This window comes from Glycine max, chromosome 13 (genome assembly GCF_000004515.6).
Source record: "Glycine max cultivar Williams 82 chromosome 13, Glycine_max_v4.0, whole genome shotgun sequence".
Classification (NCBI taxonomy): domain Eukaryota; kingdom Viridiplantae; phylum Streptophyta; class Magnoliopsida; order Fabales; family Fabaceae; genus Glycine; species Glycine max.
In genome coordinates this window covers 33,025,827-33,157,914 of record NC_038249.2, presented here as the reverse complement: position 1 = coordinate 33,157,914, position 132,088 = coordinate 33,025,827, and the positions used below count along the sequence as shown (strand labels likewise).

General features: G+C 31.5%; 15 protein-coding genes and 1 pseudogene across 22 annotated transcripts in view; 9 read left to right on the top strand and 7 right to left on the bottom strand.

Annotated features, from left to right (window-relative positions):
• LOC100798360 (uncharacterized) overlaps nucleotides 1-4,424 on the top strand; it is a 7,852-nt gene extending 3,428 nt beyond the window's left edge. Inside the window, exons 5-8 of the mRNA XM_014765775.3 lie at nucleotides 748-855; nucleotides 2,085-2,342; nucleotides 2,583-3,013; nucleotides 3,662-4,424. Coding sequence (XP_014621261.1) covers nucleotides 748-855; nucleotides 2,085-2,342; nucleotides 2,583-3,013; nucleotides 3,662-4,273 — 1,409 coding nt within the window. The 3' untranslated portion in view covers nucleotides 4,274-4,424. The remainder of the gene's footprint in view (nucleotides 1-747; nucleotides 856-2,084; nucleotides 2,343-2,582; nucleotides 3,014-3,661) is intronic.
• Nucleotides 4,425-4,618: 194 nt separating this feature from the next.
• Nucleotides 4,619-7,189, bottom strand: LOC100813116 (26S proteasome non-ATPase regulatory subunit 14 homolog). Its single transcript, XM_003542931.4, has 6 exons — nucleotides 6,891-7,189; nucleotides 6,625-6,802; nucleotides 6,421-6,502; nucleotides 5,445-5,621; nucleotides 5,154-5,321; nucleotides 4,619-4,986 (listed from the first exon to the last, which is right to left on the bottom strand). The coding sequence occupies exons 1-6, from the start codon at nucleotides 7,021-7,023 to the stop codon at nucleotides 4,795-4,797; spliced, it is 930 nt and encodes a 309-aa protein (XP_003542979.1). The 5' UTR covers nucleotides 7,024-7,189; the 3' UTR covers nucleotides 4,619-4,794.
• A 5,215-nt stretch (nucleotides 7,190-12,404) lies between these two features.
• On the top strand, nucleotides 12,405-17,371 carry LOC100797829 (dynamin-related protein 4C-like; annotated as a pseudogene).
• Nucleotides 17,372-17,699: 328 nt separating this feature from the next.
• On the bottom strand, nucleotides 17,700-27,772 carry LOC100305400 (receptor-like kinase). 2 transcript variants are annotated; one of them, NM_001251705.2, is made up of 24 exons: nucleotides 27,469-27,763; nucleotides 26,975-27,149; nucleotides 26,667-26,738; nucleotides 26,450-26,518; nucleotides 26,287-26,358; nucleotides 26,052-26,123; nucleotides 25,845-25,916; nucleotides 25,696-25,767; nucleotides 25,514-25,585; nucleotides 25,337-25,408; nucleotides 25,150-25,221; nucleotides 23,806-23,874; nucleotides 23,557-23,622; nucleotides 22,566-22,628; nucleotides 22,423-22,473; nucleotides 21,936-21,979; nucleotides 20,822-21,207; nucleotides 20,546-20,744; nucleotides 19,982-20,131; nucleotides 19,663-19,781; nucleotides 19,360-19,570; nucleotides 18,782-19,019; nucleotides 18,551-18,701; nucleotides 17,700-18,458 (listed from the first exon to the last, which is right to left on the bottom strand). In NM_001251705.2, the coding sequence occupies exons 1-24, from the start codon at nucleotides 27,563-27,565 to the stop codon at nucleotides 18,072-18,074; spliced, it is 3,051 nt and encodes a 1,016-aa protein (NP_001238634.2). In that variant the 5' UTR covers nucleotides 27,566-27,763; the 3' UTR covers nucleotides 17,700-18,071. The 2 variants fall into 2 exon arrangements, with proteins under 2 accessions (NP_001238634.2, XP_006593320.1); XM_006593257.4 differs by having other exon boundaries at nucleotides 17,720-18,458; nucleotides 22,423-22,470; nucleotides 27,469-27,772.
• A 5,555-nt stretch (nucleotides 27,773-33,327) lies between these two features.
• LOC100797278 (dynamin-related protein 4C) lies at nucleotides 33,328-36,846 on the bottom strand. The gene is made up of 2 exons (XM_003541636.5): nucleotides 36,185-36,846; nucleotides 33,328-35,377 (listed from the first exon to the last, which is right to left on the bottom strand). Exons 1-2 carry the CDS (start codon nucleotides 36,400-36,402, stop codon nucleotides 33,598-33,600), a joined length of 1,998 nt encoding a protein of 665 aa, XP_003541684.1. The 5' UTR covers nucleotides 36,403-36,846; the 3' UTR covers nucleotides 33,328-33,597.
• A 193-nt stretch (nucleotides 36,847-37,039) lies between these two features.
• Nucleotides 37,040-42,931, top strand: LOC100817372 (shaggy-related protein kinase eta). Of its 4 annotated transcripts, none has more exons than XM_041008302.1 (10): nucleotides 37,045-37,678; nucleotides 38,091-38,198; nucleotides 38,734-39,006; nucleotides 39,090-39,164; nucleotides 39,267-39,323; nucleotides 39,674-39,814; nucleotides 39,924-39,974; nucleotides 42,209-42,316; nucleotides 42,395-42,506; nucleotides 42,587-42,931. In XM_041008302.1, the coding sequence occupies exons 3-10, from the start codon at nucleotides 38,818-38,820 to the stop codon at nucleotides 42,634-42,636; spliced, it is 783 nt and encodes a 260-aa protein (XP_040864236.1). In that variant the 5' UTR covers nucleotides 37,045-37,678; nucleotides 38,091-38,198; nucleotides 38,734-38,817; the 3' UTR covers nucleotides 42,637-42,931. The 4 variants fall into 4 exon arrangements, with proteins under 4 accessions (XP_006594531.1, XP_040864236.1, XP_040864237.1 ...); XM_041008303.1 differs by lacking the exon at nucleotides 37,045-37,678 and adding an exon at nucleotides 37,761-37,901; XM_006594468.4 differs by lacking the exon at nucleotides 38,091-38,198 and having other exon boundaries at nucleotides 37,040-37,678.
• On the top strand, nucleotides 37,796-38,511 carry LOC102664775 (uncharacterized). Of its 3 annotated transcripts, none has more exons than XM_041008304.1 (2): nucleotides 37,796-37,929; nucleotides 37,998-38,511. In XM_041008304.1, the coding sequence occupies exon 2, from the start codon at nucleotides 38,012-38,014 to the stop codon at nucleotides 38,219-38,221; it is 210 nt and encodes a 69-aa protein (XP_040864238.1). In that variant the 5' UTR covers nucleotides 37,796-37,929; nucleotides 37,998-38,011; the 3' UTR covers nucleotides 38,222-38,511. The 3 variants fall into 3 exon arrangements, with proteins under 3 accessions (XP_040864238.1, XP_040864239.1, XP_006594529.1); XM_041008305.1 differs by having other exon boundaries at nucleotides 37,814-37,935; nucleotides 37,990-38,511; XM_006594466.3 differs by having other exon boundaries at nucleotides 37,820-37,914; nucleotides 37,973-38,511.
• Nucleotides 42,932-50,703: 7,772 nt separating the features above from the next.
• Nucleotides 50,704-53,195, bottom strand: LOC100796222 (putative F-box protein At1g58310). Its single transcript, XM_006594465.4, has 7 exons — nucleotides 52,939-53,195; nucleotides 52,734-52,814; nucleotides 52,591-52,638; nucleotides 52,435-52,497; nucleotides 52,289-52,351; nucleotides 51,270-52,207; nucleotides 50,704-51,124 (listed from the first exon to the last, which is right to left on the bottom strand). Exons 1-7 carry the CDS (start codon nucleotides 52,964-52,966, stop codon nucleotides 50,939-50,941), a joined length of 1,407 nt encoding a protein of 468 aa, XP_006594528.1. The 5' UTR covers nucleotides 52,967-53,195; the 3' UTR covers nucleotides 50,704-50,938.
• A 5,119-nt stretch (nucleotides 53,196-58,314) lies between these two features.
• Nucleotides 58,315-61,302, bottom strand: LOC100795699 (heat shock 70 kDa protein-like). Its single transcript, XM_041008301.1, has one exon. The coding sequence runs from the start codon at nucleotides 60,839-60,841 to the stop codon at nucleotides 58,460-58,462; it is 2,382 nt and encodes a 793-aa protein (XP_040864235.1). The 5' UTR covers nucleotides 60,842-61,302; the 3' UTR covers nucleotides 58,315-58,459.
• Nucleotides 61,303-64,666: 3,364 nt separating this feature from the next.
• LOC121173324 (heat shock 70 kDa protein-like) lies at nucleotides 64,667-66,778 on the bottom strand. Its single transcript, XM_041008300.1, has one exon. The coding sequence runs from the start codon at nucleotides 66,667-66,669 to the stop codon at nucleotides 64,864-64,866; it is 1,806 nt and encodes a 601-aa protein (XP_040864234.1). The 5' UTR covers nucleotides 66,670-66,778; the 3' UTR covers nucleotides 64,667-64,863.
• A 5,457-nt stretch (nucleotides 66,779-72,235) lies between these two features.
• On the top strand, nucleotides 72,236-79,182 carry LOC100807936 (MACPF domain-containing protein CAD1). The gene is made up of 6 exons (XM_003542921.5): nucleotides 72,236-72,690; nucleotides 73,756-73,994; nucleotides 75,518-75,713; nucleotides 75,940-76,123; nucleotides 77,502-77,656; nucleotides 78,338-79,182. Exons 1-6 carry the CDS (start codon nucleotides 72,427-72,429, stop codon nucleotides 78,977-78,979), a joined length of 1,680 nt encoding a protein of 559 aa, XP_003542969.1. The 5' UTR covers nucleotides 72,236-72,426; the 3' UTR covers nucleotides 78,980-79,182.
• Nucleotides 79,183-81,110: 1,928 nt separating this feature from the next.
• Nucleotides 81,111-85,908, top strand: LOC100794642 (protein NRT1/ PTR FAMILY 4.6). Its single transcript, XM_003541633.5, has 5 exons — nucleotides 81,111-81,287; nucleotides 81,723-81,940; nucleotides 83,258-83,701; nucleotides 84,339-84,466; nucleotides 84,814-85,908. The coding sequence occupies exons 1-5, from the start codon at nucleotides 81,149-81,151 to the stop codon at nucleotides 85,673-85,675; spliced, it is 1,791 nt and encodes a 596-aa protein (XP_003541681.1). The 5' UTR covers nucleotides 81,111-81,148; the 3' UTR covers nucleotides 85,676-85,908.
• Nucleotides 85,909-86,868: 960 nt separating this feature from the next.
• On the top strand, nucleotides 86,869-88,259 carry LOC100305847 (uncharacterized). The gene is made up of 4 exons (NM_001250650.2): nucleotides 86,869-87,179; nucleotides 87,278-87,360; nucleotides 87,472-87,586; nucleotides 87,964-88,259. The coding sequence occupies exons 1-4, from the start codon at nucleotides 86,897-86,899 to the stop codon at nucleotides 88,218-88,220; spliced, it is 738 nt and encodes a 245-aa protein (NP_001237579.1). The 5' UTR covers nucleotides 86,869-86,896; the 3' UTR covers nucleotides 88,221-88,259.
• Nucleotides 88,260-92,579: 4,320 nt separating this feature from the next.
• LOC100305621 (uncharacterized) lies at nucleotides 92,580-93,402 on the bottom strand. The gene is made up of 2 exons (NM_001400826.1): nucleotides 93,258-93,402; nucleotides 92,580-92,867 (listed from the first exon to the last, which is right to left on the bottom strand). The coding sequence occupies exons 1-2, from the start codon at nucleotides 93,316-93,318 to the stop codon at nucleotides 92,707-92,709; spliced, it is 222 nt and encodes a 73-aa protein (NP_001387755.1). The 5' UTR covers nucleotides 93,319-93,402; the 3' UTR covers nucleotides 92,580-92,706.
• Nucleotides 93,403-99,459: 6,057 nt separating this feature from the next.
• Nucleotides 99,460-107,912, top strand: LOC100806334 (integrin-linked protein kinase 1). 2 transcript variants are annotated; one of them, XM_006594464.4, is made up of 12 exons: nucleotides 99,480-100,010; nucleotides 102,041-102,115; nucleotides 102,239-102,334; nucleotides 102,824-102,909; nucleotides 102,994-103,114; nucleotides 103,245-103,324; nucleotides 103,813-103,875; nucleotides 104,321-104,427; nucleotides 104,624-104,706; nucleotides 105,146-105,267; nucleotides 105,564-105,675; nucleotides 107,544-107,912. In XM_006594464.4, exons 1-12 carry the CDS (start codon nucleotides 99,696-99,698, stop codon nucleotides 107,649-107,651), a joined length of 1,368 nt encoding a protein of 455 aa, XP_006594527.1. In that variant the 5' UTR covers nucleotides 99,480-99,695; the 3' UTR covers nucleotides 107,652-107,912. The 2 variants fall into 2 exon arrangements, with proteins under 2 accessions (XP_006594526.1, XP_006594527.1); XM_006594463.4 differs by lacking the exon at nucleotides 107,544-107,912 and having other exon boundaries at nucleotides 99,460-100,010; nucleotides 105,564-107,098.
• Nucleotides 107,913-131,328: 23,416 nt separating this feature from the next.
• The window catches only part of LOC732595 (MADS-box protein), a 9,647-nt gene continuing 8,887 nt past the window's right edge, over nucleotides 131,329-132,088 (top strand). The window contains exons 1-2 of the mRNA NM_001250575.2: nucleotides 131,329-131,517; nucleotides 131,886-132,088. The exon at nucleotides 131,886-132,088 is cut by the window's right edge and continues 42 nt beyond it. Of these exons, the coding sequence (NP_001237504.1) occupies nucleotides 131,904-132,088 (185 nt within the window). The 5' untranslated portion in view covers nucleotides 131,329-131,517; nucleotides 131,886-131,903. The remainder of the gene's footprint in view (nucleotides 131,518-131,885) is intronic.

The following is a 132,088-nucleotide window of genomic DNA, read 5'->3' as shown; positions in this document are numbered from 1 at the left end:
ATACACCAATTAGGTTTTTATCATATTTATAATTAAAAAATAAAATTTTTAAGAATTTTAAAAAACCAAAAAAAAACAATATATATATTTATATTGTTTTTTTTAATTTATATTGGTTTTTTTTTAAATTCCTTAAAGTTTTTTTTTTAATTATTAATATGTTAAATTACTCATTTGTGCATTAATTTTTTTTACTATCACAAAATTTAATATATATTAAATTTTGTAATAGTAAATATTTTTTATTTTTAAAAAAATATACGTATTAAATAATTTGTATGATTAATATTAAAATTAATTGTCACAAAATTTATTATTTAAATTTATATGCACATTAAATATACATTAGAAATTTTAGTGTTATGTATAACAACATTATTTACTTTATAACATAATTAGTTCATTAGTTCAATGGATTAAAACGTAGTACTAATAACCTGAAAATCACGAATTAACTCTTACGGAACATGAAGGGTAAAATTGGAAAAAAAGAAAAATACTGAATACAGCAACCATACTACTGAGTGCATCTAGCAACACCCTAGATTTTGGTACTATACTTTCACCTTATACGTGAGCCTATAAGTACGCATGTGACTCATCTTGCTTTGTCTATACTCGATCTCCAAAATACATGTGTTTCCCAGACACCGTTTGGGCCCCAAAGAAACTCTATTTATAAGCGAATTGAAGAAACATAAATTAAGAGAACAGAAATCTCATTACCCTATCATATCATTTGTTTAGGATCTGAAACCAGCGATAGGTCACGTCCATTATATCCAACCAATTACAACAGCTGTGTGGATCTCTTCAAGTTTGTATTTGTGGTAATGTCGGTAATCTTTGGAGCAGGTATGTCTCCATTAACATATTTAGCTGTAGAGTCATGTATTTTGCACATCGATTATAATTTTATGCTCATTCTATATGTTTGCACTTAATTTTGCAAGATTGAGCTTAAACTAGAGTCAATAGATTTTATATACGCAAATATTATTTTGTTGGATGAATTTTGGGGAAAAAAATTTTGACTTACAATATTATTTTTAGTTTTGTAAAAACATAAGATTTTTTCTATACTTGAGTGAGATCCTTTTATTTCTAATTTTATATACTGTTCTAATTAAGTCCTTTTATCAATTTATTCATATATGAAATCTTTAAATATTTATTTTCTACACAAATAAACGGGGGGGAGGGGGGATGTTAGGAAAGGTTTGAGATTACAAATGTTTTAAGAGGTTCAAAAATCTATATTTTGATTAACATTAAAGAATTTGGTGACATGTAATTTAGAATTTTGAAGAAGGGTAATTTTTTATATGTTCTTCCTTTTGAGTGAAATATGATATTTTAATTGATAAGTTAATTTCAAGTGAAAATAATCTAAAAGAATTTAATTGAAACATAAATAAATGAATTTGTAAGGTTTGAGGAGAGAAATTATTTTCTCTTCTTTCATTTTATGTTATCCTACCAAAATAAGTTTTTGGTGTAAGCAATAAGTATAATTTAATTGACAACATACTTGTGATAAAAGATAAATGCAATTTAATTATCATAAAACACACTTTAGGAAAGAGATGAAATTTTTTAAGTATAACTAAACCCTAGATCTCATTACTGGTCCAAAGGGTTGAAGTTTGTAAAAATATTTCGAGATCATAGAAAGTTAAAAGCCTTAATTAGGGTAGTTAAAAAAAAGTTCTTGGTAGCCCTCTTATATAGTAATTTTTTTGTGTCCATTTAGACCATTTTCTTTTTGTTGGTCTTCCAAAATGATCTATCTAGAATGTAAAGCTGCATTTCGAACTGGACCCCTTTTTCGACTTCCGAAGTGGCCAATTCGGATGATAAAAAAAAAAAACATTTTGGAAAGGATGCAGAAGCAACATGCAGGTGCAGGAAGCAGCATCCCTCAATGTGACAATATTATAAGTAGGTCTGGTCCAAAGAAGTCGTCGAAAAATAACTTGAATTAAACTGACCCATTCGAATAATTTCATTTTGTAGTGTTTATAAATGTGACATTTTTTCTATTAATAATGTGGCATATTTTTCTATTGATGAAACTACAAAAGGGTCAGCCAACATAAACAAGATACGTCGGAAGAAGGAAAAGCACGTGTGGTCTGCCCAAATAATGGATGAACTTCTGAAGCGAGCTTCCATGTATGAGTATGATGACGATGGCAACAAACCCCTGCAAAACTTGGGGGATAAAGATCAACAGACAGACCCTTATAGTTTTGATGGTGGGGGTAGTGTTACTTTGGCCGATATCACCGAAGAGCAGCAACATTTGACCATCAAAGGAGAGCCCAAGCATCAAAAGATTGGTAAAACATTAATTAGTACAACTTGGTTGCTGGATTATTTTGAAATATGGATTTACTTAAAAGGAGTGTCTTTTCTCACTCTCACTTCTTTATAATTACTCCTATTTAAGATATTTTTATCTAAAATCATCTTCTAATTAATTTGATTAAAAAAGATGAAAAGGAAAGGGTATTTAATTATGATAATTAGATTAGTGTTGGTGGTTACATTATTATTGGTGGTATTGTTTTTATATGCAGGAGGTAAAAAAGATGAAAACCCACTAGGATCGAGCCTCAATCTTTATTGTTGTCATTGTACATCAAAAAAAGATGAGAAAAATGAAAAGATAAGCACCAAAGAAAAGAAGGTGTTGGAGACACCGATATTAATAGCTGCAAAGAACGGTGTGACAGAAATGGTAGCGAAAATCATGGACTCGTTTCCAGTAGCTGTTCATGATATGGATGCCAAGAAGAAAAATATAGTGCTATTGGCAGTAGAGAACAGACAAACCTATTTATATAACTTCTTGCTCAGCAAGAAAAATCTAAAGGAAAGTAATATATTCGAAAAAGTGGATAACGAGGGAAACAGTGCATTGCACTTGGCAGCCAAACTTGGAGACTATAAGCCTTGGCTCATTCCTGGCGAAGCTCTTCAAATGCATTGGGAAATCAAGTGGTACCTAGTAAGTTTACATATAGGTGATTAGGATTTTGAAACTTGTCAAAATAGATAAGCTACATTAAACTGTTTTTGTTTTGTTAACAAACACTTTTGCGTGACATCCGAAATGGAGATAATGCAGGTAATGGTGAAATAAAATACTCAAGATTGGAGAGGAATTAAGTTTAGATAAATTTTAAAAGTAAAAATTTCATTTTTTTTTAAACATTTTAAGAATCATGGGTGTTCTTTAAGTAATTATCTGCAAAAATGGATTAATTGTGTGTTCAGAAGAGCTTATTCAACATTACAATAGTGATTTTGTACCCAAAAAATATTACGATGGTGATGTATGGTTTTTTATAGGCTTTTATTTAAACTTGTTTCCATAAATTTTATAAAATCTTATCAAAATAAGCTGCTTCTTTTTTTAACTTATTCCAACAATCTCTTAATCAAAATATTAATTTAATTCTTATTAGATATCAGATAAAAGCTTGTGAAAAAATATTTTATTGAATTACTTACCCAAAGAAACTCCTAAACCAATTACTGATATCAAGCCATATAGTGCTTCAATTTCAATCAAATCATTAACCCTGTAAAATCATTTACATATTTTGGTCATTGAAACTACTTGCTCCCCTACGTACTGATGATTGTGATGCAGTTTGTTAAGGGATCGATGCAACCTCATTTCTTTAGTCACTACAACAATGAAAACAAGACACCAAGAGATATCTTCAGTGAAACTCACAAGGACCTCGTCAGGAGTGGTGGAGAATGGCTGAAAAAAACTGCTGAATCTTGCTCCTTGGTAGCAGCACTCATAGCCGCTGTAGCCTTTTCCACATCCACCAACGTCCCCGGCGACTTCAAAGATGACACCGGCTCCCCAACCCTTGAAGAAAGGCCAGAATTCAAAGCCTTTGCCATCGCATCTCTCATTGCTCTTTGCTGCTCTGTCACCTCACTGGTGCTGTTCCTCTCAATACTCACATCTCGGTATCAAGAGCGTGATTTTGGTAAAAATCTTCCCAGGAAGCTGATCCTAGGTTTGACATCATTGTTCATGTCCATTACCTCCATGATGGTTTGTTTCTGTGCTGGCCATTTCTTTGTGCTAAAGGACAAACTCAAATCTGTTGCCTTTCCTGTATATGCCGTGACATGTCTTCCAGTCACACTTTTTGCCTTGGCTCAGTTTCCACTCTACATCGATCTCACATGGGCTACTTTTAAGAAAGTGCCACAGCGTGGCTACAAAACCTCTCTAACATAGTTGTGGGACCAGCATTTTACTTGTAGAGCTTAAAACTCTGCTGCGTTTGTAATCTAATTTTCCGTATTTGAAGCTTAGTCTAGACCTTGAATCCAGAGACTGCGTATCAACAGTGGGTAATTCAGTATTTGTTTAAGTAACGTTAAGTGTTTCTTATGGTGCTTTTTTATCGGATCAATGTTAATTGTTAATTTGTTATTTTCTTTTGTTAGCAGAAGAGAATGTAACCAACGATTTTTTTCTTATGGTATTTTAAAACATAACTGACATTTTGTTTTGATAGACAATTTTGTAGAAGAGAAAATCCAGAAATAACATTAAAAGATATCCAGTAATACTGAGGGAGACACCACACAAACTATGTGCTGAGATTTACTTTCTTGACCTTTTCAGCCCGTCCAAATAATATATGTCTAGTGTCTTCAAATATAGTTTGAGAAGAATAAGGAAACAGTGATTGTAATAACTCAAATTGTCTCCTTAGCACAGCTACAGAAACCAGAAGGTCCAAAATAATGACTCTAGAAGACAACAGTATCAAGCATCATTCCGAGAGTTTGAACGATGTTGGAAGACATCAAATTTGAGATATGCTCTTCGAGATGTTTCTTTGCATCTTGTCTTCCCACATTTGCTATTGCAAGCTTCTCTGGAGGCAGCTCATCTTCCTCTTGAACAGCCTTGTTATATTTGACAGCTAAGTTCAGCATTTCCTGCATTATCAAATTAATTGAGATCTATCAGTATTTAATTTACTAAAGATATTAGGCCATTTTCAAATCTTAAAACTAGCATAAGTAAAACAAAATATATGCCATTTTATATGTATGAGTAATCAGATTGGTAACAATCTAACTTACAATACGAATCATTAAATTACCTGTACAGTCTGTTCATTAGTTTTGGAATGTGTATCAAAATGCCGAAGTGTCAAACCATCAGTCCATTTCTTCTTGTGAAGATTAAGCAACATCTTCTCCTCAAGTTCATTCTTCCTGTAATTAATGGCTATGGAATAGTAATGCCGGTTCAACCCATGGATCAATGCCTAAAGAGGGCCAATAAAGAAAGGTCAGAAGCAATTAAAAAAAGGCAGAATAAGTGCTTCCAAATATAAAACATAGCAACAGTGTAGACATCTGATCAGATAAAAAGGATTTGGATAACACACTTGAATGGATGGTTTATTCAGATGTCCCAGATTGGATGTTGTCTGCCTTGGTTCTTGACCAAGCATCATTGTCTGCGGATTGATCAATCGAAAAGCATCAATCACCACTTTGCCTTTAACACTTTGTATTGGATCTACAACCACAGCCACTGCACGCTGATTCAAAGCCTCAAAACTCTGCATGATGTAACATAGAAGAGCAAGTTACTCATACTAATCAGCAGCAACATACTAATATGAACCAAAGTAATAGTTAATACTAATAATGGATTTAATTATAATGCCTAAGCCTGGATGGAAATTTCAATTACCTACAATTCAAATTTTAAGAAATAGACAACAGTTGGCACTTGAAAGCGGATATCATGACACTGTTTTCAATAAGCAAGAAAAAGGTTTGGTTCCACTGATATCTTAAAGAAACCTTTTATCAAAAGGAACAGCTCCCCATTCACTACTGAGAGAATCAAAGCAAGCTTCCATACTAACAAATATTGACATTCTAGGAACATCAGAAACAAATCTAAGATTTTTTCATTAAATGAATCTCAGATCTCTTTTTAAAAATAAAAGAGCAGCATGGCAATATTAACATATCTAGCTGGTAATTTTGACCCCTGATTTAATTTGGGTGTATGATTTAGTCCTCAAATTATTCAAACTCATTTAATATTATTCTTTCTGCTAAGATAGCAGGGAGAATACTTTGCATGCCATCATTATAAATTCCAAGGAGTGTTAAAAAAAGATAGGAAACTAGAGAGAACAGAAACAGTGTGAAATCTATTCACACTACAAGATTCACATAAACCTGACAACGAAAGTAAAGCATCCAACTCTAATCCACAATATCAAAAACTAGAAAAATCATTATCATCACCCACCATACAAATCCTTTTAATTGAGAGGTAGATACGGAAACAATGTGCAGAAACACAAGAATCAACAAACAAGAAAGAAAGAAATGAAGCTGAACCTGCTGTGTATTGATGTCAACACCAGAGAGCCAACAGCCAAATCCAGGATGGGAATGGTACCAACCAACAACCATTTCTGGTCTGCAACACAAGTAACCAACATCAATGAACTAACAAACCAAATCCAACACAATAATAATAATAATAATAATAATAATAATAATAATAATAATAATAATAATAATAATAATATAAAAAAATACCTTCCAGTTTGTTTGAGCATGTCAAGCATATTAGTCTGAAAAACGTGATCAACAGCCTCAACACTAACACCAGTGCCACTCTGCGGCATTGCGAAGACATCAACCACACGAACGGTGTACTCGTCCACGAATTCTCCAAGCATCAAACCCATCACCTCCATGGGAACCCCAGCCCTTCCTGCAATTACAGAAACACGAAAACCCTAATTTAGAAATCGGGTACTCCATGACTCGATTAGGTTAAAAACGGGAACTTTTGGACTTACCGTGCTTAAGCATCTTGAGGAGAGCGAGTGAGGAGATGTAGACCTGCTCGGAGGAATCGAGAGTTGGGGAATCTGGGGGAGGGTGCCCTAGCGCTCCACCTGCACCTGCAAACATTCGCTGAAGCCTCTCCATCGCAAATCTCACTTCGGATTTTGATTCGGATTTGGGATTTGGACTCAGCTGAATTGGTTTCACTGAGAATTTGAAGTTGAAGCTGAACCTGAAGCGGAAAGGAAACCCACCAACAAAGGAACAAGAAAAATCTTACTCGGTGCTATACTACAATACATTTATGTTTTATGTGAGGCCTAAATGCCTAATTATTAATTTATTTGATTCTTAAATTATTAAAAATAACTTAATTTAGTTCCTAAAATTTCAAAATATTCAATCAGATTTTTTAATTTTTAAAAATTTAAATTTTAATCTCTTGTAATTTTAAATTCATAATTTTAGTATTTTTATTTTTAAAATAAGATATTTAATCTTTTTATTTTATAAAATAAGTAATTTTAATCATTTTATTAGTTGATTAAAGATGAAATTTGAGTGTGAAATATTGATGTTAAAGTTGACTTAGAACTTATGTAGGTAATTGATTTTGATATATTGCTTATATAGGAAAAGATTAAATGAAATAAGAAATAAAAAAATCGTGCAAAAGTGATAAGTTATCCTAATCAAACTTTTGTTCTTCTCAAACCAAATCCAAGAACAACTCATATAAAAGGAAAGAAAAATTCAAAATATTATTGGTGAAAATGTTAGAATTGATATTCAATTAAAAATTGATTTTTTTTTGCCTTTAAGTTAAATTTTTCTAGATTTGATTTGGCGAAGATTAGAATTTCATTAGTGTTGTGTTTTCTTTGGCCGATTTTTCACCCCATAAATGAGTAAACTCATTTTAAATGGTTTGTTAAGTAATTTTTGGCAATTTTTAGTCTAAAAAAATGTCACAAATGTTTTAAAATAATTAGAAAGTAACTATCAGTCATGGATTGATAGAAAAAAAAAATAGTTGGAGGATCAAGTCTGGTTAAACTTAAGTTTATAAACTACAAACAAAAATTCTAAAAAAATTCATCAAAAACATATTTTGTTCAAATTTTTTGGGAGAATAAAAGTGAAAACTCACATAATATGACAGATTAAAAGTTAATTATTTTTTTAATTAAAAGTTAACTATCAGTCATGTATGCACGGGTCATTCACAATTTATCTAGCATGCATGTTTATTTATTTTGCAAGGCAGAAGTGGGATGAGAGGCTGCATAAATTAAAATAGGTTTAACATTGATAATAATTTTGATGTTCAAGTTGACAAATTTTTCAACAAAATAACCAAAACAAAATAAACTACATAATCTTAATTTAGTGAGTATCATCCTAGTCTTTTGGTGCCTGATGATAAACTCTCATCCAAATTTTATCGTAACGCCTATAGTAAAATTAAACTTTATGTTTGTGGCTAAAATTACTCTTAGCCAAAAACTGATACTAAGGTTTAACGATATATTTATCGTCAATGCTAGCTTCAAGGACCATTACATTCCATTGCAGGGGAGGACCATGTCTTCTCAGGATTGTCATATGTTGACTACATGCATCAACATACGGCACATTAGAAGTTGCAAGTCTCTATGGTTGAAATTAAAACAAGTTATACATTTTAATAAGTATTGAAATAAGAAATTATGATCAGTAAATGATGACTTACCAGTGGATAGGGGGTCGAAGAAAATGTATGAATTATTATTATAAATTTTTGATATTGTTTTAAATTGTTATAAATAAAAAAATTCCCGTGTCAAGATACACATATATATTAGAGCTAGATCTCTGAGCTTTAAGTTCTCTTTTGTGCAGTGGTGCATTAACACGGCAGCTTGCTTGATCAGTTCTTAGGGAGATAAAGGGAAGATGAAATGTAGTTTGGGTTTCTAAGGGTGTGAAAAACATGAGGTGGGTGAAGCAGTATGCTTTGTTGTGGGTGCATGCGCACGCGTTGCTATGCTTCGCTCTGCAATTTTTTTTTTGTTTAGTATAAAAGATTATTTGTATTCTTTTAAACTATTTTTTGATGAATAAAAGATGTGTTTTTTGTGCTATTTTATTGTTCTTGTAAGTTTTTTTTTTTAATTATCATTTCACCCTTATTAGCAACGTATCAATAATATAGAATAACTGAAGACATATAATTAGATCACTGATAATTTATTTTCCTAAAAAATAATTAAAAATAGCTTATAAAGTTTAATAATTTTACCTGATTCAACTATAATTTAATTAATGAATAAGATATACACAAATAATACTGTCATTTGATCACAAAATTATGATAATAAATTTATTATTTGGTTTAATAATTGTTTTATAAATTATATTGGGAAAAATTATGATTGATTAATGATACAAAGAATTTAAGAAATAAAATAAAAAGTGACAAATATGAAAAAGAATAATAATAATATCATATAATTGTTATTAATTATTTTCTCACCACATTCGAGAGGATTCATGCACTTTTTTTAATGCACGTCAATTGTGAGTCTCACAAACAAATATTTATTCTATTCATGGAAGTGTATATTATTATATTTTGTCTTTGGAGTTGGATAATGTTGTCATCCATTAGAATGCCCTATATTTTTAGGAAGTCTTAGCAATATTTATATATTATTTCAAAATGAATAAAAATGTCTTATAAACTGATAATTTTATCCTCTTTAACTATAATCTAATAAATGAAGAATATATGTACATTTATATTGTTACTCTATCACAAAATTATCATATGTGGTAAATTTATTGTTTTTTATGGTAAGTATATGGAAAGTTTTTCATAATGATTTGTAATAATTATTTTATAAGCTAGAATAAAAAAATCTATGATTGATTAACAATTAAAATTTTTTGAAAAGAAATTAAACTTTTGAATAAACGTTTATATAAAATTTCTTACACTACTTGAATTGTTGATTATATTACATAAAACATTTCGTACCACTAAAATCGTTGTATCTCTTATTATATTGTATCTTTGGATTTTGACAAGGAGATCATCCTTACGTGCTATTAGAACGTTCTATGGTTTTAGTAAAATATATTTTTTAATTTATTTATATATGATTTTAGAGTGAATGAAAATACAAAGAAAAGGAATGGTGAAATGTTGGATATTGATTCATGTTGTAGAAGTTTGTTTGAGATTTTGGATATAGTTTGACTCTTAGTAGAAGGTAATGAAGAAAAGAAAAAATGGTGAGTTGTGCATTCCCTCCGGTTTCTTCCTTTTGCACTAATTCCTCAATTCTTTGCTGTTTGGTATAAGAAGTTGTGTGTATTTATAATACAATTTCTAAAATAATTTATAATTTTTTATTTGGTTGTTGTCTAAGGAATATGTTAATAATGTAAAATAGCTGAAGCTATATAATTGGACAGACATTGAATTTATGTTTAAAAGGATTGAAAATAGTTTTAAAAATGTGAAATTTAATCTCATCCAACAATAATTTAATTAATGAATAAGTTGTGCATAAATTATATTAATATTGATTCACAAAATTATGATAATAAATTAATTTTTTTGATATCTTTCTATAAGTTATATTGAGGAAAAATTATAATTGATTAATCTTGACAAAACTTTAATGAATAAAATAAGATGTGTTCTTTGTGAGATTAAAATATATATTATTTATTATATAATTATGTATGCTATAAAATTTAATTAATTGACTAAAACATCAATCTTTCCTCTAGGATGTGTTGTTTGTTTAATAAATACAAAATAAATTAGGGATGATTAATTTATTGTAGTTAAATTAAGAATGATTAATTTTAACGGAAAAAAATTAAATATAATTGTAATTGATGATTGATATAATATATTTTTAACTTTATTTTGATTTTTTTTAAATTAATATAATTTGTTATAACGGGAAATAATATTTAATTATCCCTAAAAGTCAATCATTCTTAATTTAATTCCAATAAATTATCATCGTATTTATTTTTTTGTTTAATTTTTTTCTGTTAAAATTAATTATCCATAATTTGTCCTTGCATCTCGTCAGCAACAATGATGAAAGACCAACTTCACATATTTTACCAATATCAATGACGAAACATGCTCAGCTGTATTGCTAACATGTATAAGGGAACGCGTTTAAAAAGAGATCCTTCTCGACAATTATTTTATACAAGATATATTTTAGGAAATTAGTTGTAAAGAAAATCCCATTAGGTCAATTAGTCCCAAGATGCACCCCATTATTTCTTTTCTGAAATAGAAATGCTCTTGGTTCAAGCACCGCTTCACGTGCCAATGAAGTGACAAGACCAGATAGAAGTTGGCAGCTTCTGCATTTGCGGCTCATCTTTTCAGTTTTCAGTCTTTCAAATTTCAACAAGTCACGACGCCTACTATTTTTTTGTGAGGCTCGCGTCTCTAAGTAATAATGACGAACGATGATGAGGCTCACGTCTTAATAAGCATTAGAGTCTTAATAAGCATGAGAGGCTTACAGCAAACACAAATGTAGGATTTATGATTTTAAAATCCAAGTTTGTTGTAGCTTAAGTCACCTAAAATTATTTGAAAGAATATTATAAGTACAGATAATCCCTAATACGTAAATGGATCCTACCTCCAAATAACAAGTTAACCCTTACACAGAAGCATCAAGCACAGCAATATCATAAGCAGTCTTGATTTTTTATTTTTGAATTCTCTTTTATCTTTTGTTGCTGTTACTCGTTACAGCTGTGTATACTTGTAAATGTACCACAGTCATAATTTAATTGGGTTGAATAAAGATGGCTGGTAATAGATAGATTTTTTTAATTGAAATTTAATTAATGATAATACAAGTAACAAGTTACCATTTAATACAAATTTTTATCATAATTAGTTTTTGTTACAGATATAATTAGTTTGTTTGCTATTAAGAAAGTTAATTTCTATGATAATCAAAGGTATCTTCAGTCATACTTTATTGAATTTCAATCTGTATCATATTAATTAATAAAATTATATTTTTGATTTTCTTTTATTTTTAATTTTGAATTTGATCATCTAGTAAATTAATTTGTAAATTTTGTTCTTCAACTTTTTAAAATCTTATAATATTAATCTTTCACGTTATAATTAAACGTAAACGTTGACCTAACATAATAAATAATATTAATTATTATGTGTCATGTTTTTATTAAATAATAATTACTGTCTGTTATGTGTTGATTAATCAATAAAAATAACAATATATTTCATGTTTATGTTATTTTGAAGAAGTCACCGGAGTGTTTGCTATTTTGAAGAAGTCACGAGAGTGTTTCTGTTTTTCTCATTTGCTGCTCCTGGCTCTTTCCCTAGCAATGTCTATAAATATTACTCAATTCTCTTGAAAACAGCATTGTTCCTCACTCCTCACCTTAACTTTTACACTGCCTTTTGCTTTCAATTCCTTCAAAGTTCTTTCTGTTGTGTCACATAACCTTACTAGAAAATGGGAAAAGGAACCGTTCGCTTTGGCGTTGATCATGCCACTCCAAAACTAGAACCAAACGAGGCCAAACATGTTGCGCCCATTGTGTCCTCTTACAACGAGCGCATACGTCCTGTTCTTGATGCTGTCTGTAACATCCCAATCTTTCGTAAATAAATTTAAAAAGCTTTTTAGTAAAATAAATAAATAAATAAATAAATATAGAGCAAATAATAGGCTGAGTACCCTAGGTATAAATAGTTATGTTAAGTCAGCTGCCTCCTTTTGGCCTCATTTTCGTTTTTTCCCTTCTCCTCTCAAAACCCTTTCTTTTTCCCGCAGCCCACCAAACCAGTCTCAGAAAAACGACGATCTCGAACCCGTTCACCGTTGGATCGTCGTGAAATTTGAGTATCATGTTCGCAACACAATTCCGAGCATTCTCACCGTTGGGAATTTCGATATCATGTCTGAACTGAGAGAAACACCCTTCGCATTGTAGCTTTTTTCTTTCCCGCAGAAACCCAGAGCTGTCTTGGTAAAACTACGATCCCGGTTTCGTTAACCGTTGGATTATTGTGAAATTTGGATATGTTGTTCGAAATTCAATTACGCACGCTTCCACCGTTGGGATTTGCGAGATAATATTCGTGGAGGGAGAAAAAGGAATCGCATGAAGACAGTATAAGTGGAGGTTTCAATCTCTTCTCCGTCTCTCTGACGTTTGGGAATTCTATCGGAGCAGTCGGAGGAATAACTGAAAGAATTTCAGGGAACCGCTAGAGATGTTGCTATCCCTGGCTGAAGACACGTGAGTCCGCTCAGAGGTAAGGGATGAGTTATTCACAGTTGGGGATTAGTGAGAACATGTGTAGGGATCCTTAGAGGATTAAATTGGGGTTTTATTTTGAGATGTTTATTAAATTGCAATTTTTCCTTTATGATTATAAATAAAATATTGATGTCCTAATGAAAATTGCTTGATAAATTGTGCTCTTGATATTTGTATATTTCGACCTATGATTTTGATATAATTGTGTAATATTAGTTAAGGGGTTTTAGTCCTAATGTTGTGATAGTGTTTTATATAAATTGTTATATTGAGGATATGAAATGATGATTCAAATTGTGAGTATGTGATGAATTGTAGAAGAATATGTTGCTTTGAGATTATAATATTGTTATTGAGATTGAGTATAAGTGTAAAGTTGAACATGTGTTAATTTGTGAGATACGTGTAAACATGTGATGGTGGATTATCACACTATGAGAAGTGAAATTGTGAATGAGTTCTAGTTGTGGATAAGTGTGTAGTTAACACTTGATGTGAAATTACTTGTGTTGTAAGCTATGAATTGTACAATAACCCGACCAGTGTTATCTTGAGAAAAGCGTTGATGCGCAGTGTTAAAGAGAAAATGTAGGTTTCCTATTTAGGAGCCAGTGTTAAATCATAGTGCGATTGTGTTGAACGTGTTTAAAACACGAGTGTAAGGTCGTGGGTATTGTATAATTCATGAGCAGTGTCTGCATGCAAAAATTATTTTAGGGGTTGGACCTGAATCAGGAGGGAGAGGCCCTGACGGACTCTTTGGAGTGTAGGCCTTGGGGGTCACCGGGTTTGAGTGCTCCTTTAAGCCTATGCTGATCTCATATGGTTGGAGCATTCTCGCAAAACATCGTGACCCTGACTGGTCTCCCTATGATCTTACTTAGTGAGAGTGACCTGACAAACTCATTGTGTGGTGTGTCTTGTTATGTACTCCTAAGCGCCCCAGGGTGATTTTTCACTGACATGGTACCACATTGCATATAGGATTGAGTCTTAGCATAACTATTGCATATGCTTGCTAATTGATGTGTTATTATATCTTGATCGAAGTGTGGGATTCTTGTGTAATGTGATTGATAATTGAAAAGTGAATTTTGAATGATGAAGTGGTGAAGTTACGTGAGCTATGTTTAAGCAATTGGTATCTCATTTATATAATATGTATATTTAATTGTCTTGTTTCTCTATTAGCTAGGAATGTGATAACTCACTCCCTGTGTGTTGTTGTGTTTGAATCCTGTGATGATCTTGAACTTGTGTTCGGGGGAGCAGATGAATAGGTGGATGACTATGAAGAACCTCATGCTAGAGGACACGGGAACACCACGCTCTGATAGGATGTGACATTAGGATATAGGTTCCATATTAATTGTATGAGACTTATATGATTTTCTTTGAGTCGAGATGACTTTATTATTTATTTGGACAAGTTTGAATATGATGTAGAAGAAAGTGAATGTGAGCCTTTTATCCATTTGAAAAACTTGTATTTAAAAATGTTTTAAAAATACTTCTAATTAATATTTGAATTTTTATTCCTTTATTAATATATATGTGAGGGGTAGAGGGTGTCACACTGTCGAGAACCTGAGGCGCCTCAACATCACCAAAGAAGGGATACAGCTTCCAACCATAGTTGTTGTTGGTGACCAGTCTTCTGGCAAGTCCAGGTAAAATTTTGTTTGATTTTTTTACTTGTTGTTATGCAAATGCAGTAATACATATAAATATGCAGTGGTGTAAAATTATTTTCCAATGTAAACTAATCACAAATCATGATATGTACAGCTTTTAAGTAGGTTTTTTTTACAAGTCGATGAATTTATTATGTATAAAAAAATTTAATGATAATGTAAAAAATTACTTGCTCTGGTTTCAAATATAAATAATAAAAATCTCATTTTTTATTTTAAATATAAATAAATCTTAATTACTTATCTCTTATTCATTGAGACTCTTCAAAATAATGAAAGATTTTTGTATACTTAATATAAAGTTTTAATAAGAAATAACTTAGAAAAAATATTTATTTTTTAATTGAAAATAACACACTTGAAATTAACTACTTTTTTTCAAAACTGTGAAATATATATTTTGTTTGCTTATAATTGAGATTGAAGGGAGTATTTGCATATTTTTTTTTCTTAACACTTTATAAGACACTTAATCCTCTATTACTATGAGACAAGATTCTTGTAAAATACTAGTGCGTGAATCTAAAAGACCTATACCTCAAAATAAATTAATTAAATAGTGAATCAAAGTTAATTAAATAATCCACTAAACTTCATTGATGTAATTGTTTCATTTTCCAAAACAGTGTCCTAGAATCTCTGGCTGGAATCAGCTTACCCCGTGGACAAGGTATCTGCACAAGGGTTCCCTTGATCATGAGGCTACAAAACCACTCACTCCCCAAACCCGAGTTGGTGCTAGAGTATAATGCCAAAATCGTGTCCACAGATGAGGCTCAAGTCTCTGATGCTATCCGAGTTGCCACGGATGAGCTTGCAGGGGGTGGGAAAGGAATTTCCAACACCCCATTAACTCTTGTGGTGAAGAAGGACGGTGTTCCTGATCTCACTATGGTTGATCTTCCAGGTATCACTCGCGTGCCAGTTCATGGTCAACCTGAGGATATATATGACCAGATTAAGGATATAATTATGGAGTATATAAGGCCTGAAGAGAGCATCATTCTCAATGTTTTATCTGCCACTGTTGATTTCTCTACTTGTGAGTCCATTAGGATGTCACAAGGTGTTGACAAAACCGGTGAGAGGACTCTTGCTGTGGTCACAAAAGCTGATAAGGCTCCTGAGGGCTTGCATGAGAAGGTAACTGCTGATGATGTCAACATTGGACTTGGCTATGTTTGTGTCAGAAATCGCATTGGGGATGAGTCCTATGAAGATGCTCGAGCAGAAGAAGCCAACCTATTCAGGACTCACACACTTTTGTCCAAAATTGACAAGCCCATTGTGGGGGTTCCAGTTTTGGCACAAAAGCTGGTTCAACTTCAAGCGGCTAGTATTTCCAAAATACTGCCTGAAATTGTTAAGAAGATCAACGACAAGCTCGGTTCTCAGCTTTCTGAGCTGGACAAATTCCCCAGGAAACTTACTTATGGGGCTAATGCAATGTCTGCTTTCATGCATATCATTGGGTTGGCAAAAGAATCACTGAGTAAGATTCTTCTGAGTGGAGAATTTGATGAGTACCCTGATGACAAGCACATTTGCACTGTTCCCTTGTTGAGTTCACTGACAAGGTATGGAACTATCTTGAGGAAGTGGTGTGGTTGATGTTCTGGAGCGTCACTCAGAACACTACCGCCAACTTCATTCATGTACAAAACGGGCAGGGCAGAACCTTATTGCTAAGATGAAGGAGAATTCTATGAAATATGTGATGGAGGTTGTGGAAATGTAGAAGTTAACTGATTACACTTGCGATCCCCAATACATGAGTAAGCTAAGGTCCAGCAAGCCAAATCTTCTCAGGTAGCTCTTGACAGTTTTGGGTTGGTTCAGGTTAGTCATCTGATTGAGTATCAAACTTTACTTCCGGAAGCTTTTGACTTGAAAATGAGACTAACAGCATATTGGAAGATTGTGCTTCGGAGGCTGATTGACAGCACTGCATTGCATCTGCAATTCAGAATTTTCAACCCTGTGAAAAAGGATGTAGGATATGAAATTGTGAAGGACGTGATGTCTCAATGTGGAGGTGGAATTCAGAGGTTGTTGAAGGAATCTCCTTCAGTTGCCTTGAATCGTGACAAGCTCAATAGGAGCATTAAAGTTCTCAGAGAAAGCAAGAAAGTTGTGGCTAGCATAACGGACAAAGTTTCCAGCTATGGTAATTAGAGCTAACATTCCACCTTTTTTCATGTTCGAGTGATTTTGTTTTTTAAAATTTTTTATGCAACTAAGGTTTTAAGTAAGTGTTTGTTATATATAAACAGATACACACGTACTCCTGTTTCCTAGTTCCTTAAATATTATCATCACGGGTACTAGACCTATCAGCATAAGCTTTAAGTTGGTGTATTAGATGGTTGTACCATCTTCGATATGTGTTTATGTCATTTTGTGAACTCCAAAGGTCAAGGCACTTGAGGTTTACAATGAATTGCCGAAGCTTTTCTTGTTCTTTGAATACCTCTAGTGCTTTCCAGCAAAACATACTATGTTCTATATAACTGGGTAATTGACCCTGAATCAAAACATAAATAGTGTATTTATAATAAAACAAAATGGTATGTAATTAAAAGCATCGCATCAAGGGTAAACAACTGCGATCAGCATTAACTGTAAGATGATTCAATATGCAGGAACCTATTTGATGGAAAAATTCATAAGGAAAATCATAATATAATTGTGTTGAATCAATTTTTTCTTTTATTTTCCTTTTTAGAAAATCAACACAAACTCAACCTGTATGTGGCCAGCCATAACGAGTACACCAAAAGCATTTTTATCCGTTTGAAACATACACAATCTAATTTATAATTTATTATAATATTTTACATCAGGTATGAATTGAACTTCCGTTATATGGATACACATAGAAATAAATAAAGAAGTAACCTAAATTTATGATTTAGAGATTGCTTTATTTGTAGCAATATATTTGTACATTAAAGAAACAAAAAAAGTAAAATCAAATCAAATAAGGGTGACATAAGGAAGAAAGGAAAAATCTTCTCATACTCCTTTGGAGACCTCTTCAGAAAGCAGAAAACTACACAAGTGAAAATAGAAGGTTCCATGCTGGTCAAAATTTTCAAGCCCTAAGATCTGGAGCTACCACTGCTATCTGGTAAAGTGCGTCAAGTTGGTGAAAGGAGAAAACTAACTACTGTCAACTGAACTATGATCCTCAATATAACTAGTAGTGTGAGTATTACCACCAGATGCTGAGGTGAATGTATGTGTCATTGAACTCTGGCTCTGGTTTCCACTCAAACTCTGTTTTGATTGATATTGATGGAGATTCCTTAAGGCTTTGAACCTTAAATCATCATTGTAGGTACTTGGTTCTGGGATTACATCAGGAATATCTGCATGTCCTTCAAGCATATTCACTACTTCAGACATTGTAGGCCTAAGTGTTGGAGAAGCATTTGAGCACAGGAGACCTATTTTGACCACCTTTTCTACTTCCATTTTATTAAGGTCTGGCCCCAACCTTTCATCAATCAGCTCCATCAAGTTCCGAGTTTGGTTTAACTGACATGCCTGCAAATATAAATTATTGTTGTCTTTAAATAAGTATTAAAAAAAATAAAGGGTTCATAATTGAAAAATACATTAAGGAGTTTTGAGATTACCCGATCCAAAAGACAAACACTTCCATCATCTGGTAAATAATTGTTATTGCTTTTCCCACTAACAATTTCTAATGCCACAACTCCAAAACTGTAAACATCAGCCTTGTCAGTAAGGTAGCCCCATAATGCATATTCTGGTGCCATATATCCTCTGCGAGGAAAATAAATAAATAAATTAGGTACCAAATATCATTTGGAGATATCTGTAAGATAAGTGCAAAGGCAACCTACATAGTCCCAGCAACTCGGGTGCTGATATGCGTCTTCTCTGCTTCATCAAGCTTAGCCAAGCCAAAGTCAGATATCTTTGGATTCAATTTGTCATCGAGTAACACATTAGAAGCCTTGATATCTCTGTGAACTATCTTGAATCTTGACTCATCATGTAGAAATGCTAAACCTTTTGCTATGCCAATGCAAATCCTAAACCTCGTGGGCCAGTCCAATTTAAGCTGCTTGTTTTCACTACCTATAAACATCAAGGGCCATTACAGCTGCTTATTTGATTCAAATCATATTAAAAACTTTTACTCACCCTTCTAACAATCAAGAAATGAAATTATATCAGGGCATGAGCATTGACAATCCATTTTAGAGGATTATACCAGGGCAATCCATTTTAGAGCAATTATAGGGTTGTTAAAAAAAGGATAAAAAAACTATTTTCATCTTGTCAAGTTGTTTGAGAAAATTAACAAAAAAAAAAAATCAAGTTAAACCACTAATATCTGATTTATTCTTTTTGAGTTTCTCATATGACCACTTCACACATGAGATATGAAGAAATTCATGGACAAGTAATGACGCACCAAATAAAACTCGGGCAAGGCTGTTATTTTCCAAGTACTCATATACCAGCAAGAGTTGTTCTCCTTCAGCACAATATCCATAAAGCTTTACAAGGTTAGGGTGTTGCACACAAGATATCAAGCCTATTTCATTTATAAATTCACGATTTCCCTGCCGTGATTTTGATGACAGTTGCTTGACCGCTATAAAAGTACCATCTAGCAATTGACCCTGCATCCAAGTTACCAGAAATCCTTTATGCTAGACACTAACAGAAAATTCCCTTTGAATGAAATAAATTTATTTGGAAGTCATCCAAAAACCTTGTATACAGGACCAAAACCACCTTCCCCAATCTTATTAGCAGAAGAGAAGTCATCAGTAGCAACTCTGATCTGCTCCAAGCTAAAATTGCCTGCCTGAGTATCTCTATCTTTTGTACCTGTCCATGTAAGCCAAGAGAAATTTGTATTAATCAACAGTTATCTAAGTTCCAACTATAAACAAAAGCCTCAAATCTGATCAGATCTGCAGAAAATATTGCTTGAAAACGATATAATTAGGCAGTGCAAACTTTTATTCTCACTCCCGAATGGAAACTTTGCTGTGTACAACTTTCAAAGTATAATAAAATGACTTCACCTGCCCTTCGCAGTTTCCCTCTGAAAAAGCCTTTCCACTTCCACCAAATGAATCCAGATGTAAACAGCACTAAGCATAGAGCACCAACTACAATTGCAATTATTATAGAAACAGAAACTTTCTTTTCTCCATTTGAGCAAACTCTAGAATCTGTACAAAGCACAGCAAGGAATCACACTGATTTTTATACAGCACCAGCCATAATAAAGATTGGCGTCAAAACTATTAAATCTCATCTGCAATTAACATCTGTATAAATGATATTGAGTATAAGGAATGCTAACTAAAAAGTGATAAGAAATAGACACTGCATCTGATCCTGCTAACAAGATCAAGAAAGGCATATGAAAAGTGCTATTCAAGAAACAAAAACAAACATACCAAATAGAAAATGAGAATAGAACTACTATTTCATGAGGTTCTCTTTCTTTAAGAGCATTCTTTTTTTAATAGTAGCAGTTGTATTTGTATATGCAGCTGTACTTAATAGTAACATGATGGTGAAACACTTCAAATTTAACAAAATAAATTTACACTCATCTTGCAATGGGGGGTAGTACTCACTTGAAACCACAGAAAAAGCTGATACAAGGAGACCATAAACTCCAACATCCGGAATTCTAGTAGTTCCTTTTCCAGCCCAGTAGAACCGAATCTCCAAGACATTATTTGTAATGCTGATATTGTATATAGGCAGTACCAGTGGTTTCTCAGCAACATTTGTCTCATTCTCTATATCAAAATTTTTGCGAATCAGTTTTCCCTGAGACAAAGTCAATGCATTAATTCATAATCTGAAAATTAAAGCAAAATTCATTAGTTTGACCAATGCCCAGTTACCTGAACATAGATATCAAATATGCGCTTCCCAAGACTTCTAAATGTTTTATCATTTGTAAACTGTATCTCAGCAAAATGGAGGTTTACAGTATAGTTCCCATTTTCCATGCAATTATGGAAATAAGTAAGTGTAATTGGAGATATACGTGCTGTTTTGTATAATTCAGGCATATTTGAAGATGGAGATGATACTGTGTAACGTATGTTCTGGCCATCGAAATCATCCATAAAGTCTCCGGTGCTACTAAATCCCCAGTGATCATTGGAACTGTAGAAATAAGTTGCAGTGCCACCCTGAACATCATCTCCCACATAAAGGTTTTCTCCTTTATCATCTTTTACATTTACATCCTTCCCTCCACAGTTAACATGTAAACAACTTGAATCTGACAGTTGATTAAGAAAATAAGACAATGTAAGATTTTTTTATGCGACAGTGAATAAGTACAAAGTTTCATATGCAATTTACTATAGCAGAGTCATAGAAAACAAAGTGTCATTTTGCTATTATGCATTTATTTTGATGCAAATATTCCTACGAATAAACATTTACACACATATCACCTCACATGTTACACTTTTCATTATTTGATTTAATTATATGTTCCGCTTGTGAAGTGTAAATATTTTGATTCAACTATATTAGTATACACATAAAAAATAAAAAAAAACTATACTGCAAGTATGAGGTGCACATCTGATGTGGAAGAATCTCTGGGCTTTATCCATTGGATCATGGTCATTTTTCTAAGAAAGCCAGTGAAAAACGCTTTATGTAATAGATCTTGCATCCTAATTCCCCATTCCATCTCAGACTTACTGGGATTTATTTTAACATGTCATCTTTTTTTGAAAAATAATATTTTAGAAAATCAAGGCATTATTTTGTTAATTTTGTTAAGACCTAGTGATAATATTTTAAATATTTTAATAGAGAATAATTTAGTCAAGTACAATAACATTTTCTATAATTGAGGATATTTAATAATTGTTTAATTATCAAATAATTGTGTTAAATGAAATATATTTTAACATAGTTGGTAGATGCCTGACAATAAAAACAAAAACTGAACTGCAAGCACGAGATTTAGAGTTTAGATCAATATAGACTTACACCGTGGACAGATGAAATTCTTGGAGCAAGGAACATACTCCTCTCTGTCAATAGCAAAATTAAAATTTACTAATTATTTTCATATATATATATATATATATATATAGTTTAATTAGTATGCACTGTAAGTATAAAGAAGTTTGAAGATTACTAGCAACATATCCTTTGACTAACATTTTTCCACACATTCTCCTTTATAAATTTTTAGTGAGACTTAATAAAGTTCATTCATATTAAATAATGTATGAGAAAGATGGTGTTTATGGATATATTGTTCGCATTTCCTAAGAAATTTTATACTAATATCCACTAATTTATTACTATATCATTTTCTCATTAATTAAAGTAGAAATAAATAATGATAAGTCATAATAATAGTCAGTACTAGCACAATACTTATATGATCTACATTTCAAATAAATTATTGCTAATAAATCATTTTTCAATTGGATGCTTGTCTAACCAAAACCAGAGTAGGGGATCTTACAACTTATTCTCCTTAATCGAGCTTCTGAACAAATTCAGATTCAAGTTCCTACTAAGTGAAACAATATCAAACAAATTTCAGTTTAGAAAAATATCAAACTTGAAAACTATAAAGGAAATAATATTGAAAAGGTTTTCACTGACATGCTGTCCTGACAAGCAGGCTGGTCATCATCTTGCCAAGTAAAGTTGTTGTATGAAAGATCACTGTGTCCAACACAATAAGGGAACTTCTGTCAGAAATAAACCATAAATTGAAATCCAAAGGTGTTTAGTTAATCTGTTTGTACACACACACACAAAAAAGACATCACTAAGAAAGGTCTAATATGCTAAAGGAATAAGAATCCTACTTAATAATATTTTCATGTATCACAAATAACACACGCAAAGATAAAAAGGAATAAAGGAACCCCTGGCTCGCATCATCCTCTTTTATGATGCCCAGTGGATTCCATCATGATAATTCTGAATTTTTTTTTTTGGCATGCTAACCAGAGATATACTCCCCTCCCTCTCTGCTCTGATTCCACAGCATTGATTAGTGGAACGATACAATAAGAAAAGGTAAAAAGGAAATGTAAGCCATAATGCCCTTTGTGGTACAACCCAAAATGGAAACTCCAACTAGTTGATTCTTTTGTGCTTAAAAACCTAACAACTTCACATCACTCATACTAAGTTTCTTCCTATTTTTAAGGAGACATAGATGATTGAGTATAGGAAAAAACTCAAGTTCCACATCGGCTAGAGATAATGCCAAGATAGAATATATAAGTGTGAAACAACCCTCATTCTATTAACTAGTTTAGTTTGTCCAAACCCACAATCTAAGTTTGAACATTAAGTAAATAAATAGTTAGATTTAGTAAACCACATCTAACTCTAAAGTTTGAATTACATCTAGAATAAAGATGAACCAATTGGGAAGTGTCTAAATTTTGCAATTTCTATTGCTAAGAAAATAACTTCATTTTGTTTCTTATTTCAAATCCATTCTGCTGTGAACCACATAATCAATGATTAACAAATCTATTGGGTTATACTAAACATTCCAAATATACAAAACTAAAACTTTACTTCAAGTAAATTAATTATATAGATAAAAAAAAGTTTGAACCACAAACAAACTTACATGCTACTTCCGTCCTTCAGGACTGAATTTGGTATATTGCCACTAAGAATATTACCTGTTAGGTAGCTAACAAAAGCAATGCCAAACTCATTGTGTCAATACTTGAACATAAAAGCAATTATTCAATTTTATTATAAAGAACTACGTACATAACATGGCTTTTGAATCACGAAAATTGGTTGAATATTATCTCTTTTGTTTTTAGTTAAAATTAAAGTGTCAATCTTCAATTTAGAGTAAGATACTTACATATATCTTAGACGCCTTGCACTTATAACTGCTGGAATTTGCCCAACAAGCATGTTAAAACTGACATCCCTATCATAATTTTTTTGAAAAGGAATTTCAATTTTAATAAGGCAATGCTGTTTTACCGGCAACATGTAATCATACAATAATAGAAGCAGCTTTTAGAACAAGTTAAAGAAAGTCCATAACAAGGATAGTGCCAATTCATACAGATAAAACACGATACGATTGGTAAGTCATAACTTCTTTCCTGTGCCTCTTGACAAATAAGTTTGATGTTTATAGATTTAGAAAATAGATACTGTAAACCTTTAAGGTATGATGAACCAAAGAGCTTTGCACTGATATTGGTATAGTCCTTAAAAAAAAAAATATCATATGGTACAATTATTCAACTTCAGATTATTAAGCTGTTACCAAAAATACTTAGCTCATTGTCATACTGATATTTGCAATGTATTTGCCTTTTAGCACTTCCATATATTCAAACTTTATTGAAATATGCATTGCTTAGAATTCAGTTAGCAGAAAATCTTTTCATTTGTTTTTACTTTTTACTTTTTACTTTTAATGTAGTTATGATTTATTAAATATGTCCCTAACTTGAACCTTGGATTAGAGTCCTAGAGCAAAAAAGCCCATCACACAATAGGCCAATCACCTCGGCCCCAACCAAGACAGGACTTCAGGGTCCTCAAACGATTACAGGAGAGAGATTCCCTATCAAACATTCCTCCAGCAGTTATGAGGGATGTTACTCTCCAGAATCCACAATCACTAGACAAGGATTTTTCTATGAACCCGGACAATAATCAGCCGTGTCACTGCCAACATAAGGAGAAAGACCATTTTAGGTAAAGACCTACTCCCCAAACACCATCTCCTAGTGCACAATGCTAACTTGGGTATTGGAGCGTCATTCCAGGTACTCCCCACTGCTCACTTCCACACATGTTCACCTTCATCATGAACTAGGGAAGTCCTATACCTTGGAACTTGGACTGAACAATATGCATGATGAGAATACAAACAATCAAACACCTAATGGGGCTATTGACATGTCTTTTTAAATTGACTGGCTTTTATTTTCTTTACCCTCTTCTTTTAAACAATGTTAAAATTGTCAACATGTCAAAATCCAGAGAAAGCCTTATTTACATGATCTCAGTGTGCAAAATGATTTCATAAAATTAGGCATGTAAACATTGTTTAAGAATTGGGTAGCAAAAAGCTTTTCTCCACCATCATTTGTCAGAGTAGATAAATTAAAGTAGCCTATTCTTATTAAACAGAGATGCAGAATAAACATGTTATAGGCACAGAAATCTTCACAAGCTTACTTACAAATTCTCCAAAGCCATCATCGTCCAGATATATGAAGGTATCACACCAGATAAGTTACAATTCCTTAAAACCCTTAAACACAAAAATGAATGATGTTAAACTTCAGACTAAAAGTCTAAAGAATAAATTTTTCACATTTAAGAAACAAAATATGAGAAAATATTATCACTGTTAGCAGTTTACGTACAAAGTAATCAAGCCTGCCATGTTCCCCAGAAAAGGAAAGTCCTGGCTAGGACTTTCTATATCACTGATTCTTCTGTACAAAGATGTGCTACCATGAGCCAGAATAAAAATATGATAGACAATAATGAAGTACAAAATATATCATAACAAGTAGGACTAAAAAGAAAGATATACGTACAGCTGTTCTAAGTTATTCAAGAGAGAGATATTTGATGGAATGGGTCCCTCTAGTCCACTTCCATGCATTTCTCTTTATACATTTACATTGATAAGAATATGAAATTGGAAAACAATATAGAATTTAACATTAACCAAAAGAACCATAAAATCATTTAAAAAAGAAAGGAATTAGAATCTCACAGTCTTTTGAGTTGTTGCCAATTCTGTATAAAATTTGGTATGGTTCCAGTAAAATTGTTATTACTTATTCTACTGCAGTGTGACAATGTTAGAAGTGTTAGAAGTTAAGTAGTTGGGTTCTAAGGAGAAGAAACAAAATCAAAGCTCACAAGTCGGTCAAGTTTTGTAGTCCTGCAAGTGAAGGTGGAAAGCTCCCAGTCAATTGATTGGATGACAGAACCCTTCGGTGTTAAAATGGCAGACAAAATTGTGAGAATATATATATATATGATATCTTAGAAGTTACCCGAGACAGCCAAATTATCAAATAATCATATTAGAAAATGAAAAGAAGAAATGAAACTGGGATGTCTTACAAGGTCTGCAAGTTGATTAGTTTCCCAAGCTCAGTTGGAACATCACCAGAAAATTGGTTTGCTTCGAGCATCCTATCGGAATTTTGATAAAAAAAAATGCAGTGGTTTTACAGTAAGGATGACAAATGACATACTGCCGCACACCATCAAAGTATACCTCGTTCTTGAGGATTTCAACAGATATGATAATATCTAGGACATATATGAATGAATTAAATTAAAGCTCGAAACATACAGGTATGTGAGAGAAGTAATATTTCCTAGATGCTTCGGAATTTCCCCAGATAACCGATTCACAAGAAGAGAGCTGCATAGAGTTGTACTTCAATATGTAATTACTATAAAATAAGAACGATAAAATTAAAAGTTTGCAGTAGTTAGAAATAACCCAGACTCACATTGAAGTTAGGTTCAGAGAAGCCCATTCCTCTGGAATTGTGCCGGTGAAGCAATTGTAAGCAAAATCTCTGTCCATAGAAGGAAATTTTTTGGAAATACTAAGATCAAAGAATCACTGAACTGTTTAAAATGGTTATATCAGGAATGAAACCAAATCAAGTTGTGAAAAACCCATTGCAACTTTTTTTTAATAAGAAACAATTAAGTTACTCATACACAAATCGGAGAAAAGGTAGCTTGGCCAGTTGAGGTGGGAGTATGCCCGGTAGACTAAGGCGCTTGAGAGTCCTAAAACATAGAAACATTGTTCATCAGTCTTGACCGGGAAGCATAAAGTACTGATAGGCTCTTTAAATAATGTTGCCAGGGATTAAATTATTCTATTTGCAAGTATATGTTGACAATACTTATTTATATGTGGATTTAGATAACTGAATCTGGAAATTTAAGAGATAAATACAACGAAAACACACAACACAAGAACTTCAGAAAAGAGAAATTAAATAATTTGGTAGTAGTCATACATGTTCACAACATGACAGACAGTGCCGTCTTCAAAACTGCAATCACAACCAATTCTTCTCTCTGATTCATCTGGTGGTTCTAGTGTTACTCCAACCATTTCAATATTGCAGGAATCAGCATCAAACTTCCAATATGTCGCACCCATTGTGCTCACAATTTCTTTAAGAGCATCAACTAAATGACAATGATAAACATGTAGGCATAAGCATTGTAGCTGTAAACAAGTGTAGTTGGAATGTGAATCTAATATCAACTGTCAATCCAATCCACTAAAGGGAAAATATTTGCTACTAGGTTCATATAACCAAGAAAATAAAAGTGGATAGAAAATAATTAAACAAAATTTCACCCATTAACTTTTACTGAATAATACTTTTAAATCATGAACAACTACGATAAGAAGTTACTGAAACTTCCTGAACTAATAATAAGTTCAGCAGCTCCAACCCTTATGCTTAATGTTTCACATTTAAAAAGATGAATATAAAGTTACCTTCTTCTTTGGGTAATTTTGATTCAGAAATTCTCAGCAACTGGAAGAAACTTAGAGAAATAATAAGTAGGAAGACAGAGAAATTGGCAACCCCCATGTTGCTCTGAGGGGTACAAAGAACCACGAGATTGGCTAAGCTTTAAGCTCTACGCTTCAAGGATGATTTTGCCTCAAAGATCAACTAACGTCGTACATGCAATAATTGAGTTGAAGAAAGCCGACCCAAGTTGGAAAATGAAGATAATGCATCTGAATATGGCACTGTCCAAGTCATAGACACTGGTACTATACTAGTTCTATTTTTCGGATGGTACATTAATTTCAATTTTGTTGTTGAACTTTGTGCATTAAATTATTGGATAATGTACTATAGACGCCATGGCTACGAATATTAAAATGTAAACGACATTGAAAGCCAGCAAACGAAAATGACATCCGGTGTTTTACTTTTATAAAACAAAAGGACATTCGGTGTCACGAACGTTATGCCAAGATTAGGGTTGGAGAGGGATTTGACTTAAAAATGAAGTAAATAATTTTACCTGTTAATTAAAAATATTATCACATGATATTTTAATATATTCATATATATATATATAGACTGGTAACTTTCTTATTATAAAAATTATTTTCATGATGTCAACATAATTTTATTAATTTTTCAAAATGAATATATTAGTAAGCTAATCTTTTATAATATTTTAACAATTTTTTAAATTAATATCATCTTCTTTTTAATAAACAAGTTAACATATTTAATTAAAATAATATATTAATTAGAGATACGAAACAAACAACAATTTCTTAATAGTTTTGGATTCCATTTCACCTCCGCTAAACACACTATAAATGAGGTTGAACACAAAGTCACAAATTAACTCATATTTCACATAATCAAGTCAACAGATCTCATTCATTCTCAATCAAGAGGTCCATTACCAAAGATTTATACTTTTCAGGCGGCAGAAAAGCTAAAGATATTCATTCTTGTAGGAGTAGGACACTATCCAATACACCTAACACGCGGTTTTAGACTTCTTGGATGGATTAGACTTTCAAATTAGAATATCAGTGCGCAGTTGTTTTCACATGCATGTGGACGACAGGTTCATATGTATAGAAGTGATTTTACCGTGCAAGCACTTTTTTTTATGTTAGGATTATTAACGTTTGGAAGTCATGATTCTTTTTTCTATCCATAAGGCACTTTTGTTTGTTTGGATTAACGCTTGCAAGTCATGAATTTAATTCAGGTACAGAAATTTTGGTCCGTATCAGATGTAAATCATTATGATAAATTATATTGTGTATGTTTCAAACGGATAAATATATTTTTGGTATGAACCTTCTCGTTATGGATGGTCATGCTTACAGGTTGAATTTGGGAGAAAGAAAAAAGACAACTTGATTCAACCCTATTTTATGTAGTCTAAGTTGGATTTTGCAATTATTCTCAAACTGACCTAATTAACTAGATTACGTTTCGCTTTTCCTCCTTTGAATTTGTCCATCCAATAGGTTTACGCCTGTCTAAGTTGTTTGAATATGCCAATATGGCTATAAATGTATAATAACGATATCGGGTACGAGATATAAAAATTTTATTGAAAAAAACTAAGATACAGGTACGTTGATATAATATATATATATATATATATATATATATATATATATATAGAAGTTTATATAAACATAACTATTTAGATGATAAAAAAGAACTCACAAAAAAACATAATTTATAACATTAAAAGAGATTATACTCTACAACACATGATGAAAAGAGTCTCGATCAGTAGTTGGTGCGAGTAGTATTAAATTTATTCTCTTTAAATAAGATTTTAGTTTTTTTATTTAAGTCTCATGGATAAAAAAAATAATTAGAAAAAAAAGACAATACTAAATTTGAACAGTCAAATTTCTTAATAGATATTAGTCATTTGACATTATTAAAAAAAATCTCACCATACAAAAACTATAATAAATAAATGTTATGAGCATGACTATGTTATAACACTTTAACAATTTTAATCTTATTGTTTTCTTGTCTATTATCAAAGAAAAATATTATCTCTAAAATTAGTTTAGATAAAGAAAGAGTAATAATTTCAATAATGATAGTTCCTTTAAATAGTTCTTATAACCTTCGCCAATATTTCTTAAAAAAAAAACATTTCACCAATATTTGATATTTTGTTCTCATCCTATTTTAACTCATTTTTTTTTGGAAAAAGAGAATGATTTGTGTATATAAAATCTAGAAATGACACTAGTTAGATGATATAGTATAATAATTTATTTATAGTACATAATTTTCTAGCGGTTTAATCCATCAAAGTCTATAATATTATTATGAACTTTTCCTCATCATATAACATTTCATGCATAGTGTCTGTGTCTCCTACATTTTTTACGATGTCTCCGACAATTGATGTAGTTCGATCGAGCTGTTGCAGAACCATTTCCATCACAACTCCGTTGCAGATCTGTCGCCATCGTTGCTTCACTGTGGTCGCAGATTTCCCACACCTAAACATTAAACATTTTGAGTTGAATCTATTTCAGCTATTGGGTACCTAGTACTAATATATACTTAAATTATGTATTTAATCTTTTTTTAGAAAAATGCTTCTGGTGCGTATTTATACGCACCCTCAAGAACCCAACGGTGTATCAAGTACCAATACGTTCCACTTAAGTGTATGACATGATTTTAAGAGTACTCGAGCTTCGTAGATGCCTGAAGCATCATCTTATTGTTAATGATGATCGCAGTTGACTATCCTTGATGCGATGCTTTTAATTATATACCATTTTGTTTTATTATGCTTTGTTTGTGTTTTTTTTTTTTTGAGACATGCTTTGTTTGTGTTAATTACCCAGTTATATATAGTAACTTTTCAAGACTTGCTGAAAATATCACTACCGAACTTAAATTAATTTTTTAAACAACATACCTCTTGAACGAATTTGATAAGAAAAATCATCTAAACAGGCTCTTGCTGGACAAGGATTACATTTTTTTGGTGTAACAATTTTAGTTTGAATTTCAACGTACTGTAGGGAAAATGGGAAATAGACAACACTACATTACATAATACGGCATGGAAGAAATCAACCGCGCTTGCTTCTGTATAAATTCATCACAAAATGGGTGAAAGGGTTAAGTTGTAAGCTTTTGGAGTTTGAAACCATCTAATTTATAGGTTATCTACACGAATAATACTCTTTCAAATAAATAATGTATGAGGCTAAGGCGCTAAGCTACAACAAGAGAATGAAGAATTGAAGACTCTTGTCTTTTCATCCAACAAACTTGTATTTGAGATTTTAAGTTTTACTTTATTTAAATCATAAATCTAACATTTCTCTTTGCTGTTAACCTGTAAGGCTCATAATTTGAAATTTTCAATTGCATGAATCAACGCAACTGCAGTTCATGTGGGAGGCAGATCAATACCAAGAAACTAGAAATTTGTTGAAACAAATTTATGGAAGACTGGGTTCTGAGGCTGACAAAACCAAAACAGAACCAGAAATGATTATCAAATGTGCCTGCTTTTACACAATGTATCGTTATAATTCTCGGAAGAGAAGAGGCCATGCAACATTTTGCAGGAATGCACTACAGGTTTTCAAACAACTAGATAAAACTTCAACACTGCTTATATTGTAAACTTCTAGTAGGTTGCCTTGATCTTCCGAGTTCACAAAATGACATAAACACAAATTAAACATAGTACAAGTTATACAAGCATAAGATACACCAGCCATTAAAAATAATAATAATAATAATAATAAGATACATCAACTTATCATCTGCTGCTGATACTAATGTCTGGTACTAGCTAGTGATAATAATATTAAGGGACTAGGAAATGGGATGGTTAAATATATAACAAACACTAACTTAAAACCAAAGACAGATGGAAGCAGAATTAACAAAATCATACAAACATGAAAAAGGCAGATTCTGAGCTCTAATCACCATATTTGGAAATTTTGTCCATTATGTTAGCCACCAATTGCTTGCTTTCTCTGAGCACTTTAATTCTCCTATTGAGCTTGTCATGCTTGGCGGCAACAGAAGGAGTTTCATCCAACAATCTCTCAATTCCACCTCCATATGGGGAGACATCTTATCGCTCACAATCTCATCTCCCAGATCCTTGTCCACAGGGTTGAAATGGCAGAATTGCAGATGCATCGCAGTGGTGTCAATCAGCCTCGGAAGCACAATCTTCCAGTGTGCTGTCGGTCTCATTTAAGTCAAATGCTTGCACAAGTTAAGCAGTGAGTCAGATAACCAACCTGAATGTTTCCAAAACCATCAAGAACTACGTGAGAAGATTTTTGGCTTTAACTCTCTCCACAAACTGATTCTGGTTGGCCATGCATGTGTAATAAGTTAACTTCTCCATTTTCACAACCGGTGATAGTGTTCTGAGTGACGCTTCAGAACAGCAGCCACCACTTTCCCAAGATAGTCCCGCACCTGGTCAGTGAACTGTTTGATATTCCCTTCACTTTATTCTTTTCCTTTAAGAGAGCAAGAGAATAGTACGTGACATGAAATTTGGGAGTGCAATCAACTTGCCTTCTTCTAGTATCTCTATTTGTTCCATCAAAAACTTATCAGAAGCATCACTTTGAGGACCCTCATGAAGATCATTTGAGTAGTGATCAAGCATATCCACGAACGAGCAGTAAATGCATGTGCTTGTCATCAGGATACTCATCGAATTCTCCTCTCACGAGAATCTTACTCGGTGACTCTTGTGCCAACCCAACCCAATGATATGCATGAATGCAGACATGGCATCAGTCACAGAAGCAAGGTTCTTGGGCAATTTGTCCACCTCGGACATCTGAGTTCTAAGCTTGTCATTGATCTTCTTAACAATTTCAGGCCGTATTTAGAAATACTAACCGCTTGAAGTTGAACCAGCTTCTGTGCCAAAACTGGAATCCCCACAATGAACTTGTCAATTTTGGACAAAAGTGTGAGTCCTGAATAGCTTGGACTCTTTTACTCCAAATTGTTCGGTTGGATCGGATAAAAATATCGAAAAAATAAGTGTTTCGCATTATCTGTTCTATATTTTGGGTTTTATCATTTTGTCCTATTGTAACAACTCGGTTTGTTTTAATTTGACGGTTTGTAGTAGGTTTTAGTGCACTTGTTGGAGGTTCCCTTCTATATTTTCCCATCAAAATCAACTGCATGAAACCAGAAAGTTGTTGGAAAAATAGAAGCAGAAATGGTTCTCAATGTGCCTTCTTTTACATAAGATATCCTTATAACTCATGCCTCCAATGTCTCACGGAGGGAACATTGTTGGAAAATAAACAGAAGGAAACAAGCAATACAATATTTAGGAGTTCAATTAAGTCATTTTGCAGGAATCCACTAGAGTTTTTCAAAGAACAAGGATAAAACTTCAACACATTATTTATTGTAAACCTCAAGTGCCTTGATCTTTGGAGTCCACAAAAACACAAATTGAATACAGTAAAAGTTATACAACCAGAACATATACTTCAACAAGTTCGGAGTGGTTTTCTGTTTCCAGTTTCGAAATTATTCAAAACTAAACTCAGTTTCAGTTTTAAGTGTTGAGTATCAGTTTCAAAATTTTAGAAGCTGTTATAACTTATAAGTTGGCAAAGGTAGGGGCAGACCAGCGAACCAGATGGAGATCGGGAGCGGCGGCGCGGCAGAGGGAGAAGCAGATTGATGGAGGGAGAACGGGATTAGAGAGAGAATTAGGTTTGGACCTATGAGAGCACCGTACGAGAGGAACAAGGACAGTGCCGAGAGGGAGAGGCATGTCGGCAACGCACAAGACAGAGGGAGAGCGGTGGCACAACAGAAAACAGGAATTTTTGTGGAACATATTTCATTTCCAAAATACATTCTAAAACAGAATACAGAAAACAGAAAACAGAAAACTGAGAATGGACAAGGCAGCGGACCGGGCCTTAAAACCACCTATGATGATATTAGAGGACTAGTAGTCTAGTACCATATATATTTATATATAACACCCACTAGCTTAACCTTAGATAGCTGCAGCATAATTAGCAAAATCACAGAAACATGAAGAGAAAAAAAAAGGTAGATTCTGAGCTCTAATCATCATAGCTAGAAATTTTGTCCATTATGTTAGCCACGACTTCTTTGCTTTCTCTCAGAACTTTAATGCTCCTATTGAGTTTGTCACGCTTCATTGAAACTGAAGGAGCTTCCTCCAACAACTTCTCAATTCCACCTGCATATGGAGACATCATATCCTTCACAATCTCATCTCCCAGATCCTTGTCAACAAGGTTGAAAATGCTGAGTTGCAGATGCAGGGCAGTGCCGTCGATCAGCCTCCGAAGCACAATCTTCCAGTATGCTCTCAGTCTCATTTTCAAGTCAAATGCCTGCGGAAGTAAAGTTGAGTACTGACTCAGATGACCAACCTTAATCGCCTGCTCAAAACCATCAAGGGCAACTTCATGATAGTTGCCTGTATTAACTTTCTCCACGAATTCATCCTGGTTGGCCATTAGCTCGTTATACTCACTCATGTATTCAGGATTACTAGTGTAATCAGTTAGCTTTTCCATTTCCACAACCTCCATCACATATTTCATAGAATTCTCCTTCATCTTAGCAATGAGGTTCTTCCCTGCTCGTTTTGTACTTGTCTGAAGTTGGTGGTAGTGTTCTGAGTGACGCTTCAGAACAGCAACCACCACTTCCTCAAGATAGTCCCACACCTTGACTGTGAACTCAATTGGCATGCTTGAAATTGCTCTCACTTTATTCTGTAAGAGGGTAAGAAAAGCACTGCGTGGCATGAAGTTTGGGAGCCCAATCCACTTGGCTTCTTCTAGAACCTTAATTTCTTCCATCAAAAACTTCTCACCAGCATCACTTTCAGGACCCTTGTAAAGATCATTTGAGTACTGATCCAGCATATCAACAAGGCGAGCAGTGCAATGCATGTGCTTGTCATCAGGGTACTCATCAAATTCTCCTCTGAGAAGAATCTTCCTCAGTGACTCTTTTGCCAACCCAATGATATGCATGAAAGCAGACATTGCATTAGGCACAGAAGTAAGTTTCCTGGGGAATTTGTCCAGCTCAGAAAGCTGAGAACCGAGCTTGTCGTTGATCTTCTTAACAATTTCAGGCAGTATTTTGGAAATACTAGCCGCTTGAAGTTGAACCAGCTTTTGTGCCAAAACTGGAACCCCCACAATGGACTTGTCTATTTTGGACAAAAGTGTATGAGTCCTGAATAGGTTGACTTCTTCTGCTCGAGCATCTTCATAGGACTCATCCCCAATGCGATTTCTGACACAAACATAGCCAAGTCCAATGTTGACATCATCAGCAGTTACCTTCTCATGCAAGCCCTCAGGAGCCTTATCAGCTTTTGTGACCACAGCAAGAGTCCTCTCACCGGTTTTGTCAACACCTTGTGACATCCTAATGGACTCACAAGTAGAGAAATCAACAGTGGCAGATAAAACATTGAGAATGATGCTCTCTTCAGGCCTTATATACTCCATAATTATATCCTTAATCTGGTCATATATATCCTCAGGTTGACCATGAACTGGCACGCGAGTGATGCCTGGAAGATCAACCATAGTGAGATCAGGAACACCGTCCTTCTTCACCACAAGAGTTAATGGGGTGTTGGAAATTCCTTTCCCACCCCCTGCAAGCTCATCCGTGGCAACTCGGATAGCATCAGAGACTTGAGCCTCATCTGTGGACACGATTTTGGCATTATACTCTAGCACCAACTCGGGTTTGGGAAGTGAGTGGTTTTGGAGCCTCATGATCAAGGGAACCCTTGTGCAGATACCTTGTCCACGGGGTAAGCTGATTCCAGCCAGAGATTCTAGGACACTGTTTTGGAAAATGAAACAATTACATCAATGAAGTTTAGTGGATTATTTAATTAACTTTGATTCACTATTTAATTAATTTATTTTGAGGTATAGGTCTTTTAGATTCACACACTAGTATTTTACAAGAATCTTGTCTCATAGTCATAGAGGATTAAGTGTCATATAGTGTTAAGAAAAAAAAAATGCAATTACTCCCTTCAATCTCAATTATAAGCAAACAAAATATATATTTCACAGTTTTGAAAAAAAGTAATTAATTTCAAGTGTGTTATTTTCAATTAAAAAATAAATATTTTTTCTAAGTTATTTCTTATTAAAATTTGATATTAAGTATAAAAAAGCTTTTCATCTTATTAAATGAAAAGTATTTTGAAGAGTCTCAATAAATAAGATATAAGTAATTTGTTTATATTTAAAATAAAAAATTTGAGATTTTTATTATTTATATTTGAAACCATAGCAAGAAAATTTTTTACATTATCATTAAAAAAATTTATACATAATAAATTCACTACTCTTTTTCAAAACTGTGAAATATATATTTTGTTTGTTTATCATTGAGATTGAAGGGAGTAATTGAAACCAGAGCAAGAAATTTTTTACATTATCATTAAATTTTTTTATACATAAAAAATTCATCTTTTTTATACATAAAAAATTCATCGACTTGTAAAAAAACCTACTTAAAAGCCGTACATATCATGATTTGTGATTAGTTTATATTGGAAAATAATTTTACACCACTGCATATTTATATGTATTACTGCATTTGCATAACAAGTAAAAAAATCAAACAAAATGTTACCTGGATTTTCCAGAAGACTGGTCACCAACAACAACTATGGTTGGAAGCTGTATCCCTTCTTTGGTGATGTTGAGGCGCCTCAGGTTCTCGACAGCATCAAGAACAGGACGTATGCGCTCGTTGTAAGAGGACACAATGGGTGCAACATGTTTGGCCTCGTTTGGCTCGGGTTTTGGAGTGGCATGATCAAGGCCAAAGCGAAAGGTTCCTTCTCCCATTTTCTAGTGAGGTTATGTGACACAACAGAAAGAACTTTGAAGGAATTGAAAGCAAAAGACAGTGTAAAAGTTAAGGTGAGGAGTGATCGAGTAAGAATGCTGTTTTCATGAGAATTGAGTAATATTTATAGACATTGCTAGGGAAAGAGCCTGGGAGCAGCAAATGAGAAAAACAGAAACACTCTCTTGACTTCTTTTGTTAAACCCATTTTTCCAGAAAAGAGCTATTAAGATTATTTTTTTTAGATACCGAGTTTGTTAAAAATGTAACTTTGATTTTTAAATGCTATGGGATTTAGATTATTTCACCTCTGATCCATGCTAAATCTTTGAAAATTTTATGTTTATGTTGATGATTCTTTTAGACTAAAAGTTACATGGCAGAATGCATTGTGGGGACTGGGTCATTTGGAATTGTCTTCCAACTTTGTAATAGTATCAATATACGTTATTCAACTTTGTAATAGTAACTACTTTAACAAGATGATCTAATTATAAGTGTCTAATTTATTATAAATTTGGTGTGCATTCGTAGTTGATATAATATTAAAATATTTAATGATTGAACTATTAAAATTACACATATAACTAGTTATTAAATAAAATAGAGTTTAATAGTCATAAATGATATTAATCAATAAAAAATTGTCATTAATAATAATTTTAAAGTGATTATTATAAAACTCAATAAATTTATGATGAATTGATTGTATAAAACCATTTTATAATTGATAATACATAGCTTATTTTCCCAATAAAATAAATTATTCAAAGAATAAACTTAGTCCCCATCTATTTGTGTAATATCTTTGATTAAATATACGATAAATTCACATAGATTGTTGTATTTACATATTGTTTTCATTACATCCTTTTTAAATAATAAATTTTTTTATATCAATTTCTATTTATTTCTTAAAAGATGTCCATCAAATCTCAAAACTCTTAATTTCTCTTATACAAACAAGAAAATAATTTAATTAATCTCGTTGCTGAGGCTACAGGGTAACGTGTCCACCTACTCAACACAAATATGTTATTCATTAGTCGCTTTTCAACTACAGAGACAAAAAAAATCAATTGATTCGATCTTATCTTGCTAGCAAGTTCCATTAATGAAAAGCCACACCAAAACACTAGATTTAGGATATGCTGGCACGTATATGGTTGCTTGCTTAAACATCACTCAATAATGCACCCCACCACAGCACTGACTATGGCATGCACCTAAACGAAATTAAGCTATTTCTTTATTTAGTTGATGCTAGCTAGCTAGGTAGCTCTTTCTAATTTATTTCTTGCTTGAGTTATGCCTATTCAATTTCCATTCGCTTGGATTTTTTTTATTCTAAGATCGATCATCTTCAATTTCCCTATATTACTAGCAATATTGATTGAACACTACTAGATCATGTGTATAACGTTGTATAGCTAGCTAGCTAGCTTTCTATTGTCTAATATACCTTTGTCTGTGTTGTAAATTAAGGAGCAAGAAGCAAGTAATCCCTCATAACACACACACACACACACACACACACACACACACACACACACACACACACACACACACACACACACACACACACATATATATATATATATATATATAATGGCGGATTGGGGTCCAATGGTGATAGCAGTGGTGTTGTTTGTGTTGCTAAGCCCTGGTCTTCTGTTTCAATTGCCAGGGAAGAGCAAAGTGGTGGAGTTTGGGAACATGCAAACCAGGGCAGTGTCTATCTTGGTCCACACAATCATCTTCTTTGGTCTCATTACCATCTTTCTTGTTGCTATTGGTGTGCATATCTACACTGGCTAGCCTTATCGCCCTCACTCCTTTAAATCTTTAATTATTCTATTCTTTTTGGTTAAAGTTTTAGTAATTTTTATCTTGTTATTCTTTTTTGATTTGGTCACTGTATTCTCCCATTTCTCATGTCCTCGTCGAATAATAACTCTACTTCTCTTTAGTCTTTGAGATTCCAAGATTAGGACAACTTTGGTTTGTATAGAATCATAGAATGGAATAACTTGCACGTACTGCACACACTGATATCACATCATATGGCTTAATGTTTTATGCTTTGATGAATTCATTTTCTTTTCATACTTGAACCTTTCCCATTAGTGTGGTTGAAAACGAATAAGAAAAATGAACTAAGTTTGGTGTTATTTAATTATATCAATGGTGATTTGATTAACTATAATTGGACTCTCGCACTGAACCCTTAAAATCCCTTTTGTTCAATGCCTATAATTGTTTTAAATTAATTATCTGATACGAATGCCACATCAGTTTTTCTCACTCTTTTTTTTTTCCTTTCATCTTAGGCTAAATGCTTGGAAACTGGCGAGCCAGTGGCCATTAAGAAGGTTTTACTGGACAAAAGATATAAGAATCGTGAGCTACAGTTAATGCACTTGATGGATCATCCAAATGTGATCTCTCTGAAGCATCGTTTCTTTTCCACTACAAGTGCAGATGAACTTTTTCTTAATTTGGTGATGGAATATGTTCCAGAGTCTATGTATCGAGTCTCAAAGTTCTATAGTAATACTAATCAGAGCATGCCACTTATTTATGTAAAACTTTACATGCACCAGGTATGCCTCAAAGTTTCGGGTGATTGAGAAGGTTCTGTTTTTATCTTTTCACATCCTGATACAGGTCTGTGGTGCACATATAGATTTTCAGGGGGCTGGCTTATATCCACACTGTTCCTGGAGGTTGCCACAAAGATTTGAAGCCTCAAAATATACTGGTTTGCTTATATGCTCTTGCTGAATGGAAATTATTATTAGGACTTTCTTTCCGAATAGTAGGAACTATTTCCTGCTCTGATGTCATTTTGTGTATTCTCTAGGTTGACCCTCTTACACACCAGGTTAAGATATGTGATTTTGGAAGTGCAAAAGTGCTGGTATGTTGATTTCATTCTCAGTACAAACACTTTTTTTGTGTGCATCATCATATGTGTGCGTGTGTGTGTTTCAACATTTTATCTTGTTACATTGTAATTTTTTTATATGATTTTGTTTTGGTGTTTTGGTAGACTAGCCAGTTTTGGTTTTTGATATTGCTTTGTTTAGGGCCTTTTGGGTAATCCATCCATTGTTGTGTGTTTTGGAGGTTTCTATATGATTTATATACATTAAAATTATGTGTTTATGAGCTTTTGCATTGTGACTCCTATTACAATATCGAGGATCATATTTTTCCATGTTTTTCCAACTGACATTTCTTGTTTACTTGGGATTTTTGTGTGATCAGGTCAAAGGTGAAGCTAATATATCACATATATGTTCACTTTTCTACCGGGCACCAGAACTTATGTTTGGTGCCACTGAGTATACTACTTCAATTGATATTTGGTCAGCTGGCTGTGTCCTTGCTGAGCTGCTTTTGGGCCAGGTTTATGTTATTGCTTTTCTTTTGTTATTAAAATGGTGTAAATAGTCTCATATTAAATAACAATTTACTGCCTAGTGCCATCTGACACACAAATGGAATTTTTTTAAAGCCCTTATTACCTGGCGAAAATGCACTGGACCAGCTTGTAGAGATTATCAAGGTGCAATTGGTGTTACCACGAGTTGATCATTTGGATTTCATGAACATATGAACTCTATTCACCTTGCAATATATTTATATACATGAACTGAAATTGACAAATTGTGCTTGTTGACTATATATATGTATTACTTACGTAATGCCTTTATTGTGTGTGCATTAAGTTTGATGAGATCATGGTCAAGCTAACTCCATTATCCCACGAAGAAAATGATTACTCTGATCATGAATGGATTATCCCATGTGATATTTTCTCATGACAAGGTCATCTTAAAAGTTTGTGTCTATCTCTCTCTTCATAAATTAAATAGGTGGAATCAAAAAATGTCTAAAGAGAGAGCTATTCACAAGTTTTTCACAATTTTACATTAGAAACCATTTCTGTTCCATTTGCCTCCTACTAGTTTATGGAGATTCTTTTATTATATAAGATGGCTTATATTCTAAGGACACTTGTAAGTTGTCACATTGATTAGGCATTTTGACTTTTCATTGGTGAAAGTATCTTCATATGTTTTTTTGGTTGGCCCCAAAATGCTTTTTGATTCTCAAACTTAAAAACATTATTCAAGCTTTTGACTATAAGTACGACACATGAAATGCAGTTGCATATATGTTACCACACTATAAGATGTTACTTTGTTTAGATGCTTGTTTAGGCTCTTGAAAAGTCTCCATTTTTCATTTATTTTAATGGAATTTTCAGTTGAACGCTAGGAATAAATCTGCAGCCGTAGAATGCTATACAAGAATAGAGGTTTGTCTGGAAGGTAGTACTTGATGCACTACTATTTGCCAGTACAAGCTCTCACAGGCTTGACATGTTTGCTCTTTGTTTATTTCTGCATGTATTAAACAACTCTTGTTGACTTTGGTATCAGTATTTGGTATCAGTATTTTAAAAATAGAACACAGTCCTATCATATAACTAATTAACATGGTCTAAACAGTCTCAATATATTTAACATGCTTTCCATCTCACAATTGTGTAGTTATTTAACGAGTTGTTGTTGATGCAATTTTACTCTGTGTGACCATGGTTTCAAAGGACCCAGATATGAACTGTATCAGTGTATTCATTGATATGATTGTCACTGAGTTCCTTCCCAATGTTTGAATTAGTTTCTCAACGATTTTAATAAAAAAAAGTTGCTTTATGACATTAAATCTTTTGGATATATACTTTTAGTCAAAATCAATATAGTTTCTCCCTCCATTCCTATAAATATATATTTTATGAACATGCTTGAATCATAGACAATAGAAATTGCCATTGCACTCACCAAGTATGCAGTTGGCTTCATATTTGAATTTTCAGTCTGTGCATTTTCTAATTTTGCCCCATTTACTAGTTTCAGACCATGTTTACAAAGCTTCACGAGAACATGGTATTATAATTTTATTTTCAATCACATGAGTTACAAATGTATCTGCGTGCAAAAAAGATTGAATGTTCCTTGAAGATACTAAATAATACAATTTTATCAAGCAGAACCAAGTTATATTTTTAAGTGTATCGTTACCTATCATTGCATTCTATTACAAATATTCTATCATTGCATTCTATTACATGGGATTATAAGTGTTCTGATTTGTCTTTAGTTATATTTTTAATTACTTAATGTTCTAATTAATTGAAAAAACCATTTTTTAAATAAAGTTGCTTTCTGATTAGTATTTGTTAGAGATGCAATATAAAGTCATTCATGTATCGTTACCTAGCAGCTTGAGCTTTTTGGATAGTTTGTTAATGACATGGTATGAAATTCTCTGACTATGTGGTCTAGAGTTCAATCCTTTATACTCTTATTCTTCTAATAAAACGTTAAATTTCAACCAAGGTAGATCATATGTGGACTTGTGCATTATCCACACTTAATGTCCAAAAGGCTCTTGCATGAGAGGCATGTTAAAGATGTAAAATAAAATCATTCATGTATCTTCACCTATGAACTTAAGCTTTTTGGATAATTTGTTCTTGATAGTAATAATTAGTAAAATCAAATCTGTTATTTAAATGTATCAAAATTTACATGTGAAAATTTAAATTGGTCTAAGTTCATTATAGTTTGTCTTTGACTATTATAGTCCTTTATACCTTTCTTTAAATGGGTATGTACTAAGTTGTGGGGATGTTATCGCATCATCACTTTCCTTTTTTATGAAATTTCATTAACATTAAGTTTAAAAACTTCCAGCCACTAGGTCACTTGATTTTTCCTGCTCAATTTATAGGTTACTCAAATGAAGCAGGAGCATGACAAGAGGCAAGCAAGCCTCATAGCTGAACACAACGAACAGCTAAAGCGTACCCAACTGCAAGCTGAAAATGAATTGAGAGAGGTGCCACACACGTATGTTTGTCAAAGCCAAAATTTTTATAGAAATTTATTCACCTGTTCATATCTTAATTGTATGTAGAAAACAATGTTTATGAGGAATGATCATGAAGCTCAGATCAAAGCATTGAGGTGTGAACTTGAAGATGAGTGTCGGAAGCTGGAAGAGGAGTTGCATCTTCAAAAAATCCAAAGTATGGAATACCCTGATATGATAAATTAATTTGTTGTCATAATTTTTATTATTATATTTATTCTTTGGAATATATTGCAGGAAGACAGGCAAAGGGCTTTGTTGCAGTTGCAGTGGAAAGTGATGAGTGACAAGCCTAAAGAGGACCAAGAAGTGAATTCAAAACAGGTTGACTTGTGTTTGAATCTATTTGTCTGTGTCTGTCTTCAAATGGATGCCATATTTGCTCATTTTCATGTTGGGTTACCTTTGGTAGTTTGGTTTGACATATTACATTTATCATTTGGTAGGCACAGTTGGGGAAATGAGAAGACATTTGTTGTATACCTAAATGTGCTTCTTTAATATTCTTTCAACACAAGCCTGAGAATTGTGAACTTAAATACATAGAAGGGTGATGCAAATAAAGGCCCACTGGTTCACATATGCATAGTCTTCATGCTAAAATTGTCACTTATGAAACAGGCATAATCTTGTTACTGAAGGCATAACTATTTACTAGCATGATATTAGATAAATTTGATTGGTACCACTTCTCATATCATAGTTGTTTCAAAATTTAAGTTGAAAAGATTTTTATTGATGATTTTTGCACATCACAAAGGGAAGGGTGAAGGCAGTGCTCTGAAGGCTTCATGTCATAGCAGCAGAAATAGTGTGTGTGTGTCTTTAATTGATAGACATTGGTTTGGTTGTGATTTGGTATCTGTTACTTTAATCATGCTTCTTTTCAAGCTCCTTACTATCTTAAAGATGAACACTATAGAAAGTAACTACACTTACTATTTAGTGGTTTCATGAGTGTAAGGATATTCCAATTGCAATTTGTTTTTTTATTCTGATATCATGTATGCTTAAAAGTTCTGCTGAAAAGATGGGTTATGAGTGATTAAGATATCTAACCAAATTTTATTTGTGGAAAATGTGATGAGCATATGAATTTGATGATGATCTGGTATCTAAGTGTTAGAATACATTAGACAGGGTTCAGTGAGTGCAAATTGAATCAACCTTTGTAATGAATTTCAATTGAATTTGAAAATTAACATAATGATTTTCATACCTTGAATTCAAATGTCAAATCACTGCTTTCAAAGACGGTTATTACATAATAACCGTCTTTGAATGTCGAGGAGATGTAACAATCAAAGGCGGTTATTATGTAATAACCGTCTTTGAATGTCAACCCAGATGTAACATTCAAAGACGGTTATTATGTAATAACCGTCTTTGAATTTCGAGGAGATGTAACAATCAAAGGCGGTTATTATGTAATAACCGTCTTTGAATGTTGAACCAGACACTACATTCAAAGACGGTTATTACGTAATAACCGTCTTTGAATTTCGAAGAGATGTAACAATCAAAGGCGGTTATTATGTAATAACCGTCTTTGAATGTCAACCCAGATGTAACATTCAAAGACGGTTATTACATAATAACCGTCTTTGAATGTTGAACCAGGCATTACATTCAAAGGCGGTTATTACATAATAACCGTCTTTGAATTTCGAGGAGATGTAACATTCAAAGGCGGTTATTACGTAATAACCGTCTTTGAATTTCGAAGAGATGTAACAATCAAAGGCGGTTATTATGTAATAACCGTCTTTGAATGTCAACCCAGATGTAACATTCAAAGACGGTTATTACATAATAACCGTCTTTGAATGTTGAACTAGACACTACATTCAAAGACGGTTATTACGTAATAACCGTCTTTGAATTGTTCTAAATTTCAAAGACGGTTATTATAATAACCGTCGTAAAAAGCAGTTGTGTTTCAACGACGTTATATACAACGACGGTTTACAACCGTCGTTAAAAGCACTTAATAACCGTCGTAAAAAGCTATTTTTCTAGTAGTGTCTTCAGTGCTAAGTTACCCCTTTGTTAAGGAAGTTACCGGCCATTCTTTTCGGTCGTCGGTTCTTTCTTTTTGCTGGTGTCCCATCGTTCGTTAGTAAAGTCTTTTTTTTTTTTTTTTTACTATTACTATAATCATAAGACGTGATACCTTAACTAAGTATATAGACACTTATTTAATATTTTTCATTTCCCTCTATTTATTTTATTTATATAATTTATTATATTATTACAATATCTGGTCTTTTGTGTCTCTTTTTTATGATGTTGGCTAACTTTTGGTGTCTACAAAATATTATTTCTTTTATTATTATTTAACTTCTTTTGTTGGCTATTAAGTGTAATTGAAAACAACTTATAATATTCTATTAATTGTTGATCATTAAATTGTAAAAAAAAACTATTGATCATTAATGTATTTTTAAAATTTAAAGTAAATATATAAAAATTTATTAATTGTATCAGAATAACTCAAAGAATTACACATAACTGAAAATAATTTATTTAACAGAAAAATCTCTATTTAATTCTTATTATATGTAAAAAAAAAATTAGATCAATAATAATCACGCACTACATCTTAAGCGAGCGAACAAAGTGGGCTGGAAACACCCATATTCTCAAGAAGAAATTTTTTTATTACATCATAAAAAAATGGTGACAAAAAGTTTAATTCCAAAAAATCTTGCAAATTAGTATATGTGCATTTTTTTTCGTTAATACTTTCTTAGTAATTTATACGCAATGCTTTAAATATTAATATGGATTATGATAATGAATAAGTTAATAACTTTGAGACAAGTCCTAGTGCGTTTTAAAAAAAAGTTTAAAAGTAATCTCTAACTATTTAATTCATGTTCCGATAGAAGAAGGTTCAGTTTTCTTATGCAATTATTTTTTTATGCATGTTAATTAGGTTGTGATAAATAAATTTATTTTCAAAAGCACGTTTGACTGCCTAAAAATTCTTTTAGTTAAAAAATTAATATATCTCTTATCAAATTTTAAACATATTTTTGAAAAATAAAATTTATTTGATTTAAAATTAATTCTTTACATAGAGTGGATATTTTCCAACTCACAATTAAAAAATAGTCTTCTGTAAAAAGAGTAAACTTATTGAAATTAATTTTATCTCGATCAAATAAAAAAATTTCATACATAATTTGGAATCTAGTTAGTATATTTAAAATATTAAATTATCTATTAATTATTATATCAAGTTTTGTAAATGACTTAAATTTAAATTTTAAATCCAATTATTTTTATACAATTAAATAATTTACAAAATAAACACTAACCGAATCACTAATTCATCATTGATACGCATGAACTATCCATCACCTTCCACGAATAAACGGTCTCTTTTGACGTGTAGAATGCTTACGCGTGCAAAAGCATTTATTGTACGGAATGCTGATTTGGTATCCATGTACGGAAGACCTACAGCGACTCAACAAGTCAATGATTAAACTCTAAAAAACAAAAGAAATAATTAAGTTTTCTTTAAAAAATAGATAGATAAAAAATGAATATATATATATATAAGTAATTTCAATATATAATAACATGTATTTAATTCTTATATTCTTATATAATTGTGAGCACATAATAAAAATCATTTTTTATTTAATTAAACTCATCAATTTTATGGCAAATACGCAAATATAATCAGTTATTGAGTTAATACACATTTTAATTCTTCGAAGAAAAGACTAATTTATATAATAGAAAACTCTTAGAAATTAAAGTAATACATGACTCAACCTTCAAGTATTAACCGTATATTAACTCTCAATAATTTTATATATTAGGAATGTAAATATTTTTATAAAAAAAAGGAGTATTTAAACTTTCAATAATGCTTCACATTGTAGTCTAAAATAATATTAAATATTTTGTAAATAATACTTCATCATTATTTCTAAGTCTTGAAAACTTGAGTTTTGAATTACATGTTTCTTTGTTGTCTAAAGCTACCCAAAAAAGTTGGGAAAGAAAAATAAACAAGGTACACTAAAAAAATGGAGCCTATTATGACACTTTCTTCCCTCACATATATGTACCCTCACATATATGTACTAATAATGAAAAATAAGAAATCAAATTTAATTAAAAAAATTTAAAACACATTTAAATACAAGCCTTTCAAAATGGTAAAAGGCTCACGTTCATTTTTCTAACATCATAATAAAACTTATCCAAATAAATAATAAATAATCTCAACTCAAAACAAGGTTGTCCAAGATTTCATGCAATTAATATAGAAACTTATACTCTAATGTCACATCCTATCATAGCATTGTGTTCCCGTGTCCTTTATCATGAGGTTCTTCATAGTCATTTACTTATTCATCTACTTCCACAAACATAAGGTTTGAGATCATCACAGGATCCAAACACAAACAACACACGGGAAGTGAGTTATCACATTCCTAACTAATGGATAGAAACAAGACAACATGTAGGTATAAATATCATATAAATAAAATACAGCTTACTTAAGCATAGCTCACGTTATTTCATCACTTTATCGCGCAACATCACATCATAACATCACATGTCTCATTCGTTTTCACAACATTCACATACTCAACGATTAAAACACAATATCACTATATCGATCAATACACAAACGTTATGCAACAGATACACTAAGACTCAATCCTATATGCAATGTGGTATCATGTCAGTGAAAAATCTCGTCGGGCGCCTAGGAGTACATGACAAGATAAACCACACACTAATAAGTCAGGTCACTCTCACTATGTAATTATAGGGAGACCAGTCAGGGTCATGCTGTTTTGCGAGAATGCTTCAACCATATGGGATCAACATAGACTTAAAGGAGCACTCAAACCGGGTGTATTTACCCCAAGGCCTACACTCCGAAGAGTCCGTCAAGGCCTCTCCCTCCTGATTCAGGTCCAACCCAGAAAACATTTTAGCATACAGACTCTATCTATGAACTGTACAAAACACACGACTCCTCAATTGTTCTCAAAATAGTTTTATCTCGTCGCACTTGTGATTAAACTCATCGGGCCCCCCACAGTGATTCCCATCACAATACTCGTCGCGCATTAACTTGTCGCCCTTAAAGGGTTTTAGCATTAACTCGTCGCCCTTAAAGGGTTTTAGCATTAACTCGTCGCCCTTAAAGGATCTTATAGTCGTGTGATTGTATAATTCATAGCTCACAACTCAATGCACACAACATCTTAATGCACTAATATATTACGAGTCAATACATACTCAATTTATCACATATAATCGGTCTCAATCACAATGGTATAATCCCAAAATAGCATGTTATCACAACTCATGAATCATACACCCTTTACCTATGAACTATGCAATACACGCAACTACTCAATTATTTTTAAAATCATTTTAACTTGTCACGCTTGTGATTAAGCTCGTTGGGTTCCCACAGTGGATCCCATCACAATACTCATCGTTTTTAAAGGATCTTACAATTGTGTGATTGCACAATTCATAGCTCACAACTCAATACACACATCTCATCTCAATACACATGTATTTCACCATTATTCACAGGTTCAATTTATCACATACTCACAATTTGAATCACCATTTCATAATCTCAAAATAACAATTTATACAAAAGGTTTATCCTAACATGGGGAGTAAAATCCATCAAATAATTTCATACAATTATATCAAAATCATGGGTCAAAACACAAAAACATCAAGAGCACTCAAATTTATCAATTAATTCTCATCAGAACATCAATTGATACATAAAACACAACAATATTGTATTTATAATCGTAAAGGAAAAATTATAATTTAATAAAAATCCCAAAATAAACCTCAATTTAATCCTCTAAGGATCCCTACACATGTTCATTCTAACCCCAGTTGCGATAAACTCATCTCTTACTTCTAAGCGGGCTCACGTGTATATTCTGATAGCGATAGCAACATCTCTAACAATTTTTTGAGATTCCTCAAGTTTTTCCTTTGATTGCTCTGATAAGGTTTCCAAGCGTTAGAGAGATGAGAAGGGATTGAAACCTTCATTCCACTGTCTACATGTAATGAGTATTTCTCCATCCACAAACATTATTTTGCAAACCCCAACAGTGAAAATGTTTGGAAATTAATCTCAAACCACATATCAAAATTTCACGACAATCCAACGGTTAACAAGTTTGGGATTGTAGTTTTACTGAGACAACTTTGGGTTTCTATAGGAAAAGAAAAAACTATGACGAAAAAGGGTATTTCTCTCAACTCCGATATCTTTTCGTAATTCCCAATGGTGAGAATGTTTGAAAATGATTTTCGAACTTGGTGCTCAAATTTCACGATGATCTAACGGTGAATGAGTTTGAGATCGTTATTTTTATGAGACAGATTTGATGGTATGCGAAAAAAAGATAGGATTTTAGGAGAAGAGAGTGGAAAACAAAATTGAGATGAAAGTCTCAAAATTTGGCCTAAGATGTCTCTATTTATAGATAGGGGTATTCAAAGCCTATTATTTACTTCATTCATTTATTTTTATTATTTTATAAAAAGAAACTATATTTTCTTTCCTATCAAATGAATAAATAAAATATCTTTTTTATTTTCTCTTAAACCATCATTTTAATATGTTTATTTTTCCTTATTTATTTAATTATAAAAATCTCATCATTTTTCTAAAACTCTATTTATTTACAAATAACAATTATTTTTAAATTAATTTATGAAAAATGGAATGTTACACGTATGGGTAGAAAAAAAGATAGAGATAGAGAGAAAATAAATAAATGGTAGATATAATAAATAATCTAATAAAAATAAAAAATGAGAATAAAATAGAAGAGAAAATAAGTGAATAATATAAAGTATGCGGAGAGGTACCAATGTGAACTGGGACATAAATTTGGATTCTATCTCTAGTGACGCGTTGTGACTCGTGACTACTTCTTAGCTAAGGAGTCAACATTCCCTAGTGTTGAAGGAGTATATGATCTCTGATCTTAACATATAAAATAAAACTAATGCAATGGTTTTCCTCATAAGGATCTCACATATCAGTTTTTTAATAACATGCTTCTAAGCAATATCTTAAATTTAAGGCTTTCTCCATGTGATGCGTTCTACTATGGCTGTTGTTGTCTTTTGATACTATTGAGTTTAGGCATATGGTTCAGAGAAAGAGAATAAGAGAGATTGATATGGGTGCATGCTGTTTTGATCAATTCCTTAGCTGGCTAGCTATATCGAATTGTATCAATAACCAATTCGTCCTTTGGAACCAAGCCAATAGCAATAGAGATCTGACACTCCCGGAGACCATGAACACATGTAAAGCATTGAACTGTGTCTGTGAGACTGACATTTGTGGCAAGCATATAATTTTGATTTGTATCGACTACTTTTATTTCTGAGAATAAAATGATTGGATTGCTATTTTATTTTCTGAAATAAAAATGTGAAATGCAAAGCTTTGGAACCCCAAGTCCACCATTGTTATTTCAGAAAATTTTAAGAATGTATATTGACACATTGATACTAATATTGTGATTCAAATCGAATGGTAATATGCAGTTTGAATTATTTCTAAAATGTGGGCATGCTGTGACTGCCTATATCTTTATGCTTTGTCTTATCACAAGTATCATATGATAATCCAATTGCGAGATTATTTGAAAACATTGTTACCTGTCAGTAGTTAAGCAAAGTAGAAGTAGAATCGGAAGGCTGAAATGTTATAAATTGGTATGTGGTTGTTTAAAATTATAAATGGTAGGGAATATACCTTGTGTTCACACACACAAAAAAAAAAGGAATATACCTTGTGTACAACATTATTTTATGGAAGTTTTCGTGTTTCTGTGAATTTAAAAGGGTCAGTTGCTTCTGCAATGTGGTAAGCAATCTGATACAGCACTGAAGTAGAAAATGCTGTGCATAAAAAAAAAAAAAAAAAGTGGTAGAAATTGCTGATATTATTGATGCTATGAAGTGATTGATAGACACAAACATATGGGTTGGTTCTATTAATCTTAAGAAATGGATTGTAGTAGTAATAATATAGATATCCCCGTGTGATGAAATGCCTTTTCCCCCCATATGATAATAATAATGATATGCCTGCAGTTGCAATATTGCTCATCAACTCAATACATTTTCTATTTCATATCAACAATAGTTTTGACTAATAGAGGGTTGGTGGCTGGTGGGAATATGGTCTCAACCTTTAAAGAGCTTTGTTTACATAAGTATATATATGAACAATAATTTTATACATAGGTTTAATGTGTATATATTGATTTTAAAACTAAGCACAGTTTACCATTATGCAGTTACAAGAATAAAATATAATTTATTTTTGGAGAGCATAAGTTTCTTAAGTTTAAAATTTTCCATTTGTCAAAGTCAAATAAAATAAATCTATAACATCCGTTATAAACCAGGCACTTAGAATATAGCAGCAACCTACAAGTAGCTGTAAAAAAAGTATTTAAGACAAAAAGAAAGGAAGCATAAAATAGACAAAAATTGGATACTGCGTAAAACTCTACCTAAAGAGTTAAGCAGGGATATCATTTAAGCACTTCTTATTATATCAAATCTGGGCATTGGAGAGTTTTGAAGCAAGTACTCCACTGCTCGGGTTACTTTCTCATCAGATGTGTTTTTGGTAGATAAAGGGTTGCCCACCTTCACTTTCAACGACTCCAATCTAACAAACTTCGGAGGTTGAGTTCTGATAGAAGTGGGATTTAAGAGATCCTACACAAATAAAGTGAATTAGAGACATTTTTAAATGAATGTTTTGAAATGCAATATTGGGTACCGGCAGAACCTTTTGTCACATGAATGCAGACATGTAAGCACATAAATAAAAGAGGCAAAAGCATACTATATTTTAACTTACATGTAGTATTGTTTGAATGGCACACAAACCAATTGTCAATATCTTTACATTTGCAAGCACTCCCAGCCATTTTATGATGATTGAACTTTTTCCATCCAAACTCGTCTCACTCCAAGGCATGTAAATATTTATATTTACTTCTCCAAGAAAAGAAAGATCGGATGTGGAGGAGAGTTGATGACCAACCGAACCCGTGATGGAAAAAGAACTAAGATTTGGAGTAGAAAGCACAATTGAACAAGCTTGTCCTTCAAATATTGTCAAACTGGAAAGGGTAGAATTAGATATGCTGAGGACTTGTGCACTCAAAGAAAAATTTCTCAGGACCAAAGTATTCAACACATGACAGTTTGAGAAGGGCTCAACACGGTCTTTGTCACTTGCGGTGAATGTAACATATGCAAGATGCAAGCTTTTCAATGCAGGCAAGCATAGAGATTTTGGAAGTTTTAACCTAGAAGGGCTCAACTTATTGGAAAGCTCAAGAGATGTCAAAGACTGACTGCGAAAGATTAAAGGGAGGGACTTAAAATTGGGTCTATAGGTTGTTGAATTTATATTCATTTTCAACTTCTGGACATTGTGCAACAGAGCATATTTTATGACCCTATCTTGAACATCAGCATCGATCCAACTCTCAATGGTAAGATTAAGTAGGGGATATGAGTCATCGCGACTAGACAAAACCCAAGACTCAAATTTCTTAAAACTTCTATCCAGGCCTTCGCTTGGGAGATCAGAATTAAATGTGAGATTAGTGAGACATTTGGAAAGGTCGTTCCATCTTTTAGACAGGACACAAGTTTGAACAGCAGATTTTGTGTCCATAAAATTTATCATGTGGAACAGAAGGCTATCAGGCAAGGCACTGATCCTGTCTGGCCTGTGGTCTTCATTTTCACCATCAACTTCTCTAGCGATGTTTTTTTTCCTCTCACCTATGCATGAACACAAAAAGTCAAGTTTTTCCTCTAAATAGTTTTTCCAACATGTTATTTTTCAAAAAGAAAAAAACTCACTGATTCTGTCTCCATTGTGTTCATTTTCAGCATCAACTTCTCTAATGTTTCTTTTCCTTTTACCTATGCATGAAGACAAAAAGTCAAGCTTTTCCTCTTTAATGGTTTTTCAAACATTATTTTTTCAAAAGAAAAAAAAAACTCACCGATCCTATCTCCGTTGTCTTCATTTTCAGCATCAACTTCTCTAATGTTTCTTTTCCTCTCACCTATACAGAACCCAAAAATTCAAGCTTTTCCTCTTAATAAATTTTTCCAACATATTATTTTTCAAAAAACAAAACAAAACAAAAAAAACTCACTGATCATGTCCCCATCGTCCTCAGTTTCACCATCAACTTCTCTCTCACCTATGCATGAACACAAAAAGTCAAGCTTTTTCTCTTAATAAAACTTCCCAACATATTATTCTTCAAAAAAAAAATAGAGAAAGAAATAAACTCACTGATCCAGTCCTCGTTGTCTTCATTTTTACCATAAGCTTGTCTAGTTTTTCTTATCCTCATACGTCGTCTCATCCTCCTTTCTGTACATGAACCCAAAATGTTGCGCAAGCATTTTCCTCTTAATAATTTTTGCAACATAATAATATTTTTCAAAAAAAAAAAAAAGAAAAAGGAAAGGAAAAGAAAAGTGAGCATTTGAAATACCTTGTAGTTGGTGCGTGATCCACTCCATGGAACTGGAATACGACAGCCCTTATGAGTGGGTGAAATCAGTTTTCAAAGGCCTAATGAAATGGTTTCGATAAAAATTTTAAATTTTTTTTGATATAGAACACTCATGTGGATGAAATGGCTTGACAACAAATTGAAAAACAGGTTAATTTAATCCTCCCTTCTGTGCAATGCTTAATGGATTACCTATGTATAAATGAATAAGAATTTTTTTGGATTTGAAAAAAAAAAAAACAACTTTACTGACATATATTTGTTTGATCAGAAGAGTCCTCCGAATATTTTAGGTAATTGTTTTCAATATTTTAAAAATAAAAAATAAAAATAACGAAGAGAGGTTAGGCTCGTTATATAAAAAAAATGGGTAAATTTCCCATATTTAATTGACGTGTTACTCTCGTCAATCAGTTTTGTAGAACAAATTTGGAAAAATTGTTTGAAAAGAATTAAAAGGGAATCTGTTTAGCAATTTGTTATTTTTTCGATAGTAATCTGTTTAGTAATTTTGAATTCAACATGATAAGATAGGATAACTTATCTCAATAAAATATATATAATTATGAATAAAAAATCCATAAATATAATTATGAAAATTTAATATTATTTTATTTTTCTCATAGATAGGAAAAAATATTCTTTTGAGGGAAAATATTATTGGAAATAAAACAATTTAATAAATGAGAGAGATAGATTGGTATTATTTTGATTGGAAATTAATCAATTAATTTAAATAAGAAAAAGATAATAATTAAATTGACTGAAATAGTACAAATAAGTCTTAATTTAAATTAGGCAAAATTAAGTAATTAATTACTCTTGTATGGATAGTTGAACACATTAGAAAACCGATTAATAAAATAAGATTTAGTTTTCAAATATTAATAAGATTTAGAAAACCAATAACCTGTAATGCTCTGACTCTTTCTTTATCCTCACCTCATCTCCATGTCTTAACATGGTATATGTATTTTCCATATCTTAACAAACATAGTATATGTATTTTCCATATGCATGTCTTATGAATCACTACCAATCTTATCTTAGTTTCTTTTTTTTTATTGGTTTAAAAGACTACTTGATTGAAAATATAAAAAATTAATAATTTGTTTTAAAAAAATTAATAAATCTTAGAAATATAAAAGCAGAAAAAACTATGGAAACGCCGCATAATTATAAACCTATTTTTAAAAATGGCTTTTTATAATTTCAAAATCAACAATAAGAAAAATAAAATTATTTATTTTTTAAAATAAAAATTATTATTTTAAAAATTCCCATCTTTCAAGAAAAGAAAATTAAAAAACAAATATTAATATAAAGAAACACAATAACAAAATAAAAATATGGACACTCAAGTGAGATGATGTTTCCCCTAGTCTGCATAAATTTTATAAAATATTTTTATGAAATATTTTTACACTATAAATAAATAGATTAAGTAATATGTGGAAAAAAAATGAAATATATCTTTTAAAAAGATAACACAAAAGTCTTAAATTTAAGGTATTCTCCATTTGATATGGCTGTTGTTGTCTTTTGATACTATTGAATATAGGCATGGTTTAGAGAAAGAGGATGAGAGACTGATATCGGTGCATGCTGTTTTGAATTTTGATCAATTCCTTTGCTGGCTATATCGAATTGTACCAATAACCAAGTCATCCTTTGGAATCAAGCCAATAGCAATATTAGAGATATGACCCTCCCTGATACCATGAACACATTTAAAACATTGAATTTGTGGCATGTAGAGCCTATTTTTTATAAAATAAATTAAAAATATTTTATTTAAAATAAATAAAGTTTTAAAATAATATTGATGTTTTTATAATTAAATAAATAAGGAAAAATAATTTAATTAGTAAAAATAATGATACAAAGGAAAATTAAAAAATATTTTATTTATTCATTTGATAGGGTAAAATAGAGTTTATATTTATAAAATAATAAAATAAAATAAAAATAGAATGAATAATAAATTAAAAGTACCCAAATTATAAATAGAAATATTAAGCCAGTTTTTATATTTATATTTACCAAACATCTCTACCCTCTTTTTTCCTCTCAAATTTGTATTCTCTCCTCCCTCTCCTAAAATCATTTCTTTTTCTCTTACATTCATTCAAATTGTCCCGATAAAATTACGAATTTGGACTCGTTAACCGTTGGATCTTTGTGAAATTTTAATAAACTGAGAGTACCCTAAATAAACATATTAAGTCAGTTTTTACATTTACCAAACATCTCTATCCTATTTTTCCTCTCAAATTTATATTCTCTCCTCCCTCTTCCAAAATCATCTCTTTTTCTCATATACATTCAAACTGTCCCGATAAAACTACGAACCTGAACTCGTTAATCGTTGGATCTTTGTGAAATTTGAACACCATGTTCGAAACTCATTTTTGCACATCCCATTGTTGAGATTTGTGAAATAATACCTATGGTGAGATAAATGTCCCTCGCACGTAGCTCTCATTTTTGTTGCATACACTCAAAATCCATCCTAGTAAAAATACAATCTCAGACTCATTAACTATTGAATCATCATAAAATTTGAACACTAGGTTTGAAATTAATTTTTACACATCTTCACCATTGAGATTTGTAAAATAATATTTGTAAAGGGAGAAATGTTCATCGCACGCAAACAGTGCAATGAAGGCTCTAATTCTTTCTCTTTCTCTCTAGTGTTTGGAAATCCTGGGAGAGCAAATAGAGGAAAAGTTTGGGGAATCTTAAAAAACTGCTAGAGATTATGCTATGAATATCGAACTACACACATGAGCCCGCTTAGAGGTAAAGGATAAATTTATCATAATTGGTGTTAGAATAAACATATGTAGGGATCTTTCGAGGATCAAACTAAGGTTTATTTTGAGATGTTTATTGTATTATAATTCTTCATATATGATTATGTGAAATTGTTTGAGGGGTTTTACTCCCATGTGTATGAGAAGCATTTTCGTATAATTTGTTTGTATTTTGGACAAGATTTACTATATTAGTGTGATAAATTATTATATTGGGATCAGAAAATTGTGATTGAAATTATGTGTAATGGATAAATTGAATATGTGTTTATTTGTGAGATACACGTAAACATGTGATGGTGGATTGTGACGTTGTGATATATTAAAATTGTGGCTATAAAATTTGGTTGTGAATAAGTGTGTAGTTAATACTTGAGGTGATATTACTTGTATTGTGAATTATGAATTATACAATAACCTGATTGGTGTTTACAATGAGAAAAATGTTTATGGATGAGGTGTTAAGAGAAAAGTGTAGGATTATAAGTTAGGAACCCGATGCGTTAAATTATAGCTCATTGTGTTAAATATATTTAAAAATAAGTGTGAGGTCTTGGGTATTATATAATTCATGAGTAGTGTATGCGTGCAAAAGTTATTTTAGGGGTTGAACCTAATTAGGAAGGTGAGGCCCTAACGGATTTTTCAGAGTCTAGGCCTTGGGGGTAAATACACTCAGTTTGAGTATTCCTTTAAGTCTATTTTGATCCCATATGATTGGAGCATTCTTGCAAAACAGAGTGACTCTAACTAGTCACCTTATGATTTTACTTAGTGAGAGTGACCTACCATACTCATTGTGTGACGTGTCTTGTTCTGTACTCTTAAGCATTCTCGTGTTGTTTTTCACTAACAAGGTATCATATTGTATACAGGCTTAAGTCTTAGTATAATTGTTGCATAATGTTTGTGAATTGTTTATTATGAAATTGGTGAGTGTTGTTACGTCTTAAACTGAGTGTGTGATTCATATGTAATGTGATTAGTGATTAAAAAATGAGTTTTAAATAATAAAGTGGTGAAGTGGCATGGATTATATTAAGTTGAATTATGTGATAAATATTTTTATAATGTATTTGTTTATCCGTATTTTAGTTAGGAATGTGATAGTTCACTTCCTGTGTGTTATTTGTGATTGGGTTCTGTAATGATCTTGAATTTTGTGTTCATGGGATCAGATGGTTAGGTGGATGGTTATGGAGAACCTCATGCTAATGGACGCGGGAACACGATGCTCTTATAAGATGTGACATTAGGACATGTATTTCCGTATTATTTGCATAATATTTTGAACATGCTAGTTTATGTTATTTTGTTGTTTAACTTGTTTCTTTTGTAAAAAATTGGATGACCTTGTTTTGGGCCAGAGGTTTCATACCCTTATTTGATATGTTTTTAATTTGGTGATGAACGCAAATGTGAATCTTTTACCCATATGAACTCTTTTATGTTTATTGAATAAAATTATTTTAATTAATTATGCATTTTTATGCATGATATTATATAAATATATATATGTCGAGATAGATGGTATCACATGACAACCATGTGATTTTGATTTGTATCGATTAGGACTGAAATGATTGAATTGCTATTTTATTTTCCGAAGTTAAAATGTGAATTACAAAGCTTTGGAACCACAAGTCCAGTCTTCTACCATTGTTAATTTTAGAAAATTTTAAGAATGTTTTGTTTGACACATTGATACTAATATTGTGATTGAAATCGAATAATAATATGCACTTTGAATGTTTTCTAAAATGTGGGCATGAGTTGGGACTTTGAGAGGCTAATCTTTATGTTTTATCTTATCATATGATAATTCAATAGTTAAATTAGTTTTTTATTTTTTAAATTTAATTTAATTTTTTAATTTTTTTAGTTCAATTTTATTATTTAATTTCTTAAATAAATTGAATTTGATCTTTTGGTTTAAATCATAAAAATTAAGTTTTGTAATGATTCAAAACCGTCCCAAAATATATATATATATTTTTTAAAAAATAATCAATTTTATAAATTAGAAGATCAAATTAAAAAAATAAATCAAATTAAATTTTAACGAGTTCATATTACTACGTACATTAAGACGAATTGCTTTTGCACTTTCCAAATAAGCACAATTTAAAAGAACTTTATCCTTTTGTTTTGGAAGGTGAATTTGTGTGATGAAATGCCCTTTTGCCCCTGATGACGATAATAATAATATGTCTTCTGTTGCAATATTGCGCATTAGCTCAATACAATTTTCCATTTCATATCAACAATAGTAGTTTTGACTAATAGAATACAGCCAAATAGTGAAAGAGAGAGGGGTTGGTAGCTGGTGAGGTTATGGCCTCAGTCTTTAAGAAACTTTGTCTAGATATATATGAAAAGTTTTAAATATACATAACTACTTTTTCTTGGTATACGCATATACATAAAGCTAGCAGTACTGTCATAGTGTTATTGGTATTGAGATACCTGCTTCTTTCTTAAGAAGCAATAAGGAAAAAAACTTGAAAACGTAATTGAGAAGCTCATAATCTTGGGATGATTAAAAAGAAAGCATTGGATTATAAATCATAATCTAGATCAGATAAACTTTATGTACACACTCAGTCAAAGTCAAAATACTTTGATGATCGAGAATGCAAGCTCTAACTAATTTACATTGCTTGGTCAACAGTCTCTTACACTTAATTAACACCACGTTGCTTGGCAAGCCCTGCCAAGTCATCTTGAAGAATAGCAACAAGGGCAGAGGGTGGGTCCGAGAATCGCTTCGCACCCGATTCCAGAGAGTGCGAGTGTCCCAAGTGAGCCAACTTATCAGCCGCACGGTTAGATTCTCTAAACACGTGCGAGAACTCTACCAACCACTCTTTCCGAACAAGCTCGTTGATCTCCGAAACCAACGCGAAAGCAGGGTCGTTAGCCACAGGGCCATGCCTAACAAGACCAAGAGCATTACCAGAATCAATGTCCACCTTCACCTTCTTGCAACCAAGATCCCACGCCAACTTCAGACCGTGAACAACACCCCATAGCTCCGCTAAAGTAACCGATGTGTTGCCTAAGTTAACTGTGAAACCACCTAGGTAACATCCCGAGGAATCACGAACTAGACCCCCACAAGCACTCCCACTACACCCGTTTCTATGGTTCTCAAACACCGAACCATCTGTGTTGAGACAAACCCACCCATTAGGTGGACACCTCCATGTACACCATATAGGAACCTTAACACCAGAATTTGAGGTGTTACTATAATTTGGATCATCTCTTAGGTACCTTCCTAGCTCCTGCTTCTTGTAATCAAACTCCCCTATCTCTGCCAATTGGTTACACTCTAGCCACTCTATGGTTTCCTCCACTGCCTCTTCAATCTTCTTTGCTCTCTCCCTCATCTCATAAGCGTAATTCTCTAGTGCGTTCTTCGCCTTCACCTTCTTCTTTGCCAACTCATCCTCTGCCTTGTACTTCTTTGAGTCTCTCACCATTCTTCTTATCTCTTCCGGGTTCAGCCTTCCGTGCTTGTTGTTGATTGTGATCTTCTTTTCTATTCCTGTGGCTTTATCTTCTGCGGTGACCTCCACAATGCCATCAGCATCCACATCAAAGATAACGTTGATTTGTGGCACTCCCTTTGGTAATGGATCGAACCCTTTGAGGACAAACTTGCCGAGAAAGAAGTTATCCTTTGTCTTAACTCGTTCTCCCTCGAACACTTTGACATTAAAAGATTTCTGATTGTCATAGAAGGTAGAACAAATCCTCTCCTTCTTGGTGGGGATCATGGTGTTCTTGGGGATCAACACTGACATAACACCACCAGCACCCTCAAATCCAAGACTAAGTGGCATCACATCCAGCAACAACAATTCCTCCACTTTTTTATCTCCTTCACCGCTCAAAATCGCTGCTTGAACTGCAGCACCGTACGCCACAGCTTCATCAGGGTTGATGCCTTTGCAAAGCTCTTTGGTGTTACCATTGACACTGAACATGTCCTTCAGAAGTTGTTGTACCTTTGGAATTCTAGTGGACCCACCAACAAGAATAATCTCATGAACTTGGATCTTATCAATCCTTGCCTCAAGGAGACACTTTTCCACTGTATCCATACACTTCATGAACAAGTCCTTGTTCAGTTCGTTGAACAAGGCCCTTGTAACAGGGGCATACAGATCAAGCCCTTCGTATAAACAATCAAGCTCAATCGTTGTCTGAGAAGTCGAAGACAGAATCCTCTTTGCTTTCTCGCACTCCGACCTTAACCTCGCCAAAGCTTTCGCATTCCCACTAATATCCTTCTTGTGCTTCTCTCTAAACACATTCACAAGATGGTTCACCAATCTGTTATCAAAATCCACACCACCCAAATGAGTGTCTCCAACACTGGCCTTAACCTTAAACATGCCTTCATAAATAGTAACCAAGGAAACATCAAAAGTACCCCCACCGAGATCAAACACAAGCACGTTCTGCTCACCAACTCTCAATCCTTTCTTGTCCAACCCATAAGCAATAGCAGCAGCGGTTGGCTCGTTGATGATCCTCAACACGTTCATACCCGCGATTTTCCCCGCATCCTTCGTGGCCTGTCTCTGCGCGTTGCTGAAGTAAGCGGGGACAGTGATAACCGCATCTTTTATGAAATGACCCAAGTACCCTTCGGCAACTTCCTTCATCTTATACAAAACCATGGAAGATATCTCTTCTGGGGCAAGGAGTTTCTCTTCGCCTTTGTAAGTGACCGCGATCATGGGCTTGTCTTTGTTTCCAGGGACAACCTTAAAAGGCCACATCTTCATGTCTTGCTGAACGGTTTGGTCGGAGAATCGGCGACCAATCAAACGTTTGGCGTCAAAGACGGTGTTTTTCGGATTCATGGATCGCTGGTTCATGGCGGAGTCACCCAACAACCTTTGGGTGTCGGAGAAGGCAACGTAGGAAGGGGTGGTGCGATTGCCTTGGTCGTTGGAAATGACCTCGACGCGGTTGTGTTGCCACACTGCAACGCAGCTGTAGGTCGTGCCCAAGTCAATGCCTATGGCTTTGACTTTTTTTGTTGCCATTGGAAGAGTTTAGCAGTGAAGGAAGAGAGTGAGTCACAGGGGAACTGAGAGAAAAGGGTCTTTGGTTGTGTGATTGGTGAGAGATGAGTAAGATGGGTCTGCTATTATATATGTATGAGAGTGTGATTATCAGAAATTCAGAAACCCTTTGATTTCAGAATTTGGGGGAAACTGCTTGGAAAGCAAAGGGGAGAAAATTGGGGGCATTGCAAAATATTGGAAAAGAGAACACTTGGTTTTGGGAGTCGGAGGTTTCCCAAGGAGAGAGATGGAATTTAGGGTGTTAAAAAAAAAAAAGACAGACATAAAAAAGAAAAAGCAGATAGAATAGTAACTTTTTGTGTTATACGTTTCGATAATAGAAGGTATAAAAATTTTATATTGTATTTTATTTGACGTGGTTATTTAAAGAATAAAATAATGTAAATTTTAATATAATATTTTTTATATAGTGTAATGTTTGATTTGTATTAAAAAAATATAGAATCAGATTTTGAAATTATTTTATTATTTAACATAAATTTTATTATTATATTTTTCTAATATTTAGAATTTATTAATATTGTGATATATTTTAAAGTATTATTTTATACTTTTATTTTAACAAGAAATAAAAAAGGTATAAGAAGTAAATAAAAAGTTAAAAAGCCGTAACATTGTGACGGGACATTAATCACATTGTGGAAGGAAAATAAAAACGTATCACTTACTTGAATCTCATCATCAGCAACAGTGGTAGGTGCGGTAGGTATGACATTTGGAGATAAAGTTTAAAGAATAAGGTTCATATTAAAAAAAGAGAAAAGGTGTAGGATAAGGTGTAAAATAATGAAAAGTCAGAAATAGAAATAATATTATATTTTTACTAGACACAGATAAAAAGTTATACAAGATTTAGTTAATTATAAGTTATTGAATATTTGTCTAGTTCAATATTTTTTATTTTATATTATCCTTCACACCATGAATGAATAATACATTTCATGTCTTTATTACACTATATTAATTAAATATTTTATTTTATTTTATTTATTTTGCTCTCCTAAACAAAAAATGAGTAATAATCTAATGATTTTGCCAACGGGTGTACTAAGGAAGTGTTTCATTGATAGGGGAAAAAAATAGGTTAAGAATCCCAACTTTTCATGTTTGGTATTTATTTTTAAATAATAACATTTATTGGGAAATATGATATTTTCCTATAATATATTTTAACTAGCACACAAACTTTCCCATAAAGGAAGGTGAAAATCTTACCTTTTCAATTTAATTTTTCTTTTAATATAATAAAAAGTATCATATTAATCGTATTAAATCAAGATAACCAGTAAAAATATAACGTAACTCTTTTATTCCTATAAAATTTATCTAAATATTCACAATAATCAATCAAACATATTTTATTTATTCTCAAGAAATATCATTCTTAGGATTCATGATTCTCATCAATTATGATTTTTGTTAATGAAAAAACTTATCTCCCATCAAATGCTTCTTAAAAGTTAGAATATTAGTTAAAGAACTAAAAGAATAAAATATTTAATATAGAAGAATGTGAAAAAAAAAAATATGAAAAACACAATTTTCTGTCTTTCAATAAAAACTTTCTTAATTAATGTCCTAAGGAAATTGCCAAACATTTGTCATAATATAATATAATATAAGGTTATCGAATAAATATTTCTCGATCACTTTATATTATCTTTTATAAAGAGAGATTCACTTATTTTAATTCTTTTCTTTATTACCATCATTCATTTTGTTAAAATCTAAGGATTAACATTAATTATTTATTACAATCACTAGATATAAGAAAAATGAATGATAAAGAAGGAAAATAACTCTAAAGTTACTCTTAGAGTAAGTCAATACCTCTTTATATTTTATTTTTCTAACAAAAATGATTTGTTATTATTATATAGTGAAAAGAGAAAATGAATAGAATCTAATTCAATTAGTTAAATAATGTATAAATTATTTGGTATTATCGTTGATTTTTGCTAATAAAAAAATAATGAAAAGAAAGAGAATAATTACTGGAAATTTATGCAAGTAGTTAGGTTATTTTGATTGAGAGAGATAAAAGAATTCATATGTTGATAATTCATCCATTCATATAAAATGTAATTTAGTTTATCTAACATATAAAATGTAATTATCAAAGTATCTTTAAAAAAAATCCAAAAAATCTCTATTTTTATTTCTTTAATAAAAAATAATATTTCTATCTTATTTTTCTATCTTATTCTACTTAAAGAAAATAATGTGTAATTACAAATTAAAATATTTCTTATCAGGAAAATTTGAGCTAGAGTCAACTGCAAGTCTATCAATAATACTAAAAAAAGCGGGTTAGGTAACTTAGGTTCCTTTTCCGTTTGGCTACTTCTTTGCTAAGGAGTTGATATTCATTGATTGGATGTACAACAACAAATAAAAAGTATCATTGATTGGATTTTGTTTTCTTCTAATAGCCTTTTTGGTCGTCAGGTTCTGATTATTTTTTATTTTTAAGAAAAAGGAGAGTTTTTTTTTTTACATGCTTGGTTACATCTTGAGTAAATGTTTAAATTATTTTTTAAAATTCAGTTAAACTGTAAATCAGTTTTTTTTAGCTTGAATGTTATTTGATTCAATTACCTTTTAATTATAAATCCAATCAGTTAAATTATTTGAACCATCGGTTATAAGTCTCACTGATTCAATTTCTAAAAATGACAGTAGACATTAAAAAAACATACACATTAATTTTTTTAAAAAATTTAAGCATTGATTTAGTTTCTTTACATTTTAAAACAACATCAATTTAATAATCTAATATGCAATTAGAAATTAATTTAATATTTAAATCAATAATCCTTTAAAATTATTTTTAGCCAAATTGACATTCGTTCGCATACATCCGTATTGATATGAGGATTTACTTTAATCTATAAACATGCACATTCGTTCATATACATCCGTATTTAGTATCAGCAAAGGGACAATTAATCCTTGTGCAATTGCGAGTCATAAACTCATACTATCATAGAATGTAACGAGGCCAATGAGAGGATGCTCTAAATGAATTTGTTCTACGAAAGTAAATGTTATTTGGAGTTCTGCCTAGAAATAGAGTTGGGTTTTTCATTTGTTCTTTGCTTGTTATGTTTTGCTCTCTTTTGTTGTTTTCTGTTGTAAGAAGTAAGAACTTTGTAACTTGATTATTGGCACCTCTGGTGCTAAAACTGAGTGTTGATTAATAAGATTTTTTTTCCTTCCAAAAAAAAAAAACGAAAGTAATTGTTAAAATATGTTGAAAAAATAAACTAATTTTGATTGGACCGTTTAGTAGTTGCCTTGATCAATGGTGTTTGGAGTGTTCTTAGGTGCTAATTTTGGGTTATAGATTATTTGATTAAGCAGAACCTTAGGTTTTCCTGTTCTGCCTAGTAAAACAAATATATTTAGACAAAATAAATTTTAGAATCCTATTATTTCACACCCCCATCTATCTCTATCTAAAGTTTTGATTCTCTTTTTTTTTTTTTTATCACATTTTCTGTACAAATGAGTAATGAGTGTAACTAAAACTCTCTCCTTTGGAGTGTGAAACCATAATTACTTTTAAATTTTCTTAACTACTAATCCAATTATGCCATGCAAAATAGTACAACCTAGCTTAGCAACATCACATGCCTTGACCAAATATGGAACCAATGCTCAACAAAAAAGTGAAAAACCCTGTTATCTTAATTTACGAAGCTTGGTGGTCCATAGAAAACTAATCAGTAATGGATTATGATTTATGAAATATGAGTAGTCCATTCCATAAGCACCATCATATCACAAAGGTACTGTAATAATTAATAAACACAACATTCCTTGCATCCATACTAGGCACTTTCACATTTTACTGATTTTAGGCATAAGCATAAACCAGTCATAACACTCAGACTGCTAGATTGAGTAACGAAGCTGGAACTATTTTACATTGCTTCGGACTCAACTCAACATTAAACTTGTTCTACCAAGAATTACCATTACATAAACTTCAAAACCTTTTCTTCCAACTCCTGCCTCTTGTACTCAAACTCATCAGTTTCAGCCAATTGGTTTCTGTCAAGCCATTCTATGGTCTCCTCCACAACCTTCTCAAGGTTCTTCACTCTGTCCCTCATTTCAAAAGCATAATTCTCAAGCAAGTTTTTTATCCTCACCTTGTTCCTCACCTCCTCATCCTCTGCCTTATACCTCACTGCATCTCTCACCATTCTCCTCATCTCTTCAGGACTCAACCTCCCATGCTTGTTGCTGATCGTGATCTTCTTCTTCAGCCCCGTGCTCCTATCTCTAGCAGTGACTTCCACAATGCCATCAACATCAACATCAAACCCAACATTGATCTGTGGAACTCCCCTTGGCGATGGAGTGAAACCAGAAAGCTCAAACTTCCCAAGAAGGAAGTTATCCTCTGTCTTCGCTCGCTCCCCTTCGAAAACTTTGATCAAAACGCTTGTTTGATTATCAGAAAACGTGGAGAAAACACTCTCCCTCTTGGTGGGGATCATGGTGTTCTTGGGAATCAACACTGACATCTCACCACCATCAGTCTCAATTCCAAGACTAAGCGGCATCACATCCAGCAGCAACAAATCCTCCACCTTCTTGTCTCCTTCGCCACTCAAAATCGCCGCCTGAACCGCCGCACCATACGCCACGGCCTCATCAGGGTTGATGCTTTTGCAAAGCTCCTTGTTACCATTAACACTGAACATGTCCTTCAAAAGTTGCTGCACCTTTGGAATTCTAGTAGACCCTCCTACAAGAACAAACTCATGAACTTGACTTTTAGCAATCCTTGCCTCCTTGAGGCACTTCTCCACCGTCTCCATACACTTCATGAACAAGTCCTTGTTCAATTCCTCGAACAAGGCCCTTGAAAAATTTGCATGTAAATCAACCCCCCCACATAAAGAATCAAGCTCAATAGTGGTTTGAGAACTTGAAGAGAGTATCCTCTTAGCTTTCTCACACGCTGACCTCAACCTTCCAAGAGCTTTGGGATTTTCACCAATGTCCTTCTTGTACCTCCTCTTGAAAATACTCACAAGATAGTCAACCATTTTGTTATCAAAGTCAACACCTCCCAAATGGGTATCTCCCACCGTGGCCTTAACCTTAAACATTCCTTCATCAATTGTAACCAATGAAACATCAAAAGTACCACCACCGAGGTCAAACACAAGCACGTTCTGCTCACCTTCTCTCCACCCTTTCTTGTTCAAACCATAAGCAATAGCAGCTGCGGTTGGCTCGTTGATGATCCTCAACACGTTCAAACCCGCGATTTTCCCGGCATCCTTGGTGGCTTGTCTCTGCGCGTTGCTGAAGTAAGCAGGGACAGTGATCACCGCATCTTTTATGAAATGACCCAAATGGGCTTCAGCAACCTCCTTCATCTTAAACAGCACCATGGAAGATATCTCTTCGGCTGCAAGGAGTTTCTCTTCGTCTTTGTATGTGACAGAAATCATGGGCTTGTCTCTGTTTCCAGGGACAACCTTAAAAGGCCAGAGCTTCATGTCTTGCTGGACGGATTGGTCGGAGAATCTGCGACCTATCAAACGTTTGGCGTCAAAGACGGTGTTTTGTGGGTTCATGGATCGCTGGTTGATGGCAGCGTCACCCAACAACCTTTGGGTGTCGGTGAAGGCAACGTAGGAAGGGGTTGTGCGGTTGCCTTGGTCATTGGGAATGACCTCGACGTGGTTGTGTTGCCACACTGCCACGCAGCTATAGGTTGTTCCCAAGTCAATGCCTATAGCTTTGACATTTCCGGGTGCCATGGGAGAACAACTTAGAACTTGAGAGAAAAAAAGGGGAGTAGAATAAACAGAGGAAAAGTGGGTAGTGCAAATGTGTATGTGGTTGATGAATGAGAAGTGAGACACTCACTCTGTGTCTATTTAAAGGCGTGGAAAAGAAACAGGGCGTAGGAGAAACACTTTTTCCCGTACTTGAGGGGAATGCGAGTGGAAAGAACCATGGAGAAAATTGGAGACGTTGATTTGGTAATTTACGAGGAAGGGAGGTCCTTGATTAATCCATAGTAAAGTGGGAAGAAAGTTATCTAGACTTCTTGTTAATTGTTACTGGCTCATTGAAGAGACATATTTTTCCAAATTTCTAAATTTTGGAATTTGTGATTTCAATACATAGTGAATTGTTACATTCTTTTTCCTCCTTTCACACAAAAAAAAAAAAAAATTGTTACATTCTCAATTTAAAAAAGAAATTAGAGAGGGTTACTATAAATATAGATTTACTTTTTTCATATTACTATTTCTTACGAGTACCTTTTTTTCTTTATCGTCAGAATAATTAATTATAAAATTAATTTATTTATAAACTAAGTATAATGTTAATAAATTTAATTATAAAATGAAATGAAATAGTATAAATATTTAATTATCAGATATTATAATATTTTTTGTCAATTGTGAGTTTTTTATATTAATTACGATAGTTTTAAATAATGTTAAAATTGATAAATTAGTAAAAAGGATCAAGTTAAAAAAAAGGCCAAATTGTGATAATTTTTTATAAATAAATAAATTAAAATAAGGTTAAAATATAAAAATATTATTTTATTTGTAATTTTTATAAAGTGTTAGAATGAGAGAGAAACTACATGAAATCCTATTTCGTTTCGAAATTAAGATCATCTTTTTCTTATTGACCAAAAATAAGATCATTTTCAATTGTGAAAAGAATTACAATAATCTAGTCGTTTGATTTAATTAATTAAATAATAAATTTATCTTTTGTAATTTCGTTTAATAAATTATAAGGGTGAATAGAGACTTCCTTGCGAAAAGAGATCGACAATTCTAATCATGATTTTTTTATAAAAAAAATTCTATGGAAACCTAAAAACAAATTAACCTAGCCTATCCTTCTTCAAGAGAATAGAAAATTTCACTGAAAAGGTAAAGGTCTTGATTAGAGTGATTGCAAAAAGAAAAAGACAAAAACATAAATATAATAGATAATATAATATTACAAGAAAATACAAAAAGTTATACGAGCAATATTAATAAAGTCTTAAGTTTATAGTAATACGTCACTAAAAAAGATTCACTTCACTGGTAAATAGATAAGATGTTGGAAAGGGAAATGCATATTCCCTTGCGCACTACCATGGTACCACCATTATTAGTTCTGCCCTCCTGGCCCATACGACTCCTTCTTGGCCAAGGGGTTCATTTGATTGGGTACTTTAGCCATATTAGGTTATAAGTGGGGAAAAAATCATATTAAAGTTAATAATTAAATAAATAATTTAATTTAATTTGAAATATACTACAACTGTATAATGCCACAAATTTATCAAGATCAATATAAATAATTAAATTAACTAATGTTAATTAATAATATCATAAATTTAAATTTATTTTAATAATCATAAAATTAGATTATTTAAGTAGTTGTTTCCTTAAAAAAAAAAGTAGTTGTTACTCAAACAAATTAAGTAGTTGTTATATTTAATAACACTGATTGTAATTTAAGAGATAATTTTTCATCAATAAGTCAATCAACATATTTAGGAATAGCAAAATGTACTCAAATTTCACGGATAGAATAATCTACATGCTTAAGGATGATATATATATATCATCGTTTTATGAATGGTCCATCCTTCCCGCTTTGTGCCTAGGTTGATGGTTTTTCGAAATGTTGAATGCCAGGTTGAATTGGATTTTTTACTTAGTAGGTAGGGACGTCCTTGTGGTTACTTTTTGGGTCCAAAGTATGTAAAATGTTGAGCATCAAATTATGGGAAATTACTTTCCGCATCAGTGCATCACTTAAATTGTTGGTACACCTAAACTATAAGATGGAAAATTTTAATATTGTTTTATTGTAGAATATTTTAAACAATTAAACTAATAAATCAATTATGTTATAAAATAATTAATCTACAATTTTTAATATATATTTAATACACATATAAATTTACATAATAAATTTTGTGATAATTAATTTTGATCTAATAATTAATTTGTTTACATATATAAATTGTAAATAAAAATCATAAGTTTAATACAAATTTATATATAAAAAAATACATTATTAACATAAATCTAATAATATATTTTTTGACCTTATTATAATTAATTTTGATCTAATAATGTATTTTTTTACATAAATAAATTTTAAATAAAAATTTATACAGATTTTGTCTATCCGTATGACATACGAATTGTCAATCCGTAATAAGCTTATGGATTCACAAGTCGTAATAGACTTACAAATTCGCAATCCGTATCAATTTTATGAAATGACAATATTAGAATTGTCCATCTTATGTTGAGTGTAAAGCAATTTGATTGGTGTGCAAAACAATTCTCCAAATTTTGTGGCACGTCTAAAGGTATATGTAGATGATGGCTCGCCAGTAGGGCTAATTTGTTGTTTGAAGAATACGACTTGTACCATTTCTATTTCAATGAAACTCTGCTTTGTTGGATAAAAATATTTATATAAAATTTAGTATATAAAACTTAAACACATTAAATTAAAAATTTACTATAAATCATATCAAACCATAAATGGACCCAAAATGCACTATAGATGTAAATGAAAAGGGAAGTACACATCTTAAGGTTATATTTAGATGCTTTTAATATTATTTTTAGATCTATTTAAGACTGAAATTTTAAAGTTATGTTTTGTCACTTTAAGGTGTTTATGTGCTTAGAACTTAGAGGGTTACACACCACGTAGCAGACTTGTTAGGACTCTTGATGGTCATTGTTAGGTCATAGTTTGGTGTTTTAAGACTCATATGTAATGTTGTTGTTTCTCCATTAAAAGGTTCAAGTATTGATGTGGAATTAATTATATGTTCACAATGTATACGATGGAAAAATCATGCATTTATCAACATTAAGTTGCATTTTGTTATGAGTGTGCACCAAGTTAGGGACTAGTAGTGTGGAAAGGCCAATAGAGGTTGCTCAAATATGACTTGAGGATATTTGGGCATAACAATACATACGAGATTAAGAATTTTGCAATCCTCATGTCATAGTGGCAATTACTCACATACATATGTCCTAACGAAGCCATATTTAGTCCATGATCAATATCGATGTTTACTAAATGATTTGTGTTGACATATGCCACTTACAAATTTGGAGTTGGCATGTTGATGCAAGTCAAGCCATACTCTTAAGCAAGTTAGGTCATGCCTATAAAAAATATACCTATAACAAGTAAAATTGTAAAGTCGAACTTCATATTTTTAATCAAAGTTAGGCTTAAGTCTATCAAAGCCTAATCTAGTCCAACTTATTTTTAAGTCATTGTTATAACCTAGAAACATTGGGTTGTTGTCACTAGTAAGTTCATCATGTAGAACCAATGTACACTAATGCAACATTCTATAACCATGATTGTTCTCATTGCGTTATGGGTATTTCATTTGCTTGATTTTTGAGCATCATAATTCATGAATAGGTTAAAGGCTATGAATTTTGTTTTTGTTGGGTATCTAAAGCTATAGTTTTTTTATGACATAATGGTAGAAAGACATTTTTAATTTTATTTTCATGCATTGTTGATTGATAATCTCAGTAATAAGTTCTAATAAAAGTTTGGGTTAATATGTAAGACATTTGATCAGATAAAAATGATAGTTTTTTTAATGGAAACAAAAATTATAATTAAGTGATACATTATATTATTGATTGATTTTTTCTTGTTATTTAACATCTCTATTTGATATTAATTTTAAATTATATTTATACATTTTTAAGACTTAAATATTTTTTGTGTAAAATATATTATTTTTTTAGTCCAACTCACATGTTTAACTTTTGGCCCTTGATATTTTATTTTATTTTAATTTCATGTATTTTTTATTTTGATTTTAGTTCTTTTGACATTATGATGATGTGGAATTGTTGACTTTGATTACATTGTTACATTATAACATATGTGGAATTGTTAACTTTGATTACATTGTTACATTATAACATATATGTGATATTTTTTTATAATGAGCTTTAACGGTAAAAGATAAAATAAAATGTTTGGGAAAATTAAAAACTTATAATAATTTTTTTGGAAAACAAAATTAAAATAGTTGTACATCGCTGAATTACAAGCACTATCATGTATTAAATGTTTGTTAATTTTTATAATAACATTATAAAAATCACATTAATAATAATTTATGATTACATGTTAATTTAAAATTATTTTATACTAACAACTTATAACTATTAATTTATTTTAAAAAACTAAAAATAGAAAACACTAAATTATAAGAAAAAACATATTTAAATCATATTTTTTTATTACATCTTGGAACTCGCAGGAATGGAGATATCAATGGAAAAATACTGTAAATCATAAAAGCGTATATAAGTTTTTTTTTTAATTTTTTTTTATATATAGTTAGTGCACAACGTGAAAATAATCTTTTGATGCCAATACAGGGATTGCATTAAAAGTTGATGATGTATTTATTAGTCTTTTGAAATCCTCTGGTCAAAGTAATTACTTTTCTAGTTTGTACAGAAATATAATCACAAAAAATATTAATATATTATATTAAATAATATTATTATGTTATTCTGATACCAAAAGAGTTACTAAATAAATCATTTTAAGATTAAAAGTAACATATCAAATAAGATAAACAGTTATGTTACATAGTCAAAAGAGAAAATTTATACATAAAAAATAATTTGTCGCCTATAATAATTCTCCAAGGCTCAACCAATATTAATACCTTTATGTAATATAAAAATATAAACTACAAATGTTTTTTATGGAAGGAATCCTACTCAAATTAGTAGAGGTATCATGGATGAAATCGATATTATCTCCTGTAACGTAATTTAGAAAAAAAAAAAACATAAGCACTTACTTAAAAAAAAGAAAAAACCCAGTCCAGCTTCAAATCTTCACAAAAATTAAAAATGATTGAATTTTCCACTGTATCCATATTAGCTTTTTGTTTAATCTTTATTTTTAAAAACTTTACATTTTAGTTTTCATATGAATTTTATAATGTTTAAAAATGAATTTTTTAATGTTTAACTTTCTGTTAATTTGTAGATAAGTGTAAATTCGTCACAACTCACAACATAGAGACATATAATTAAAACATAAAAAGCTGCACATATAATTTTTTTAAAACACAAAAACTAAAACGAAAAATTGATTAAAACATAAAAAGTTTGCACACATAAAAAGATTAATTAATTAAACAAAAACAATAAAACAGAAAATAAAAGAAAAGCCTCCTCTGATGCATGTGTATGGACACAATGGTCCCTACAGATTGCAAAATAACGCGTTTTCAGACAATACATTATTTATTATTGTTGATTGTTGATGTTGTCACAGTCAAACTGGAGTAGCTTACCTTTGTTGAGTTGAGACTTGAGAACAAGAGAAAGAAAGAGAACAACAGCGTAGAAGCCCTCCAACGACAACGAGGTCCAACCTTCTCTTCTCTGTAGCACCACTTTCCAAAAAAAACTGCACCTTTAACAATTGCTATTGCTATTGCTATTGTTCGTCAATTTATGGAAAACCCAACTTCAGATTCTCTCTCTGCCACTCTTGGCAACTCAATCCAAGCTCTGGGTCGTGGCTTTGATGTCACATCGGATATTAGGCTTCTATACTGCAAGGGTGCTCCTGGCTCAAGGCTTGTTCACGTTGATGAGGATCACACCAAGAACCTTCTTCTTTCGCATGACCTCGTTATTCCCAATGTCTCTATGGATGTTGATTGGTCACCTGGGAAGGATGGTATAGAGACGACCCCTGTGTATAGTTTCCACGAGGTGATGATGATTCTCTTCATTCCCTTTTCATCCACCCCTTTTGTTTCTAGATTTTTTTTCTTGGCTTGATTTTTTGAGGAAATACAAGGAAATGGATGAAAAAGCATCTGGGGCAGGAAAAATTTTCATTTTTATTTGTTTTTGTTTCATTATGTTGTTGTGGTTTTCATTTGCTGGTGAGTTTGGCTTGTGATTTCAATGTGTTGGACTTTGATTGTGTATTTTCTAACTGCATTGGCTAACTTAATATAGGGGGAATTCTGTTCCTTGCTTCATTTGGCTTCTGGATTAATATGCCACGTCCGTGGTTTTGCTAGGAATGCGTAAATGCATCATTAGTTGCTAGGAATTGGATAGTTCCAATGAACTCTTTTATGTCTACAAAAGGCACAAATTAGTTTTTTTTGTCAAGCAGAACATATTCAGGGAGTTCACTTAAAGCACACTTTACATGACTTAAGCTCTGAATGCAGAACATATATTTTATCTTGTAACTTCTGCAAAATTTCTACTTGTTATTGTTTGGTTATTGTTAGTATTTTTTTAAAACAAGTATCTCATCTCTAAAGGAAGTAGTGACGTGTTTGGAGCTTAGGATCAATTTCTTTATAAAGGATATAAAACTTGGATTTATTTTTAAATAGATAATAATCTGAACTCTGAAGAGTGATGCAGCGAATTCTTCAAAAATATGAGAATGATAAAGTAGTGGAGAGAGATTGGTATTATATCTTGTTGAAGCTACTTCAAGACATTTTCTTTGAGCATTATTGCAAATTTAGCTTCTTTCAGAATAATGGATCACTTACGATATAAAAAAGTGCACTGTTTTGTAATTCTACAGTTCCTTCGAGTATCCTACTCCATTTCTGTTCTTATCTTGTTATGGAATTGATGATTACCAGTATATACTATTTGGCTATAGTTATAGTGCTGGTGTTAGCAAAAAAATTGGACTTGTAAAAATGATTTTGAATGGGAATAGTGCAATTTTCTCTATGTTTTTCTTCAAAGTTTTTGCAAATGTTGTTTTTGGTGACCTTATTTGATGACTGAATTTTTCAGATGGCGAAATATTTCAATGAGAGGTCAGGCATAACAGGACATATTCCACTGGGAAGCTTCAATTCCATGTTCAATTTTACTGGGTGCTGGATGGCTGATGCAGCAGCCACCAAATCCCTTGCCATGGTTGGATATTTCATTCCTCTGGTTGAAGTTAAACTAAACAAACTAAATTTGGTCTTGACTGATGAAGTAAAGCACGCTGTTCCTTACTCTTGGGATCCAACATCCTTGGCTAGGTACACTATGCTTTTGCTGTTTTCTATAAATAATTTTAATTAATAATGTCAGAAATTTAAATTTTATTCAAAAGATAACCTTAAATGATTTAAGTAATGGTAATATTTAATGACACTACACATAATTCAATAGATAATTTTTTTCCACCAATTAATGTGAATTATATTGATAGGCTAACAAATGCACCCACTTGCATGAAGAATGAGTGAACATCTCATTAATAGATTTCACAATAAATTAAGGGTGTTAAAGAGAATTAGCAATTAATGTATCTGAAAGTGGGTCCATGTTTCTTATAATAATTGGGATGAAAAGATGAACTCATTTGTTTCTTATATAAAGGACTGGAGAGAGTATTTAATTAGCTCTTTCTGTAGAAAATGGTTTTGGCTTGAAGTCTAGGAACATGGAAGAAATTTTGTAATTGTTAGGTTTTATGCTTTACACACAGACTCTACTTCAAAATTGACACGTATACGATTCCTAGCTTCAATTTTGTTATTAAAGAGAAGATAAACAAAGTTTTGTTGCCTGGAGTTAAGTAATTTCAGTATTTATTAATGTTTGTCCATAGCAACTTCTGTTACTAATATATTTTTGCGAAACAAAAAACTAAAATTCACAAAATCCGCATGTTGTTCACACATCTCTCATTCTCTTGTTGAGTGTTATGACATATTTATGTGTATTTATTCCTTTACTCTTAGGCGTTTATGGAAATCATGTGAAGCTAAGATTGATGGGTGATATTAGAATCTAATATGTCTTCTGATGACTTGTCTAAGACATGATTTTAAATTACTGGTTGCAACTTCAATTTTCATATACCATATGGAGTACACTGACATGAATGATAACTGCGCACTTCTACATGGGACATTTCACTATGCCATGTGTCAAATGTGGTGCCTTTGCCCCATAGTTATGAAGTCGTAGAAGACAATGAAATTTATCTTTGTTGTCGTAGTTGTACTAGACAGTAAAGATTGCACAAGGCATATTTATAGTTTGACTTAAGTTGATTTGTCCCAAAACTTTCCCCCTTTCCACTCAAAATCCAAAAAGAGATAAGTTAAACATATAATTTAGTCCCTATACGTTTCATGAATTCTCAATTTGATATACATAAAAACTTATTAAATCAGTATTATACATGTAAACATTACTGGTTTGGTCCCTTCCATTCTTAAGTCCCTTATGCATTCTTAATTTGGTCCCTATACATCTAGTGTATTCTTAATTAGGTCCTTATACGTGTAGTGCATTCTTAATTTGGTCCATGTAACAAATAAGAATGTGCTAAATGTATAGGGACCAAATTAGGAATGCCCAAATTGGTAATGTTTGCATGTATAGGAACCGATTTGATAAGTTTTTAGGTATAGAGCCCAAATTGAGAATCTATGACATGTATAGGGACTAAATTATATCTTTAATAAAGAAATAATTATATTTGCATTAGCTGGATGAGATGGACAAAGTCAAGTTCTAATTGGAAACTTCTTCACTTTCTTCTTTTCAGTTTTATTGAGAATTATGGTACCCATATTGTTACATCTGCAACTGTTGGTGGAAGAGACGTAGTGTACATCAGGCAGCACCAATCATCTTCTTTGTCTGCTTCAGACATTGAGACCTATGTAAAGGACATTGGAGATGATAGGTTTCACAACGTTAAACACTTTTCGGGTCCTGGTCCTTTAAAGTATAAGGAGAAGGTCAGTATTAACAAATGCCTTTACCCCACTATTACTAGTAAACATACAACTTTTTCTACTACATATTATTTGTGCAACTTCCTTTATTTTATGAAAATATATTATTCTTGTTTAGCCTTGTTCATTTGTTTGTTGCTATTGCACTCTATCTCATTGAAAACAATTTAGTCACTGATTCAATACAGATTCTTGAAATCTCAGTAGTCCTTTCATTTTGTTGCTGTAGGATGTTACTGTCATATTTAGGAGGAGAGGAGGGGATGATCTTGAGCAAAGTCATACTAAATGGGTGGAAACTGTAAAATTGGCACCTGATGTCATTAACATGAACTTTACACCCATTGTTTCTCTTCTTGAAGGAGTGCCTGGCATAAAACATTTGGCTCGTGCTATTGATCTATATCTGCAGTGTGAGTTCTAATCCAATTTTAATGCTGTGAATCTAAATTTTGTTGTTGCTTATGATAATTATTAAAGGTTAATGAACTAAATGAGTTCCATCCCATGAGTGATAAACATTCTCAGAATATAAATTCCAATATCAGTCAAGATGGTTTTGAAAACAGTTTGAGTCTTGTGGATTTACAATGAGACTTTCTTAACAACAAATTTTTAGCTGCATAAACTAAATAAAATTAAAATACTTCGAAACTCAACCCAAATAGAAACGTAAAAGAATAATAAATAAGATAAATAAAAGAAAAAGGTTTTTGGAAAGTTTGATGAATACAGTGCTTAATAGTGGTCTGCTTCCTTATAGATATTTATTAAAGTCATTCAAATCTGTCTTTCTTGGAAAATTATTTTAGGGTATGTTTGAATTTCTGGTAGGAGGTGCTCCAAAAGTATGTTTGGGAGTAAAATTAGTCTCGGTCATGTTTGGTTATCTCCAAAAGTAGGTTTGAGAGTAAAATTTTGTCTGAAAATTCAGTTTTAGAGAAGCAAGACCTGGGATGCTTTGTAAACTCAAGTTTAACCCAAACTTATGTTTGTAAACTTTAATCAAACATGCACTTACCCAAATCAGCACAGGATCATGGTGACAATTTTGTGATATTCGGATGGAAAATGCTGATTTGCATGGAAAGGATTTTGTGAAAGTTGTAAGAATTGATATGATTTGTTTGATACATGTAATGAGTGTAGGTAGTAACTCCTTTGGTTTACGACCCTGTGCATTGTTATGTGTTCTTACTTTTTGTAGTTAACTTTGTAACAAATTTTCTTGATTTAAATTGCATTAATCTATTCAGATTATGTGTCTATGTAGCTGCAAGAAGAGAGAGCTTGACACCACAATAATTTTTTGGTGGTTTCTTCTTTTGCCTGTATACATGTCTGCCCCTGGGATTTGTTGGAGATTTGAAGAATATCTGTTTTTTCTGTTAGTTTACTTTTTTGAGTGCATAGATGCTGGTGTTCCTAGTGACAGTATAAATTTGAAGTTTTTTTTTTTTGAGGCTCAATGAACCAGAAAACTGAGGGCAAGTCTTGGCGCAATGGTAAGGTTGTTGCCTTGTGACTTGGAGGTTATGGGTTAAAATCCTGAAAACAGTCTCTCTGCTTGTGGGGGTAAGTTGCGTATATTTACCCTCTGCAGACTCCACTAAGCAAGCCCTTTTGGTGAGCCAGAAAACTAACTATGAAATTACCAAAATTAAAGGAAATTGAGGTAGAAAGCTGGGACATTAACCCTAGACATGATGACTTCTAGATAAGTATGACAACTGATACTGTAGATTTATATAATATATAACCTAGAATTTACCTATCTGTTATATTTACCAGACAAACCACCTATCGAAGACCTACAGTATTTCTTGGATTTCCAAATAACTCAAGTTTGGGCACCAGAGCAAAATAATCTACAAAGAAAGGAACCTGTCTGTCAGTCTCTTCAGTTCAGCTTGATGGGACCTAAGCTTTTTGTCAGTCCAGATCAGGTAATCTTTACTATATTCTACTTGACTGAATAGGGCATCATCATATTATGCCAAATAAAAAAGGACAATTCACAACCCAGAACATAAAATGAGTGCTAAAACTATCATTATTATATCACCTATTTGATTGAATTGAAGATAACTATCAAGATGTTTCAGATACTTTCTCCGTCAATTTACTGTTAACTTTGAGAGAGTAAAACAAAGCCAGGTAACCTGTAAAAGTGAGAAATGCAAGGTTTATTTGAATTTCAACAAGAGTTCTACCTATGTTGTTATTGCTGAAAATAATTAAATAGTTGGTCCCAAGTCTTGATAGAAGACGAGGGTTGTTTTCAGGTCATCAACAACAAAGGTAAAACTTTGTTGAATCTTTATGACATGGATTATGATATTCATGTTGCAATAAGAAACCAAAAGTTGTCCTCTTTGATAGGGACATGTTTTGGTTTGCTAACTGGCTTATTTGTGTCCATCTGGATAGAGGTCAAGCATTAATCCTTCATTTATTATAACTTGATTATAAAATTTGTGGAGCAAGTTCATGATTCCACAATTATCACTCGTGGTTTCTTGAGTTTTTGAAAATACATCATGTATTTTCATTTGTAAGCCTGTAACTCTACAAGCATGTTTGAAATTTCCTCCCTAGCCAAGTAACACCATGACTTGGTGTTGCAGGTAACAGTTGGACGCAAGCCTGTCACTGGACTTAGGCTTAGCCTAGAGGGCAGCAAACAGAATCGACTTGCTATTCATTTGCAGCATTTAGTCTCCCTCCCGAAGAACCTTCAACCTCACTGGGACACACACATGGCCATAGGTGCTCCCAAGTGGCATGGTCCCGAGGAGCAAGACAGCCGTTGGTTTGAACCAATCAAGTGGAAGAACTTCTCCCATGTAAGCACTGCACCAATTGAGTACACCGAAACTAGCATTGGGGACCTGTCCGGTGTTCACATTGTCACAGGTGCCCAGCTTGGTGTTTGGGACTTTGGTGCCAAAAATGTGTTACACCTCAAGCTCCTTTTCTCTAAGGTACCGGGATGTACAATACGGCGGTCCGTGTGGGATCACAATCCCTCCGCTCCTGTTGCTCAGAGACCAGATGGTGCTTCATCATCATTGATGAAGAAAACCTCCGAAGATAAAAAGGAAGATAGTTCAATCCACATTGGAAAACTGGCAAAAATTGTGGACATGACAGAAATGTCCAAAGGCCCCCAAGATATTCCTGGTCATTGGTTGGTTACCGGGGCTAAGCTTGGAGTTGAAAAAGGAAAAATTGTGCTGCGGATAAAATACTCTTTGCTTAACTATTGATTGATATTCTTCTTCTTTTTCTCTATTTGTTATTTGTTATTTTTTCCCCTTCATATTAGAAACAGTAGTCAAGCATTCTTTGCACAGGGAATCTCGGAGTTTTTTGTGTTGTAGATTTTGCTTTAGTTATTTAGTTAATGGTCATTTAGATGTTGATTACATTTCTACAATTTTAAATTCAATTTTGTTTATCTACTGGACAATGAATATAATGACTTTAGTAGACAGACAGATAATGACCTTTTTTTATACTATACCATTTCGCTTGAAGATAGCTCACATTTGAAATTTTTAATTGATTGGAGATATTTGGTGAGCTAGTTGAAATAGTAGTAGAAACAACACGTGAGGCTCTTCACTCACCCTTCCTTTCCCCATACAAAATAATCACCAATCATGCAACTTTGTTTGATTCTATTAGTATGGTCTATCGTGAGCGCTTGGCATGTCTATATCAGTTGTCATCTCTTAGATTTTATAAAAAAACGTGGCAACACAATGCTCTTTTCTGTGACAATAATAACAGTACAGTAATGGATTTATAGTTGTGCTTTAAGTATTGTTACATCTCAATGATCTCCAAACAGGATGTATATTTTTCATCTCAAAATGTAGCTATGCTTCTCACTAGAAGTTATTGCATCACAATAGACTGTGTCCTTTTCCAATCTCTTGTTTTAAATAAATGAATGGAATTGTACGTTAAAAACAGCGGGCAAATTATGTAAAAGTCAGTCAAAACTCTAGCTACGGAAAAAAGTGATTTTCATGTTGGTTATTTTGAATTAAAAAAAAAGAAAAAGATTAAAATTTGTTGGCATCATTAAGATTCAAAGCGAATAAAGTGTGGCGTTGATGCAGTTTAGGTTTTTTTTTTTACAATCAGAAACTTTGGTACTTTCATTCAGAATAGCAGATGAGATGCATGGAGGTACACGTCAGACACCTTTTAATTATACTAGTCATATATTACGAATACTAGTTTGTAAAATGTAAACATATATTCACCGAAGTGGAAAAACTCTTCAAATGCTAATTAATACTCCCTTGGACCTTCTGCATCCATCTCTCAGATTTACCTTGTGGAGGAATAAAAAAAAAATGAACACATAGGAAACGGAGTAACAATGAAGATGCTTATTTGATGTGTGGTTGGGTAATTACTGATTACTAGTTATATTATATATGTATGGACATATGCCAAAGAGGCTGTGGATTATTTCCACTACAAATTTTTAGAAACCATCTAAACGAGATAGACATAGCATTAAAACTATGTATTAGGATGTGCTAGTTATTTCTCAACTATAATACGATATTGGATATTTTTCGGAGATAACAACGTAGGACGACCCGCCATTATGATTCTTTGTTGACAGATACACTTGGGATTTTCCGCTTCTAAAATCGGCGAATGTTGTCCAAAGCATTTTGCTATCAACCAAAGGCATACATAGGATTCTTTCTGTCTATAAATCCCTTTATCAGCCATCCATTTTCATCACATTTTCTTAAAATATTTTTTTAAGAGTTATTTTCTTTTATAACATATTTCTCGGATATTCTCTTTAAACCTTTTCTGCCTTTTATCACACGTCTTATGTTATACTGTATTTCTCTTTTTCTACATATCTTCAAATTGTAAAAAATAAAAAAACATAATAGGATTACTAAAAGAATATAAAAATCATTTTTTATATCTCTTACTAATACTTTTCATTGTTAAATGAAATGTAACAATCAACAACACATTTAAAATCATATATCTTTATTATCTATTATCACTAATCATATCAATCACTTATTTTTTTTTTAACTAAAAATGATATAGACATCTAAAAAGTATCCAAAAATCTTTTTCTTTTCTTTATTTATCTAATAAGTGTATAGGTGTCAAGTAGCATATTTTCATTTAACTTTTATACATTGACAAAGTTTTTGTTTTGTTTTATTTGGAGTAATAAGTCTCGAATAGTAGAATTGAATGTATATATAGACAGAGTTGGTCTTCCCTACTGCCATTGTAATTTCGCCAGTTCTGCTCTTTCTTTTGAATCGGCTACTAAAAAGTGCTCTGCATATATAGCCATGGTATTTATTTTTTCTGTTTTTCATACACTTACTACTATCCATTCGGCTCTCTCGTTATATGTTTTTTCATTTTTGATCATGCAGGAGAAGTCTGAGGTTGTTGATGTGAAAGAGGAAGCAGAGATTGAGCTGGTTGATGAAAATAAAGTGGATTGGAAAGGAAGACAAGCTCTTAAATTCAAATATGGGGGGATGTCTGCTTCTGTGCTCATACTAGGTAAAGATCAACAATAATGACATTGACTAATTAATCCGGTACTGCTTAGATTATGAACATTTTTCCTTTTTATTGTCAAGAAGGGTCACTAACCAAAATAAAATTAAGGTGGTTTGTGTTATTTTACAACTCAAAAGCAACAAAAATGTTTTCTTCTACATTCTCTTGTATATTTCTTTCAGGAGTTAATAGTTTTGAAGTTGGGGGGTTATTTGTTTATTCATGGAAACTAATCCAGAGACACCATACCCTTGAATTGAAGATTCCTAGAAAAGGCATCAGCCTTTTGATGATGACTTCTAACATATATATACAGAAAGTATCATTTTTTTTTTTACTGTGTACTACTCGATTTTGTATTAAGATTCTCTTAGCAGATTTTTTGATGGTGAATGGTGCAGTGAGATGCATTTACTAATTTGAATTTGTATGCAGCTATGATTGGTTTTGAGAATTTGGGAACATTTTCACTAGCTGTGAACTCGGTGCCATACTTCAGTGGGATAATGCATTATAGTATACCAGATGCAGCTAACATGCTCACCAACTACATGGGAACCGGTTACATACTCGCCATTCCAGTGGCTGTTCTTGCTGACACATGGATTGGCAGATACAGATCTGTTTTAATTTCTGGGGTATTCGAGTTTTTGGTAAGCTCCAAACTTCAACTAATTCCCTCCTAATTATGTTCAACATCCAACTAGTCCTATTCACGACAACACTCAAATCAAAACCGACTGCATAGGTCCTCGTTTGTGATTTATGGATTTTTTTTTTTTAATAAAAAATCCAGCTTAAACTTTGATTTTAATTGGTTCAACTTTATTTTCTCTAAAATCATATCTAAGTGACCCATGTACATCCTATTGAATCAGGCATAAATAACATTTTTAATACTGAAATGAATCAAAATGGATGTAATTTAAGTAATTCATTTTTGAGTTATTTATATTCTATTAATGAGTTTTACAATATTACATTAATTATAATGGATGTAATTTAAGTAATTCATTGAGTTATTTATGTTCTATTAATGAGTTTTACAATACTACATTATAATTAAGCAACTTATACATACTTTGTTCTAATAATATAATTTTAAGTAATCCTTAAATAACATATCCTTGAATGATAATTTTTTTTAAACATAGACAATCGTTTGCTTACAGAAAAGAATATTGACAATTTTAATGGGATCATAACGCTCTCGGCTATAGATGTTTAAGTCGAGTCCATCGAGCAGATCACCCAAATATAATAGCCAATGAAAATTAGTTATGCATAAGGATTAATCTTTTATTACGTCATTTTAATAAAATAACTTTCAAATTATTTTAAGTTTTAGCTCAAGGATTAACCTAATCGTACTAGGACAAAAAAATAAATAAATATAAATACATTGTCATAGGCAAGAATAATTGTTTGTTTTTATTTTGACGAGTAATTAAAGAAAGAATCTAATTTAAATACACTAACTAACTGGGTAAATATTTTTTAATTATCATTTAATTTTAAATTATTATAAGATTATTAACTTTTAAAATAATAAACTTAAAAAACACATCTTCTTCCTTTCTTTTTCTCTTTTCCACCAAGTTAACTTTATATCTATCAGCATCATAAAATTGTTAACTTTTGAAATAATAATTTTAAAAATCATCTCTAAAATACTTTCTTATTACGTAATTAACACATAAAAATCTTATACCAACAATATATTATGTGTTTTAATCAGAATAATTATACTCATATTTTACAAAATGAATTAAAAATAATAGTGTGTTACACTAACATTCAATAAAAATTTACTTACTGATCACATCGTAATGATGAATAGAATGATGTGATATAACATCAAATCTTATCAAATGTTTATACAAAATTTTACATGGAATAATATTCAAAATGTATGTTTGGAAATTTTATTATGAAAATTTGAACAAACATAGTGGTTGATGATGTTGTAGGGACTTGCATTGCTTACAGCACAAGCACACTATCCCAGCCTCAAGCCACCCCTTTGCAACATTTATGATATAACTGCTCACTGTGAAACACCTAGTGGTGGCCAAGAAGCTCTTCTGTTCATTGGGCTATACCTGTTGGCTTTTGGCAGTGCAGGAGTGAAAGCTGCACTACCATCACATGGTGCAGATCAGTTTGATGAAAAGGACCCTCGAGAAGCGAGGCTAATGTCCACCTTCTTCAACACCCTCTTGTTGGCCATTTGCTTGGGTGGTGCATTCAGCTTAACGTTCATTGTGTGGATACAAATCAACAAGGGATGGGATTGGGGCTTTGGTATTGGCACCATTGCTATATTTTTAGGTATTGTTCTCTTTGCAGCTGGATTGCCACTATATAGATTTCGTGTTGGTCAAGGAACAAATGCTTTCATTGAGATCATTCAGGTATATGCCTTTATAAAACCCGTTGTTTATTCTGAATATAAAAAACATTCTTTTTGTGTATTCATTAGTGGAGACAATCTTATTCGAACTAAATAAGACTATTATATGCGAAAAACTCTCATTCTGAATATTCAACACAACTACGTATAAAAACAATAAGAAGCTCTTGGGCTTATACTCGATACTCGATAGGCTGTTTTTTTCATAAAATAAATTCTAGTGCTTATACAACCATTTCTTATCACCATGACAAGGCACTAAAAGCAAGCAAAAGTGTATGTAAACACAGAGGGATTGAGATTTATTGGTTCGAATCTTTTGGACCATATATCTCCCATGTTTGATTATGATACAACTCAGTCCACACTTTTCTATATATTGGGCCTACCCTTCACATCACATTTCAATATGGTGTTAGTGCCATTAAAATCTTTGAATAATACAGACTTATAATGGAAACAACTTCTAGATGGATTCAACATCTTTTTAATTTTTATAATCGGGAAGAACAACAGGACGTGTTTCAATTTGAATTTGAAATGAATTAAGTAAATTGAAGTTTAAAGTAGGAAGGTTTTGGAGGATCATATTGCTTTGGTCAAGCTGTTTGTTCTAGTCTTTGCTATGCATTTTCCAGGTCTACGTTGCTACAATCCGCAATAGAAATCTTCCTCTTCCTGAAGATCCAATAGAACTGTACGAGATTGAACAGGACAAGGAAGCTGCTGAGGAAATAGAGTTCCTACCTCATAGAGACACTTTAAGGTTTAATTCCACTCTTGTGTCTAAGTAACACACAGCGTGTTTATTAACCATTTGAATTGCACTCAATCTTGGATACTTGAAGTAAAAAATAATTGCTTTTGTGTTTCTTCAACGCGATTTTACACTGAATGTGGATCCCTAACATGTTACTAAACACCCACATAATTGTATGTCACTGGATCACAACTCATAAGTCCATAACTCAGTAGTAAAAGTGATACAAGGATAGTTTAAAAGGTCTTAGGTCGATCTTTTGTAAATATAAAATGTAACTCTGCTATCATTTTATGAAATATCATTGGAATTCCAATGTATTTAGTTCTAAACTGAAGTTCCCTTATTAACAGGTTCTTAGACAGAGCAGCCATCCAAATAAAACAAGGTGTGCAATCTGAGAAACCACCAAGCCCATGGAAACTCTGTAGGGTCACCCAAGTAGAAAATGCCAAAATTGTTCTTGGCATGACCCCAATATTCTGCTGCACAATTATAATGACCCTTTGCCTAGCTCAGCTGCAAACCTTTTCAATCCAACAAGGCTACACCATGGACACCACTTTCACCAAGCATTTTCACATCCCACCCGCATCCCTCCCAATCATCCCAATTTCTTTCCTAATCATTATTATGCCCATCTATGATTTCATTTTTGTGCCTGTTATGCGCAAAATCACCGGCATTCCAACCGGTGTCACACACTTGCAGCGCATAGGAGTTGGTCTAGTACTCTCTTGCATATCAATGGCTGTGGCTTCAATTATAGAGGTGAAAAGGAAAAGAGTGGCCAGAGACAACAACATGCTTGATGCGGTGCCAATACTTATGCCACCATTGCCCATAAGTACATTTTGGCTTTCTTTTCAGTACTTCATATTTGGCATAGCTGACATGTTTACCTATGTGGGGCTGCTTCAGTTTTTCTATTCAGAGGCACCAAAAGGGCTTAAGTCTACATCAACCTGCTTCCTTTGGAGCTCTATGGCACTTGGGTATTTTGCTAGTACCATAGTGGTAAAATGCGTGAATGGAGCCACCAAGCATATCACTAGTAGTGGTGGCTGGTTAGCAGGGAACAATATTAATAGAAACCATCTCAATTTGTTCTACTTGTTCCTTTCCATAGTGAGCTTGATCAACTTCTTTATCTATTTAATCGTTTCAATGAGGTACAAGTACAGATCTCAACCTGGTGGCAATTCGAAGAAGTGAATGTGGGGAAGAAAAAAGAGAGTCTAAAGAGACAAAATAGAGAACTGGTCGTTTCTTAATTTTCTTCATTTAATTTGGAGAACATAGTCTCAAAGAGACAAAGACATTCATAATCCATGTGTACTAAATTATCTTTCCCATGCCTTTAGGCATCATTGATTCCTATTTTGCTTTTTTTCTTTTTCTTTTCATGGCTCACCCTTCCTATTTTGCCTTTAGGCACCATAACAATTATAAATGATATGAATGAGAAACGCTTCTGTTTTTTGGTACACGAGACTAACTGCATTATTGTTCCCATATACCACACGGAAAAATTCATAATCATAAAAAAATCTTAGTATACCTTGCATCTTTTCATGAATTAAATTAATATACTACTACTTAATCCAAAATAATTAATATAGTTTAACAACACTCAAACAAGTATTTACTGCAAATTAAATGTTAATTAACCTTAAGACTCAATTTTTTTTCAAAAAAAATAATCAAAAAGACCCGTTTATATATCTTATAAAATATACATTAAGGTCATAAATAAAAGTCACTCTTTTATCTAACATTTCTGTGCTGTACAGAGGACTCTTTGACAAGCTCCAATGAAATAGAAGAACACTAATTAGAGGGGATTTCTTTTAAATAAGGCTGGTCTAGATTTTTTGTAATTTTTTTAACTAGTCTTATTATATGCATCATATATCATGTTATCAATTTGAAAAATCTCATCTAAGATATTTCTTCTCTTAATAAAAAAAGAAGGCTAATATTAATTATTCTTATAACAATCCTCATAATAACTTTTTATATAATAAGAAAAGAAGAAACAAAAATATGAGATAAAATAAATACTGTAATTTATAAGATAAAAAAAATGATATACAAGTGTATACGTTGTGAAATTATAAATTAATAAAAATAACATTATTTATAGGCACTCTCCTCCTTTAATCACCGAGGCACACAAAAGCTTAAACAGACCTCTGGAGGAAAATAGCAGATTGAATCTGTTGACTTCTACTGCATGTCTTAGTTGTTTATGATCGAACTACTTACACCTAGTCCTACCAAATGACAACACAGTCTCTCTACAATCAGCCACGTAAGCATCCATGCATGTCTACGTGGAACCAAAACCTCAACCCACGTTCTCCATCTTCGGCTTATATATATGACTCACACGCTTCAGAGAAGATAACTGAGTCAATCTTGCAACGATTAACAATGGCTTCAACCGACAAGTCACCGGACCCAACGCCGGCGAAGGGTCCGGATCCAACTCCGGGGAAGCCGATGAGTGTTGGTCAGCACGTGATCGACAAGAGTGCAATGATGGTGCAGTCGCTGGACCCCATTAAGCAGATGAGTCAGCACGTGTGCTCCTTCGCTATCTACAGCCATGACATGTCTCGCCAGATAGAGACACATCACTACTGCTCCAGACTCCACCAGAACTTCATACAATGTGCTGTCTATGATTCCGATGAATCCAAAGCTCGTCTCCTCGGTCTTCTTTTTTTCTCTCTTTCTGTTTCAATTGCTTTCACTAGTCTCAATTGTTTTGCTTCTAAATATTATTTTAGTTGTGTTGTGGGTGTGTGATAGGGGTGGAGTACATCGTTCCTGCTGATGTCTTTGAAGCCTTTCCTCCGGAGGAGCAGAAACTTTGGCATTCTCATGCTTATGAGGTTTCGTATATATTATTATTATTCTGTGATGATCTATGCCATGCTTGTGTTTTTAATTCTTTGTGAAGTTATTAAAGAAAAATGTGTTGAAGGATGATTTGGATGCTGCAGATTAAATCAGGCCTGTTGGTGAATCCTAGAGTTCCTGAGGTTGTTGCCATGCCAGAGCTCGAAAACCTTGCCCAAACTTACGGCAAATTCTGGTGTACATGGCAGGTTGACAGAGGTATCTTGAACTGTGTCTCACTCTCACTCGTTTAATTAAAATTTATTGGAGCTAAACCCGTGTAGCAAAAGATTTATCCAACATTTGTTATATATATATATATATATATATATATATATATATATATATATATATACATCCAGAGGACATATGAGACTAAGAGGAATGTATCTCTTGCATGAGAGTGAGTGAAATAATGATAATTAAATCTGGACCGAATAATTATACATTAAGGATTCAGATTTAATTTTTTTTTAAAAAATGTTTCCTCATATATATATATGTTTATCGTACAACTGTATTAAATTTATTTACTTGAAATTCAGAATTACATGTGTTCTCAAGAGGGAAAGTATTTGTGAAAAATGGAAATGCAGGGGATAGGCTTCCTATGGGTGCACCTGCCCTGATGATGTCTCCACAAGCAGCGAGTCCTGGTTTGGTGAGGGCAGAACTGGTGCTTGAGAGGGATGCCAAGTACAATTTTTCCTCAAAGAGCCTGAAAAGCTCAAGATTGGAGATTCCTGAGCCAGAGATGATCAACCCCTTGGCTGATTATTGGAAGCAACATGGCAAAGGATTTGTCATTGACATCGAGGAGACTGAGATGAAGTTGAGGCCACCTTTTCCTTGAATATATATAACTCTTTGTCTGATTTTGAGTGAATAAATCAGAATTATATATAAATATGTATGCAATTAAGTGGATAAGTTAAATAAATTAAATATATGAAATGTTTGGCCGTGTGCCTTTACATAAAAATGTTAATGGCTTATATTTAAGTGTTTTTAATTAATGATAATGTTTTTCAACTGTACTTAAGATTTGCGACTATGTATTAATTAAAATCAATACAATACTCCAATGGTTTTTCATTTACTCCAAACACATTAGACCATTTCAATGAGGATGTTTTCATGAGAGTGTTTACATGGGTTGCTTGTTTAATGTTAGTTATGGCATTTTAATGTTAGAAAGCGTGTAAAGAAATACCCTACAAACACTTCATGACTTTGACTTATTTTACACCACTTTCAAAATGGGGCAATATTATAGACGGCGAGATAAATCCTTCATTGACAGACTTGAAACATCTGAGTCACTTGGACCTACGTTTCAATAACTTTGAAGGAATCCCCATTCCAAAATTCACAGGTTCTCTCCATATGTTACATTACCTTGACCTATCCAATGCAAATTTTTCTGGAATGATCCATGATGAAATTGGGAATTTGTCAAATTTGCATTATCCTGATATCTCTGGCGTACTTACATCACTTTGGGTGAGATTTTTGCAATCTTCGTACTCTCCCTCCATCTATTCCATTTGAATATATCACATCACTGGGAATCCCATTAATTCCTCAATACCTTCATGGCTGTTCAATTTAAGTAACCTCACACATCTTTATGTCTCTGAGAGGTCCCCTTCCTGTACTTCGGAGAGGGAATCTCTGCAAGCTTCAGAATCTGTAACTCAAATTGTTGGAGAAATTGTCATGCTGTAGCAACCAAAGTCTGCAGTTTTTAGATTTGAGATAAAATCAATTGGCCCTACGTTTCCTAGCTGGCTCAGAAACCAAACTCTCTTGGGTGTTGTAATGTTAGAAAATGCTGGAATTTCCGGGGAGATGCCCAGTGGGCTTTACAACTTGTTCTTTCTCACAACAAAATAAGTGGATACCTTCCAAAAAATTAAACTTCTCTTCCTCAAATTCAACCAGTTGAAGGGCACAATCCCTCTTTAATTTTTACCCGACCTTGAGTACCTCTCTTGTTCGATCGATTGAGCTCATATCCTAGTAACAATTTATATTAGAAAAAAAGTCGGTGTGAGTGCTTAAATGGACGATTCATTTTGTTTCTCTCTCTCTCTCTCTTTATTTCTCACATTTTTTTTTTCTTATGCACATGTTAAACTAATTAATGTCTGGTTATGCGCCTTTCTTTTCGGAGGACATATGCGCACTGTACGTATAGTTATTTTGAAAATTTACCAGAAAAGTTATTTTTGAAAAGGAATGATTCTGAATCCTTCTAGTATGTTTGGGTTATGATCTGATAAAAAAAATAATTGAATTTTTTTTTATTAAAGGTTATCAACTAGATTTCTTCCCAAAATTCCAAAAACAATAATCCAAAAAAATAATTAATATATTTTGTGTCTATAACATGGTCATCCAAAAATCATTCTATTAATTCTCTTGGTTATTGTTCATATTTGCATTTTTCTTCTTCTTTTTTGTATACAAATGAACAAATATGATTGAAACATGACAGTAGAAAAACTATATATGAGATAGCGTGAGAAAGTTCAACATGCAAAATTGTTATTATTTTGCATTATACTTTATTTAACATGATTTCCATTTCCACTCTAAAAATCAATATTACAAATATTATTTTAACATATTCAGTAGTTGTCTTGTTCTCGATTTCTAATAATTTATCCACCGTTCGTTCCAAAATATAATTCGTTGTTGCGAAAAACAATTAATTTGTTAAATTTCATAAAAAATATTAGTGATTTTTTTAATATAACATTTTATTTCTAATTAAATAATGTTGTTACTCATTTACTCCGTTACACGGAATTTTCATTAATAATAATGAATTTTTTTACAAACTTGATAACTAAGATCTTTCTATTTTACTTAACTTTATTGTATTCAATGCTACTTGTGGAAAAACAAATAATTTGTGGAATTAATCAATGATATAAATACATGACTAAATACTAGTGACTTAGGAAAAAAAGTTAATTATAATTAAAAAGTTTGTTGTATTAATGCATGAAATATTGATTGAGGATAATTTTGAAAAAAAAATATTTAATGTAATATTGATTTTGTAAAATGACTTATATTTTGAAACATTTTTTTCCCACTAAAATTACTTATATTTTGAAATGGAGGGAGTACTCCTAGAAAAAAAATCCATTGGATGCTCCTTTCAAATAAAAAAAGAAAAGTGGATGGGTGAATTAAGTAGAATATTTAAATATATTTAATATATATTTTTTTCATTTCATGCTATGTTATAACATTATTCTAATATTATTGTTTAACTTGTTTATTTTTATACGTTACTAGGAAATTTATACTCCAAATTGAAAGAAATAAATCAAGGGTTGGCAAAATGGAATTGCAAATACCAAATACTTTGAATCAGCCTAGTTGATCGAAAGCTTGTGAACCATGGTCTATGAAAAATAAGCAGCTCTACAAATCAAAGAAATAAAGCAATTATTCCAACAAATTTTTATTATAGGTAAGAAGAAACAACATCACATAGTTAAATCTTATTAGTTAGTACGCACCCACGATTAGGCACAGCATCAGAAACGTTTTGACAATAACAACAACCGCCAAAATTGTTCTTTTTACATCGAGGCTTCCTACAACAAGCAGGAGCATTCCAGGAACAGTAATGAACGCAATCGCTTTCAACATTGCAATCTGGGGGTGGCTTTAGCGTTGGATCACTTGGATATATAACATTTCTCTTCTCGATTCTCTTCCATGACCAACAAGAATCACAAGCAAGAAAGCTAGAATGAAGGAACCACGCTTCTCCATAGTCTTAATTGTTTTATGAAAATTTATGTGTCTGGCCTTGTTCGATTGAGCTCGCATGCTAACACTTTATAGCTAGCTAGCGTGTTGTACACTCAAAATTGGACTTAAATAGTCTTTATTAACTATTTATTGTGAAATTTATTGAGTGTGTGTAAATTAAATAGCATTCATTCGAGTATGTTGTGAAATTTAATTATGAAGGGCGTACATTAATTATCCTCTATTGAAGAGTGTATAAATGATACTCTAGACTTAAATATAAATAAATTTAACTACAAGATACATAGATTAAGGAATTCATTTAATAATATTTATTTTAATTTTTTTCTTTCTAAAATAGCCTTCATAGTAGACCTGTAGAGTATGACTAAATAATTCACGGGAAATAAAATAATATTAAATGAAAGACTTAATAGGAATGCTGTCATTAAATGAAATAAAATTTAGTTAGCATTTGCTTATATTTAGGTTCAAAAATATTTTTTTTTTACTTATATTTAGGTTTGGAAAAAGTATTTCGAAAAACATTTCTTCTATTATTTTCTTAACCTAAGGATGTGGATTAGTATTTGTCTAAGTTTAAATACCCTCATTAAAAGTTAATAGATATTATGTATCTATAATGTGATATCCAAAAATCATTCTAATTCTTTTGATTGTGTTTGATGAAAATTTTAAAAAATTCAATGAATTCAAAGTATTTGAAATTTGAATTGCTTTTTGATTTTTTTTTTCATTTTTTAAACATTTTTAATAAATCAATATAAATTTCTTAATTTCAAATTTTTAGTTTGAATATAACAGTTTAATTTCCAATATATGACAATTTTATTTTTAAATATATTTTTAACTTTAATATTAAACTTTAACAAAAATAAACACTATACCATCTTTTTACGTAATCATATAAAAGTATTTAATTCAATTTGAAAATATTCTTAATTAATGATTATTATTAATTTCTTATAAAAAAAATTTAAAAAACTACTAGTTATAGTTAATAGATAATAATAAATTAAATATTTTTATTCACTTCTTAGTCTCTTATGATTCTTTCTTTTAATAATATAGAAAAATAGGTTTTTAATTCATATTCTGAAAATGGGTCTCTTATATTAATCAGTTTATTTTTTTAATTTCTTTTTCAACAACACATATATTATATTATATTATATTATTTATTATTCATTGATTAAGCTGTAGCCATTATCAACATGCTCAGTGGTTCAATAAATATTTAACTCTATATTAAAATTGAAAAATGATATTTAATGCGATAAAATAATTAAATTTTATGATATACATGCTTATGGTTCATATTTGCATTTTTCTTCTTCTTCTTTTTTGTATATACGAATGAACAAATATGATTGGAACATGACAGTAGAAAAACCATATATGAGATAGCGTGAGAAAGTTCAACCTGCAAAATTTTTATTATTTTATATATTATTTTGCATTACACTTTATTTAACATTATTTCCATTTTATCCCAAACCACTCTAAAAAAACAAAGCCATTGACTACTACAATTTGTTCTGTCATATATGGCTATATATATGTACTTTTGCAGAACCGCAATTGCAAAGGCAATATCCACCAAGACACAACACAGGACAATGTGGGCGATGAGCACAAGATGGAACACAATCTTTGTTGGTTTTGCATTGATCGCCTCTTGCACTAGCTTGTTGAGTTAAACCTAAAAGTAAAATAATAAAAAAGACCCCAAAACAAAAAGAACCAGTAATTAAGTGAAATGCTGTTTCCAAAATAAATCAATATATATATATATATGTGTGTGTGTATGTATAATAATTAAACATAAAGTTTTACCAACATTTCAAGCAATACATATATTTAGCAGTCAGTCATGTATTTGTCGCCCAAACCTTTTGAAGCACATGACTATGCATATGAATTGTGGAACAGAATATGTTTGATTTTAGGGAAAATAAGCAGACAAATTAAAATATAATACTTTTTTTATTAACCACCTATATATATTGGTTTCTTAAATTTTGAAAATATGCATTTTTAACCAAGGCACACAAAAAAAATGAAAGGATGGGATTTATGGGCAAAAATATACCAGATGCAACCATAAATAGGAACATAAAGAGTGCTAATTGATGAAGTGAAGCATTTGCCATTCTTTCTCGAGGTTTTTGTTGCAAGTATCTGATAGAGACGTAAATTTGTTCTGGAGTTTTCTTCGGTGCCAATTTGACTGGGATACGAACACCATGCTATGCAACAAATTTATAGTACTTGCAATTACTATTACTAAAAGAGTTCAACCTGTCCAGGGACGGATTCTACGCTACACAAGTTGTGTTGATCTTGCACCATGCACAAGTAACAAGGTCTGTTAGATGTGGATCCGTTAAATTTGTGTGGCTGAGATGAAGGCAAGTATACATTTTCTATAGCACACCTGATTTGGGGTTTCATAAATTAAAAAAGAAAAATTCATGTGCTCTTGAGCTCTTCTCATTACTGCAATACTGTTCTCCTTGCACTTGGACCCGCACCAAATGTATATTAATTATTGAGCTTGTTTTTTTACTAGCTTAGTTATATTTTAAGAATACTATTTCAGAATATTATTTAAATATTTTTAATTATTGAATAATCTTATAGTTATATTTTTATAAGAACTAAATTCAAACTTTAATAATTTCATAGGAAAAATATATATATTTTAGCCTTTTTTTAAAAAAATTATCATTATAATTAATGTTCTTCTCTCTCACCTAAATGTTTGTGGATACAATGTATTTTAAAAAAAAAATTGAATATTTTAGTCTAAAATAATTAATGTATTAGACGATATGAATTGAATCTTATATAAAAGAATATTCAACTTTAAAAAGATGGGTCTTAGTCTAATAAATATGAACAGTAGAAATAAATATTTTTGAACATCGGTTATTATTTAATTTTAACTCAATTTTGACAGCAAAAATTTATGTACGATTAACTTGTCAAATATTCTGTAGTTGAGAAACTATTTTTAATCTCTATCCGAACTTTAATATAAAATTAATTTAAATAATAATTAAAATTCTAATAAATACGATTCGTAACAAGCTTTATTTTACAAAATATATTTTTTATATGTGGTCTTAAAAGATTTATTAAAGTGAGTTTTATGAGAAAAAAACAAAAATTCAATTGAGTTTCAAGATTGGATAAGGATGAATAAGGTAAATAATAAATGCATCATCTCATATTTATCTAAGATAATGATGTTAAAGTGTAAGTAATTTTTTTTTTTTGCTACGTAATAAAGAAAAGATAAACTACTATAGTCAAATAATAAAAAAATTAAAATATAAATAATATGTATAAATACATATATAAACTATTTAATTTTTTTTTTTATGAACTGCCAAGGTTTTTTATTTATTTATTGCAAATTAAAGAATTATTTTTCTATTTGAAGGTAGTCATGAATTAACACAAGAAGAAGATATAAGGCAAAATAGATCTACAATAGCCTGACTTTACGAAACCGAATCAAGCTGCACACGAATAGAGCTCCAGTCTAAGATAAATGCAGGCCAAATGTGGAAACTACTTCACCATCTTGCAAAACACAAAAAAATAAAATAAATGAACGTGATGATGTCAAAACGAAAGACTGGTGGAGGCTTTTCTAATATATTAAAATTCTAGGAAAAAAGAGTGAGTTTATTTTTTAATATGAAAAAACTTAATTATAATCAGATGTGCTATGGACTATGTTTCCAAATATGACAGCCCAGATCTAATGGTCCTTGTTACTTGTGTATCGTCCAAGACCCATAGAATAGTCACTGTCGGGTATCAAATTCAGGGCCATTGTGCATTTGAGTTGTACTAATAAAATTATATATAGTCCCTCTTTTTTAATTGACTGATGTTTTAGGATTTAAAAAATATATATTGACCAATATTTTTAGTTTTCAATGAGTTATTAAAGATTTATTTTAATTTTATTCTCTAATAAATACTCTTGAAAGATATGATAATATATTTATTGAAATAAAAAATATTAAGAATATTTTAATAAAATTGTTCTTTGATAAATATTACTATCTCCAGACCCTAATATAAGCAAAACAAAATTTATGTGTAATGAATTAAAATATAAATAAATTTTAATTAATTCTTTTATTTAATGATATTTTTTAAAATATCTTTTATTTAATTATAATTGTTGCGGGTGCGGTACATTTTCAGATCTGGAAATTTGAATAGCATGGAGTTTTCTTTTCTTTGTTCTGTTTTTGTATTCTTTTATTAATTTATTGGATTATGGTTAGTTTATTTTGCTGATTAGTGTTATGGAATTGCTTGATTTTTGTAGTTGTTATTTCTAGAATCTCAGTTGCTCTTCCCTCAATTTAGAATGAATTGAAGAGATCATCACCAGCAAAAATGAAATTAGAAAGAAAGAAAAAAGAGAAAAAAAATTATTATAAAAAAATCAAAATGAATTAAAAATAATATTGGTTAAACAAGTCTCCCATTGTAATGAAAAATCTGATACCTGATAAACTTGTCATCCTTTTCAAATGAATTAAAAAAAAATCATTGAAGAAACTGTTGTTTTGATTTTTTTATTCGGTAAGTATTCTTGTTATTGTAGGTAAGTATTCTTTTATATTTAATAAAAATTATTGTTATATTATTTTTTATTATTTATTGTGGGTTATAAGTTGTAGTAACAATTATCAACAAGCTCAATGGTTCATTAAATGTTTAACTCTATTTACATTAAAAAAATGTATTTAATACGATAAAATAATTAAATATTATGTTAAAGTACATGCTTACTATTCGTATATGCATTTTCTTCTTCTTTTTTTTTTTACAAGCAATTGAGAAAATATGATTGAAACATGACAGCAGAAGAACTATATGATGACAGCAAGAGAAAATTCAACATACAAAATTGTTATTATTTTAGAAATAATTTTGCATTATACTTCATTTAACCCAAACCCAGTCTAAAATACAAGCCATTGACTACAAGAATTAGTTCTGTTGTATATGCACTTCTGTAGGAAGGCAATTGCAAAGGCAATATCCACCAAGACACAACGTAGGGCAATCTGGGCGATGTGAACAATATGGATAACAATCTTTGTCGGCTTTGCATTGATCACCTTTTGCAAAAGTTTGTTGCGTTAAACCTGAAAGTAAAACCCAAAAAGAATCATCAAGTGAAATGTTCTTTTAAAAAATAAATCAAGATTTACATAATCTTCAAACATAAAGTTTTACCACCATTAATTCCAAGCCATACTTATTTAGTAGTCAGTTATATATTTGTCGCCCAAATCTTTTGAAGTAATTAGCTATTTATAAGGTTTTTTTATCTATAAATATTAATTATTAATTTATTAGTTTTTATTAGTCGGAGGAAAGTTTTATAAGAATTGTTGAACGAAATATGTTTGCTTTTAGCAAAAATAAGCATACAAAAAATATATAATAACATTTTTATTTTTTAAAAGATCTGCATTAATTGGTATTTTACATTTTGAAAATAACCTGTGCATTTCTAACCAAGGCACACAAAAAAAAAATTAAAAAATGGGAAAGTACCAGATGCAACCAGAAATAGGAACATAAAGAGTGCTAATTGATGATGAAGTGAAGCATTCGCCATTCTTTCTCGAGGTTTTTGCTGCAAGTATCTGATAGGGACTTTTGTTCTCGAGTTTTCTTCGTCGTCAATTTGACTGGGATACCAAGACCATATGCAACAAATTTATACTTGCAAACTTGCAGTTATTAAAGAATGGTTGAATATTTTGAATTGAATAATAAATATAACAATTGATGCCTATTTTTTGCTTTTTGACTCTTGAGTCAAGAAATTAAATGAGTTCAAACTGTCCATGTCTCAAATTCAGGGTCATTAAGTACTTGAGTTGAAATAATAAAATTATAATAAATTTTATGTAAAATAAATCGAGGAAAAATCAATTTACATTATTTCTTCCTCCGTTGTGTTATATTATCATATCTTTGATACATTTTTTTTACTTAAAATATATTTTAATTTTTTTGTAAAAAGACTATTTTAAAGTTAAAATTTAAATTAAAATAAAAAATAAAAAGTCTCACCTTATTTTTAATTTATTTCTTATTTTCAAAGATTTAATTTATACAGCAACAAAGAAAACAAAAAACATTGTTTTCAGTATTTCCTGTACAAATATTTGAAAACAGGAAACAAATTAAAACAAGGCAAAAAATTGTAATTAAAAAATAAAAACAGAAAATGAAAATAAAAAACAAAAGTGCAAGTAAATATGCCTCAAATGTTTTGTTTTATTTTCGTACAACTATTAAGTAAAGATGAGAAAAGAGGAGATTATTAGAATTTTTTTTTATTCATATAGGAATTCAACTCAAACATTAAGAGTTTACAATAATTTAAACACATTGCTTAATCAACTTAGTTATATCCTTTGATAAAAGTTAAGCTCCTTATTTTTAAAAAGTTTTTCTTCAAGTGTTATTTTAAAAAGATTTAAAATATATTCATTTAAAAAGATCAGAGATACTATTTTCTTACAAACTCTCTTTCAAATCTTTTTACTAATAGTAATTGAAGGATTTAAAATTATTCTTTTTTATTTTGTCCATTTTTTTTACCTTCTCTAATTAATGCAACTTAACGGACACTAACTATTTTATTCTTAAAGTAAGGATCATTAAGTGCCCCTATTGAATGAATAGAACAGTTTCAGTTTGCGTCTTTTGACTTTTTAGAAATGTAACTTATCCCCCCAAATTAAGGGTCATTGAATATTTCAATTTAATGAACAGAAAATTATTACTAGTATTTTTATAAAAGTAATGAACAGAAAATTATGAAAGCTCAAATTGTTAGGATCAGCCAATACCAGCAGGACATAAGAAATTATCATGTCAAATACAGCTCCAGCGGAGGCATAGTGAAAGCACTAGTGCTTACGATCTTCACTTATCAGGCTTAAGTGGCGTGAGGTTCAGCAAGAAATCTGAGACATATTATAAAAGAGGTAAAAGTATGGCATGTGTTGTGAGCTAATTAGAATTCTGAACAAAGAATTCAGAAATATGGTAATTAATTATGTTCTGCTCAGTGCTCAAGATGTAAATTAAGCTCCTATTGTCCAGAGTAGAGTGACTAGATGTTCGAAATCTTAATCAGTTTTTATTTTTTAAATTGTCAGAGCTTAAATTTGAGTAATTTTTTTAATGATTCTGTAATCCGGAAATTGCTTTTCGGATATAAATTATATTTAGGATAAAAAATGACAACGCACCTTGCAATGGATACACAATATTAATAATTGCTATCTATACGCACACACAATATTAATAATTCAATAAAAAAAAATTAGGTGAATGATCCAATAAATATAGGATTGCAATGGATTAAAGTAAAATTCTACTATCAAAGAAGAATAATGAAAAAAAGAAGAGTAGGGGAAAAAATGAAGAAATATGTTTAGAAAACAACATAGATAGAATGCAAAAATAGGGTTTTATATAAAAGGATATTTTGGATATCTACAAGAAAAAAATGGAGAATATATTTAGTATTTAGGATTGGTATAAATAGTAATTACCTTTTTCTATTCACAGAATTCGCATGTAATAGCTTAATACCCCTAAAAAAAAAGTTGGCATATAATACCTTTTGCTTGAGGCACATCACATATAACATCTCTAATCAAAGACATATAGAAGATATCAAAAGAGATTTATAATACTCATTCACATACATCTTACTTGATCAATTAAATTAAATTTTCTTGATATATAATCAAGTAATTAAACACATGTAATTAATATTCTAAAATTACAATTGAATTATTTAGGTATTAATTAAATTTGATCATTGAAAGAATAATTTTTATCGGTTAAGACAAAAAAAAATTCCCTTGATATATAAAACTTTAAATTCTTGTTGAAAATACACTCGATAATTAAATTAAATATATACTAATCATTAAATAACATGCTGCTGTTAATATCATTTCTAAAAGGAGTTCTCAAATTTCAACGACACTGCTGCTGGTGAAAAGAGAAAAACAACATGCATCAAACACTGTCCATTCCACAAAAGAAACGGTCGAGATCTTCTTAAATCTACAGAGATGAACAACGTCGACAATTGCATCACAGATTCATTCGCAGTTTACGGCGCACGTTAGTCAGATATGTACTCATGCGCCGGGTTGGCGCGTTGGCTGGCATTTCCGCAGACGAGTCACGCGCTTAGCACAACGCGTACAATCCACGGTATCCTCCGAAAAGTCCGAAATTCAAACATTTCTTCCACGTTGGACTGAACAAAAAGCTAAACATCGTTCACAAGTGGCTTGCTTGGTCGGACTAGGAAAATTTTGAAAGCTAAGCAAAACCGAGCTTTACCCAATTTTCTTCCTGTTGAATTTTCCACGGTTCAGTCTTCAAAATCACATTTTTCTCGATCTTCACCTTCTGGGGTGCTTTTTTTTTTCTTTTGTTTTTCGCCATGGAATCGAAAAACCCTGCGAGGTTTACGCTGGGGAAGCAGTCGTCGCTGGCCCCAGAACGCCATAACAAAGAAGCAGAGCTCCAAAACGATGGAGAAGTTGTTGATCAGGGTGTGAGGTTGATGTATTCGGCATTCGAAGGCGATGTAGATGGAATTTGTGAGGCGTTGGAGTTTGGTGTGAGTGTGAATTACAAGGATATTGATAATCGCACTGCTCTTCATGTCGCAGTGTGTGAGGGATTCACTGATGTTGTTGATTTGTTGCTCCAGAAAGGTGCCGAAGTTGACCCCAAAGATCGATGGGGGAGCACGGTAACTAAACTTTTTTATTTTCTTTTTTTCAATTCCTGATTTGGTTTAGTACCAGCAGTGATTGTGATTTGATATTTGATATGATTTGGTGGTGTTGTTATTTCCAGTTTTTAGTTTGACAAAGCCGATAACATTACCAATTTACCATAGATGTCATTTAGAAAAGGTCAAAGGTTAGGCTTCGGTCTTCAGGGTTGTTTTATTGTATCCTGGTTTAATGTTGTTTGACTAGGCAAATGCTTTATCGTGTCATGTGGATTCATTCCGTGCGTTGTAATGCCCGAATAATTGATTGCACATCGAGTTGGAGATTAACTTCGGAGGCATTTTGTGCACATAATTATTGTTACACTTTGCACAGGGCGGTTGACTAATTGCTTAGCTATGAGTTTCTTGAAACAAATTTAAGTTAGGTTCTCCTCTTACCGAAAGGAGCTTGATCTTATCTTTACATTTGGTTATTATTATTCTTTTTGAACTTAAAGTGGAGTGTTGAGACTTTGGCAAGTGTACCAAATCGCTCTTAAGTAATAAAGCTCGGTAGTTTAAAAAGGAAAGACAATTAATAAAGATGTTAAGACCAGACAAACCCAATTTGCCCCTGATGCCTCATTGGCAAGCCTATTTTAACTACCTATCTCCCAAATGCCTTTGCGAAGATTCAATAATTAAAATGCATTAAGGTTAAGTTCTAGATGTTGCTTAAATGTATGGGCAGTGAGTTATCATTCTATGCCTAGCAATGGTAACCCAAGGATTCTTCTTTTCTTAATATGTTCTGTTAGGCGTTACCCTTTCCCAAGTGTATAACCCCCTAAATCTTAAATATTTATTGGGAAATACCCAGCAAATAAAACCCAAAAAGAAGTTTAAGAACAAATGCAAGATAACAAGAAAAGGATTAGAACAGAAAAACCCGTGAGAAATTCCCTTTGCATTGATAATTCTTGAAGCACATAGCTAGGGGATTAGCCACTCATGGCCATTGAGGGCTTACAAGGGGGTGAAGGAAAGAATGGGGATAAAAACAAAGAATATAGAGAGAGAAGAGAGCTCAGGCTTAGAGTGCTGAGAATAGTGCTCTGAGAGGTGATGATTCCCTGGGACTGCCTCTCTATTTAGTGGGCTTATGGGCTTTCGTAGTTGCACTCAGCTCCACACCTCGCGCTTAGCGCGTTCAGATCGCGCGCTGGGCGCGACATGCAGGCTTAGCTTGTGCTTCTGTTGGATCGCGCTGGGCGCCTAGCTGGGCTTAACGCGTAACGATTTCTGCTCCTTCGTGCTTAACGCCACGCTTAGCGCGTGTAATTCGCTTAGCGCCCTGATGCGCGCTTAGCGCCACTGTTGGGCTGGGCCTGCTTCAGAATTCCTTCTTTCTCTTCCTTTCTGTTGCCATTTTTTGCTTAATGTACCCTCATTTTTCGTATCTGCAACCAGAAATTCAATTTAATTAATGTTTTCAACTTTTAATTATAAATAACTGCTAAATAATTAATTTTAAGTCAAAATTTGACTATTTAACTACTATTAATTCACACTTATTTAGCAGTTATCATGGAGCAAGGAGTTTTCATGAGCATTTATTTGGCATTGTGTTTACATCTAATTTTCGGAAGTAGATACTTACTTCTGTTTCACGTTGACTTAGTGCTTGTCTGTGTAAAATATTTGTATGATGGGAGTAAACATCAAGAGGATATAAGTAATGTGAAACTTGGAAAATATGATGGATCTTGTGCTGGAAATTGTACTAGGTTTCTTTCTGCTTGAAGTGTTAAACTATTAATTCTGGTTGTGCTTATCCATAGTTTAATTCTCAATGAAGCGATAAACAGACTCATGCTGTATTATGTTTCTGCTGAACTTTTTTGTTTGTTTGTAGTCTTGTCTTCGTGCTCTCTCTTTTCCTCTTCTCTGTATTCTGTAAGGACTGTTCCAGGGTCTTCTGTATGGGCCACCTTTGAAAATAAAATACTACTATTAGATATGTAATTACTGGACTGATTATTAATCTTCTATCTCTTAAACAGCCTCTTGCAGATGCTATTTTTTACAAAAAGAATGACGTGATCAAACTATTGGAGAAGCATGGAGCAAAGCTTCTGGTGCGTGTGAATTTAATATTTTCAAACTATCAAGTTGTCGTATTTATTTGTCTTGTCATGTAAGTTTTAGCTTTTGTATTCTGCTGGTGTTTACCAATATTTGTTGTGATTATACTGTTTCAGATGGCCCCTATGCATGTTAATCATGCACGTGAAGTCCCAGAGTATGAAATCAATCCTAAAGAGCTTGATTTTACCAACAGTGTGGAGATAACAAAGGTAAAAACTTTGGTATGATTTACTGTTATTATTATTTTTTACAGTCAATTTAGTCTGTCTTCAGATTATTTTATTTCATAAACCTTGAAGATTTAATAAGAAATTTTATAATTGTATTGTCCATCATTAGATTTGTAACACATTTTATTTTTTTTGGTTTCTTTATTTCCCCCTTTCAATTATTATGCTGAGTTCTAGTTAATGATTTTTGTAAGTTTTATTAATAGCTATAAGCAGAAGCTGTGCTGTATAGGAATGAATTTTTATGATAAATTTTTTATTGCCATGTATTGGGGACAGAATTGTTGTGAAGCTAGCTAATTCCTGTTTCTTAAGGAATTCAACTACTAGTGCATATCTAGACCCAGCTTGCAGATTCACTTAAAATGTTGTGTTTCTGCATACATAATTACTTAAGTGCATGGATCGTCTTCAATTCCATTGCTTCTAAATGATTGTCGTAACTTATAATCTTGCCTTGATTTGCAGGGGACTTTCTGTATTGCACTGTGGCGTGGAACAGAGGTTGCAGTAAAAAAGCTTGGGGAGGATGTAATTAGTGATGAGGAGAAAGTGTGAGTTTCTCTCAACCATTGTGCAACTATTATTACAGTTTGCTATATACTTTCATGATAATTAATATACTTGATTTTTCACAGGAAGGCTTTCAGAGATGAGCTTGCTCTGTTCCAGAAAATCCGGCATCCAAATGTCGTCCAATTTCTGGGTGCTGTGACCCAGAGTAGTCCAATGATGATTGTGACGGAATATCTTCCCAAGGTTTTTTGTCCTACAATTTCATGGACCATGGTTTTTGGGGCTTTGCTTGGGAATTGGGATGTTTGTTTGAAGTTTAACAGTAAATTGATAGAAAATGATCCGTTCTTAATCTTATCCCCATGTTGTGCAGGGAGATCTTCGTGATTTCTTGAAAAGAAAAGGAGCTTTGAAACCATCGACAGCTGTGAGATTTGCACTTGATATTGCTAGGTATTTGACACTCTCATGCCTCGATTTATTTGGATTCTTCTGTTTGCAACATAGAATCTCAGAATCTGCTCTCTCTTTACCAATGGGGTTATTTAAAATTTTTGAAATTTTATTTTTTTAATTATATAGTAAATAAATTAATGTATATTTATGGATTACCCATTGAAGTCCATGTTTAATTGGGTTTATGTAATGATCCAATCCATTTGTCCAGTAACATAAGTGAGCGGACATAGATAGAGCAAAATAGAATATGATCTAAGTGGTTAAATGGGTTTGGCTCAATATTGTCAATCCTACTTTCTATATGACCCACAAAGACAAAATAAGTTGTTAATTTGATGAAAAGGCACTCAATGTAATTTTGAAAGATACCTTGTTCATACATAATTCTTGATTTGAACAGTTTCTTATCCGAATTTTCACTGATTACATGTCATACATGGAATTTTGTTTTACTCAATGCAATTTTCTTTGAAATCATGTAGGGGAGTGGGTTATTTGCATGAAAATAAGCCATCACCCATTATTCACCGTGATCTTGAGCCTTCGTAAGTTTTTCTTTTGTTCAATTATTGTTTTTTCCTCTATTCTTTCTTATTGGCTTAAATATTTTTTTCATTCCTACAAATTAGCACTATTTTCATTTTCGTCCTTGCAGATTTATTTTTGTTGTTTTAGTCCTTGTAAAATGTTTTTTTTTCTTTCTTAAAACATTTTAGATAACACTTTTTTCACTCTTTAAAACATTTTTTTATTGTTCAAAGCGTTATCTAAAGCGCCTTAAAGACGAAAAACAAAACAAACATATTTTATAAGGACTAAAATGAAAAAAATAAATTTGCATGGACGAAAATGAAAAAAAACACTAAATTGCAGGGATGGAAAATGTATTTAAGCCTTTCTTGTTCTTTATGTTAAGTCCATGTGTCTGGTTTAATAGTCTGATACAGTCTACACTTTTTTTATAAATATTGCTTATGAGTAAGCTAACAGTAATATATTGCGGGATGATTCTGGGCACCTAAAAGTTGCAGACTTTGGGGTTAGCAAGTTGCTGGCAGTTAAAGAAGACAAGCCTCTAACTTGCCACGATACTTCCTGTGGGTGCTGCTTTTCTTCAGAACTATCATTATGCTCACTTGAAATATCTAAATATCTGAAATTCTGTATTTTCTTATTCACGGGGCATAAGATAATATTGTCATTATTGTGACATTTTGCATGTGCTGGACTTTTACATGCTGATTCATGGTTTAATTTTCTGAAACTGGGAATTTTTTTTGTTTTTGTTTATAGGCCGCTATGTGGCTCCTGAAGTTTTCAGACAAGAATATGACACTAAAGTGGATGTATTTTCATTTGCACTAATTCTGCAAGAGGTAACTATTTTTAATGTTTCATCTTCAAATGGAAAGCTACTAAAAGCTATACATTATAAAATATTTTATGGAAATATTATCATTGTTATTTTTTATCCATTTATCTTGTATCCATATGCAGTATGAAACCTGTCTTGACTGCCACTTGAATTGACCTCTACATAGTCCATAGTAAACCATGTTCCTAAGTATTTAAACTACATTGTTTATCCTTGAAAATCAGCTATGCAGATTTTTAATATCCTTTTAATTTCATTATTTACTTCTCTTCTTTCCCTTCAGAGCCCAATAATTTAAACAATATGATAGAATGCTTTTGTGCTATTGAGTTTTCAACGATATTTATTGGTTTTATGGAATTATTGTAGCTTTTGTGTGAAATGTTAAGATCCTAACTTGCTATAGTCATTATTGATGTTTCTTGTGTGCTATCTTTTAGATGATTGAAGGCTGCCCTCCTTTTTCTGCAAAGCAAGACAATGAAGTTCCTAAGGTATATGCTGCAAAAGAGCGTCCACCTTTCCGAGCTCCAGCCAAGCATTACTCCTATGGAATTCGAGAGTAAGTCTTCTATGTTTCTTGGGTTATTTTTCCTATCCAGCAAGTGAAATGATTTGCCAAATACACTCTACAGTCTACACAAACACAAGTCATGGAAAACATCAATTAAGCAAATGTGGTTATTAGTCTATAGCATGCATGACTCACATTGCTATTTTGTTTGTTTTGTCTGAGTGTGGGATTACAACAATACTTCTGATTTAAGATGATATCTTTGCCAAGTTTTTCTTTTTCTCATTTGATAATTGATTAGTCACATTTTTTTTACATTTTTCTGTTCTCTATAATGATTATAGATTGATTGAAGAGTGCTGGAATGAAAATCCAGCAAAGAGGCCAACATTTAGGCAAATAATAACAAGGCTGGAGTCCATCTACAACACAATTAGTCACAAAAGACATTGGAAGGTTATATCTCTCTTATGTTCCCCCCTCCCCCGCATCAGATTTTTGTGCTTGCATATGCTTGTTCAAAACTGTGTAGACCAGACTGAATGCTTCATCTTTGTTTATAAATATTAATGAATATTTGAAACATGCTTCTGGTTTGATAAAACAAAGAAAAATAGTAAAATGATATAACCTAGGAGAGAGCTTGTAACATGCAAAAGAAATGGTTTATTTCTTTTGGTTGCTGTACTGACTTTGGTAGCAATCAAATGTGTGGTTTCTTTAGCTGTTTACTAGCTTAATCGGTTGATCTTTGGATATATACAAGACAATTTCATACTCTGACAAAAATTATAATTGAAGTTTGAGTTAAAAAATCATATGCTGCCATACATCCGTTTTCGGGTTTTGGCTTTCTTTGAAATTCTCATAAAGCAATCTGGAAAGTAAGATGTTTTATGACGGGAAATTGTAGGAAGAATGTATCCAACAATCCACCTCCCCCAAAGTTAATGCTGGTTGTATTCAAATATAAGCAGTTGGCAATTTTTTTTTTGGCAAAATTGTAAATTTGGTCTCCCACTCTTGTTTCTGACTTGGTCCCCCACTAATTTAATTCACAATTTGGTCTCCCTATTTTGTAAAATCGTGCAATGTTGATTCCCCAGACCACAATTGAACGTTGACCCGCTAACAAGTGATGTTGATTGGCACGTGTCACGTTCTTATTGAATGATGACTATCACGTGTCATGTTCTCATTGGTCAATGAAAACAACAATTCATTTCACGTGTGACATGTGACAGTTATCATCCAATAAGAACGTGACACGTGCCAGTCAACATCATTTGTTAACCGTTAACGTCCAATTGTGACCTGGGGACCAACATTACACGATTTTATAAAATAGGGAGACCAAATTTGTAAATTAGATTACTGGGGGACCAAATCCGAAATTGAAGATAATCTGAGAGACCAAAAATGTAATTTTGCTTCTTTTTTTTCAAGCATTAAACATTAGGTGGCAGTGGGTGAAAATGAGTCAAGTCAAGCCAAGCTTTATTAGGCTTGAGCTCGGCTTGAGTTAAATACGTAAGACTTGAGCTTAACTCATTACCTGTCATAGACTTTTTTTTAAGGCTCGACTCGGCTTACATAAAAGCCTGATTTGACTCACAAGCCTATTTAAAAGCTTGCTTAAAAACATCTTTGATTAATTAATTATTTTAAAACCTAGTGAAGTATTAACTAAAAAAAGAAACTTATAAAATTTCGTATAAGTAATGTACAAATCCAAAAATAATTAATAAACAAAATCATATTGAATTCAAGTCGCTAAAAAGCATAAAGTATATCAAAAGAAAATAAAAAGAGCATAATATTAAAAAATGTATGGATTAGAGATGATTTACACTAATATAGTCAAACAAAATAAAATAAAATTTGGACAAGATAAGATAAAATTGAATGAAATAAAATCTGGACGAAATAAAATCTGAATAAAATAAAATTTAGACGGAATAAAATCTGTATAAGATAAGATTTGATAAAATAAAGTTATTATTATTATTATTATTATTATTATCATTGTTAGTTAAACAGATCGACTTGTCAAGTTTAACAAGTTTTTTTTATAGTTTGGGCTTGATCTTTTTATCTAAAAAGACTTTTTAAAAAGCTTGAGTTTGACCTTTATAATAAACAAGCCGAACCGATCCGAGTCTTACATAGACCGAGCCAAAGGCCCTCGACAAGCTACTCGGTTCATTTCCACCCTTAGATGGCACTATATATTTCATTTATTTGAACAGATTTGGCTGATTACAGAACATGCGGAGGAATTGTAACATTAACAATTTTTGTTCCTTGCTGTTTGTAACATGCAGGTTAGGCCATTGAAATGCTTTCAAAATCTGGAGGCCTTATTGAAGAGAGATCATTCAAATGGAAGTAGTCGTGGTGGTTCATCTCGCTCCACATCAAGCAGAATATGAAGGAGAACATTGGTCTTGTCCTGTTACTTGAAAATATTGGTATAAGGATAAAAATAGCAACCAAATTTGACTTCTAGAGTTGGAGCTTTTGCAACATTTTCTCGTGTGTATTCATTCACAGGTTCGTGATTGTTTTCGTCTTTCAAGATTCTTTATACTTGTCGATGATTTGTTTCCAATTATATTATGTCTGGTCATAAAATTAGTATTTGTATGTAACATAAACACGTATTCTAGGGAATTTGCTCCTTCTCATGTTCATTATTATGCATGTGTTAATTGTTATATTTTTGTTGGGTATATACTTATCATGCAATATGACTTCGCTATAAATTTTTAGCCGAAGAAATTCGCCAATTAAATCGAAATTGAAAGTCGGCTAACGTATATACATTAACATTAAGCAACAGAATTAAGATGATTAATAAATAATCTACTACGTGAACAAGTGATTATGGAGAAAAAAATAGAAGCATTTTTAACTTTCAAGTGTAATTGAGTCTTTTGATTTTTTTGGGTTAATAAGTGATCGATAGGAGGTATTCGTTTAAAAATGAGAACATGGGCCTTTTTTACTCGAAGCCCATTTTTGGAGGTTGACAAAAAAAGTATTGGTAGATAGAAGGGTATAATAAGGGAATGCCATGAAATTATATATCATATATGAACATTTTTGTTAATTTACAAGTAACGTGTCACTAATGAGTTAATTTAAATATGCTCTAAAATTTTAACATATTATCTAATTATGTATGATATATTATGTTATTAAAAGACACTTTCCTCAAACATCAACTTTTTCCTTACACTTTTATATTCACTATTCATATTCACGAAAAAGAAAATACTATTCATTGTTAAGTATCAATAATAAGAAAATAGATGGAATCGTACCTGACTGTAAGAAAATTAGCAATTAAAAAAAATAACAATCGAAGAAAAATTAACATAAAAGTTTTCCCTTGAACATCAAGAAATAAAACTCTGAAATATAATTTAATTTTTATTCATGAACAACTTACATTAGGCTTGTTTTGATATAAGCTTATGCAGAAACACTCCTAGGAAAATAAAATAAGAAGAAAAAAATAAAATAAATTTTTCTATAAACTCAAATTAACTAATACATAAAATTAAATTATAAAAGTTCTCTCATAATTATCATTAGTTAACAGAGACTATTGTTACTAGACTAGAATTCTAACATAAATGTAATTATGTTAAACTTAAAAAATATTGATATGCCTAGTGGTCTTAGTTTACTTAACCTAAATTAGTTTATATAATGTTTGGATGCTAGTAGTCTATGAAAAAAAATTACTTGAAAACAATATAACTTTATATATTATTGTTAGTTAACTTTTGATTAACTTAGCTGTACCACCACCATAAAGTCGAAGCAATATTAACTATATAAAATACACTTCAGAAAAAAGAAAGAAGAAATTTTGTTATAAATGAAAAAGAATCATACTATAATATTTGTCCTACAATCCCCCATATGTGCCTTGTCTTGGTTGAAAAACTTCAAATAATTGTTATTTTGAATAAGAAGCATCTCTTGATGATGCCAAAAAACTATGAAATTGTGAATATGATGGATAAGTTTTCTGTTGAAAAGAATCCATGTATGTTGTAAGAAGTAGCTAGTTATTAATTCAGTTTAAACTTGTTAATTAAGAAACATCGATCCTGATGATGACAAAGAACTATAACGTTATCAATATGATGGACAAGTTTTGTGTTGAAAAGAGTCCAGTTAATGTATGTTGTTAAAGTAACTAATTATTAATTTTCAGTTTAAAGTTGTTAAGATTAAGCCTTCAAATGAACTATTAAGTTGTCAATATGATGAATAAGTTTGCTGTTTAAAAAAATTCAATGTATGCTGTCAAGAAGTAATTAATTATTAATTTTCAGTTCAGATTTTTGAGAATTTGTGAGGATGAGAAACCAAATACACCGTAGCTCAAATGTGTTTGTCATCTGATCAATTAGCTATAATAGAAACCAAACACTCAACCGGAATTCCTTCATCAACTCTTTCTCCAAATATGTGGCTAACAATAGTTAGCTCTAGTACCCAAAATTCTTTGACATGGATCATTATAGCAATAATATCTGTTTTGGTAGCCCCTCTTCTTGAGTTGTAACAGCGGATACTCTTAGAAACTGTGGGAGAAATTAAATGCAGTTGGAGTGAAAATTGTTCTTCTTGAACCAATAGTTTTATTTCCTTTGAAGGACTTCCTGAATTATGAGTAGAATGCTTATAGCAAATTTAATACGTAACGAGAAAAGAAAGATTTGATTTTACTAAAACGGCTTACATTGTTTTAGTTTTTTCTTCTTCTTTCCCTTCACCATTACCTATCACTCTCGCTGATATGTACATTTCACTCCTTTTTAATGATTTTTAGATAGGCATTTGATTTATATGCTTTGAGAATAAAGTGTTTTTTTTTACCTAATTCATGAAGAATGAATTGTAGTTATTTTTTTTATACATTATTCTTACAAGACACACGTTTAATATTAAGTTTGAGATTAATTTTTACAACGGATATATAGTCTTCCCTCAAAATGTATTCTTAAGCCATTGTTAATGGTACGATTGATATTAATGTCTCCGTCTCTCCCTTGTCTGAGGCTTCAGCAAAACATTCACAACACAATTCTTAATGTTGTACTAATGAAAAAAAAAACTATTAATTTTTTTTTATTAATGTTGTACTGATGAAAAAAAGTTAATAGAAAGTCAACTACTATTGGACATAAAGAATATGTCGAATTGTAAAAGACAATTTTCAGTCAAATTTTTTTTTTATATTTTTTAATTTTATTGGATGCTGATGTCTTAATATATCCACATTTATTACTACCGTTGATAGAATTTTGGTTTTCTGGTAAAGATTCTGATATATTTTTACAAGTTTGACCATTTAATCTGACAACCAAACTAATCTTTAGTCCTGTTAAACATTAAGTATTTGGCAAAAGGAGGGGAAAAAAAATACTTGCTCAACCTATTAACTAAATGTACGAAAAAAAAAGCATATTAAATGATAGATTTTGTTACCGGCGGTGGCATGACTTAATAGGAAATATTTACAGTAACATTTAGCAGGATTCATGTTTTCCCCATATGGAACCATAGAATTACTCTATGAAGCATATTTAAGAAGTGTCTTTAGGGTGCACGTTCGGATCAAAAAGATTAATTTGGTTGCTGAAAATGGGTTAAAGTCTAAACCCAAAGTAGCCAATCCAAATTGCAGGCATGCTTACCCAATTGTGAAGAGATAACAAAATTTCCCACTGAATCTCAACACTGTGTGGAAGCAGCGTTTCCCCATTTGGACAGTTTCAAATGTGCAAGCAAATCTGCTACCTTTACCTTTTTCTTGTTTCAGCACAGACCGTGTGCCGTAAGGCAAAGGGCTCAAAATACAAAAAAGAAATTAATTAATCAATTAATTAATATTCGTGAATGAATGTGAATAATACTAATCTATAGACTATATATAATCTATATAGCACACAATTGTTGCCCACCTTTAGCATAATAAAGAATCTGCTAACATGAATTTGCCAATTAGTGGGGAACCATAGAGTCCAACTCAACCCTATTATTTTGAGAAAGCTTTGCACGTAATGGACACATAAGCTTCACTTCAACTATAGTGTTGTTTCAGCTTCAACTACAGTGTTGTCTTCGTACGTAACATTTTTTTTCTGAAACTCAAGATGGGGCAAATCCAAGGTTGCTGAACGTGGAAAACTCTTAATATAACTGGTTGCTCACTTTATAATCGTATCTTGTACGTACTCCTTCAAATTGGGGATGAAATCGTGTGCTCGTGTGAATCAAATTTCCAATTAATTTCTGTCGTTGGTAAATTTAAGTTCCTTGTCAAACTTGAATTCAGTTTTCCTCTAACGCTGACATCAAACTGAAGATAGCTATAAATTGATGTTGGTGATGAAATTAATTATGATCTCGTCTAAAGTTGGTTTATATTTTTTATTTTATGCAGGCACTATGACCAATGACCTCACCAAATTAAAGTACTTATTTATCTCTTCAATGATGATCAGAATATATTAACAACTAATATATTATATCTCATTAAGTTTTTTTTACTGAACTATCTTATTAAGTTAGAAACACTTGTACAAATTTATTTAATTTGAATTTATAAAAGTGATTTATGAATTTTTTTTGTAAGTTTTTTTAAAACTTATTTTAAAACGAAAAACTTGTCAAAATAAGTTGTTTGAAAGTTATTTTAATATACTTCCAGATAGCCCTCCTGATTACCAAAAATAAAAACTTCAAGATAAAATTTAAAAATAAGCTCGCGTATGATTAGCATTTTTTTTTACGTTGATTAGCATGTTATTATTAACGAATTATTAATATTATTCTCACAAGTATCTTTAATTTGGGGCAATCTTGCTCCAAACCTAGCTAAATAAATTATGATTCATCATCTTACTAAAAACTAACCCCTTCGCTAGATGTAAAACTTGTTTAGTATTTTTCTTTTTCATGTAACTAAAAACATATATACCTCCCACATGCATATAATTTCCGTAAAACAAACTAATAAATTATCTTATAGTCTGATATAAAATTATTTACATACTTGGATATTTTCAGAATGATACTCTCTATAATTCAGATTGTATATTATTTTTTATTTTTAAGTTAGTGATTTCATAAGTGTCACTTTTATGTCACAGTTTATCTTTTAATATCTCACAACTCACATATTGAAAGCTTAGGGCTAGCTGCAGCCACATGGGAATAGAGCTAGCCAATACTATTGCAACGATTTCCTGTGATTCTTCACGCGGGGATGTCACGGGCAACGCTAGAAGATGGTCTTGCTGTAATATTAGAGAATTAATGCACTTCATATGATTTTGTACTAGGACCCAACTACCTTTTGAAATGCTCTTAATAAGATTGCCCTACTCTTTATGTGTGTGCGTGTTTGTGGGTGGAGACTTTGTCTCTATAATAAACCATCATGCTTGGCATCACTGGGCAATGGAAAACGAGGACTATGAAAAAAAGATCATTTGCTATGCTTTCATGGTTGAGATATATACAAACATGCCTAGCAAAAAAATAACAGTGACTTTGTCAGCAAGAAATTGACCTTTGTTAATTATTTTATTTCCATTTTTTTTCCTTTTCCCAGGTTTAAGTTTCAACATATACATGAGATTTTATTTAGGGATGGGGGTGGGTGAGGATTCCCACTAATAGTGATTCTACAAGTAAAAAAACAAAGAGAGGTTATAACAGGTACAAACTTCCAACTGCTTTTGTGCTTTTTTTAAGGACATCATTGCCCTCTAGAATGTGAAAAAAGAGTGATAGGAAGTCACATAAGTAACAAAATTTATATTCAGCTCCATGTGACTGCCAAGACCAAAAGGTTGGTTCATATCATGCCTACACCCCAATGCAACAGTTAAGAAAAGGAGGCTGAAGCATGATAATGGTTTTTTGAATGAGTGAAGCCTTTAACAAAAAGTTGCACTTTGTACATTCCAAATCCAAAAGAGCAATCAACATTATACATAAGCATTAGTCACTTTTTTTTTCTCCTTTAAATTTTTAAACAGGGTAAATTCATTGATCCCCATACTCCATTAATTTTATGTAACTTGCAGTAAACTTCTTCTTCGTCTAAAGCTTGACACCACTTGTGAAACTTTACAGAGAAGCATCATATTCATAGGTAGATATCACATTACAAAATTTGGCATGAACTTTTCATTCGTAAGAGAAAGAAGTACTAAATTTTTTCTAGTTCTGTTGATCCAACTAGGCAGTGATGGCAGAGGACCCTCAATTTTATCTTGTACATCTTTTTGGATCGTTGGATTTGGACCCATCAACTGAAATTCATAGGATTGTAGAGCAAAAGGCCTAAGGTAACAATGAACCAAGAGGAGGAAAATAGACAACAGATTTATACTGTAATTGGGAATTACAAGCATCTACCAATTACCATTGTGGGTTCTCTTTAGCAAAAGCAAGGGATGGGACCAAGCATCAGTCACCCTGAAGTGGAGTGAGATGAGAGCAGACAGATGTTACCTAATATAGATTGAGTATTTTTGTTGATCTTCAATATTCTTAAGCTTTGGTTGAAAAAAGTTCCACTGACTTCTATTGAGGGACCAAGGACACTAATGCTTACTTTTGATTAGGAGAAATATTTCATGACATTCCTATCAGGTAGTTGAACAAACTATAATGGATTAATGTTGATTTGTTACAAAGTCCTATTCAATTCACTTTAATTCAAAGGCTAACTGTTCTTCCAATAATCCATAGCAATTCCATTTACGAAAGTTATGACAAACATTTTTAGCATCCACCATAAGCAGGGGGGAAATTTTATGGGAAGAGAAGAAACTCCTGAATTTTGTTTTTAAATTTTTTTCAACATCTAAAACAAAACAAAAAAGAAATGAAAACAAAACTAGATTGAACATAAGAAATTCTGGTACCCAGACCATATTATATTTTGACATATTACAAGCTACAAAACTTGCCAACATTAGAAACACAAAGGGTCTTTTTGGTGCTAAAATGACCAATTCATTCTTGATATCCGAAACTCAATTGGTGGCTGAACAAAAAAAAATACAAAATAAAAAAAAACCTCAAAACTCAACCTTATACTTGAAGCATTTTAGGTGGTATGACATTGACAAAACCAACAACAGTTGACTTGTTTTGGAGGATGGTAATGGTAGCTTTAAATGTGGCCGAAGAGTTACAAAGGCCGTTAATACCGGATATTATAGTTCATGAACAAGTTGTCGTAGTGGTGCTTAAACAAGAGCAAAATCCTTGCAGCCCCCACACGCAATTCTTTAAATTGAATTTAGTTCCCATTTGAGCTAAACTTTCTATTTAAGCATGTGGAAGTGAAAGCCTGTACTTGAATCGGATGAAACCATACAATAGCTTGACGACAAAGAAGGTGAAATTGTGACAACCTACATACTGTGCATTTATGAGATTAGGTTTTGCATTGAAGAACAGCAACGCGTAGCATCATTTGAAAGCCCTATAGAGAATCATGCAATTGCATTGTGGTCCCCTTGTGCAAAGAATATATTACTCCTCAAAGGAACTGCAGCTTGTACTTTGATCCTAACTTTACAGTAAAGAATGAGTGAATAACATTCTCTTCCAAAAGTCACTCTCACAAATTTATCATTCCATAATGGCATTGATTTTGAAGTTTAATTATGCATTTATTGAGGGTAAATAATGACAAAGAAGAGATAATTATGACTTTCCTCTATTTGTTGAGACAGTTATTTGAAATTCAACTATACAAAGTTTAAGTACATGGAAGAATTTAACTATTAGAACAAGTACTATATAGACTAAGCCAAAAGAAAGGTATTTTAAAGAAATTACTTACTCTTGGTTACTTGTTTTATTAGATAAAAAAAGGAGGGGGGAACAGAGGGTTCTCCCAAGTTTCCAAACAATTATAAGGGGGGCCTCTTCATCCCTTGTCTTCCTTTCTCCCACTCTTTCCTGTTCCTCCCAAACAGGCCCTTAATCAGAGATTTCTCTTCAGGCATCAAGGCTCTAATTTCACAAAAAAAAACTTTATCATGTATTCCACCACGCCACTTCTTTTTTGCATAATTGGTTCACATTGAAAACCATGCATAACCAATAATTGAGAGGTCTACATATGCTCAGTGGTGACACATGTGTTTAACTCGTAGCATTTGGATGGCTGAAGCAAGAGGCATGTGGTACCACTTACCCTCTCATCAACTTGTGGTCCTCGTGGCAGATATGGGCAAGATTTTCTTGTTGTGAAAAACATATAACGAGTTTGACTCATGAGAAAAAATTGGGGTTACCTCTCTAGCCCTTTCCATTTCAGAGCTAAATGGAACTACAATTCAAGCTATGAGCAGAAGGTGAGTTGGAAGCTTTGGAATAAAACATGGGAATGCCTTGTCCTCAGCAATACTAATACTATAGCGTCGCCAAGACGGAAATATTGACATGGATTGGCCCTTATAGTGGTGGGTCACCATGGTGTGATGCCTAGAATTATACTAAGCACTTGCAAATAGAGACCATCCATGCAACATTCTGCCAATACCGTCAACATTTGTTAGTTGTATATATGTACTGAAGTATAAACTAGAGAATATGAGGTAAGGATATGATGATGGCATAGAAACTGTATAAATAAACCAAAAAGTGAAGAGTAGGTGATGTTAAGGTAATGGATATATTGATCTAGCTAGGTTGGACTTGGACACTTTGTGCCTAGATTATACTCCAAATTAATTTTTGGTATAAATCACAAGTAATTTTTATTGGAGGTAATCTTGTTTGAATGGATGACAAAGTTCTAAGTGAAAGTATTTAACTTAGTTATTTCTGATTAAGCTGGAATAATTGCACCAACTTAGCTCAATTGTACTTATATTAATTTGTCATGTCTAAAGTTACTACTAATTGTTTTAATAATCTATAATTCGGTTAATTTCCAACTTCCAAGTGAGTAAGAATAGTCCCAAATATTGATTTTGAGATGAAAGATAGAGTTTACCTACTTAATTAATTATTCGTACAACCTTTTCATAAAGGGTAAGGAAAAGATAACAAATGGTGGGTACCTTGCTTTGAAGACTAGTGTCTGATTTTATTTTATTTTTCTATTTGCTAAATGAACCATTGTGAGGGGAGGAGAAAAAAATACAAGTATGCATCATTAGGAGGATAAAATAGGACTAGCCAACTACTGAAAATTACTTTCGAAAGCTACAGTTATTCTTTGTCATAAAAATGTTAAAAGCAGGATTGCAACATCGAAAAGTTCTTCCATGTTTTTCTTTAAATAATGTTTCACAGTATAAAATTGCAAAAAACAAAATGTTTCACAGTATAAGTTCCGCAGGGAAAAGGCAACAAAAAAAAGAGTCGTTGGAATAATGCAACATTTCAGCCCACATGAAAAATACTGCGAGTAACATGCCATCGCTTCCCATCAAGCAGTTGTATTTACGCTATTTGTTTGCAATAATGGTAGTGCAATGTGATAGAGGTAAAAAAGTATATTTGGAAATGATATTATATAAATAACGAGCTAGAGCTAAGATCAACATTTTATTAGGGTCTTGACTCTTGATATCTGAATATTATATCAGACCTTTAATTAATTTAATTGAAATTAAATAGAAATATTTAATTTGAACCGCAAAATTTTCTTTATAAGAAAATTAACTATGATATTATAGAAGAAATTAAAATTAATTTTATACTAATATTAAATAAATTCACACAATTGATTTAGTTCAAATTCATCGATCAGATTTGTAAATCACAAATTCAATACTAAAACCAATCAACATTGTGTTGGATTGGTTTGGTTCAGTTATACCTAATTAGACTGCAAATCCAGCCAACCAATTTAATTAGCTCAGTTTAGATTTTTAGATTAATCCAAACTGATGAATATCTTTAGGATTGAGATTCTTAAAAGATTAGTTTGGTATAAAATGTCGTATAAATTTTAAAATTAAACTAGGAATATAATGTTTTATAAGAATTTTTTAAAAACTTTTATAATCAAGATTTTGTGATTTGAATTTTAAGAGATTTATATCATAAGGTTTTATAAGATTTAAAATAAGGTTATGGGTTCATGTTTGAAAGGATTCCATGAAATTTTAACTGATATTGATAGCTATAAGAGTCAATGAAAAAATAAGAAAAAACAAATGATAAGGTTTGGATAAAGAAAATAAAATCAAGTCAACTTTTCCAATATTTTTTAGTCATAGTTGTGAAACCCGATGGATCTAGCCAATCAGACCGGTCCAATCGGAATTCGGTGGTCTAATCAAATCAGTTTCACTATTAGATTGATCATGCAATTGACTCGGGATCTTGGTTAGATCAGTCCAACCTGACCGATTTTATAAACAAAAAAAAAAGATGACCTCTATGACATCATTTTGATGTCTTATTATTATTAATTTTTATTTTGAATTTTGAAATAAGGATGAACTTTTCTTATTTAGTTATATACTTATATATAATAGATACATATATAATTTTGAATTTTTAATATATACCAGGTCAAACCGGATCCATTACTAATCCACCGGTTTAACTATTGACCCACTACCTCGATTGGATCGATGACCGGGTCAGATTTCACAATTATGTTTATAGCTAATTGATTTTAATTCTCTTTCTTCTTAAATTTTCTTTTGTTGTTTTCTTTTTGTAAATCCCACTTTTTATGTTGAGTTTCTACAAAAAATTTTACAATTAATGAAATTCACAAATAACATCATAATGAATCAAAATAATGCAAAAAAGTCTTATATCAAAAGAGCTCAAAGTTGGGGAAGCATAGTGTATCTCTCTCTAGACTTGTGCAATGTCCTCAATGCATTCAAATTAAAAATAAAAAATGCATGAAAATAAAAAATGTACATGCATAAATTTTTTGTAAAACTAAAGGGACTCATTGTGTTCCCACACAAGGCAAACTTATCTTACATAGTAGTTGGACTAACAATCCAGATGTCAAACCTAAAGGGATTCATTGTGTTCCCAAACAATTAATTTTATAAAACTAAACATTTAAGGTTAAATTAGATAAAAAAAAAATAGTTGTGGTCAATGGTTCAATTTAGTAAATAATTAAGAAAAGATAGAAGAGTTGATGTGAAAACAATTATAATAAACAATCTAGGATTGCGATTTCAAACTTCCTCCAATTTTTTCCAATTCTAATTCTAACAAAACCTCAAATATTGTCAATTACTGGTATTCAAAAAATCAATTATTAACCTTTGGTCATGATTTAACTATGCTCTTTACCCTAATCAATACTCGATTGATTATATAACTATCATATTAAGTCAAAGGATTAAGATAAAAACAAGAGGGATCAATTAATTAATCTACCTAGATTTCTCATAACCAGTTTGATCATGCAAATTTCATAGAAAATCTTTTCCTAGTTCAATCAATTCCACAAAGATAGTCACCGTCATGCAATAGATCAAGATGATCAATTCCAAATTAACAATAAGAAATAAAGAAGAGATTTAATTGTCTGGAAAACATAAAGGATTTCACTAAAATTAGAAAAGAGGTACAAAGTATGGCTACATCATAATCTTGGATCAAGGAGACTAGTCGTTCATGACCATATCAAAACTGGAAATTCCAAAAAAAAAAAAAAAACACATAGAAAGAATGAGATTTGGCCAGAATTCATCCCAATTCTCTCTTAGAACTCTCAAAAATGTAAATAGAACAAAAAATACTAAAAAGAGACCATTATTCCTTATTTATAATATTCTACGGAGGCTCTCATCCCTTAATTAAATAATCAATTATTTCTTAATATTATCAATTAATTATGATTTAAATCTAACATGTGATTCTTGTAATATGTAAGTGACAAGTGATGCAAGCGGATCATGGACATACAAAATTACTGCATGCGTATAAAATTACTATGGTTGTCCAAAATTAACATGACCATGGTCATTTGATTGGCTTAAAAAATTCAAGATTTTTAACTCTTTTCCATATAAAACTTTTTAAGTACATGTCTTTCATTAGAAATCGTGAATTTGATCAAATAAAATATATCAAAATACATAAATAAATATGATAGGAAAATTCAAATCAAAATACAGTCAAGTATGAGTTTAACAAATAGTTATCACACCAATCAAAAAAATTAATTTCACAATATTCTATCATACTAATAAAGTAATATGTTTATAAATATTTATAAATAACATTTTTTTAAATAAAACTTTGGTATTTCAATTTTTACATGATTATGGATTAAAAAATATGAAAAAGACAGACAAAAAAAGCATAAAAAGAAAGAAAAAAAAAACATGAAAAAGGTGATCCACATCAATGATTGTGTTAGAAAAAAGAGATAACAAGATTAATTTAAGTCGTAGGATGAATTAGTACCCTCAAGTGGCTTTGATTATAATAAACAAATAGTAAAGTTGCCAACAACCTCGCTTATGACCTTAAGACGAAAGGCGATGATACATCATCAAATGATGAGTTTATTATTGATCTCAACTTTGCTTCTTGAGTTTGAATGCTTATCAGGATATCAAACTATGAACTTATCATTCTCAAAAGTATGCCTTAGCAGTCTCAAACAAGAGGTCAATGAAAAAGTAGTGCTCATCGAATTCCTCAAAAGGCGTGTTGAATCAATAGAAAGAGGATATCAATGCATATACACAAAAGGAAATATGCTTAGAGCAACATGAGATCCTATACAAGAAAATGGAGATAAGCGGTATGCTATCATATCAGTGACTAGTTGGGTGAAAGGCATTTATGCATCCAATAACCATTTTTCTCTCTCAAAAGACTCGGCAAAGCAAGACTGAAGCTTGAAGAATGCACGCGAGAAGACAGCTAGTTTCTCATGATTACCTATATATATGCTAGAAGTTTACAAAAGCATTGTTAGAAAAATTTACAAACAATACTTGTATTTGTGTTTTCAAAATCCCAAGACCAACTTGTGCATCCATCTATTAAGACGATTAGAATTTTGATCTTACCCTTAAAGATCTTTATGGTTGGTTGAAGCTTGAAAAGGCTTTGATCAGTCAAAGACTACTTGAGATTATTACTTTAAGGATGCAAGTATAAAATTACTTGAGTTAAGAAACCAAAAGTGACTTGAAAAAGAATAATTGTATCTTGTGAAGATATAGTTGAAGTTGATGAAAGTCAATAATTAAACGTGATCTCAATAATAGAGATAAATAAATATAAAAGTTTATGTGTTTTCTTTATTTTGTTTATTTGTTTGTTATTTAGGGTGTGTTTTAAAATTTGTGTTCATCTTATTTCTAAAGGTTTTAATGAAAATGTTTTCTCCATAATATTCTTTTTAAAGACAGTTTTAACATATCACATGTTCATAAGATGAAATGACCTCCTTGTGTTTTCTTTTGTTTTACAATCAATGTCCATAGAATAGAAACAATTCTCCTTAAAAAAAATATAATCAATTCACAATATATCTCCGGTCATGTAGAAGATTGTTTTTATGCGTTTTGACCGAGCATAAAAAAAGGCCAATTAAGTACACAAAGGTCTTTATGCGTTTTTTTTACATTGTCTTTTTAGTGATGCACACAGTGAATTTGTCCAAACAAGTTTATTAAAGGAAGGAAAAAAAAACGTGGAAAGATCTTTTACCTGATTGCGAGGAAAGCGTGTACGATAGGAAAATATAAATGACCAAGTAGTTTATCATTTATCAATGAAACTGAAGAGAACGAATTATGTGGCTTGAAAGAAAGAAATGTTGGACAACAAAAGAAAAAAAATAATGAGAGTATAAAATCTTAAGATTTTGAGTGAGATTGTTGAATGAATGTATCTACTAAAATCACACAAAATTCACTTTACAACATAATCCATCAAAATTTATTTATTTTTTAATACAAGAAAACTTTTATAAATTATAAAAAAGCTCAACTGAATACTATTAGATTTTGACATTCTCTTTAAATTTTTTTTTGATAATCTTAATCAAATATCATAAAATTTATTTATATTGTTCAAAGTCTTTATTCAATTTCACAAAAATTTAATAAAAAAAATTAAAATTCTCAATCCAATACACACATTAAACAATATTCCCCCCTTCCCTCAACGGACAGCAGCTTTTTACAACTCACGGAATTAATTAACATCAAAATATAATTATATTCCAAAAAAAGTCTGAAGCCTGAAATTCTTTACATTTTAATCAAGTATATTAGAATCGTTTGAAGTGTGCACATGGCCTCGTGATCATTAAAGTAATATCATACTAAAAATATCATTTTGTTTACATCTTTACATATTCCTAATGTCATTTTCATTTGGATAAGAGATATTAAGAATCAAATCCATTTGTACATTTGTTGATGCGCGGAATTTAGCTTTGGTAGTTCCTAGCTTGCTACATTTTATTTTAATTAGCTAACTTTTTTTTAATTAATGATAGCTAACTTTTTTTTATCCCCCACTGTCTTTTGTGTAATTAAATTACCTCGTTATAATTGATTCAAATTGAAATATTGAAATCTGTTTCATTTCAAATGCTAATCATTTGTATCATTATTAAATAAATAATTATCATATATCGTAATATTGAAGTAAATTCATCATTTTTCCCAACTAATAAAAAATCGTTATTTTGAGAGTGAATAGAACATTGTCATCTAAAAATTCTGATTAAAAAAAAAACGTTGTCATCTAAACATAAATTGTTTTTACGTTATCATCTAAAAACAAATTGTTATTTATGAAAAGTTTAATAATTTTTATAACAACTACTTCAAAAATTGTACAATTTTTTATCCTTAAAAATAAAATATATTAAGTAATTTAAAATAACTCACATATTTTACTCAACTAACTAATTAAATTAGACCTCCTTAATAAAAGTTATACCATTGGCCATTGCAAATCTTTAAATTTAGAAAAATAACCTTAACTACAATTTTAAAGACTCAATAGCTTAGTATTAATTAATAGACAAGTTACAATAATAACTTAGATTATTATACAAAATAAATAAATAATTAATATACGGGCTAACTAAAAGTTAAGTTAAGATGGATTGATCCAAAAATAAATTAGATTAAAATTTTCAAGTCTAAATTATATGTTTTATAACGGGCTCAAACTCATTGATTCAACCCAATTTGATACCTTAGTGAGTTTGTTTAAACTTATTCATTAAAAAAACACATATTTTAATAAAATAGACAGTTTTCTATTTTTTCAGTGTATTTGGCTTAAAAAATTATTTTTTGTTTATTTTGAGAAACAAATTCTATTACTTATTAATTGTTTTTTTAAAAAAAAAACTTATTCTATTTTTTTTTAAAAAAATTTAAACAAAATCAGTCCACTAAGTCTCCGCTTATTTGTGGATTGTGTAACTTTTAATTAGCATTGAGGAATTTTACTTTTTACCCGAGAGAGAGTGCTTAAAAGCTCTTGTTCTGAGAAAGAAAGTGGTTTGAGATATGAAAAGGACATTCACATAGATGTTAATTAATGTAGCAATAAACTTACCATGATAACACATAACTGCCATGTAATTAAGACTCTATTCAACAACACATCATAACAGAAGAACCTACATAATGCCACTTTTTTTTTTCATATTAACATAATGTCACTTTTCTATGTTTTAAATATGAGGGACTCAATGCTAATTATCTTTTTGAGAATAAAATAGAAGTAATTTACTCGATCTAAAACATTAAATGTTGATTTTTTTTAAATGTCAGAAATATTTTTTTCTAATAAAATCCTTCAACTAATTAAATTGACTCTGCAATTTATTTTCACTCTTTCAATTCGTATAATTTATTTTGGTAATTTCTATCTTAGTCAACTAACAATATATTTCTCTTATCAAGTGATATTGATAACTGTGTGTATTTCTTAATCAAACCATTCTGGTTAGTTCTTAAAAATAAAATAAATTGTGTTATAAAAAAAATCACATTGTCTGTACTTAAGATTTCTTATAAACATTTGTTACTATTTTCGGCAAGACAACTTCATACCTATATCATGATTTAAAAAAAAATACTCCTTCCTTCATCATATTATGACAAAAAGATTGGAAATTAAACACATCAATATTAATTTGGTCGATAAATTACTCTAATAATAAACATACATCATAGATCAGGTCAAATTATAAGCTATCTGTTTCAACTTTAATTTTTTTTGCTAAGTGACTCTAAAGTTTTGATTTTGATAATTTATGCGCTTGAACTTCAAACATTTGATATTTTTATATACTAAAATTTTATTTTTCATTAAAATTTGAATCTCATTTATAGTATTTTTTTTTCCCAAAAGCAAGGCATTATTATAGTAAAAAACCATGAGACCAACACACTTGAGACGTAGAGATCATTTGTCAGCATGTTTAAAGAACTTGATTATCTATCAACTATGCTGGATTTTATTGGTATTTTAATTAATAATATATTAGTGCAAAAAAGGCATTGCGTACCTGAACTTGAAAGTTATCTATACATTTAAATCTAATTGGATATAACTGTTTTGAAAGATGTAACTGATGTTGGAAGTTAAAATAATATGTTACAATGGTTTATAATAATTGAGGGTAAAAATATTTAGAAGAAAGATGACACCAAATGAAGTTATTCTCTTTATAATAGTTATAGATTAATTATAAATTTCACTGACATAATGGTTTATATATGCATGTATTTTAGTCATAAAATATTGTCTAAATTTTTTTCAGCAAAATAATATTTTTTGATACGTTCAGCAAAATAACCTAAAATCTGCTAACTGGGTTTTATAACTCTACAGTGTTGATGAAGACCAAGTAATTAAATATTAAGAAAACCTTCAAAATTCAATTAATTCACACATGGGGCATGACGGTAGTTAAATTTCCATAACTGTGATGTTTAATGCAATCCGTTCACTAATAACCCCTACAACTTCAATAACAAAAATGGCTACACGATCATTAATAAACTCGTATGCCGTCATTAAACTCTTAACACTGCCAAAGCAAGACCAAATTGCTGAAGCCCACACAAAAATTTAGGTAGACCTAAAACAGCAAAGTAACAACAACACACCAAAGGATAAAAATATAATCAAATTTAATTGACCGCATGTGTGTGTACTAAGGTGAAGAACGTGGTTGGTGTTTTCCCCATTTCCATAGGCAATATCTAACTATTGCTTGCTATAGAACGACCTGTCAACGCTGTGCTTAACATGTATTGCTTATAAGGTAGGCATGGTTATGAGTGATGAGCCTCAATCCACGAATAGAACAAATTGTACCTACTCGACAATTTTCCTTGCCAAGTCCAATCAACTGAAATAAATGGGAGTTACATATAGTTGGGCGTACATGGTAATTAAGGAAGTGTGTTCAGTACCCTTTTTTTTTATTTAGTTTTTCATCTCTTCATAAAAAAAAATCGAGTTAAAGACATTTAGAGAAAAGCTCTTTATTTTATTTTTTTGAGTGAAAAATATCTTCAATTATTAAAAAGTTTATTATTGTTATTTTTGTATGAAAAACAGGAAAGTAGTTTTGTTTTAATTTTTTTAAAAGGAAAAACCAATGTAGTTTTTAAAAATAAGGTATATGCCTAAATCTCTTTTTTCATCTCATTCTAAACTAGTTGATGTTTAAATTTTAACTTTAAAGTATTTTAAGAGAAGAAGACGACGTTCCTGTTTAAGGTAAAAATAACTTTTAAGCCAAAAGAATGTACTTATATTTACTTTACTCAAAAAGACAAGTGGAGACTTAAACTTGCAACTTGTCATCATATGAGATCCTGCCGTGTTCCTCTTAACCAACTTCTTGAATTATCTTCAAAATGATTTTTAAATAATAAAAAGGTCATACTTAATAATATTTTACCCAAACAATAAATAGGCAAAGTCAACAAAAAGAAAACAAAATAAAGTTAGTATGTTACTCTTTTTTTTTTTTTGGGTGAAATGTTAGTAAGTTACTAATATCAAATAAACAACTTTTCATAATAAATATTTATAAGGAGGAAATCAAGCAAAATTGCATGGTATATCCTGATGGTACCATCACAAGACATAACATAGGTATGCAAATTATGCAATTTGATTTCTGTAACGCTGAGGCCATCTTCTGTTATTATTATTGTGAATGAGTGCACTAAGAAAATGAAGAGCTGGCTGTCACATGTCAGCGGCTTTCAATTTTGGGTCACCACTTAGACATACATTTATGCAGTCCATAATGCAATTGAAGTCTCCACAGAATAATAGAATCCCCGAAAAAACTAAATGATAAGAGATAAAAAGAAATACAATGTCCGTGAGGGGATCAATAATAAATAATATCTTTTATTTCAGTTTCATTATAAAATTTTTGAAATTAAAGCCTTCAGAAAACATTGGGACAACAAACCGCATTGTGCATGAATAAATAAACTTCTTCATAAATATTTTTAAGAGAGGATAATAAGAAAAAAATAAATAATTTTTTTATAAGTTAAATTAACTTATGTATACATTAGAAATCATCTTTTAGAAAAATTAGTATGATAAAAATTTTACAAGTTAACTTATCCATAAATTAATTTTAGTTTATGAAAAAATCGACTTTATTTTTTTTGTTCGTGTTTTCTTTTCATAAAAGTATCTCTAAAGTAATTTACCCCCAGACAAGCCCTATTTGTGTCGGTTTATAAGAAAAGTTCATACAATAATAATGCAAGAATGCGAATTGCTTGAAACGTAAATGAAGTATTCCCAAAAAGGAAATTTGAAAAGGAAAACGTCATTATACACTTATTTTTGGCTTCGTTCGGGATGACTTTTAGTTTTAAATTTAAAAAAATTAAAATCAGTTTTTAGTTTGTAATTTTAGCTTTTTTATTTTTAATTTTAAAAATCTGCTGTCAATCTTATACTTTTTTTAAGTGAATTTGTTGCTAAAATATGTGAGACTTTTGACATGGAAATGTGATTAGAGAATATTAAAACAAAAAAAATTCAATTTAGTTTTCTTTATGAGTTTACTTGGATTTAGTCCAGGCCAAACAATGATCAAATTGGACTAAAAATGCTAAATTTAATTGGCACTTAAAATTTAAAACTCAAGCTCTATATGCAATGGACGGACTTGGATTGATCTAGTTGTGATTAGTTCAATGTGTTGCAAGCTATAGTAGGTCAGATAAAAAATTCAAATTCAACTTTGGCTTATAAAATTAGGCTTAAACCTAGTAAAAACACGATTTATGCAAGTTTTTGCAAACTAAGTCCGTATTAGACCATGATTGGATTGGATTAAAAAGTCCTAATTTAGTTTGCATGAAATTTTATAAAGCCAATATTATTCAGTAAGCAAGTCCAAGTTAGGCAAGTTGTAGGCTCAATAAGTGAATGATTATTTCAAATAGGTAAAATAAATTCAGATTCAATTTGTGCTTCTAAGGTAAGGTTTTAACCTAATTTATGAGATTTTTCATGCAAAGCCCATTTCAAGCTAAAAAAAACCCATATTATATTCATTTTAAAGCGAGTTTGGATCTGGTTGGTCATAGGCTATAGCGATCACACCAAGAATTTTAATTTTAAATTGGACTTTTAAAATTTAGCCCAAACATGATTTTGTATAGACTAGTTTATGTCCAACTTAAATCAGGCTAAACATACCAAAATTTAAAGCCCAAATCCAACATTTTGTTGAGTTGGATCAAGTTGGTTCTTGATTATATTGGGTGGATCCAAAATACCCATATTCAATTGAGACTTCTAAAATGATGTTTGAATTTGGTGAAAGCATAACTAGTACAAGCATTTTATAGGCTAAGCTAGGATCAAACCATAATTAGATCAGGCTTAAATTTAGTTGGAGCTCAAAAATTAAAACTCAAATCCTACATTCCATCAAGTAGGTTCAGGTTGAGCAGATGTGCAAGCTTGAGGCTAGTCACAAATTATATATAACAGGTTGGGCAAACAAATTTAAATTCAAGTTCAATTTCAACTTTTAAAATAAGGTTTGAGCTTGATGAAAACCTAAGTGGTGAGGTAAACCTTGGTTGAGACATTATGATATCGGGCTAAAATTGATCAAAGCACAAATTAAATTTAAAGTTTGTGTCTTATAATTTATCAAACAAGTTCTGGTCAATTTAGTTAGTCTGGTCCATTTTCCCTCTTTTAGTGAAGACTAAATGGGAGATGAAGAAAACTAGACAAGAGGTGGAGAAGGGTGAAGAAAAGTATTAAAAGAATGAGACAACTTCAAGAACTTAAAACTAGAACTAGAAAATCCTTTTGCTTGTTTGAGTGAAAATAGAGATAAATAACATAAAGAGAAGAGAGATTGGATATGATGAAAGTACTAAACTTTTACTTATTAAGAAGAGGAATAGAAAAGAGGGATTTTGTAGAAAACAAAAAACAAATTTTGTGAAAAAATATTTTAAAATTTAGTAAATAATATATCTAACATAAAACATAATTATATATATTACAGTGAAACAATTTCTTGTAAAATTTGATAAAAATATACTAATTTTAATTATAATCAACATTTAAAATAATTAGTGTATAATCTGAGTATAATTATTAGTTATCCAGATATGAATAAATTTGAACCTGAGTTTTTTTTATGATAATATACCAATCATTATTTAAGAAAAAATTGGCAAGTAATTAATTAAATAATAATACAAATTATCGGATACAATCTATAACATATATCATCCAAAAAAAAGATGCAATCTATATAAAACATAAAATATGAGATGGTATAAGAAAACTATAAAATTCGTATGAAAACTGTCAAATATTATGTTTATCAATATATGTTAAATGTTAATTTCTACATGAAAATAATTTTTTCTGGTTTTATACTAAGCGCACTAAATAAGTTAATATTTTGAAATGATTAAATAATATATTTGATATCTGAAAGATAAAAAAAAGATAATAATTAGTTTTTTCAAGACAAAATGGTGTTCATTTAGTGAGAACATTTATTACCATTTTTATTTATAAACAATAATGCATTTTAAAATTGAAATTATATATTTAAATTATAATCACTTTCATCATAATTTGTTTTGAAAAGATTCCTATAAAAATTATAAATATAAAATATAGATGAACATGTGTATCATACAGAAATTGTATATGTCTAGTTGAAATAGTTTTTGAATGTAAATTCCACTCTACATCAACAGTAAAACTAAGCAGCCATTATGATTTATGAGCCATTGGCCTTCATAGCTGCCTCTGCAACTGATCATCCTATCCATGCTTGACACAGGCCATAACAACAATGTTCTAGAGCCCGGCAGTGCTAGTCTCATTCACCGTATCATGTCAATGGCTCAATAATGCATTAGCCATGAAGATAAACGCATTTGTCGGTAGAAAATATGCTGACAGCGGTGACAAAATGGCTTTATTTTGAGACATCTATGATTATTATTATTATTATGAGTTTTGATATCTATTTGGACAAATATTTAGGAAATTTTCATGATGGATGCATGGTCAGCATGGATGGCTTGATTAAGAGAATGGTGGGTGGCTTACCAACATGATTATATAACGCTATGTTTTAAGTATACTGTTAGAGGTTTGATCTTCACTCATATCTGTCATATGTATGAAAGAGTATATATATTAGGAGATCTCAATTAGTTCTTTAAGTATATTTCAGTATCTTGAGATTAGTCTCTAGATTCTATCCAAGAAAATCACGAGTTCAAGAAAGAAGAAAAAAGAGGCAGCGTGCATCGATGCTTGGGACTTTTGAGAGGTAATTTACGGTGGTTGACACTAAGCTCAGGGATAATCAATATATAATCATCCTTTAAAATTTGGATATTTTTTTATTTTGATCACCTAATTAAAAATGTTACTTTTAGTCCCTCAAATTTATTTTGGGAAACTAAGAACAATATTTTATGAATTTGATGAACTAATGCCTTTCTAACATCCTCCAACTCCATTTTCCTGATAGAGCCCTATTGAACTCCTCTAAATTTCTTACGCCACGCCCTCCTACTTTTTTGAAACAACATACTCTGTCCCATTTCACTCATGCTAGCTTTCTCTCTTCCCTATCCTCTCCCGATAAAAAAATTCTTTGAATGCATTTCATTTTATAAGCAATGCTTTTTGGCATTTAAAAAAGAGGTAAAAAAGAGAAAGAACAGATAATACGGATCATACCAAGTTGATAAGACAAACTCTATCATTCAAATGACTAGTATTTTTGTTTCCAACACGACAATTTTTTCTTCAGTTTTGTACCATTGGTTCTCACCTTGCTTCCTTTCTTAGTTTTGCACCTACTGAATTCCCAAATACATGAATGGAATTCACATTGCTCTGCAATTCAGCAAAGAGAGGCAAATCTCCTTGGAGTATCCTTGTCCGCTGTGACTCCTATCAGCTTGCTCTTGTAAAAATTGACTTTTAACCCTCAACTGAGCAAAAAATGATAAAGAATGATCTTTAATAATTAATTGTCAAGATAAAAACCTTTATATTCACAATACATACTTATTAAACATATTCGTTGAAAAAAATTGACTGAGGATTAGAGATGGAAAAGATTAAATATTAATTAGTTTTGAGGAATAAAATTACAGAAGTAGGATACAACTTGGTGTTTCCCTTCAGCAAAAAAGGTTTTTATTTGTATAAATAAAAACAGTTGATTAATCTTTTTTCACATTAAAATTATTTTCTAATTAACAATTAAATGTTAATTAATTTTGAGGAATAAAATTACTGAAGTAGGATACAATTTTTTCTAATTAAACCTTTTTCATATATATGACAAAAGAACGAATTGAAATTTCTTCTTCCTTATATTTAATTATACCAAGGCTTTCTAGTGTTGATTACCTTCCTAATAGATTACGAAACTGCAATACTAGTAATTTTTTTTTTTGTCAACCAATATCTGTCATTGAATTATTTCTAATTATTATATCAATGACTTGGTCTGGATGGTGCACCTGTGGACCAATTTTAATGAGGTCCAGTAAGTGCCCTAATCACTACCATTTGTTGGAAGGAAGCATTATTATTTCAAAATAAAAATATAATGATATCTTATTTAAGTTTATATTATTTATAATTTTAAATTGTTTATTTTAGTCTTTATAATTTCTCTGTTTTAATTTTTAATCTTTACAGAGAAAATTATAATTCTTAGTTCCTATACAGTTTTTTTAGCAGATTATCATCACTAATTTTTTTTATAGCGATTTCATCTACTATAACTTTGCTCTGGTGTTAACAATCATGACCCAAAATTATCTTTGGTGTAGGAACTCAAACTTACCATTTTCTCGAATAAAAACTATCACTTTAAATGAGAACAGCTACATAAATGAATAAATTTAGACATACATAGTTATTTATATTAGATAAATGATCAAATTATACTAGTATAATTTTGACAATTATTAGAATTATTATTATTTATTTTTCATCTTTTTATACACACATTATAAGAATATCAAGTGAGAAATAAAAATGTAAAAGGAACCAACCTCAACTTTGAAATTGAAATATATAGAATATTCAAAATAAAACAATTAAAAACATTATCATGACCAATATTAATTTTCTCATTTCATTTCTCTCTCAACTTTTTATTGTCTCATTTCTGCGTATAAAACTTTATATTCTCTCTCTATATATATAATTTTATTTTCCCTCTTTGACATTCAGTATATATTTCCCTTGCATCTTAGCCCAATGTCCTTTTCACCCCCATTAATATCGTTATCAGAACTTCGTCTCTCTCTCTCTCACATATGCCCTACTTTGTTCCTGAATTTTTCTTTTCTTTTCTTTTTTCTTTTAAATTTAATGGAGCTTAATTCTAATTGTTATTCCAGGTTTATCCTTCCTATTTGATTCATCTCCAATATATGCCACTAAACCAGTGGGGGTAGAGGGATAAAAAAATAATAAAAAAAGAAAAAAAAAGGACAAAGGAAAGTAAATAAAATATAAAGATGGCAGATGATGAATATAGTTTCTGATGCATAAACCACGATGGATGAAAGGTGGTTTTTCCACTTTATAAATACCCAATTCTTCAGCCACTTTGCTTTTATTTTCTGATATATCTCCTTCCTGTTCTGCTAAGTGGCAAAGAAAGAAAGAAAGAAAATTTCAAGGGCTGAAACATCTATCTTTAACTGTATTCTCCCTTTGTTTCCTCACCAGGTTAGTTTGCAAAACATTGAAACATCATTTCAAATCCATCCTCAGTGCTTCAACTCTTTCGGGTCAATCAAACCTTTTCCACTCTAACCCCAGATTTGGCAACACAAACTTTGCTAGATTGCACACTATAATATTACAAGCTAAAATGAAAATTTTGAACTAATGATGTATAAATGTTAGGCACTGAACCAGTCAGGTGTAATGAAATTCCAAGTTTTCTTTTCGTAATCTCCCTAATCAGACAAAACTAGTGGAAAAGACCAGAATTTGTTTATGATTTTTCACTCTTATAATATATATACATATGTAACATATATACTCCTTATTGTGTGAGTTAAATGAAATATTGATTATGGTTTTTTTTTCAGTTGATTCAGGTTGCAAACATGGCTTTTCCAGACCCATCCATGTCAGTTTCTCCACAGAGGAAGATGGGAAGGGGGAAGATTGAGATCAAGAGGATTGAGAACACTACCAATCGCCAAGTCACATTCTGCAAGCGCAGGAACGGCTTGCTCAAGAAAGCATATGAATTATCTGTGCTTTGTGATGCAGAGGTTGCTCTCATTGT

Excerpts from the sequence above, each read along its gene's own strand:
- LOC100797278 (XM_003541636.5), bottom strand. The coding sequence starts at position 36,402 with ATGGGAGAAGGAACCTTTCGCTTTGGCCTTGATCATGCCACTCCAAAA. Across the intron at positions 35,378-36,184 it reads CAGTCTTCTGGAAAATCCAG|TGTCCTAGAATCTCTGGCTG; the intron begins GTAACATTTTGT and ends TTTCCAAAACAG.
- LOC100813116 (XM_003542931.4), bottom strand. The coding sequence starts at position 7,023 with ATGGAGAGGCTTCAGCGAATGTTTGCAGGTGCAGGTGGAGCGCTAGGG. Across the intron at positions 5,622-6,420 it reads TTGACATCAATACACAGCAG|AGTTTTGAGGCTTTGAATCA; the intron begins GTTCAGCTTCAT and ends TACATCATGCAG. Across the intron at positions 5,322-5,444 it reads TGAATAAACCATCCATTCAA|GCATTGATCCATGGGTTGAA; the intron begins GTGTGTTATCCA and ends GGCCCTCTTTAG.
- LOC100305621 (NM_001400826.1), bottom strand. The coding sequence starts at position 93,318 with ATGGCAAATGCTTCACTTCATCAATTAGCACTCTTTATGTTCCTATTT. Across the intron at positions 92,868-93,257 it reads CCTATTTATGGTTGCATCTG|GTTTAACTCAACAAGCTAGT; the intron begins GTATATTTTTGC and ends TTTTACTTTTAG.
- LOC100305400 (NM_001251705.2), bottom strand. The coding sequence starts at position 27,565 with ATGGGGGTTGCCAATTTCTCTGTCTTCCTACTTATTATTTCTCTAAGT. Across the intron at positions 21,208-21,935 it reads GAATTTCATCTGTCCACGGT|ATTCAAGTTGTTTACATGTT; the intron begins GTAAGTCTATAT and ends ATCAACTGTCAG. Across the intron at positions 19,571-19,662 it reads GTTTTGGTCCTGTATACAAG|GGTCAATTGCTAGATGGTAC; the intron begins GTTTTTGGATGA and ends ACTTGGATGCAG.
- LOC102664775 (XM_041008304.1), top strand. The coding sequence starts at position 38,012 with ATGGCGGATTGGGGTCCAATGGTGATAGCAGTGGTGTTGTTTGTGTTG.
- LOC121173324 (XM_041008300.1), bottom strand. The coding sequence starts at position 66,669 with ATGGCACCCGGAAATGTCAAAGCTATAGGCATTGACTTGGGAACAACC.
- LOC100795699 (XM_041008301.1), bottom strand. The coding sequence starts at position 60,841 with ATGGCAACAAAAAAAGTCAAAGCCATAGGCATTGACTTGGGCACGACC.
- LOC100305847 (NM_001250650.2), top strand. The coding sequence starts at position 86,897 with ATGGCTTCAACCGACAAGTCACCGGACCCAACGCCGGCGAAGGGTCCG. Across the intron at positions 87,361-87,471 it reads GGCATTCTCATGCTTATGAG|ATTAAATCAGGCCTGTTGGT; the intron begins GTTTCGTATATA and ends TGGATGCTGCAG. Across the intron at positions 87,587-87,963 it reads TACATGGCAGGTTGACAGAG|GGGATAGGCTTCCTATGGGT; the intron begins GTATCTTGAACT and ends ATGGAAATGCAG.
- LOC100796222 (XM_006594465.4), bottom strand. The coding sequence starts at position 52,966 with ATGGAGTGGATCACGCACCAACTACAAG. Across the intron at positions 52,639-52,733 it reads AGACAACGAGGACTGGATCA|GTGAGAGAGAAGTTGATGGT; the intron begins GTGAGTTTATTT and ends GTTCATGCATAG. Across the intron at positions 51,125-51,269 it reads CCATTCAAACAATACTACAT|GATCTCTTAAATCCCACTTC; the intron begins GTAAGTTAAAAT and ends TTATTTGTGTAG.
- LOC100807936 (XM_003542921.5), top strand. The coding sequence starts at position 72,427 with ATGGAAAACCCAACTTCAGATTCTCTCTCTGCCACTCTTGGCAACTCA. Across the intron at positions 75,714-75,939 it reads CTTTAAAGTATAAGGAGAAG|GATGTTACTGTCATATTTAG; the intron begins GTCAGTATTAAC and ends TTGTTGCTGTAG. Across the intron at positions 77,657-78,337 it reads TTTTTGTCAGTCCAGATCAG|GTAACAGTTGGACGCAAGCC; the intron begins GTAATCTTTACT and ends TTGGTGTTGCAG.
- LOC100794642 (XM_003541633.5), top strand. The coding sequence starts at position 81,149 with ATGCAGGAGAAGTCTGAGGTTGTTGATGTGAAAGAGGAAGCAGAGATT. Across the intron at positions 81,288-81,722 it reads TGCTTCTGTGCTCATACTAG|CTATGATTGGTTTTGAGAAT; the intron begins GTAAAGATCAAC and ends ATTTGTATGCAG. Across the intron at positions 83,702-84,338 it reads CTTTCATTGAGATCATTCAG|GTCTACGTTGCTACAATCCG; the intron begins GTATATGCCTTT and ends TGCATTTTCCAG.
- LOC100806334 (XM_006594463.4), top strand. The coding sequence starts at position 99,696 with ATGGAATCGAAAAACCCTGCGAGGTTTACGCTGGGGAAGCAGTCGTCG. Across the intron at positions 100,011-102,040 it reads AAGATCGATGGGGGAGCACG|CCTCTTGCAGATGCTATTTT; the intron begins GTAACTAAACTT and ends TCTCTTAAACAG. Across the intron at positions 105,268-105,563 it reads TACTCCTATGGAATTCGAGA|ATTGATTGAAGAGTGCTGGA; the intron begins GTAAGTCTTCTA and ends TAATGATTATAG.
- LOC100817372 (XM_006594468.4), top strand. The coding sequence starts at position 38,818 with ATGCACTTGATGGATCATCCAAATGTGATCTCTCTGAAGCATCGTTTC. Across the intron at positions 39,007-39,089 it reads TAAAACTTTACATGCACCAG|ATTTTCAGGGGGCTGGCTTA; the intron begins GTATGCCTCAAA and ends GTGCACATATAG. Across the intron at positions 39,815-39,923 it reads CTGAGCTGCTTTTGGGCCAG|CCCTTATTACCTGGCGAAAA; the intron begins GTTTATGTTATT and ends ATTTTTTTAAAG.